Source organism: Haliotis rufescens, unplaced genomic scaffold (assembly GCF_023055435.1).
Source record: "Haliotis rufescens isolate VD_foot unplaced genomic scaffold, xgHalRufe1.0.p SCAF_23, whole genome shotgun sequence".
Taxonomy (NCBI): domain Eukaryota; kingdom Metazoa; phylum Mollusca; class Gastropoda; order Lepetellida; family Haliotidae; genus Haliotis; species Haliotis rufescens.
In genome coordinates, this window is record NW_025963924.1 from 5,571,911 (window position 1) to 5,716,089 (window position 144,179).

Sequence of the window (144,179 nt, forward strand, 5' to 3'; positions counted from 1 at the left end):
ATAGTACTAGCGACAGGTATTCGCCTTGCCCCACTCCAGTTGAGCCAAGGGAAGATTACCTTTACTACGGACACACATTTGATATTTGTATACATATTTTAAGCATCATTGAAACACTTTCCAGGAATGTTATCGGACATTTTTTTGTCAAAGCTGACTCGTCAAACGCTTTGCGAAAATCAATAAAAGCACAGAATAGTTTTTTTCTGTCTTACCCTAAGCAACTGTTATATTTGGGATAACACTTTCTTAGTAAAGTACAGATTCTCGTACTTTTTTGGGTCGAGTCCCGTCCGGGGTTCGAATCTGTACTTTACTAAGAAAGTGTTATGATAATCCCAAATATAACATTTGTTACATTTGACCACTTTCTAAAAATGGCATTGTGTTTTCATAGATTTCGGCCATGAGAACCGTGCCGATTCACACTTGTCAGAGGTGTGCTCGAAGTACGTGATCTAGACTACTAGTTGTCGGACTTTCATTTTTGTGGAAGCCTCGATGGCTGAGTGGGTTAGATAGCTGTCTATTGGGTTGTGCTGGCGATTGGGTTACCTCACTCTGGCAAGTGTGGGTTCGAATCCCGGACGGGACTCAACCCAAAAAAGTACGAGAATCTGTACTTACTCAGAAAGTGTTATCCCAAATATAACATTTGGTACATTTGACGACTTTCTAAAAGTGGCATTGTGTATTCATTGCCCTAAGCAATTCAGTAGGGTCGTATAATGTGAATACATTGTCTGCGGCTGAGTAATTCTTCTGAATCCTGTGTTTCACTAAGAAGCTGAATTGTTTCGATGAAATTAGTGTGTCTATTTTTTATAGAAAAGAATAATTTTCCCAAACAGCTAAGTAAAGTAATTGGGCGATAGTCTTCTGGTTGGGATGGGTCACCTTTTATGTATACTCACACGCAAAAGCCACGCAAGTCGAGTATGCAGTATACATGTTATTTATTTCACAGTAAAGACAAGAAATACTAATAGGACAAGATTGACAAAAATTTGACTGAAGACAGTTTATTGGATTCAAAGGCAGATGACATAATTGTTTTTTTTCAAATGTTAAGGGCTTACAGTTTCGGGTCAATACCCAAAATGCCAGTCAATACCTGGTGTGACCACCATTAGCATTGATCACCGCTACACATCTCCTGTACATTGAATGGATCAGACGATTTGTGAAGGCCCTAGGGATCCTCCTGCACACATCCAGAGCAGCTGTGCGTAGTTCATCGGCAGTTGTAGGGACTGGGCGCACATTGTGCAGACGCCTTTGAACCTCATCCCACAAGTGTTCGATGGGGTTCTGATCAGGGCTGAGGGCTGGCCACGTTAGAACACGGATGTTGTGTTGTTGCAAAAAGGCCATGGTAGCTCTGGCAACATGGGGACGAGCGTTGTCCTGCTGGGAAATGTGTTGTTGATGTTGTGCAAAAAATGGAACAACGTGGGGTCTGATCACTTGGTCGATATACCGCTGAGCAGTGACGCCCTGTCCCCGACCTTGACCAACATTCAGAAAGCACATGGGTCCAAGTCTCGCATTAAGTCCAATCCCTGCCCATATCATGACGCTACGTCCATCCCATGGATCCCTTTCCATATCGTTTCTGTCAGCGAAACATCACCTCGACGCCGCCAAATTCTGACTCTTCCGTCTGCATGGGAGACACAAAAGCGACTTTCATCAGAGAAGATTACACGCCTCCACTCACGATGACGCCAAATGCGATGACCCTGTGCCCACTGAAGTCGTGCTTGTCGATGCCGTGGTTTGAGAACAGGACGACGTGCTGGTCGGCGACATCTGAGGTTGTTGGAACGGAGACGTCGGATCACAGTGTCCCGGCTAATGTGTCGATTGTGTGTTCCTATGGTCTGTCGAGCACGTTCACTTGCAGTTAGGAACGGATGTCGCTGGTGTTGACGGGTAATCTGCCGATCTTGTCGAGGTGTGGTGACCCTCATCTTCCCGAGGCAAGAGAGTCAACTGACTTTAAAAGTCCAGTTTCCACCGCGGAAGACAGTAGTCCTCGGAAAAAAATCATCGTCCGCGTACAAATATAATAAGATTAAAAAAAACACTCGAAAACCGGACAACCGTCGCGGATTTTTGCCTCAGCAATGAAAATAGAGCTATTGCAGATGACTTATTACTTTGTCACCATCGTTGGGGCCCATTAGTAAAGATGGTCATATTTCAGTGTCATATTTATTTCTTAATTGTACATATTCCTGTTGATATAAGACCCGTGAAGATTCGGGGTAGAATAGGTCTTCAGCAACCCATGCTTGCCGTAAAAGGCGACTTTGCTTGTCGTAAGAGGCGACTAACGGGATCGGGTGGTCAGGCTCGCATGTCATCGATCCCAATTGCATGGATCGATGCTCATGATATTAATCACTTTATTGTCTGGTCCAGATTATTTACAGGCCGCCGTCATATAGCTAGAATATTGCATTGTGCGGCGCAAAACAAGAAACCAACCAACCAAACTGTTGATATATACCAGCTGATTTGTTTCAGATTTGATTAAACATGTCAGGGAAATGTCTACTTCTGGCCTCACCAACTGCCAGGGAGGAGTAGACAAAGCCTGTAAGGAGAGATGATAACCAGATCTAGATTTGCAGCAGTAATGTTGGATTTGCGCCGAATTCCAAATGGAAGAACCAGCTTTGGTTTCTTTCGAAATACTTCTTTCTTAGAGGGGATTTAAAATGGAGTCATAAGCAGGATTGGAGGGATTGGAACGTCATTTAGTAATATATTGAAGAGGCAGTTTGTACGGCATTATTTTAAGGAAGATTCATTAGCCTCCCCATAGAGGCTGTCTACAGATGTTCGAAAAGCACCAAGACATGGTCTTAGTCCTTGATGGTGGATTGAGACATGGTCCTAGTCCTTGATGGTGGATTGAGACATGGTCCTAGTCCTTGATGGTGGATTGAGACATGGCCCTAGTCCTTGATGGTGGATTGAGACATGGTCCTAGTCCTTGATGGAGGATTGAGACATGGCCCTAGTCCTTGATGGTGGATTGAGACAGGGTCCTAGTCCTTGATGGTGGATTGAGACATGGTCCTAGTCCTTGATGGTGGATTGAGACATGGTCCTAGTCCTTGATGGTGGATTGAGACATGGTCCTAGTCCTTGATGGAGGATTGAGACATGGTCCTAGTCCTTGATGGCGGGACCCGTGAAGATTCCGGGGTAGAATAGGTCTTCAGCAACCCATGCTTGTCGTAAAAGGCGACTAACGCGATCGGGTGGTCAGGCTCGCTGACTTGGTTGATGCGTGTCAGCGATCCCGATTGCGTGGATCGATGCTCATGATATTAATCACTGGATTGTCTGGTCCAGACTCGATTATTTACAGACCGCCATCATATAGCTGGAATATTGCTGAGTGCGGCGTTAAACAACAAACCAACCAACCAACAACCTTGATGACGGATTGAGACATGGCCCTAGTCCTTGATGGAGGATTGAGACATGGTCCTAGTCCTTGATGGCGGATTGAGACATGGTCCTGGTCCTCTATGGTGGATTGAGACATGGCCCTAGTCCTTGATGGCGGATTGAGTCTATTTTTTTTACATTACTCCTGCAAGCTCCAGCATACACTATGGAGCCATAGTCCAATTTATAGTGCATTATTGATCTATATAAGTGAAGAAGGGTTGTCTGATCAACCTCCCCACTTTGAATTTGAGACAACTTCGGGTATTTTGTCTTCAGATATTTAATACGTACCAAAAAAGTCAAATGGTCGAATATTTATCCCAAAAATTTGGCTTTAAGTACATTCTTAATTGGAGTGCCATCTAAAAAGCGTTCGGGTCTTTTAAGGGGGGTTATATTTTTGACAGAAATGTATACAATTGGTCTTGGTCTGTGAAAATTTAAAGACATTCTCAAGTTACCAGTTTTGAATTTTGAGACAATTGTTCAATAGTATGCATATTTTTACCTAGACGTGAAATATTAAAATCATCCACAAACAATGACCTATCAATTGAGTCATTGAATACTTTTGATAGTCTATTGATTTGTATGAAGATATATGTGAAGATAAGCATCTTGCAAAGATATATAATTTCAGTCATTAATATTGTCAGTGTGTACCTATGCTGTCATGTTCATACCATGTGCTTTTTATAATACTGCGCCACATCAGCAATGCACATGCAGCTTTTCAGGATGTACAGCTTCACACAGGCTGCTACTAGTGTGTGGGCAGATCTATATGTGTCAGTCTTGGTATACAATAAATGTAGTGATGCATATATATATTGTATGTTGGGTAGCCAGACTTTGGATGACAGCTGGCAGGGCAGAATGGGGTTCATTGTGCACTGATTAAACCTGTTATATGACTGTCAGAGTTAATTACTCTTCATTCGCCCATGTTCTGGTATATGCGTGGTACAGCTGGAGGCTGTGGTACAGCTGGAGGCTGTGGTACAGCTGGAGGCTGTCAACAACAGAGAAGCCACATGTGATCACACTATTCTTGACTGCCACTAATGTGTTTTGTTTGCACTCAGCAATATGTCTAGACAACATGAGCATCAATCCACGCATCAACCATAGTTGCTGAAAATAAATGAATGAAACTCTTCTGGCTCATTTCCATAGACAACTAACTAACATTACTCGTTACAATATTTTTAATCCATGGGTGAAAATGACATGATCACAAATGTAAATCCAATCACATATTTGTCAGCACCAGTGTCAACAAACACTTGTCATTCAGTATACAACCATCATTCACAATCTCGTGTCATGTTGAAACATACATTTCTGGCCATTAACAGTTAGATGAAAGTTGTGCTCCAATCACAAACCTTGGGTTTCTTTCATACAACAGATTTACATTACCTTTCCAACTTTGTAATCGAATACAACCAATTCTTTTTATAGAAACAAATTCCTAACCATTCTGTATATATATATATATTTACATACACTTCATATCACAGCTACCTAGGTGGGAGATGCACTATTGTCTCTGGTGCTTCGAACACAACATTGACACTCAGCATTAGAAGCGGATGAGATTGCCCAGAGCAACATCTTGTTTTCTAGGTCCAATAAAAAAATATTTACTTTATAAAACCTTGCCGACATCGTAAACATGGATTTCAACGTGCAGATTTCAGTCGAAAACTATCCTTTGCAAATGATGCAGTCAAGGTGCTAACATGACTTGATGCACTTTGCGAGGTAAGACCTGTTTCTTTACAATATTGATCATCGATCTTGACTGGGTGCCACATTTTGTTGAGTCCCGGTAATGATAGGTCAATAGGTGGGACCACCTAGTTCGGCAAGGGTGGAAACTGGACTTTTATAGTCAGTTAACTCCCTTGCCTCGGGAAGATGGCATAAATGTTGCTGTGGACCTCTCCGTGCTTCCTGTGCTGGAGGAGATGTCTGAATTATGTACATATTTACAGATCACAAACACACACTATGGGATTCATGCATAGATTAACATCCAGGAATAGTATATAATAAATAGAATCTTAAATGAGGAGGTAAGATAATGAATAAAACGTGCATTTCCACAACACCCCTTTGTGAACTATATAACATCAGCTGAGGAAGTTCCAAGCAGGGTAAGATTGTTCATGAAACAGGGATTCCAAAAGGCCATGAACAGCTGGTGGTGTTGGATGGACTTAAACAAGCTGAATTATAAAAATACAATAATCAGGACACATGTCTGCAGGATAGAGCTGAGAGAATAATGTGGCTGTTCTTTAAAATACATAGATCAAGTGCAATGTTACAGTTGCCTCTGGGGGCACGGGTGGCCCAGTCTAGATTCGCTGTGCAGAGTTGATTATGTTTCAAGGTTTGTCAGGACCATGCCCATGGGTTTCACTGAAGTGGTAAACGTCTGCATCACCTCTCACATACCGTGATATAACTGGAATACTGTTCACAGCGGCATTTAACCAACTCACTAGTTGCCTCTGCAGCAGGCATTTCACTTCATATGATCATCAACTGTCTTACACTGAGGGAACATCAAACAAACCTTAAAAATAAGGAATAAATATTGTAATAATTGTCTTGTCAAACAATATTAAAGTACAAGGGCATAGAAATCTTGTCAATAGGTTAAAAATGTTCATTTCACAATCTGAAACATACCATGTCATTTCCAGTGTAAGTAAGTGGAATCTGCAGACATGGCATTCTGTTCTTTCAAACATAAAATAGACAAAACCCTTTCCATGATCACAAGACTCTGGTGTGATTCCGACTATATCATGACAGGGTGAAAAGATGGCACTCATCACAAAGGAAAAACCATTTGTGTCACTGAGAAGTCAAATGTCCCCCATATGTGCACTTCGACCATCACCTGGAAGCCCTGGTTAACTCCGAATATCAAGATTCATACACGAAATCACTAGGCTGACCTTACAGCTGTTGTAAAAACTTAGTCGACTTGGAAAGAGTTTTCCTGATTTTAGAAATGGGTTTTGTGTGTATTCAGACAGTCATGACAAGATTATTGCTTCCTGAAACATGGGATTTATACAGCCACTCAGGAATCCAAGTGCAACCTGTCCAAGGTGGATACATATTATCAAGATCACGTGAAGCAATCAGATCTCATCATTCTGACATGGAGGTATGATAAAGTATGTCATAGTGAGTTTTGTTACTGATACTTTGAACAGTATATCAGGGTATGCCAGCTTAAAGTACACACAAAGCTAACAAAACAAACATCACATTGTTTTGAATAACAGTGCCTTCAGTAAAAATCTTAGACACATTCATTGACTTTGTTAGTAACTGCCATTAGAAACCTGCCATGGTCGCTCCAGACACATTTCATTTAAAGTCATTTCAGGTATAAACATTTGAGTATGTTAAAGAGAAATGAAATATGTGCAAATTCAAAATTAATTTGAATAATCAAACAAAATGGATAGATCTACATCATAGGAATGTCAACAAACCAATGTCTGAACAACTCAATATGGACAATGTATTCAAACCGGCCATTTGAGGTTGACGACGCCTTGAACAAGGCATATCAAATGAGAAATTAATTTATCTCGGTCCAACATTCGATCATACTGGCTCCGATAGATTGCCTTTTATGGTGAGAATCATGAGATCATGGTAAATCAAACTAAAGACATTACGAAAACAAAAGTTATTTTTATATGCAGTTATTATGAATCATTTGTCAGATTTGGATATCATGAGTAAAGAAGTGAAACACTTTTTTCGGTGTCAGCTATCCATTCACAACTAGAGGTTTCAATACCTTTCCTTATATCAAATAGAAAACTTCAGAAATGGCATCTAAAAACAAGTTGATAATTTCATTAAAAGTGTAAGCTATGAGGTATAAAAATAAATCAAGAATTAGTATATTATTTTTGGTAAAAATGACATTTAGAATGTCAAGTAAAATTGAAAAAACATTGCACCTGCAACTATTAGCATGTAGTTCCTGAGTTCTGGAATTAAGATCATCTGAACACTTGGAAGATATTAGTAAGGCATATTGTCAGTTATTCATTCTTTAAACAATAATTCACTTAAAATAAGAGATTCCCAACCAAACCATCATATATAAACATGTCTTCCCATTTACTTGGAATATTTTAGATTGAACATTATAAAATAAAACAGATTTAAAGAAAAGGGCAGCATTTCTTTTTTTTAGATTTCTCTTCATCTCTTATTACAAAATAAATAGTCGAAAAAGATTTTAAGTTAAAAAAACAAAACTGCACCTCTCCTATTAGTATAGAAGCTGCTCCTTAAATTTGAAAAGAATCTATTCAGTAGTCCTAGTGTTTGCACATAAAAATGTCTTCAGAAGATCCTTTGTTTAGGTCATAGAGGTATAAAAATCAAACCATTCCTTGCTTCACCAAAGCATTTGAATCTCAGAAAAATTATCCAATTTTAAGAATCAGATTTAGGTCCCTCTAACCAAACAAACCCTAAATAACAAATGTCGCCCAAAACGATACCTGCACGTCACATAGCACACGATTCAGACAGTCAAGCACTAAAGGAACAAAACAAGTGTAAAAAGCTAAACCACAGTGGGGCCCCATGTTCTACAATAGTAAGACACACAGGAATCGGACAGTTAAAATAATAGCACTAACATACACTAAATTCACAACAATCAGTTCATTTTCACTTGGAGATCATAACGAGCAATACGTAACCGCTGGAGACCTGCTAGAGGTGCTTTCTCCCTATCCCCCTGTCTGGGCACAAGTGAGGGGGTGGGTCAGAGGAAATCAGGACGGTCACCAAAAACAAGCATTAGGGGGGAGAGTCATCATTTTCAGTGCATCAAAAACATCTTAATTGTGGACACTGTAAATTAGATATTTCCACGTACGCTCAAAGAGACAACATACCCAATCTGATATGTTGGGCGATATACTATTCCATATTCTGGAAAGTTCATTGGGTAATTCTGAAGACCACAGAGACTGTCTTGGACTAGTGCCCCCATTTAGGTTTTTCTTACTTCAGCGAGAACTATTGACTTGAATCTCAAAGTGAAAATGACGACAACCAAGGCCATTCAAACAGTGGCAGTCAGAAACAATGGATCTGCAGTAAACAAACAAACATACACACACTGCCATGCCTTCAATATGGGGTTCTACAACACAGGAACAGCCCTAGAGGCTCATGTAAAATTGTTACAACTGATTCAAACTCATTCCGTTCTTGAGGAACAACTTTGTGTGATGTGAAGACAGATGAGGGAGATGGTATACGAGACATTCCTGGTTAACTTTCCAAGTGGTACTGCTGAAAAATTCTCTAGATACAAGATGACTACTTTCATTTCAATTATATTATTTTCAGAACAAACACCTCACTGTCCAATGGTAGATGTAATCTGTGCACTTGATGAACACAGTTAATGGTGAGGTCCTCATCAACAAGAAGCGCCTAAGTGTGCCAGCATCATTGAAAATAAATAAATAAATTGTCTTGAGTATAACAAGTCATGTTGGTGTCTGGAAAATGGGAACGACTTCCCACATGGTTTGAAGACGGTACATACAAATATTGGCACACTGTAGGCGACACCATTACTTCCCATTATCTCGAGAAAAATTTCACGGAAACCTGAGAATTGTCTTCCATGAACAAGTGGAGACAGGATCTTGGCAAAGAAACTACCCTAAAGGATGTCTGCTGCTGCTGCTGCGACTAATGATTGTTGTGTATGGGGGGCGGGGGGGTCTTCTAACAACGTAACGTAAGACAATGTACCACCCTTCTGAAGTTACGAACCTATAATGAAGCAGAGAATTAAATCTCGTTTCATGACATGTCGCTGCATTATAAGAATTTAGTGCAATTTGTAAAAGGGCACATTTTTAATGATTTGCAACAAATATAGCACTCTAACATACAGATTCATTATTTTTACCACGTTGATAATTAAATGCGTTTAATCATATTTAGCATATATTTCATGCGAAACAGTTAACACGATTTCCTTCAATGTGCAGTTAACAAATATGCCTCATGTCACAAAATAAACACTAACTCCCTTCTCTCTTCATTTAAACAGTTAGGTATTTCTTAAACCTTTATTTTCTCCATATTAGAAAAAGTTAAAAACCGCTAATACAGCCTAGCAGACATCCTTGACCTGTTGGAAAAGTTACAACACATACCCAGTTCCGCATTCATAATTTCAAAAACATTCTTCAAATCACTCCATTCTTGTACTGCCATTATCATTCATTGTCAGGGTTCATTTTGTGATGATTTTTCTCCATGTTGGTCAAGCTTTAATAGTAATAAGTTTGTCAACTTGAACGTTTCTTGTTCTGTTTCGGATGTGCATGACCATTCCCTGGATGCTTTTCGGTACCGTCTCTGGTTTTACTTGGACTTTTGATGCTAGGACTCTTTTCTCTTGGACTTGCTGTAAACACAACTGGTTCTGGAGACAAGTTTAAAGATGGACTTGATGGTGACCGGGGACTTGTCACTTCCAGGAATTTGAAGGAATTCAAACTTGATGTGGGAGTTGTCAGGGAGAAGGAGAACGGACTTGCTGATCGTCGTTTTGCTGCGTAGCTATAAATAGTGCTGGAGGAAATGTTTTCGGATGATCTTGATTTTTTGGCTGCCATTGGGGAACTGAACTGCCTTTGCCCGGAGAAAAGGGGGCTAACTCTGCCTGAGCTATGGTTTGCTGAGTGGTCAAAACTGGACGAGGGACTGGACTGTGATAATGCCATCAGTGTGGGAGATCGGATCTCCAGTTTGGGCATCTTGGGTTGCGAGGCAAGTGGGTCGGCTTCGAGGCTCTCCTCTGCTAGACGTGAGGCTTGGTCAACACATGATTCTGACAGACTTCGGCGCTTGCTGTTGCTCAGGCCAGTCTCAAACGATTCCTCAACATTTCTGTAAAAGAGTTTTATATATTCAGATTAATAGAAACATTTTTTTAGCACAAATGTGTCATTGTCTATTTAATGCTGCAATCAGCAATATTTCATCTGTATCATGATGTACATTAGAGATTTGAGGAAGAAGAGTATTTTAAGTTAATGCTATCCCCCAAATACCAAAATATGAAAGTCAGCAGTGGATCACTTGATTTGAAGCGGGGAATACAAATGGTTCATGATCTATGCTCTGTAAATTACCCCTCAATTCAAAGGAATTTGTTGTCAAGGAAACTGAAAAGACGTCGGTTTATGGCTGAACTGATATCTAAAAGTTTGGTTTGGAAATATTGAACAGTCTTTGAGTGATGTTCCAGGAAAAAAACATGATGGAAGGCCAGGAACCATCCCTATATCCCACTCCCGTGAAGATCTTAGTTACTTGATAGACCAGTGAAGATCCAGGTTAAAATTGCTCTTCAGCAACCCATGTTTGTTGTAACAGGCGACTAAAGGGTTCGGGTGGTCAGCTTTGCTGACTTGGTTGATGCATGTGTGGATTGATGCTCATGGTGTCAATCACTGGATTGTCTAGTCCAGCCTCGACAGTCTTCTTGACAGACTGCCATCATATAGCTGGAATATTGCTGAGTGTGGCGTATAAAAACAAACATCGTAGCATCGTATACAGGCACATCACTGCAGAGGAATCAGGCCTGGACCAATACCACAAGCATCAATCCATTCCATCGGGCACAGTGACTCGTTTACTTTTCTATCTGGACATGTGCATTTTAGTGAGTCTCAGTACTCACTTGTCATTTGAAGCATAAGTCTTTATTGTTGAACACTGCTCTCGGCTTTTTTAATGACCATAAGTTGTAGCAGTATCACTCCAGTACATGTGGTTTTATGCCATTGTGAAAGAATAAAAACAAATTCTAAGTTGATAGAAAACAGCTGTTCATTTGAGCTGAGGTTATACTGTGACTTTCATTGACTCAAAAAAAAAGCATGTGGCTTTCTGCTTCGAAGCGTCAGTATGTCAGTACATGTCGGACCTGTTTTTGTTCCGGAGCCGGACCCCCGAGCTTGTGATGATCTCTACCCGAGATGCCTTGTCATTGGTAGAGTTGTCTGCCCCTTGCTTCTGATCTTTGCCATTCATCGGACTCCCAAAGGAACGTCTTTTCTCAATCTTGAGAGGGATGTCCAGTTCATTGCTGCCACTGAAACCACTCATGTAATCCTCTTTGTCTGGAAGGAAAGGTACCAATCAGAACACACCTTACACCAGGGATTTATCTTGGAGTCAAAAGAAAGTACGCTTGACCTGCACCATATAATTTTGTTCAAATCTGAAATTCTTAAAATATGGTTTATGAAAAAAAACATATATATACTCTAATCGATATATAAAATACAAATGCTCAAAAGGATTCAACTAAGCTCAAAACACAAATCGTTTTTCCAAACATTATCAAATATTTGCAGTGGAATAATTAAGTGTTCGTAAGTAGGATAGGCTAGGATATATCGATATAATCTAGTAACATTATTATAATTCAAGTAACGAAAATCAAACAATTTTCACTGTTTGAAGACAAAACTCTCGGGTTAGATTTTTCTCTCATAAGTAAAAATGTCCAGGAAAACCCTGTCAAAGTACACAAAGACATTAGTTCTCAGATAAACTTGTGGTACTAATGGGACAGTCTGCCTAAGTTTTATAATGTGAACAATTCGAGATTGGCATTTTGGTCAAAAGGCTCATCTTTAATATGTGTTTGTTTGTTGTTTAACGCAGAACTCAGCAATATTCCAGCTATGTGACGGCGGTCTGTAAATAATCAAATCTGGACCAGACAATCCAGTGATTGACATCATGACCATCGATCCACGCAATTGGGATACAATGACTTGCGTTAACCAAGTCATCGAGCCTGACGAACCGATCCCGTAAGTTGCCTCTTACGACAAGCATAGTCACCTTTTATGGCAAGCATTCCACCCAGAATCTTCACAGGTCTCATCTTTAATGAGTGAGTATGGTTTTACGCCGCTTTTAGGAATTTTCCACCAATATTCCAGCAGGAGACACGGGAAATGGGCTTTACACATTGTACCCATGTTGAGCCTACGCGGTGACGATGAACACTAACCACCAAGCTTCCCCACCGCTCCTCATCTTTAATGATGAGTAACAATCACATTTTTCTCCTAAGCTCGTGACTTTGTTTGAAATATGCCACTCTTCACCCAGAAGCAAATGGGTACCTGGTAGGATGAGATGTGACAACCTTCTGGCGCTTCACAGGCAAATTTTGTTGTATACTCCCCAGGGAGCTGAGAATGAAAAGCGAGTGCACACTGATCTACTGACCAGGGTAATAATAATGTAGCGCTTTGAGCTTTAGGTGTGGATTTAGTGCTTATAAATTGCACATTTATTATTATTAATATAGGATTCAGCTTCTAACCTTTTCCTGTCAGGGGGCATCCAAGGACGATTGACCTCTGGACAAGGACGTAGAGAGCTGTGTTGGCTACTTTCTGCTGACCATCGGAGGCTGTCTCACTGCCTGTACCTCGCTTGACGGCATCGCGGACCTGGGGCGCGATCAACTCATTCCACATGCCCTTGACCCACCTGCAACATGGGACAGTCGTGACTGGGGACACGTAGCATCATGGACATGGACATAATAATCAACTTTAGATGTGAGTGAGTTGGGTTTAACGCAGCTTTGAACAGTATTCCAGTTATATCATGGCATGTCAGCTTGATTTGGGAGGAAAGCCTGAAGTGATTGAGATCTACAACATTTTTGTGAAACCCATGAGCACGGGTATGGTGCTGACAAACCTATGAACATAATCAAGCGAATCTGCCAACCATCATTCATGTTTTTTGTGCACAGCAAAATGCAGCCCCTTAGACAACTGGGCCACTCAAGACCCTTGTAAGTCAGTGTTAAAGAATGGTAGTTACGATCGACTTAGGGCCCCTGTTCCACAAAGTAATCTCAGCACTGAGTGTTGTAATAATTTGAATTCTACCTCATCAGAATCCACAGAAGGAACAGTTGACAGAAACAACTCACTGCAATACAGCCTCCTGGCTCAGCTGCTCCAATGGACACTGGAAGAACAGACAGGGACCAAAGGCAAGATCCGGAAGTCCCAGTTTCGTGAGGCTGTCGTTGAGTCTCTGCCACAGGCAGATCACCCACTCAGCACAGCGGAAGACGGGCTTGTCGGGCGACGGCAACCGCCCCCCGTACAGATGGAGAAGGCGGCGGTGAATGTAGCGGGCAAGATGGTTGCGGAATGGCTCGGAGTCAAGGCGAAAGTGAATCCAGCGGAATCGTTGCTGAATACATAGGTCAAGGCCAGTTGATCTGAGGACGAAAGGACATAAGGAGTCATCAACACAGCTTTTGAAAATCATACTAGTCTTAGTAAAAGTTCCAATTATCCTCATTGACTGTAATAACCAGTTCCCGATGCTTCAGTTTTGCTACAAATTGGAACGGAATAAGACATAAAAAATAGAATAGTACACATTTTTGTCTTCTTCAATCAGGACTAGCTACAAACTCTGAGAACTAGTGGTTTACACAAGTTCCCATGAATTATTTGTTTTCAAGACTACAACACTGTAGGTATTGCAGCCTTAGAACTAAACTTGGCAGACAATATTTGTTAATGTTGGTCAGTAAAGTTGTTCTACATATCAACAAGCATGAAATACCTATATCCTCTGCCAAAATGACGTGTAAAAGGCAATAGCTATGTTCGCTGGAATTTTTTGTAAATGGCCTAATTGCAAGCACTGAAAACATTATTAACCCTACTGCAAAGAGCAGGCTGGTTCAGGAGCCACTTGAAAATTGTGTCCCCACTCCCACCCCCATTCACCATATACCTTGTACAAGTTCCTTTGTCAAGTGGTATTCATCTCAATTAGGTAATTATCCAAAATAGCATGACAATTTCAGTACTCTGGGTAATATGGGTATAAAGTTTCATGGAAAATATATGATTGTGGAAAGAACACCATCTGGTGTTTTAGTTACCCTCTGTTTATGAAAGCAACTTGTATTTCGGGCAAGGATAACCTGTGCCATGGAACAGCAAAAGTCACCAGTTCAGCATGTGTTTCATAATAAAATATGAAACAGTTTCGGAGTAATGCTCCCTTGTGATTCGCTTGGTTGTTAAATTCAGGTACAACTACCAGTATGTGATAAGTCTGTGTTTTGATGAGATAAATGTAATACCTCGTTCTGTTCATGGTGGCAAGGAGGTAGAAGTTGTCTGGCAAGTAGTAGCTGTCACTGTCATCGTCAATGTCACTGACAGAGCCAGCTGTAGAAAAACAGTGTGACACAATAAGAACAAGAGTCATTAGGAGATGACATATTCCACCGGTCTGGTGCAATTTGGAAATGGAGTTGGCTACTTATACCTCACTTTTGGTTACCTTCAGTTCAGTGAAAAACAAAATGATGCTGCTTAGTAATTTTCAAAATCCCAAATCATAAATAGGCATCAGTTTACCACTAGACTGATCAGTATAGCAAGTGTCATCCAGAAATATTTAACCGTTTTGAATTTGTGTTCCAGGAACGAGCACTACCCTCCAAGTCCAACTCGTCATGAAAATATAAAAAAATACAAAATATGAACATCCCAAATCATCAAAAGACACCAGTTCACCACTCGAAACTTGCTTTTCAGATCAGTCATCTATGAATATTTAACGGTTTGGGAGTTCTGTTCCGGAAATAGCCATCGCCATGTCCCCCCGTTTTTCACACCGTGGGGATAAAAATAAATACCCTAAATCATTTATATGTTCAGCACTAGTCCTTACCAAAACTGCCCAATGAGAAGTCCCCATGAGGGATGGTAGAATGTTTTGTTGACTTTAAAGGTAAATTTCAATCACTGACTTATAATCACTGACTAAAAGTGTGCATGAGGCAACAGTTGTGCAGATCTTCACGCCCCCATACACGCTTTCTTGGTCTAGCTACCTTTAAGCCTAAATGCATATGTCTTCCCTCGGTACTCTATAGGATCAAGGAGTTTCCCGAACAGTTGAGCTATGTTGACTTTCTCCATGTTCTCCAGCAGCAAGATGGGGGACTTCCCCTCAGTGGAATGCTCTATCGGTACAATACAACCTGCAATATATAACACACTTTCAGGAAACATTGCCGGGTGAAATCAGTAGAAACAATTCGGTTTTGTTTGATGTTTAACACCACACTCTGCAGTATAACAGCTATGATGGCTGTCTGTAAATAATTGAGTCTGGACGAGACATGTCATTAATTGACAAATAAGATACAATTACAGTACATGCATCCAGTCAGCGAGCCTGACCACCCAATCCCGTTAGACACCTCTAAGACAAGCATGGGTTGCTGAAGACCTATTCTAAACCTGATCTTCACGGGTCAGCAACAATCCTGAATGTGCATGTTTCTGCTAAACTGTTTCAAAAATTCCCTATAATTCCCATGTAAGTATTTTTGTTCAGATTTGTTTAATGCTATATTTCAATGTTTTTAGATTGAGTGAATGGGGTTTTTTTCCAGTCAGAAATATTCAACTTTTTCAAGGCAGCCTGTGAATGATCAAACATGAGCAAAAATCCACACTGTCCCATACTTTAACATAGCTTTTGAGTGCCACTGAAATACCTGCAGAGGAGCCCACACATTTTTAATTTTATGTTTCGCGGATTTATTCCAGCTTTTCCACACAGGCCGGTTGAAATATTAATAAATGTCAATCATTCATTTATGTGTCATTCTGCTGTGGAGTTAAAACTGCAGGTGACCTTGAAGCACTGACAGTGAATTAGACATGGTATTAATAAATAACATTTTGTATTTTATAAGTGGGTCTATATTACCAGCTGAACACATAATAAAAATAAACATTTTTATGTTTATTTTATTTCTTAGACCAGCAGTAGGCCAGTGAAAGGGAAAATAAAACAGATATATGTCCCAATGGGCCTCAAGAAAATAAGGTGCCAATACGTCAGTATCATTTCCCATGTGAGAATGGTTCATTCAAGGCAGACGTGGTGGACAAGGATGTTCCTGCAAGTCTGTTAAAATACAGTAGTAAGGCTAACAAAATAATACAAGAATTAGTTCTCAGGCAATGACTTTTGAAAAGTATGTAACCAAATAAACAGTTGTGTACCATCAACCTGGGACAAGCATACAAACTCCTATTGCTGCCATGACCATAACACGATATGCATAGCAAAGCAGTGTGAACTGAAGGGGAAGTAAGTGGATCGCACTGTTTTTAAGTACTAGGATTTATTAAATTCTTTTAAAAATGGAAATAAAAAGGAAACATGGGCAGACTTAATGATGATGTGGGCGGTGCCTGAGAACTACCGGTAAGACTACTATTTTTTTAAGCCTTAGATTAGATTAGAGTAGCATTATGACCCTGGGCCCCTTCCATGAATTAACCGGTGTGTTAAACTATCTACTGGAGCTAAGATCACCGTGTGGAACGGGTCCCCAGTTTCTTGAATCCTGCCTTTGTGTTTCACTCACCTGACTGTTTGAGAAATGAGATGAAGTCAAAGTTTGAGAATCCAGATTGGAGAGACAGCGAGAGGATCTGTGGTTCCCGTCCAGCAGCACGTTCACTTGTCTGTGGAGAGAAGAATCAACATGTACATTCAGTAATGAGTGAGTTTTTAACAGTATTCCAGTTATATCACGGCGTGTCAGCTTAATGGGGGAGGAAAGCCCAAAGTGAAATAATTTAAAAACCAAACAAGACAGTCAGGCAGGTACAAGATCCAATTGAATGGCCTGTCCATCTTAAAGTTACCTGCCCACATTTAGACATAATGAACATTGAAAAATAGCTAAGAAATAAGAGAGAATCATGTCTTGATTCAATTAGTTCAAATAATGCAAATAATTCCTTGAGAATCTACAAGGAGTTATAATAAAACTGAACACCTGAGCTATGAACACACAATGCCATTTAGAAAGTGGTCAGATCAAACAAATGTTATGTTTGGGATAACACTTTACTGAGAAAGTACAGATTCTCATACTTTCTTAGGTTGAGCGACATCCGGGATTCGAACCCACACTGCCAGAGTGAGGCACCTAATTGCCAGCACACAAAGTCGGCGATCTAAACCACTCAGCCACCGAGACTTCCACAAAATTGAAAGTCCGACAACTGGAAGTCTAGATCACGTTCCAAATTGGAACTGAAAATATCCCAACTTATGTTATAGTGAGTTGGGTTTAACGCTGCTTTTAACAGTATTCCAGTTATATTGCTGTGTGTCAGCTTAATGTGGGAGGAAAGCCCGAAGTGATGCAGGTCTCAGACGTTTACCACTTCGGTGAAACCCACGAGCACGGGTATGGTGCTGACAAACCTAGAAAAATAATCGGGGCAAACCAGGATTCGAACCCACAACCATAGGTTTCTGGCATGCCCAAGGGACGCAACTCTGCACAGCCAATCGTGGCGCCTCAGACGACTGGGCCACCCGTAAATTAATTTGTTAAGTGAATCTCAAATTTGAAAAAAACTTTTTCTTTTTTTCCCCCTTCAAGATACCTACCAAGGGCACATAGATTGGAACCCTGGCTTACAAAGGCTGTCAGTTTGGGTTAGCTTACCGCTATGCACTGCGCCAGTCTCTCTGTGAGGTAGGATTTGCCACTGCCTGCTGGGCCATAGAACACCACACTCTTGTATTGTTCCAGCTGAAACAGGGGAGATTACTGACATTGACACACTAGCAATCAATAATGAGTGGTGTTACAACAGTTTGTTGTTTAATGGTACACTCAGCTGTGGGACAGCGACCTGTACCAGGTAATCTATGCCGTCAGGGTACATACAAGGACATGTACCAAAGCACCGAGCCTGACCACCTGATCAATTTGGTCACCTGTTTCGACCAGCAAAGGTAGCTACAGACCTATTCTGACCCGGACTCGTCACCGGGATATACCATATACCAGCTATATGACAGCGGTCTGTAAATAATCGAGTCTGGACCAGACAATCCAGTGATTGACATCAAGAGCATCAATCCACACAATTGGGAAACTATGACATGCATCAACCAAGTCCATGACCCTGGCCACCCGATCCCGTTAGTCGCCTCTTACGACAAGGATAGTCGGATATAGAGAGAGAGAGAGAAGGGTACATATATCTATTTGGAAGTTTAGTGTCACCTCTAATATGACATACATACATGTATGTTTGTGTTCTTTTTCAAAAATGCTCTAAACAATTTCATATTATTCATTGAGCATGGTTTTACGGCACTTTTAGCAATATTCCAACAATATCATGGCTGGGGAGACAAAAAATAGGCTTCACACATTGCACCCATGTGGGTGTGACGAGCAAATGCTTTAACTACTAGGCTACCCCACTGCCCCCCATCCTCCTCAGCGTAGTCTCTCTCAACTTGTTCCTCCCCATCTAATCCCAAATAGTAGTGATAACCAAATTGAAGTGTCTGACAAAGTTTAACAAAGTTTAATTATGGAATCAAGTCCAATAATTATTGTGAACAAAACACTTCCAGCGTGGCCTTTCATGTGTGACCTACATGTTCACAGATATCCAATCAAAATGAATAAAATTGGGTCAACTAATCGACATGTACATATGCATGCACATCGCTGAGGAAAACCCCGTAAAAACCAAAACCAAAATCCCAACAAACTTACCAGTCGGAGATAGTTCCTGATGGTGCTGAGAGGGTACAGGGTGTCAAACGCCACTGATACAGAGGTGTCCTCACTACCTGTCAAACCAAACACACACACATTACCACCAATAAGGCTAAGAAAATAATGGTCTTGATTCTCAGGTGCTGCCCGCATCATCATAAAGTCTGTCGCACGTTTCTTTTTAAATTCCCTTTTTTTTCCAAATTAAAACATCCTTATAATAAAAACAATGGCGGCAATAGGAGTTTGTATGCCTGTCTATGTAGGGAGGCCCTTTCCCAGGTAGATGGTACAAAACTGTTTATCTGGTTTGATGAAGCAAAGAAAAAATTAAATTGCTCATCTCCTCCTTTCAGAGGAGAAAACTTGTTTAGAAGCAGGGGCTGAAAAAATATCTTGTCCTTATAACAAAAGTCCCACAACCCAAAATACTACCCACCCCCTGAATATTAAATTCTGGGTCCCTTCATTAAGCATGTCAGTTGGATTATTCAGAGTACTTAGACTATTCTAAGTATAGAGATTTACCGTATTTGACAATATATTGGCAAGTGAACAATCCCAATTAGCTCCCCTTCTGATTGATCAATGTACACTGTAAGATTTATTTATTCACGTATAATACGCACTCGTGTGTTATATGCACCCTTAATTATTGGCAACTTAATTCTTGAAAAGTATATTTGTCGTACATTTCAGGCTGTCAGCAGAAACCACGAAATTTATCTTTCAACTGTTTTTTTCACCAAAATGATATTCTAATAAGAGCCCCCTATTTCTAATTTTGAGAGCGCCCTGGGCGCTTATTACGTCAAATACAGTTAATCTGATTTAATCTCACGATCAAAATGAAAACAAGAATGATGGCATTATATTGTGTTTGGCAAATTTGCAACCTTCGCTAATTTATGCATTGACTGACTGTTTATCGGCTGATTCTGGGATTCGAACCAATGTTTGATTTATCCTAACATACCTCAGGGAAGCAGCCATTACTGACCCATTTAAAATTAAATAACACAAGAGAAACAACTATCCAAAATAATCTCTACAGATGTTGACAGGTGCCCAAATTTGGTGTATATTAACAGACAGCCATCCAGTGGTGGGAACCTGAGTACTTACTGCTGAGTGTAATACTGAGAGTGTTGGAAGTGTTGTTGCACACAATCTCAAACGGCAGCTTGTCACAGGGGCTGCCCGGACTCCACTCATAGTAACCTGAAACATTATGTACCGGTACTTCATGACAGTCTGTAACCATGGTAGCAGAATTGTTTTTTTACATTTCCACACCATAAAATGGAACATTAATTAGTCGAGGTGAAGTGAGGTGAAATGGGGTTTAACATCGTGTTCAAGATTGTTGCACTTATATAGCGATGTGCATGTGTGTGTGTGTGTGTGTGTGTGTGTGTGTGTGTGTGTGTGTGTTTGTGTGTGTGTGTGTGGGGTTGGGGGGGTTGGGGGCTGCTTGTACTCATCCGGTCAAATGCAGACTGTATAGTGCTAGCCCAGTGTAACATGAATACCCCACAAAGACACAGTATAATGACTCCAAGCCAACCAGTCCTTGTTTGACCGAGCACCAGACAGGGTACCAAAAAGCACCATCTTTTAACGTCTTTGTCTTTTGGTATGACTCAGCTGGGGATCGAACCCCCAACCTTCCACTCTCTGGCAGACGCTCTATCCACTAGACCACAGGGGCAGTCCAAGGTACAAGGAAAAGTACTACAAAGAGTAGTTCTAAAGTCGATAGTCTTAGAGCTAATTCTTAACATGCATTGATGATGGTGAGGTGGGATTAAAACCATTCTGAACAGTATTTCAGTTGAATCATGACTTGCCAACCTCACTCCAAGTGAAGGTTGTAGACATTTGAGTCTGGTACTGAGAAATCAAAATAATTTATCGGGGATAATTCTAACCTATTTCAAAACACATCCTGACACAGCAGAGGGATGCAACTTGAACAGTAAGATTTGACACTTAGACCCTATTATCTGTTAGTGTTTCAGTGCACATCCACACACAACACCAGCGACTCCTTGGATACTTACTGATTTTGAAATGTTTAATACTGGATGTGCTGAGTCCCAGCGTGTAGCCCGAGTTGTCTGTGGGGGACTCGGGCTCCAGACGGTTAATCTTGCGAGTGCGCAGCCCCGTGTCGAGCGTGGTATAGTAAGACTCCAGCAGACTACAACACTTCTCCTCCAGCGTGCACCAGTTGAGGAATGGCGTCACCTCCACTGTCCCGATCATGTAGTGATGATGGCTGTCAGGATCACTCTCTGATGGAGCCATCTTGGGGACATGGAGCTCAACAATTACTGAGATTATGTGGTTGTTGTTGGAACCTGGGATGACAAAGAAATGGGGCGAGTGAGCGAGTATGGTTTTATGCCACTTTTTGCAATAATCCAGAAGTATCACAGCGGGGGACACCTGAAATGGGCTGACACATTGTACCCATGTGGGGAATTGAACCCGGGCCTTCGGCGTGATGAGCGAACGCTTTAACCGCTAGGCAGCCCCACAGCAACGTAAAAGAAATGGTGGACAGTAAGTAGCTGTTGTTCTTTTATTATTAGAATGAAAAAAAATAATAGTCTTGTTTCTCAGGCACTGCCTGTATCACCATAAAGTCTGCAGCACGTTTCCTTTTTATTTACATTTTGAAAATTGAAAAAAAAAAATCCTTATACCTAAAAACAAAGCGATCCAATATAGAACACAGTTACTTCCCTTTACATGGCTCGTGTTAAGTTCATGGTAGCAATAGGAGTTTGTAAGCTTGTTTATTTCGGGATGCTTGTTTGTTATTTTGTTTATGTTAATGGTACACAAATGTTCATTTGGTAACATACTAGCTTGAACAAGCAAAAAAAACCAACAAAACAACGTCCCACACGCACTATATCTTCAAAAGTCATTACCTGAGAACCAATTCTTTTTTAAGCCTTGTTATAGTATACATGTATAAACCACAGATATCCAGGTACAAGTATCTGCTCAAATGCGGTTATTTGTTCCCTGACCAGTGGATTTGTTTGCATTCCAGTTATCATTCTCAACACCCTGGGGAGTTTCCCTTCATTTCTTCAGAATAATAGATGGAGAAAACTGCAAAATATTCACAGACTTCAGTCATGAATTCTGTATCTTGAAAACAAATTGCTGCGAAGATCTCTTTTCACAGTGCATACTAATCATGTTGACTTATATTAAGGAACCATAACCAAATCACTTGACATGTCTCCAGCACATATGTACCATTATGCTAATGTTTACTAACAACCACAAAATGTTTCCCAAACTATTTCCATTCATCTTTTCATATTAAGTGTAGCCTCCTTCCCCACCTTATATTTTCAAAAAAGAGATTATCAAACTGTATCCATGCTTGCTAGTGTAGACTTTGAAGGACACAAGGATGGACTGGACTCAAGCTGAACCAGCATACTGTACCTGTTTGGTTGAGATAATCTTTGCACAGCTTGGAGGCTACACTGAAGGCCGACCTCCCGAGCCGGTCCTTCTTCTCCAGATCCAGGTTAGTATGTTCCATCAGCAGTTGCAGACAGTCCTAGAACACACAGACAGTCATACAAGTTGCAGACAGTCATACAAGTTGCAGACAGTCCTAGAACACACAGACAGTCATACAAGTTGCAGACAGTCCTAGAACACACATAGTATTACTAGTTGCAGACAGTCCTAGAACACACAGACAGTCATACAAGTTGCAGACAGTCCTAGAACACACAGACAGTCATACAAGTTGCAGACAGTCCTAGAACACACAGAGTCATACAAGTTGCAGACAGTCCTAGAACACATAGGCAGTCATACAAGTTGCAGACAGTCCTAGAACACACAGGCAGTCATACAAGTTGCATACAGTCCTAGAACACATAGGCAGTCATACAAGTTGCAGACAGTCCTAGAACACACAGACAGTCATACAAGTTGCAGACAGTCCTAGAACACACAGACAGTCATACAAGTTGCAGACAGTACTATAACACACATAGTATTACTAGTTGCAGACAGTACTATAACACACATAGTATTACTAGTTGCAGACAGTCCTAGAACACACAGACAGTCATACAAGTTGCAGACAGTCCTAGAACACACAGACAGTCATACAAGTTGCAGACAGTCCTAGAACACACAGAGTCATACAAGTTGCAGACAGTCCTAGAACACACAGTCATACAAGTTGCAGACAGTCCTAGAACACACAGGCAGTCATACAAGTTGCATACAGTCCTAGAACACACAGGCAGTCATACAAGTTGCAGACAGTCCTAGAACACACAGACAGTCATACAAGTTGCAGACAGTACTATAACACACATAGTATTACTAGTTGCAGACAGTCCTAGAACACACATAGGATTACAAGTTGCAGACAGTTCTAGAACACACAGAGAGTCATACAAGTTGCAGACAGTACTAGAACACACATAGTATTACTAGTTGCAGACAGTCCTAGAACACACAGGCAGTCATACATGTTGCAGACAGACCTAGAACACACAGACAGTCATACAAGTGGAAGACAGTTCTAGAACACACAGACAGTCCTAGAACACACATACAGTCATACAAGTTGCAGACAGTCCTAGAACACACATAGAGTACCAGAAGTTTCGGGATTCCCAAATTACGGCTACAGAGTTAATTCCCTTGACAGATATGGTATTTCGCCATATTAAACAACCCACTCCAACCCCTGAATATACATGATACATACAATACAAAACATTCCGCTACACATTGGTGTGGACAAGCATGTGACTGACCTCTTTCTCCAGGCAGGCCGCCATGTGAGCCAGCGTCCAGCCACCCTTGTCGGCCACGCTGACCACATGCTGGAGAGATTCTGTCTGGTCCTCCGAGTCGGCCATGATGCCCTGACGTTTAATACTGTGTTGCAGGATGAGCCTGAGACAGCCTATATGGCTGCCTATCACAGCAGTGTGTAGTGGGGTCAGTCCGGACTGCCAAACAACCAAACACGTCAACGATAAATATCTGCATTTACAGGGCCAATGAAACCTGTGCAGACCTCAAATTAAGGATAGTGGAGGGTACCTTGTCATAACAGTAGGGTAAAAACTTAACCGACAGTGCACCCCCTTAATCTGAATAGTATTATCATCTATATCAACATCTTCCCAAGGCAAGGGAGTTAACTGACTGTAAAAGTCCAGTTTCCACCTTTGCCGAACTAGGTTGCAATTTCTAGGCTCGACCAATATTATTTGCATTTGCTTCAAACAAAATGGTTGCACCCAGTCAAGACGATCTGATCAATAATCAAGATCTATATTGAAATAAAACGGGTCTTACCCGTTGTTAGGGGCATCAAATCACGTGAGCACCTCTACAAAAACATGAAATATCTTGCCTTGCCCCAGGAAGATGCTATATTAACAAATATCCTGTACCTGTCATCATCGATGCTGTCCTTTGAAACATATATTTACATTCCTAACAGTTCATGTTTGGAATGCAGGATTTCTGAATCAACAGTCCAAAACACAACCTGGTTGACAGCAACGACTTCTTGTAAACTTGGCAGAGGGAATATGGAGAATTACACGCAAGAATAGCACACACTGAGCGTCGCTACATGTATTGTAACATAAATCAAGCCTCTCACGACAAGCAGTCACCTTTCTCGGCAAGCATGGGTATTCCTACCCGGATCTTCACGGGTACATTAGTCAGGTATCACGATATCTATCAATGCATGAGGTACCCATATTGTGATTCTCCCAATGTATCATGTCTCCATTCTATTTGGATACATAACCTGTACCCACCATAGCATTCCCACATCATGATAGAAAGAATATAACCTGGACAGTGCCAATTTACCAGTAATTCCTCAATACTACCGAAGTTTATTCTCTTAAAACTGGAATATATATGAACAGAAAGAATGAACAATAAACCTACTGGTTGTTAAACAGCAGAAAGCTATTGATAAGGCCATAGCATATATTTCTCTGGCGTGAAAAAGTGATGTCAATAAAAAGCAGATTTTAGTGCTCGGCACCACTACACTAAACATCTGAGGTCATCAGGGCACGTCAGAACGACATACTGCAAATTTTGACCAATGAAATGACGAACAGGAAGTTGACATTAGACAATCAGAAAGCAGCTTTCTCAAGCATTACAGCATTAGATCAAAATGGCGACCTCCATTCCAGACAACGCTTTGAAAAATATTTTGACAAAGTTCTCGATTCAAAATTTGAAACTGAAGAAAACTGTAGTTCAGAATGTCCCATGTTAACCTTCATGATTAAAAAACACATTCAGAGATTCATTTTTGTGACCTCACGAGGGACGCTGATTGGTTGGGTGAAAGGTTGTTCTGATATGATCTGATGTTGTCCTCAGACCTTTGTGTAGTGGTAGGGAGCTCTGAGATCTGATTTAAATGAGATCCAAAATCGGTACCAAAATAAATCCTGAAATTGGCTGTTATTTTTCACTGAGAATGTCAAACATCTTTCAGTCCAACTTCAACCAGTATTTGTGATTGCCCTCCTCCACTGCGTACCCACCATGTTTGTGACCAATGGCCGGGCTCCATGTTCCAGCAGCAGACGGCAACATTCATCATGCCCCCTGGTGGCAGCGAGGTGAAGTGGTGTCTCATTGGTCTGATTGCCAATGTTCACCACTGCAGCTTTGTTCAGAAGAAGTTTTAGGCAGCTGAAAAAAACATCATAATCATCATCATCATCATCATCACCACCACCACCACCACCACCACCACCACCACCACCACCACCACCACCACCACCACCACCACCACCATCAAGGTTCTTGGTTTACTGATTTATTTGTGCAAAATCCTGGTCAGTAGACATGGTAGGTGGGAAGAAAATAAAACAAAAGGATATTTCAGATTATTCTGAACATTTGGTTGGTTGTTTGGTTTGTTGTTTTACGCCGCACTCAGCAATATTCCAGATATAGGACGACATGCATCAACCAAGTCAGCGAGCCTGACCACCCAATCCCGTCAGTCACCTTTTACAACAAGCATAGTCGCCTTTTACTGCAAGCATGCTGAACATTTGGACATATTGCCGAAGAGTTCAGCATTAGGTAAGCCTATCTCATTCATTAACATAGACTAACATTTAGTTCAAGAAATACAGTTTTTAAATCACAACACAATCTACAACATACAAATTAAAATCCAAATTGAGCCCAGAACAATGCTTAAGAGCTGAGGCAATCTAGACTTGCGAAATCATTCTAGACTTGAGATGGATTCATTTCTAAGTTAATTCTCTGGAGTCAGGGAGGTGAGGTGAGGTGAGGTGAAGTGGGGTTTGACGTTGCTTCAAAGATTATTGCACTTATATAGCGACGTGCATACATTGTACTAGTCCGGACTAATGCAGATTTTATCGTACTGCGATACCGTGCTGCAGTTTAACATGAATACCCCACTCAGACACAGAATACAGTCCTCGTTTTAGCCCCATTAATGCCGAGCACAAGGCAGGGTACCAGAAAGTACCATCTTTTAAAGTCTTTTGGTATGACACGGCCGGGGATCAAAACCCAGACCTTCCGCAATCCAGGTGGACACTCTACCACTCTACCACGGAGGCAGTGAGGGTCTGGGAGACAGACAATGCCTACAGCATAATCTTATTGTACACCTAAGTTTGATCTTTCCACATTTGTTGTGAGTCAGGGGAATCCAGACGATCCTGTCTGCGTGATCTCCACTCACCTTGTATGACCGTTTGCAGCAGCTAGGTGTACAGGACTCAGGAGGTCGTCCCGGAGAGCGTTTGGGTTACCTCCCTTGTCCAACAGAAACTGTAAACAGTCTGCAACAATAGTTTCTTATATTGAAACTGACTGATAAGCACTCATTGATCGGGTAACACATCGGCAATACTTCACAGGTTTACATACACTACATTCTTCCATCACCCTGGATTACATGAGACCGCTTTGTGGTGTAGAAGTGACAGTGTCTTTTTATAGTACGTTTATGAAATCGTAACTCATGGACGTCAAATGTTTGTTTGTCTGTAAATAATCGAGTCTTGACCAAACAATCCAGTGATTGTCATCATGCGCTTCAATCTACACAATTGGGATATGATGACATGCATCAACCAAGTCAGTGAGCCTGACCAACAGATCACTCAAGTCGACAAGCATAGTCGCCTCTTACGGCAATCCTGGGTTGCTAAAGACCTATTGTCTACCCGGATCTTCATGGGTCCCTCGTCAAATGAGCCCTCCTGTATGAACATTGTGCAAACCCTCTTTTAAGATTCAGATGCTGCCTTTCACTGTTTTGCACAATAATATAACTAACTTAATAGGTCTCATATTAGATCTGTATAATAACTAGAGTCATCAGAAGATGACAACTCCCCCCAGCCCCACAATAGCAAAAGGCACCGATTCAGGCCCTGGTTAATACATGTACCAAGTTTGGATGCAAAATCTTTCACGGTTTTCAATTCATGCTCCGTAAATGAAATACGGATGGACTGACGGACAGACAAACCAGACGATGACTATATAGCCCTGCATTATATACCGGGTGGATAAAAAAGGAATGTGTCATGGTAACAAAAACGGATGACTTACGTTCATGTCCCCCTTCGGCAGTGCAGTGAATAGGGGTAGTTCCGTCCTTCATCGGTAAATTCACATCAGCATCTCGTTCTACTATAAGCGTTTTGAGAAGGTCAAGGTCACCACATGCAGCATGTTTGTGTACAGGAGAGTTTTTAACGATGTCGACAGTACAGGTGGAGGATGGGGAGGGGGCAGATACTGGCAACGTTAGACTAAATGAATCACTCGGACTTGCTTCACCTGCAGACAGAAACATTACAGATCATGAGACATCCTGGCAAAACATTCTACAGACAACGTTAGTGATTTATTGACTTGATTACCGCCATGAATATATACAGTTATGTCATTGCATGTAGATGTAGGAGGAAAGCCCGAAGTGATTCAGGCCCAAGACGTTTACCACTTTGGTGAAACCTATGAACACAAGCATTGTGCTGACAAACCTAGAAACCTAAGGAAAATCTGGGATATGCATCCAATCATAGATTTTTGGTATGCCCAAGGGACACAACTCTGAGTGAGTATGATTTTACACTGCTTTTAGCACTATTCCAGCAATATCACGGCAGGGACACCAGCAATGGGCTTCACAAATTGTACCCATGTGGGTATGAGCATCCACTTCTTTGGCATGACAAGCGAACGCTTTAACCATTAGGCTACCCCACAGCCCCAACTCTGCATGACAAATTGTGGTGCCTTTGATATGATCGGTACTTAGATGATGACAATACTGGAGAGGTGCTTCAAAATATCAAACCCTGGTGGGATTCCAGGAATGAGTCTCTAGTGCACGATGTTTGTCGTGGGAACTGACTAATGAGGACAGCAGCCATTGTGACCATCTGATTCCCATTTGGTCAGCTACTATTACAGCATGGATACTGGGGATTTATTCTGCTTTGAGTACCACAGGATTCTAGGAAATTAGTGAGTGTGAGTAAGTTGGGTTTAACGCCGCTTTTAACAGTATTCCAGTTATGTCACGGCGTGTCGGCTTAATGTGGGAGGAAAGCCCGAAGTGATACAGGTCTCAGACATTTACCACTTCGGTGAAACCCAAAAGCACGGGTATGGTGCTGACAAATCTTGAAACATAATCGGGGCAAACCGGGATTCAAAACCCACAATCATAGGTTTCTGGCGTGCTCAAGGGACGCAACTCTGCACAGACGGCTTAGACGACTGGGCCACCCGTGCCCCCTCGAGAAAATAAGATTCCACTTACAATTATATGCACAAGATCAAATTTGTCATGTATCACATCATATAATTCATAATTGTATTACTCAAAAGGCCATGAGTTAATAATGTAAGTAAGTGACATGACATTAAAACTTGGTCTCGACTTATTTAGAGATTTGGTTGACACACGCAAGATTCTGACATAAATATCACTGGTGGCTCGGCTATCAGTACATAGCTGTATGTGGCTCTCATATTTAATTGTTAGACCTTGAACAGGATAAAAAATAAGTCATCATGTAAACATAAAAAAATAAACTTGTGTCATTAATTAAAATTACATGTCTTGGACATTATAGCTTGAATGGAAAACAATTGTTTATAAATTTAGAAATATCATTCCATGTTATCAACTTATTCAATATTATACATATAATATCATAATATTCATAAAATCGCCTCAAAGAAATGGAACATCAGATTCATAAGATTCTGTAGCTCACTTGTATCTTTAAATATTTGGATCATTATAGATTAAATTTAAAAATCTTTGAAAGGGTCAAAACACAAAATATACCATAAAATATTATGTTTCCAAAAAAAAGAAGACATACTAACTGAATAAATGATATTTTCAAAATTGCTGCTATGACAGTCATGTTTAAAATTGAATCGTAATATATTACCATTATGCTGACTCGCTATTGTTGTTTCAGTTAATAACAAGCCATGAATTTATTGGCCATTCTGAATGTGCATTTTAACAAGAAAAACTGACGCAGCTATAGGTCATTATGGAAACTATAGCAACAATATATATATCAACTGTAACATGGATGGAGAAATCACTCAAATCAACAGACTTGAGTGATTTCTCCATTACATATAAAGTTCAGCATCCTAGTTCCATCAGTTCGTAGTAAAATTACAGCCAGATGGATGCACAGACAACGCCACAAGCACACATAAACCTTGGGTTCAGGTGAGCTAACATTTATGCCAAAAAACATGAAAAAGAGCATGGAAAAACTCAAACCATGAAAACAATGCAAAACATGTAAAACAGAACTTCGCAAAATTCAAAATGTGTAAACAAACAAAGAAACAAGTAACAAAGAGTTAGCATTCGAACAGCATAGCAAGACTCCCATCTTCTGCCGGGTCCAGCAATATGGACGACAATCCTTAAACATTTACAGAGCTCCAGATAACATTTTGAACAATTTTAATTGGCTTTTAACATAATAGACCAACATATTTTTTCACTCATCTATTCAGAACTCTATTGGGTTTTTCGCCAAAAGAGTGAACATTTTAAGATTTAAAAAAAAAATAATTATGTTTTAGATGTATATAACCATGATAACTGTTCCAAATATACAGGCTTGACTCGGAAAATACCTTAGCTCGTAATTGTGTTTCGGAAATTAGCTCCTTTGTACGCATGCTGAAAAATCTTCATTTGGTATATATGCGTGCTGTTTTTATACATTTGAGTTTTAAATTTAATGGATGCGTTTTATATACGCAAGTTAATTGAAAGTAGTTGGGTTTTGAATAGTTTGGGGGGTATTTTACGCAAATACGCTGCTTATCTGTAGCTCTGATTTATTCATAAAATGCCACAAACTGGCTTAACTGAAAAATATCTTGATGATCCAACTTGTCAACATTTCCCACATTATTCCATCATGTCCATCAACAATGAACACAAGTGAACATTAGTTTGCAAGTATATCTTCCCCTAACTTATTCATTCAAAAATCTTTTTTTTCAAATAATCAAATGAATACTGTAATACTGCTAATAAATGGAACTGAAAATAATATATTCGCTTTATGTTTACATGTTATCAAAATGAATAAATAGGATCTCAAAATAACTGTAATTTCGTTCATTACCAACAAGACAGGGCATATTTATTTGTGAAAAGCAAAACAATTTACTACATCGTTCAAATTAATATTGTAGGCCAAACAATATTCATTACCGGTTTTACTGGTCTGCAGGGAAATAATCATATTTAGTAAGATTTTAGCTCAGTTTACGGTCACATAGACACTGAATGTTAAATGTCTCACAATTGCTCTTCCAAAGACTCTATTGAAGCAAAAGATACTAAATATGAAAGTTTAAAGTTTATAAAACATCCCGGGACCTGTGAGGATTCTGGGTAAGGTAATTTAAGCGGGAATAAACGAATAAATGTCAGTCTCGGTGACTTGGCAGATTGCATGTCATCATGTGAGAAGAAATCCTCATGTCAATCATTGGATTGTCTGATCCAGACTGAATTCAGACCACTGTCACAGCCGGAATATTGGTGAGCGCAGTTTAACAAACAAAACAGTCTGATATCCAAGTTTGTCTTTTTAGAGGAAATATGGTAATGCATCGAGGACTGTGATGAACACTTCCTGCTCACACCTGCACATAAACCTGTCTGGATCTACATGCAGGAGTTGCACTGTATAAACATGTAGTTTAATACCACCTAATATCCATAACCACCGCTCGGTACATCCCATCCTTCTAACACCAGTGAACCCAACGACTCTGGCAGTCCCTGAGGACATGCTTCTCCTGGTTGGAACTTGCCCTGATGTGTCTAGCAGAGACTAAATGGGGAACAAAATCTGGGTAAATGGCCAGGCTATATATTCCTCTGGCTGCTGCTGCCTGATCTTTGCGTGTACTCTGTCTGCATATGTATCAGGATCCCAAATCTTGATGTTTATGGCAACATCCATGGCACAACCATGTACAGGAGTATAATAGGACACACATTTTTGTTTTTGTTGCAAATTATGTTAACAGATTTGTTTACGTCAGTCACATGTTTTTGTTAGTTTCAGATTTATTCTGTTATGGTTACAGATTTTTTATGACATGGTTACCGAATTTTTTTTGTCTCAGTTGCAGATTTTTAATGTAATATGCTTACAGATTTTAATTTTTTTTATGTAATACAGTTACAGGTTTTTTATGTAAAGGCTAAAGATTCTTTTTTTGTTATGGTTAAAGATTTTCTTTTGTACTGTTACAGATTTCTTACGTTATGGGTACAGATATTTACTGACCAATAAGTTAGGGTAGGTCAAAATAAAATTATGATAAAATTATGATAAAATTATAATAAAATTTAAATTTAAATTAAAATCAAGTAGGGAAGTTTTCAAAAGTAAATTAGCTTAAAGCCTTAAGCCACATAAAGTGAATATTTCAGAGATCAAAAGTTTCTAGCCAGTCACAGCTGTGATGAAGGATAACACTGAACTTGAATATACATTGTTTTCTCCTATCTCTGGAGCAATGGTTCCTGTACATTATTCTGCATGGAGGGCTTTGTGTAGGATCACCAGCACTGAATGGCAGACATGATGCTAATGCTCCTACAGTAATGAACACTAATGAGGTCACAGCGACCTGATGCTCCCCGGGTGCTGTAGACACTGCTATCATTTGCTATGGGGGTTACATCCTCACAGTGGTTGTAACCCAACGCTGTCACTGATGCCGCCCCTGACACAGTCGTATTGCACAACCACTAGACAGGGTGATTAACTCACATGTACAGCATTGTGTACCGAAGATTGGGTTTAAGATTTTTAAGTAGTTTTTATCTGGCGGTACATGCTTACCCAGAGCATTGAAATAGAAGCTTTTATATTTTCATTAAGCTGGCATATTAAAGGGTTTTCTTTTCAGATTGAATATAATTTACTTTATTGGTATCAGTTATATTCAACAGACTGAGTTTTATGCCACATTTAGCAGTTTTCCATCCCTATAACAAAGTGTCACATCAACAATGGAATTACACATTGAACCATGTTGTAAACAAATTGGGTCTTTGTGACAAGCCCATGTTTTAACTTAATCATTAGGTTACCCTACCACCATTAACAGAATACAATTTTTGGGTTATCGACTGTATTAACAATTGTATGAATCACACTTAAATACTATGTTTGTGCTTCCATCTTAAATAGGGCCTAGGGTTTTAGATATCTTTCTTAATATTGTTCTTAGAAAATAGATCAATTTTCCAAAATGATATCCCATCTTCTAAGGTTTATTTTCATGTGTTCTTCATGCTAACTGATCTAAAGTCAATCGTGACAATGTTCATTTTGACAAAACAAATGTTAACCAAGAAATATATTGTGAGAAAAATATACCGATACTTCATTGGCATTAGTTAGGAAAGTAAGAAATACCCTCACAGTAGCCATTTTCAAAATAGTATCCCAAAACTCCCCGATAATCTTTACACATACCGTATTATTCGACGTAATAAGCACCCTGCTCTAATAAGCACCCATGGCAGTATTTGCTAATATATTGGCTAGTGAACAATCCCCATCAGCACCCGTTCCGATTGATCAACGTACACAAGACTCATTTATTCGTATATCATATGTGTGTTATATGCATCCTTAATTTGGGGAAATTAAATTCTGGAAAAATATATCTGTCGTACATAAACATTTCAGGCTGTCAGCATAAACCATGTAATTTACAATCTTTCACCTCTGTTGTTTTTCACCAAATTAATATTCTAATAAGAGCCCCCTATTTCAACTTGTGAGAGCGCCCTGGGCGCTTATTACGTCAAGTATGGTAATTTCTTCATTCCTACTTCATCTCCATCCTGATAATATATTTTTATCATGACAACAATAAAATTGAAAAGAGAGTTTGCAACTAACGTGGCTATATCCCCCGCCCCTGTTGCAGAATTTATGACATACCCGGTAATTAAATCTAAACAAACCCTAACCTTTTTTAACCGAGGTGGAACTTGTCATGGAAATTGTAAAAAAAAGAAGAGTTTGGAACCTAAGTCCATCTTGCTGCCATGGAAACGTAAAAAATAAAAATTTCTTAATAGCAAAAGGCACCAGTTCAGCATGTACTTGACAGACCTGCAAAGTTTGATGAAAAAATATTGAACGGTTTCTGAGTTATGCGCCGGAAACGAAATGTGACGGATGGACGTACGGACAGACAGAGCCTGTTTTTCACTGTCATGAAATACTGATGTCAGTACTGGCATGGAGTGCAGTATTCAATACTATCGGTGCTGAGAGCAGTGTCCTTGACAACCCTATACCACTGTTACCGACATACTTACTTGCAGCCAAATAACAGCATGGCAAGCTGCCCAAAGATCCCCATGCACTCACACACAAGTAAATAGGTGTCTTGGCTCTAAGACATGGACTTAATTGTATGCGGAACAGTTTTAGATTACCGGTACTTTGAGGCCTGTTTACGGTACATTAACAACTTTCTTAATCTTAATTTATAATTTCCTGATTAAAATCTGCTTGCATACTGGTCAAAGTTAGGCTCATATAAATATGCTAACATGGGGACTGCAACCCAGTGCAACCCATGGCAACTTAATGCAACCAGGAACAGGTGATGGATTTTTGGGGTCTGTCTGGAATCTCCATTCAGACATTCAGACAAAATGCTGTTTCCCCATACCTCATGGTTAGGTTTGTTTTGCTTTGTTACCATCAGAGGCCTGCACTGTGAATCATTGTTAAATGCAATCAAACAAAATTTATATTAAGTTACAAATTAATTAACAGGAAAAAGTTAAAATATTAATTATTTTCATAATCAGTCTGTGTTTGGTGAGGGTCAATTCCTGGCTTATTAAGATATGTTTTTAACCAACTTTAAGCCGTCGCATACATTTTCTGGGGATAAGAGGAGGGGGGGAGGGGGAGGCAGACAGTTAATACCTTGGTCACCCACAAGCAGGTGAGGTGGCAACAAACCAAGGATCATAATCAGGGTAAATGTGGGATGCAAACCCCCAACTGGCATGGCCTGGGACACAACTCAGAGAGAATTGTGGAGCCCTATTGGCCACCCATGCCCTCCCAAGACAGCCACAATGTAACCCAGAAATCTGGAACACTGGCAGGGATTTGCTTGAGACAAATGTCATAAAAACTTTTCATGATTTTTGCAAATAATGATAGGACAGTCTTCTATATCATCACCAAAATTTTAAAATATCTTTAGCGAATATTTTGGGAACAATAGTCAATGTCCTGCAAAAATTAACCGATTTGAAAGAGTCTGTGATCCAGAATGTTTTCTCCAAGCAATAATTATCAACAGGTTCTTGCATTGGAAAGACAGTATTGTCTTCTGTACACAAAACGTTCCAAGACTCTGCATCGTGGATACACCTAATGCTGGCAGCAGAACAAATTGACATTACTGAGTCTAAGGCTGCAGGGTTCATAACTGACGTAGGTCTGCTAGTTCAAGACTAGCAATATTCAGGAATGACATTTTCTTATGTACCGCTTTCACCATGAGGTAGATGGCAAAAATGTAGCAGATGTTTTTTTGACTAGTGAAACCTGGTCAAGGTTAGGTTCCTTCAATTCACACTATCAATTCAGTCACTGGTGTAAAGCCAAAATAATCATTGATGGTTCAATGTCTGTCTTATCAACTTGTGCCTCCTGGCTACTACCGTATTCGACGTAATAAGCGACCAGGGCGCTCTCAAAATTAGAAATAGGGGGCTCTTATTAGAATATAATTTTGGTGAGATTAAAAACGAGGTTGAAAGATTGTATATTTCGTGGTTTATGCTGACAGCCTGAAATGATATAAAAGAAGAATCTGTGTGTTTTATACATGATAGATATATTTTCCAGAATTTATTTGCCCATAATTAAGGGTGAATATAACAAACGAGTGCGTATTATACACAAATAAATAAGTCTTGTGTACATTGATCAGTCGGAAAGGGGTGCTAACTGGGATTGTTCACTTGCCAATATATTAGCAAATAATGCTGTGGGCGCTTATTAGAGCGGGACACTTATTACGTCGAATACAGTAAATGTATAAGAAGCTCACCTTATTCAAACTCATTATATAAACATGTTTCTTAAGAACATGAAACAAAAAACATGTACCTTGTACAAATAATTTACAGGAAGAGACAGATAATTTAATTGGCAGACGGTGTTGTGCAGTCTTGTTAAAAAATAAAATGATCAAAAACTTTTATTGAAATTAATCAAACCAAGGTAACTATAATGCATCCAAAAAGAAATTCAATGCTAAAAGTGATCAAAGTTATCCGTAAACAAAGTTTCAAAGATGTACCTTTCACCCATTCCTTGGCTCATCCATACTCGCATGTATCAGCTACACAAGACTGGCTCTCTCCTGCAATTTGATTGGTCCGATTTCTTACTCCTGAAGGACACTGACCAATGGTCAGAGCCGATTCAAAGCAAGCCTGGTTATATAGGTGTACACTGGTTATGTAATGCCTTGATGTGATTTCATCAGTGTAGTGTTAAGTAATTTGAGAATATTTTGTCCAAATTTAATAATTTTGAATTCAAGAATTATAATAAATATTGTGGAAACATAATTTATTATAATTCTGAGACTCGTAATAATGGTACTTACTTTCTTCTCAAACCAACAAAAAACAGTTAAAAACATTGTTTGAAGCAGAGAGCGTGACATACGATTTTTTCGGGGTGCAAATTTCATTGCCTCTGACATCCATCAATAAAAATGTCATTGAGTTATAATGCTGCGTAATTTGTAAATGCTAGAACTTGGAAGTACAGAAAGAGTTTTCTTGTGTATTGGACTTGATTTCGAATGCTGAACTCATAACCTGGTGTAACACCAGTTCGCAATAACCAGGCTGCATAATGAGGACCTGAAATGTTTAGTTTTAAATGCCTACACATATGCTAAGAATTGCATATTAATCCATGCAAAAATAAAATTCCACATGATCTACACATGCCACATTGAAAGATTACAAAAACAGAATTTCACTATGGAGACAAAAATATAACAACAGAAAACACTGGAATGATTATTTTCCAAACAGAGGTAAACCAAAGGGAGGCAACTCTTATAAACAAGGGGAGACAACTGAATTAGCAACAACATCGACTGCACAACACACACTGCACATTACATAGGACTGACAACAGAGGGTTAGAACTGGAAATGGTCAATCAAGTGTTTACCTGCAAAATATAATTATTTTCTAACAAATGAAGTCTAGTAGTTCAATAATATATTTAGGGATGAAGCAAATCTGAAGTTCAAATTGTTGATATGGCACAGATTGTCACTAATGGGCATCAGTGCGAAAGCTCCACACAATTCCTTTCTGATTATGGTATCAATAGGATTTGACCTTGACATTAAAGGTGGAACATATGAGTGAGTTGGGTTTAACGCCGCTCTTAACAGTATTCCAGTTATATCACGGCATGTCAGTTTAGCTTGGGAGGAAAGCCCGAAGTGATGCAGGTCTCAGACAATTACCACTTGGGTGAAACCGGCGAGCTCGGGTAGGGTGCTGACAAACCTAGAAACATAATCGGGGCGAACCGGGATTCGAACCCACAATCATAGGTTTCTGGCGTGCCCAAAGGACGCAACTCTGTACAGCAAATTGAGGCCTGGTACATGTGAAATAACTTTCATGATGACATGACAGGATCAACTTATCTTCACTTGCAGAGGTAGATTATTTGAATGCAACACAGCAACCATGGCACGATACTGAACATGATAACCGGTGTTCAAATTAAGAAGGTCCTGGGGTCATTAAGGTTTTGCCCCTGAAACTTTTCAATCAACATTAAATGTTTTAACATTAGGGTCATGACAAGGGCTCCTTGACATACATGCTTAATTTTGAACACCGATAACACAACTGATCAAGCATAGAAAGATACCACAACAACACTGTTGAACATCTATCACCCTGCAAGCATATTCAAAGCATTAACATTACTCAGTGCTTTCAGAACAGAGTATTTAAATTGAGTACTGCTTTACAATTTTCAGTACCGGTAATCTCGCAGCAATGGAGCCACAAAAAAAGAGAATCAAAGCCAAGTTTTGTTCATGGTAAGCAAAACATGGATTACTGCATCCTGTTCCTTGTGATTGTCACTTACTCCTATTCTTGAACATTGACTTATGCTAGGCATAGTTCTAAGACACATAACACACATTCTTAAACATGGGCTATTCTAATAGCTTTATGATAGTCATAGTGCTTTGGCGATCACCACTACCAGTAGCTTAGCCATACCGCCAATGCTTTTACAAAGACAATGTTCTTAGTTCTAAGACTATGGAAAGAGTGAGTGAGTATGGTTTTACGCCGCTTTTAGCAATATTCAAGCAATATCACGGCGGGGGACACCAGAAATGGGCTTCACACATTGTACCCTTGTCGGGAATTGAACCTGGGTCTTCGGCGTGATGTGCGAACGCTTTAACCACTAGGCTGCCCCGCCGCCCCATAAGACTATGGAGGAACTTCATTCCTTCAAAATAGTGTACTATGTACCCATTTCATTTTGCTGAATGGTCCTGCTTTCTTCATGCTAAATATGACCATCACAACTCCCACTCCCTCAAAATATGTCACAAAGATGATTTGTGATACAATGACCTGTCAGTGATCAGTGAGGATGGTTTTACGCCACTACACAATATTCCAGCAATATTAAGCTGGGGAACAACAGAAATGGGCTTCACACATTGTAACCATGTCGGGAATCAAACCCAGGCCTTTGGCACAACAAGTTAATACTGTAACCACAAGGCTTCCCCTGTCAAATCTGTAAGGGTAACTTATTGACTTGATATTTCACCTATTAGTGAGTATGGCTTGACGCTGCTTTTAGCAATATTCCAACAATATCACAGCAGGGGACACCAAAAATGGTTCACACATTGTACCCATGTGGGGAATCTAACTCGGGTCTTTGGCGTGATAAGCGAACGCTTTAACCACAAGGCTACCCTACAGCTTATTTCAACTACCGTATTCGACATAAAAAGCGCCCCGTTCTAATAAGCACCCACAGAGATATTTACTAATATATTGACTCGTGAACAATCCCAATTAGCACCCCTTCTGATTGATCAATGTACACAAGACTTATTTATTCCCGTATAATACGCACTCGTGTGTTATATGCAACTTTAATCATGGGCAATTAAATTCTGGAAAAATATATCTGTCGTACATAAACATTTCAGGCTGTCAGCAAAAAACACAAAATTTATCTTTCAACTCAACTTTTTCACCAAAAAAATATTCTAATAAGAGCCCCCTACTTCTAATCTTGAGAGCCCCTGGGCGCTTATTATGTCAAATACGGTATTAAACAAATGGATAACTTCAAAAAGACAATTCAGTTACACAAAGTTCAATGCCCATACAAACAGGGGAGATAAGTCATCAGAAGCACTGTAGCACAAGTTATCATCTCTCAGCATATTTAGCAGAAGCAGATCCAAGCACAACTATCAGGAGTAAGAGGTAAGCAGACAGTTTGTGCAACATAACATACATGAACAAATAACGAACTGTGAAAATGATTACCGTATTCACTGTATTAAGCACCCTTCTCCAATAAGCGCCCCGGCCAACTTCTAGACCAATCTGGAATCGGTCTTTATAAGCGCCCCCCGAAAGGCCAAAACATAACATGACAGTCCATATATTATGGTGTATATTACACATTTTTACCAAAAAAATCAAAAGCACAGATGGTTTACATAATTGTAACTGTTATCAAAATCTTTTACCTTGATCAAAATTTGTTCACAACCGCTCGGGCTCTGAAAACAAATTGAACTAGTTGTGTATGGTTTTAAGAAGCACCCCTTGTCAATTTTCTTAGCACCCAGGGTGCTTTTTACGGCAAATACGGTAAGTGTGCATGGGAAGATGTGGAACAGTTGATGAAATTAGGGGAAGTCGCTAAGACTTATACAATATATACAGGCAACTAGGGTAAGACAATGCAACTACACATGGTAATCGGTGCCTCGACCAGTGGCTGAACATACAGATTTTACTATGAGTGACGATCCAATCCATGGTATTACGATCAACTGGTGATTTACAATATCTATTTTATATCCTTATATAGTGATCAATATGAGTGAGTGAGTTAGTAAGTTGGGTTTTACAACTCTTTGAAGAGAATACTAGTTTTTTCATGGCGTGTCAGCTTGATTTGGGAGTGAGTGAGTGAGGTGAGGTGAGGTGAGGTGAGGTGAGGTGAGGTGAGGTGAGGTGAGGTGAAATTGGGTTTAACGTCGTGTCCAAGATTATTGCACTTATATAGCGACGTGCATGCATGTGTGTGTGTGTGTGTGTGTGTGTGTGTGTGTGTGTGTGTGTGTGTGTGTGTCTGTGTGTGTGTGTGTGTGTGTGTGTGTCTGTGTGTGTGTGTGGCTGCTTGTACTAGTCCGGACTGATGCCGATTAATAGTGCTAGCCCACTGAGATACCATGCTGCAGATTAACATGAATACCCCACTCAGAAACAGTATACTGACTCCCAGCCGACCAGTCCTTCTTTTAGCCCCTTAATGCCGAGCGCCAGACAGGGTAACAACAAGTACCATCCTTTAACGTCTTTTGGTATGACGCTCCCGGGGATTGAACCCCGGACCTTCCACTCTCAGGTAGGACGTTCTACCACTAGACCATGGAGGCGGTCGAGTGAGTGAATGAGTGAGTGAGTGAGTGAGTGAGTGAGTGAGTGAGTGAGTGAGTGAGTGAGTGAGTGAGTGAGTGAGTGAGTGAGTGAGTGAGTGAGTGAGTGAGTGAGTGAGTGTGGGGTTAATGCCACTTTGAACAGAATTTATTTTTTATCGAAGCGTGCCAGTTTCATGACAAACCTAGAAACATAATTGGGGTGAACTGGGATCCGAACTCAGCAGTATGAGATCCAGTTGGCAGAGTGAACAGGCATAATGGGGCACAGACAGATGTTCGATGGATTCATGAACAGAACACAGAACTTCATGATTGACTACTACTGACACCAGTGTTTGGAACATTCAGCTTGATATGTGCAGTGTATTTCATGATATATGTGGTGTATTTCATGAGATATCCCCAATCTTCAACAGGACATCCTGTCAGAATTAGCAAAATGAACATCAGATTTAATTATGCCAACTGTCTTTCAGTCACTCGTTACCTGGTACTGATAGGTCGAGAGCCCAGGTGATTTGTGTTATGCATGTGTCATCAGACAATTGCCAAATATGGGTCGTGACATGATATAACAGGTTTGTTTTCTTTTTAAACCATGGCTTCATCATGTGACAGGGTAGTGCTACTTTGTCTGTTTCCCTTTTGTCATGTCTGTCAAATGATATTCTAATGGGGAGGTTTTTTTAATATACTATGGAAAGATATACGAGAACAGTTCTTATCAGAATTTCTGTCATATTAAGTCATATCAGCTGGATTCGGGAGGGAAGCCCAAATGGAGTAGACCAAGAATACTAATGTTGGGACAAATTTAGTATTCTAAGAACTGATCTGCACATCCTGGCGCAGCCAAGAAATATAACTCTGCTCCACAACTTACCCTCAAGTTATGGTCAAGCTCATTCAAGGGTGACAATTCCATATTTCGGCAATAGTATCACTGCAATATGTATTAATAAATACATTCCCAATATTCACATAACATACCTCTGCAGATCCAGGATTTTGAAAAATTTGGGTCACAAAAACATATGACAGATTGACATGTCAGCTGTCTGAAAACAAGAGATTCACCTTGCACCTCTGTATCGTATTTCATCTCACCAGTGATCTGAGAAGCTAATGTGAAATGTGACTGTCCCCTAACGTTCTGTCAGTAGTATGGGTTACATGTGTAAGCTTTTATACTGTCAGAGTGAGTGAATGAGTGAGTTGGGTTTTATGCCGCTTTTAACAGTATTCCAGTTATATCACGCCGTGTCAGCTTAATGTGGGAGGAAAGCCTGAAGTGATGCAGGTCTCAGACGTTTACCACTTGGGTGAAACCCACAAGCACGGGTATGGTGCTGACAGATCTAGAAACATAATCGGGGTGAACAAGGATTCGAACCCACAACCATAGGTTTCTGGTGTGCCCAAGGGACGCAACTCTGCACAGCGAATCGCGGCGCCTTAGACAACTGGGCTGCCGTGCCCCCTTATACTGTCAGAATGTCGTGAACAGTTTAATTCTACAGCTACTATCCTTGAGCATCTTGGTAACAAAAAACTAGAATCTGGTGAGTGTGATGTGTGCTTGCTGGTGCCATGGTGTCATGTTACCTAGGAGTCTGGTTGCGAGGTCTACTCAAATTGGATACATGGACCAAGCACATTGTTCAGAAGATTAACCACTCTTCCATCATGAATCAAAATAGCTTAATGTTTTGAGAAGCTTCTAATACTGTAGCATTAATCACTTGTTATACCGTAATTCCCATTTTAAGCACCCTGCTTCAATTAGTACTCACTGACGAGCCCACAAGTAATCTTTAACAAGTGCCCCTAAGAAGACCAAAAATTTATATGAGACCCAAATTTCTTGATAAATTACAGATTATTTTACAGTAAACACAGCAGTAAGGAAGGAGTAGACAATTGCTAAGTAACTATTACCAACAAATTCAGCTTCAATGTTTGAAGTAAATTTGCTCTCTTTAGCTCTACCTCTTGAGAAAAAATGACCATGTGTATGCCTGATTAAGCACCATCTTGGCAATTTTCTTAGGACCCAAGGTGCGTTCTATAGTGAATAAGGTTTAGGCACAGATAACTAGACATGGTCCCCAGGGCAAGTGAACAGTACTTCGTTGTATTAAGTTCCTGCACTCCACAGGACACTTTTGTGATTAGTGTTAACTACACTAAAATATACTATAGTACAATTTCATTCTATACAAGTAACCTAAAATGATGCAACCCAATAACATCCGCAGGGTTCACTCTAGGAATTTTCTGAGATGGGATTTTCATGTGAAAATTTCAAATATTCCAGAGGTACGCCCATAAAGCACAATGGAAAAATACCCCACTGTATTTGAAAATGTGGGCCTTTTTTCAAATTTAGAGCCTAAAGCCCATGGCCTACCATAGAATTATCCCTGCATCTGCAGTTCCTGTATGTCTTCTGTTTTTGCTTTTGTAATGTCAGACTACAATGGCCAACTGAGCTTGGAATGTGAAATTTCTAGATTATTGAGGTCCAGTTACAGTCCCGCCCATCAAGAGTGTCAAATGGAACTACCATATTCGACATAATAAGCGCCCCGCTCTAATAAGCACCCACGGCGATATTTGCTTATATATTGGCTAGTGAAAAATCACAATTAGCACCCTTTCCGATTTATCAATGTACACAGGACTTATTTATTTGTGTACAATACGTATGTTATATGCATTCTTAATTATGGGAAAATAAATTCTGAAAAAAGTATATCTGTCGTATATAAACATTTCAGGCTGTCAGCATAAACCACAAAATTTACGATTTTTCAACTCTGTTGTTTTTTCTCCAAAATGATATTCTAATAAGAGCCCCCTATTTCTAACTTTGAGAGCGCCCTGGGCACTTATTATGTCGAATAGGGTAAGTGCATTATGACCTTCCCATCATAACAGTACTATACCTCATCCAACATTCAATATTATAATTTTCAGAATCTAGGGCCAAGATACAGACTTCAAAGAGTAACCTGAAAACCGTTACAGATCAACAACTATTTATTTCCTATGTGGCAGTTAGATTTCATCTTTTTATTTTTGTCTGAAACCGAAACTTGTACACTGAATGATGTAAGGGGTTGACAGCAGAAAATGCTGTTTTTCAAGAATGCAGCCGAAGAACTTGCTTTTCAAGTTTCATTTTTTAAAAGTGTATAAATCTCTCAGTGCAATGTGACACAAGATCCATCTCCGCCATCGTGACACCACATACTTTGCACTGACGTTTGGAACAACATCCGGAACATGTCTAAATGTCTCGCTTGTCAACTAGTGAGAACTGTACATTTCGTACTTGCCCGAACAATTTCTTTTTAGGTTGAAGATCAAAGATGCTGCAGCACCAGAATACATGATGTTTATAGGGTCTGTGCTTTTTGCAATATGGACAAAGGAAATATTTTGTCAACATGTTGAAGAGACATTGAGTTATCTGAACCAACCTACTCCTACTCATTCATTGAATGGTTTATTGATTGATTCATTTATTCAACACCCCAAGATCTGCACAGGGTCATTTTGGCAAAGGCCAAACATTCCTCCTCGCCACCCTTTTTGAAACCTCTCAACTTATATTTTTAGTGATCCATAATTTTTTCAGACAATCAGGGATGAGAATGGGTGTATGTCTTTTCTTTCTTTTTAAAAAAAAAACACACTAAAAATTAGACAGGGTTCTGGGGGACCATATCATTTATATGTATATTGCAATGGCATGTATAACAAAAACAAGCACTTGATGTAACAAAATTTGTGGAATTCCGCAGAAAATTCTCATCCCTGCATGATACAAATACTATTTGTGACACACTCCCCACCCCAAAAATCCATATAATTTATACAAATCCTTGAACTCAAATCTTGTACTTGGAATATTAGGTTCCATTTTGTAAAAGAATCTTCGATGTGCGCAAGATTCAGCAATTTATTAATGTAAATCAGAACCAACATTACTGGTAATGGGTGTACAATTATCAAATTGCCTTAACAGCATTTTGATTGATGTGATGCCTGTCAGAAGTCATCACAAATCTGCTCTAAATATCAAGATGCTACATTTCGAATTACTTTTTTTTAGCTATAAATACACTGGAGAAGCTTTTTACAGTTGGCCATAAGACAAGCATGGTGTGACTTATATATGAATATTGCATGATTCTGGCTGATTAACAGTGATTGGCATATTTGTTTCAGGCATATACCAGTGATCAATAAGCATGGCTAACGTCAGTTGCAGAGCCTGAGGCAGGAGGCTACGGACACAGAACAATGCACATACCAGAATAATTGATTGCATCAACTTAGCATGCTGTAATAGGAATGAAAGTGCCAAGAGGTTCTATTATGGTAATACGGTGGTAGCTCTTGTATGTTATTGCTATAGCTGCTTGTCTTGGAACACACTTCACTTGCAGTGATGTCAATGTAATTTCTTTTTATGGTGTCATCTTCATAATGTTTTAAACATTGATATTTCTTTAGAGGAAGAATAATGAGGTTACTTGGAGGCTGTGGTGATTTCATAGGGGAATATGGTGGGTGAGTTAGTGAGTGAGGTCGGTGGGATGTTGTCTTGAAAATTGTTTTGATTTAGGATGGTGTGTATGATGGGTTAATGTTCTTGTGAAAGTCCAAAGTAATAGTCATAGACATGTAGTGTGAAAATGAGAATGATCTGCCTTTAGCAATGTAGCAGACATCATGAGAAGGTACACCATGGCAGGGGAAGACATTGGTCAAATCCAACTGGTCTGCAGCTCATTTCAGACTTGTTGCACTGGTGAAATAACTCAATTCTTAGAGAAAAGATTGTCTGGACTTACAGTAATGTTGAACTAAATGCCATGTCTATCCCTACATGGTACAACAATGACACATGCCAGGATACACCTAGATACAACACTGTATACCAGTATACACCATTGTACACCAGGATACACCTAGATACAACATTGTACACCAGTATACACCTAAATACACCATTGTACACCAGGATACACCTAGATACAACATTGTACACCAGGATACACCTAGATACAACATTGTACACCAGTATACACCTAAATACACCATTGTACACCAGGATACACCTAGATACAACATTGTACACCAGGATACAACACTGTACACCAGGATACACCTAAATACAACACTGTATAACAAGATACACCTAGATACAACACTGTACACCAGGATACAACACTATACACCTAGATACAACATTGTACACCAAAATACAACATTGTTCACCTTGCTACACTTAGATACGTGGTGCACACCTAAATACAACATTGTACACCAGAATACATCTAGATACAACACTGTACACCAGGACACACCATGGCCATGAAATACCATGTATAGAAAGGTAGACCCAGGTGAAACCATGGTACAGAATGCTACAAAATTGTGCACAAACAACTGGCATTGAGTTATTTACAAACTCTGGTGTCTGTAGGGAATAAGCATAGCCAAAAGCCACTGTAGAAGCATCAGATCTGGGTTCATTGGTGATTAAGCATTGGAAGAAGGGCTGTGTGTCTTCATGGGAATTATATGATATCACACATGTTGAAGAGTCAAAGGTGTCTTTTCGTGTGTTACAGCAAAATTACATCTTACAAATTGGCAGATTTTTCAAGAATCCATCATACTACAGTGTGTTATATCTATAAAGGAAGGCAAACAAATCCTCTCAAACATGGCTAATTAACTTATATGACCCTTCCAAATAAATGAGTTTAGCAGCTTAATCACTGAACATGTACTGCAAAGTCAAGCAGTTCAATGAGTTTATAAACGATAATCACGCAAATAATCTAACAACTTCAAATTGATTTTCCATAACTTGGAAAAGTGTTAAACTCATAAAATATTAAAAAATATTTAAAAAACAACTTAAAGCTCTACTCCATCAAACAACCAAAGCTAAGCACTATCTGCCAAGTGTTTTGCACACAGAAATATGAAAGCAGTATGAATGCACGTTTCCAGATTCAACACTGAGCTCGGTCTCTAATGAATGCATGAATCAAACACGTTCTTGAAACAGTGTGAGATTCACCCTTGCCTATGTGATTTCGCAGGTTAATATGGAAAGCAATGCAGCTTGTAGGCAGCCAGAGCTTGAACACTAACTTGTAGGCTTTAGTTTGTTGTTTGCATATTGTCTGTTGCCCCGTTTACCTTTGGTCATTGTGGCAAGCAATTGCTGCAAGTCAGCCATTTCAGGCCCCAGAAAATCCAACGCGGGTGTGGGAGGGGAGACAATTCCGGCTGATTGGAAAGCCTGACCGGGCATTAACTGCAAGAAATCAAGCACATGCAGACATGCACACTCAAAACTGAAATCATGCAAATAAAGGTGAAATAAAAGACACAACATCAACTAACATGTGCTTGGCTGAAAGTGTTGTTCGAAATAACTACTTGTCGGTATCAAATTCAGATCTGAATAAGACAGGCTTCTAAAAACACGTTTTGCCATTTAGTTTGTAAATTTTATGGGCCTAACGTGTTGTCTAGGTCAAACTGCACTGACACAGACAAATATATAAGTAACTTTCTTTTTTTAGCCATATCACTTCTTCTGCTTCTATGATCAATAGATGCCAAAATAAGCATGCTTAATGTCATGGATGGAACTGGAATATTCACCAAACAGATAATGCTGTCTATTGGGTTGATCAACTTTTGAAATGATATTCTGGTACATCATTACCATATTTCAATACATCTTCAGGACCTTGGGATGACAATCAGTCAATGTCCAAGAAAATAGACCAATCTGAATTCATCAGAACCTGCCTTAATGTAAACAAGATAGTAGACCCTTGAATGTTTTCCCAACAATGAATATCTTTTCAACCAAGCACATAAAATATCAAAATAGAAACCAAATACAAAAACAAAAGTACTATTTCTAATGAAAACATATCTTTGTTAGTGACAATATTTGCACACATGAAATTAATTATCTGAGAAATCTAAGTTGGTGACTTAAGTGAATGACTGTGAAGCATGCTTGTGCAACAAGAAGACAAAAGCACATGACACTCAAGTACTACCGATCAATGAACGAGTGTGAGAGCTACAACATTCATCAGTATGGTTTTAACTATTCATCAAAATGAACCCATTCAGTAAAATGACTTCAGACTAGAAGAAATTCAAAGCAAAACTTTCCACAAGTTCTGATCCATTACACAAAATTTGGTTTCCATGGCAATGTTAAAAGCCATAACTAAACAATGATCCTATTACAATTAAGAAACCTATTTATTGTGCATGACATTCGTGAACGCAAGAGGCAACACTATAATTGTGATATAAAACCACTAAACGCAGCAGTGGGATGAAGTTGAATCAATGCCCTGATAGAAGTAACATTAGTATAAAGGTGTTCTCAATTAATCGTATGTTAATTCAAAGGACCAAACTCATTCCTCTGGTTTACTGTTATTCATAGTCAATGATGTTGTGATGACAATTACGGTAACACTACAGAAATTGAACTAGATCAGTGTCTTTTGATATGAAATCTTCAAGTTGATAAAAGTTTAAAACTCTGAGACGTGCTGGGGAGTTTTAAACTTTTTATGATGAGTGTTGATATATTTTATATCAAAAGACACGAGGGTGAGATTCTATTTTACATCCAATTTGTTTTTATTTATTAATTTGTTGTTGTTTAATGCCGCACTCAGCAATATTACAGCTATATGGTGGCGGTCTGTAAATAATCGAGTCTGGACCAGACAATTCACTGATTGACATCATGAGCATCGATCCATTCGAATTCGATGACATGCATCAACCAATTCAGTGAGCCTGACCACCTGTTCTGTTAGTCGCCTTATTATCCAATTTCATGCTTCCAACTCTTTCAGTTTGTAAACAGTAATAACCAGTATCTTAAGTATAAAAAGTACAGTTAACCAGCTTTAGTAGCAGAGAGAGTGATATCATTTAATTGTGATGTCATGGTAACTGATGACAATGATTTGCAATGCATTATGCTACAATTTCATCATGAGCGATATCGCCTAGGATATCCTTGGAGATATCACTTGGTCTCAACCAAGCAATATCTCTTGTGGAAGACAGTTTTGAATGATAAATAAGATCTCATATAAGTACCTAAATCTTTCTTTTTTGGGACGTTATATTTTATTGAATTGTAAAGTTGAATTTATCAAGATCTAATTAAACCAAATTATTTATCATACTGAATTATATCTACAAGTAGTATTCAGTAACCTGTATTTCATAAATAGATATGGATCTATCAACCATTTTACAAATGTCAAAACCAAGTCAGTCAACTGATTTCAGTGATGGAAAAACTATGAGGTCAATGTCAATAGAAGGGAAGTAACTCTTAACATACATTTTCTTCAAATTCATTCTTCCAGTTTGTCACTCCACTGACAGTACTTGTGAGAGAGCAGTCTTTAAAAAGCCTTTTTATTTTAATTTTGACTCAAAACTAAACTGTCTTGGGAAAAGAACAACCGGTAAATTGAGAAATCAAAATGGCCGAACTTCAGACCTAACTTAAGTTGTCATGAAAACCCTACCCGGAATCTGCTTTGCATTCTCCTGAAATTTGTATGTCCTCATTGAATGGCTCTCAGTCTTCTATGACTATTTGATATCAACTGAGACAGAACACTTTTAACCAGAGTACAGAGAGTTCATTGTATGTCTTTCCCCAACACACTGGTATATGTTAACAGGAGGATAATGGTCCATTTCTCGCAAGTGGTTAGCCATGGTCTGGTGAGTTTGCAACCACTTCAGATTCAAGGAAATACAAAGGGGTTTTCATAAAATGTCTTTTGTAAAACATGTATATCTTGTAACTTCTATAAATAAGCATGTTTAATGAGCTCTTCCCCACCATATAAATGTCTGGGTGTGTAGTGATGTGCAATGAAATCTGTCCAGTAAAACTTTATCTATGTTGAGCTACAGGTTGGCCAGATATATTAAAATAAGGCTCAGTATGTTTACCATGTTAACATAGACATACAAAGTTTGTAGTTACCTTCAAATCATTCTAATATTATCATGATTACTGTTATTTAAGTTTGAGAAAATTAGCTATTAGTTTCAACACTCTTAGGTTCCTGAACAAGAATAATTATTTTGCCTACAGTGAATATCAAGTCTTTCAAAATTATTGCTGAATTTCTACTAAGAGAGCATGTGGCAACAGAGGTAGTCATGCAAAAACTTGCAAACTGAAAAGGTGTCATAACTGTATGGATAAGTCTTCAAAGATGAATTTAACAAGTTTAATACATTTGGCACCAGGATATTATCATGATTATGAAGCACAGTTTAGAAACTTATAACAATAACCAAAATTACTATGGTTACCAGACGAAAACATAAACAGCCCCAAAACAATGAAATTAAATCTGTTAAAGTTAACATTCAGTTTCTGTGTGAAAAACATTCCATGCCTCATCTGAACATTTTCATCTACTTTCAGTGTTTACCATAATTAATCAGAAACCATAATATTACAAGATTGATACTTGGCATAAAATCAGCAACGTCAAGTTCTTCCAAAATCACAAAATCACTTCATTTCAAACTGTGAGTATGACATACATCATCCCAAGCCTATCCACTTGGGCACATCTTCCTGAAGCAAGGGAGTTAACAGACTGACAACACTTGCCGAACTAGGCTGAAATTTTGGAGGTATCTTTTGGACGGACTAACATGTCTATGCATAGTCCAATAAAACTTGGACTACGAAATCAACATCCGGTTCGTAAACTGCCGTGCAGATATCATGTTCAATTGCAGAACTTAAAAAGCATGTGTACCGTCAACAGAAATTTTCCAAATCTTTTCATGTTTTTAATCAAGGTGCTGAAGTATTTTCATGCACTTTGCTAGGTATGGTACGTTTTGTTGCAATACACATCTTGATTATTGATCAGATCGTCTTGACTAGGCGCTGCTGTTTTGTTTGAAGCATTTTGTTTTGTTGGAATCTGATTGGTCAATAGGAGGGGCCTAGAAGGGGCATAACTCATAATAGCCACTGGTGGCACTACAATCAAGCCCAGAAATTCCAGCCTAGTTTGGCAAGGGTGGAAACTGAACGTTCATAGTCAGTTAACTCCCTTGCCTCAGAACACACTTAGGCATAGAGGAAGTCAAGCCAGAACAAACAACTGCGACAGACTGCTGAACACTATCAATCAAGCATGACCTACCTTGAAACAGGTATCTAAACCAATCTATATCAAACTCTTTCTGGAAACAGTCAAACTTTAAGAAGTAGGGATGCAAAAAAAAAAGCACCTACAAGACAATTATCAAGAGGACGATATAGCTGCAAAAAAATCAACTGCCATTCACTGCAAATTGAAAACCTTGACAGACTAAGGATCTACAGAACATGAAATACATGACTTATGGAATGTTGAGAGATTCGGCCATGCGTGAAATGCATTCTCGAGTACCTTGGGCCTTTCCGACTGCCACGATCCTGATGAACCCCATGGCCGTTCAAATACTGCAGCCAAGCGCCTAATTGTAGAGCTTCTATTGTAATAACGTCTAGAATGTCTCAGGCCCTATAACCATGATAATATCCATAGTGAAATTAGTAGAATTAAAGCAGAACAGAAAATATAGCTACAAATTCTCATGCTCTCAATACTAACAATTCGTGCACAATGATTTATAACAAACTGTGTAACATGGTTATTGATCACATTCCATTTACTCTGTGTCTTATACTACTTTATTTAGTCCATGCATATCGTTTAATAATCATCATGGTCATAAACATGATAATTAGGATCATTTAGTTAGTCATTGTTAAATTTAAACATCATCGTCAAGTACCTTTTCTCCTACATCTATGAAAAATTTCTCATTCAGTCCATGCACAATTTCATTACAATCAGATCTTTTACTCCGACGTGACACCTATCCGACGATCTGAGGACACACCAGTAGGTCGCATCAGACTTTCTAATCAGCATCATGGCTTCTAAATTCTCATCCAAGTGAGCCAAACATTCAGACATATCTGATATTCGGAATATTGAAACCAAATGTAATCAGGCAGTTCCGAATGCAAAAACCAAGCCACACTATTACATTGGATATTTCATTGACTATCAAGGGTACCGGTATATTTGTGTTTTGTGGTGGTTTTCTTTGGCCAAGAGAGAAATGTCTGAATCAAAAAGGTAAAGAAATGAAGCCAAATCCTTTAAAAAATCTGACATCTGGTTGGCTAAAGAAATCACAATCCTTTAATTAGAGTGGGTGGTCAAAGTTTGCTCAGGGTTCAGCTGATATCCCCTTCATGGAGGTGTAGTCGGATCTTCAAACAGAGAGGTATCGTTCAGAGCAAAAATTATGATTTTTATGGACTTGTCCATGCACATCCTGTAACGATCATCATCATCATCATCATCATCATCATACTTTAAGGCATTTTCCCTATATTATTTCCTCAGTATTATTTGTCAATCAGTTATTTATTTATAATGTTTATGAAGAACTATTATTTGCTGTCCTATGTCGTAAAAACATCACTAACCATTAGTCAATAAAATGTTTGCCAACAAAGAATGTCTACTGAATCATGCATGACCAGATTCCATGCATACATGGCAACCTGATCGTGATGAAACTGCACCACTGAACAGGCCACATGCTCCATGTAGCATTGCAGCTCATGCCGGGCCAGAAAGAGGGAAACCCTTGAAGTGCATCTCTGTCAAATTAAACCTAGCGGATCTGTGTCTTCCCCTTATCATTTATCTATCTATCACAGTGAGTGAGTGAGTATGGATTTACGCCGCTTTTAGCAATATTCCAGCAATATCATGGCAGGGGACACCAGAAATGGGCTTCACACATTGTACCCATGTCGGGAATCGAACCCGGGTCTTCGACGTGACGAGCGAACTCTTTAACCACTATGCGACCCGACCGTCCCTCTCTATCACAAAATAGGATGAGTTGTCTGACCATGTTCACTTTTCCAAGAACTGGCTGAGGTGTATTCAGTGTTGGGGACAAAACAGGCATAGGCCAAAATAAATAAATTATTCAATTCAATTCTCATCTGACCCAATTCAGAAATCTCAACCTCATGTAAATCTGTAATGCTTGTTTTTTGTTTTAATGGGAAAAATTAATGACCTTGTGAAAAATCATCTTTTCTTCAGAGTGTTAACTTGTTTAAAAAATACTGATGTAATACCAAATGACTCACTTTTGCAAAAATAATCCAATAAATATCTAGTGATACTTTTATCATGGTCATATAAAGACAGAAAAAATGTTAAAGTTGATGTCATTATCTGGTAGCTATTTCATAGCCTAAGTGAAATGTGTTTTGTGGATAAAGAAATCGAAATGAAACATGCATGAGTGGTGCATCACTGACATGTGTGTCTGTGAAACCCTTTATTGCCCCTTGTGACTGTCCGTCTACCAAATGTGTCTTCATACTCTATATTTACCACAACCAGGACTCATAAAAAATGAAAAAGATTGATAGGAAGCAAATTGGAAAAGACTATTGCCAAATATTGGATTTTTTTTCAACCAATAAATAACAGTATACATAGATGTAATAGATGTTTCTGCTAATCAGCATGGGGCCATGGGATATACACTTCACAGACACAACCTGGCTGGCTTGCAAACCCGTGGAATTGTCCCTGTAATCATGGTCATATTCTGAATCTATTCCCAGGATTCAGATTCCTTAGGACGTCTATTAACTATGGACATCCACATGGAACCGAAGTCATCAGTTTGGTCTTAGTGGAAACAGTTACAATATGGCATAGAATTGCCAGGACTGGTGTTGAACTGCCTAAAAGTCATGGCAACTTTCAAGCCAACCTTCAGTTGCTTTTTATGATCTTGTTGATATTTCACACTGTTAAATAATTGCAGAATTTAATTAAGAATTTTAATAACTCAAAAATGAGGAAGTGCAGGGATGAGAATGGATATTTTCCTTTTCAGCTGAACCTTTTTTTCAATGCAGTGTGGTCCATAATTTATGGGTGTTTATAGGGGGTCAAGGGTCAATTTTAACATATTTGTGGACACTAACATTTGCCGATCCATGGAAGATTCTCACCCCTGGAAGTGAGTGAAAATGTTATCATGGTGAAGGGTGATGTGAAAATTAGGGTCAAGGTCATGTGACCAACTTGTTCTGTGGAAAGGTCAGTTCGCATGAGTGAGTTAAGTTACATAACCATTTCATTTTTTTAAAATATTCTGTTAAAACAGACTATAGGTTAAAGTGCTTTTTGAGCAGGAATGTCACTGTCAACATGGTCAAGGACATCAAAAACCAAGGTCAATTTCTGAATTAAAAAAATAGGGTGAAGGTCTGCAGAAAGTGGGTCAAGTCAAGGTATATATAGAGTATGTACAAGGTAGAGAAAGCTTTGCATAGCATTGAGATGCTGATGTTGACCTGAACAGACACATCTGATGTAGTGACAAGATGAAGATGACAATAACCTGATGCTTGTATGTACTATCATTTTAATCAACACAGAGCCAAGGATATGAAATCATGCAACTATACATCATGAACCTAACATAAATGATACATATTTGCATGATACATCCACATGAACTGTCACATATTCACAATGAATGTTCATGGTGAAATGCCAGATTTCATGACTATGTTCCTAACAAAATATCTCAAACTGAAATCAGGAATATAAGAGACATACTGAAACTAGAAATGGATGGGTGTCTGCAAAGGCTGTGACACTCAAGGAACATTCAAGCACAGGCATGAACAGTCAACTTGAAACATGGACAGTATTGAAAAAGGGGGATTGCTTCCAGTTCAGTACAGATTTGAAAGAAGAGAGAGATACAAAGATATCTTTAGTTTATTCATTACTTGTGTACAAATTGGTCAAAGTTACGTCTTACGCAAAGCCTGTGCCTTGCTATACAACAGAATCAGGTGACTTCTACACATGCAAAGCACTGCAACTAATGATTGTCAGAGTCATGATGTACCGAATTCTAATGTCTATCACTTAGGACAAGTTATGTTGAACATATAAAACTAACATAAGAAACAAGTAATGGAATTCATAGAATTCTACTCATGTGTGAGCTGCATCTAACACAATTCATTACAACTAATGATATTATGCCATTACGTCAATAACAAATTTATAATAAATGATCATTAATGGTAATATAATACGTTTTTTAAAGAGTAAATGCTGGTTTAAAAATATGTACTGAACACAATGAGATTCTGTTAATAGTCATAACATATTGCACAATCCGATACCGATGTCTAATCCTTATCAAGTGGACACAGACAAACACAAACTATGCATTTATATCGGTTCTTATCAATCAAATAGCCTTGAGCTTTCCCTCATGTTATGAGTGAAACTGTTAAGTGAAACTGCTTCCATATAGGCAGAAACAGAAGATGAGAATTGTGGTTGAAAGATGCTTGAAAATAAATATTGGAAAGGAGATGTGTGCAAAATGGCAGAAAACAAAGCTGAGGTAAGCAAAACAAACTTCAAGACCCGTCACCCAGAAATTTCAAACAGAAATGAAGGGAGAAAGGCAGAATTAAGCATAACTGAGATAACATTAGCAACAGGGGCAGTGGGTAGGTTCCGTTAACATATATTTAAACTGACTGGACATAGATGGTTGTTCTTTATTACAGAACAATGTCAAGGCAGCACATGGACAAATGCTCACAATGGTGGCCTGCAAGCTAAATTTGTATTGCATTACATGTCTACCGGATCGCTCCCTCAACAGCCTGCCATGCCCTCCCTTCATTTTGCATTGACACAAACCTGGGTAGTTTTCCTCATGGGAGAGCTGTCCCTGGACGTCGTACGAGACCCAGGGGCCACGTTCTGTCCACCAACTACATTCACTGGAATTTGCACCGCTTTCTGCGATGCTGTAATCCGACTAGAATGTTCCCCACTTCCCACTTCGGCCCCTGAAACACTAACACGGTCCTTGGACATAGATAAGCCCACTTTGGGAGGGGGAGCAGGTTTTGGTCCTGGGGTGCCCGGGTTCAGAATTGGTTTATTTGGTGGGATGGGGGGAGGAGCACCTCTGCCAGTAGGCATTACCTTCCTGGGCGACCCTCCGCCTCCAACATGGAGTGAGATTTTGCCGCCAGACGGAGTCACTACTGTAGCACTAGAACCTGGAGGTATATTCACACGATGCACTGGGCTGCCATCAGCTGCCCTTTCTGCTGCAGATGCACCAACTGGCGCTAAACGCTGCTCGCCTCGAGAGTCTATTCTCTCCAAAGAGGTAGATGACACATTCGGGCTCCCATAGGCCACAGGTTTCCGTGGACCAGAATCAGGCCTAGCTATAAAGTCTCTCTCAGGCGAACTGGTATTACTGCGACTGTCTATGCTCCCCGGTTTGGCAGTTTTGGGAACTGGTTTCGGACCCGGAGATGCCACAAAAATGGGGCTGGCAGTGCCAGAGTTACTTCCCCTACTAGGTGGCGTCACACTGGACTTGATCTCGATGCTCTGTACAGTGTCTCTGGCTGCGGAACGTTCCATCATCACATGCATCTGTTTCTGAGAGCTATCAATCTGCTGGCTGAGAGAGTCTATTGTGGCCTGCAGCTCCTTATTACGGTTCTCCTCTCTCCCAAGCTTGCTGCGAAGTTGTTCCCTCTCCACATCAAACTCACTGAGCTGTTTCTCCATGGCAGCCTCCATCTTCAGACTCTTCTTGCTCTCCTGCACAAGTCCCTCAGCCATATTCATCACCCTGTCTTTCTCCTCCCCAAGAATCTGTTCAAACTGGCTCGTCTTGCTCCTTTCACTGAACACACGCTCCATCAGGCGCTTACGTTCCTTTATCAACATCAGCGCCACCTGTTTGTGCTTGGCAGAGTTAGCTCTCTCCTCTTCAAGGCTTGCCAACGTCTTCTTCAGATCTTTCTCCATGCGTTTTGTCTGTCCTTTCTCAAAATCAACCTGTTAACAGATTTGATTGCAAATGAAGTCAGTAATATAATAGATTACACATACTTTTCCTTAAGCAAACAATATAGAATCTGTATTGTCTTGTTATCAATGGGTATAAGTTGCAAATACAATTGAAAAAAATGTTCCAGAAAGAGGGCAATTATTAAAGTATCAAGTTGGCTTTCTTGCCTTATTATCAGACCTTGTATTACGCATAAGAAACACAAGCATACAGGGATAGAAATTACCCTAAAAAGTCTACTAGCCCGAATAGTAATGACAAATGGAAACAGCCCCAAAATGATTTAAATTCTACTAGCCCTGAGAACACTTTTAACATTAGCCAAATTGACCAGGGCTAGCAGGCTAGTGCTAATTTCTATCCCTGGGTTAGTCTACATGTTGAATAAAAAATAATTAGATGTAGGAAGTTCTATTACAGCCAGGAGTAAACCCCCGTTTGTTGTATGACGCCACACTCTGCAGTATACCAACAATAAATGGCAGCCTGTAAATAATCGAGTCTGGACTACACAATCAACTGAACAATATTGTGAGCAGTGACCCACGTTGTGGGGGATACGTAATCAACCAAGTCACTGAGTCTGACCACCCAATCCTTTTGGTCACCTCTTACGACCAGCATAGAATTGTGGGGACCTAGTCTAACCTGAAATCCCCAGGGGGCAGTATTAAACTAATCTTTCTTGCAGTACAGAAGATAAGTAACTGTAACCATCATCCACATACAGTGAAACTGTCTTTTACCATAACAATTGCCAGAAATGTCATCAAGAAAAATATAGTTATAAATTTGTTCCTGTTAACTAACGTATATGTACTTGTGTGGGAACAGCTTACATACGAAAGGGTCCAAGACTAAATGGGTTCCTACACACATACTTTGCACTTGTATTTATGTTTGAGGAGGACATGCATATATATACGACTCCACGTTTGATGGGGATAATCAAATTTGTCAATTTCGTGTATCATGGAAAGATAAAAATATCCCTATCAGAAGTGGAGTAGCATATATACTCTGCAAACAAAAGAAACGCAAAAGTAGTAATATTGTAAATATTTGACAGAGTGTTGCCGATATCCAAACAAATTCAATACCAAAAATGAATTTTTCGTTACTGCATGGTTTCGGATTGATTTGTGTTGAAAGAATTTGGTACTGCAGAAATTTGGTAAAAAGATGGAAAAATCGCAAAAGACAAACCATGTCAGAGCCTGGCGCCGAAACACTCCAACGTGACATGCACGTGCAACATCACTTGTTGGGCAAAAAAAAACATGTGTTTTCATTTGCGTGCCACAACAATCATACAGCAAGAGAACTGCGAAAATATGCCATGACTGACGGAAGCTCAATGTAACCACACCATTGGCTGACTGCATACAGGCGAATCATCTTTGGCCGTAGCCAGGTTCTTCCTCGTAGCACCAAGCACCATTACAAGGCTGGAACCGTTATGAAACACACAGGACAGCATGTGACCTTCCCAGATCCGGTTGACCATGTATCACTACTAGAACATAGGACAGGTTCATACGGCTACGTATCTTACTTGAAAGAACCACCACAGCCACCTCTACAACTACAGCAATACAAGGATTGCGTAGCATATCAACCAAGACAGTGAGGAACTGTTTAAGCGCTGAAGGTATTAGCGCTAGATGACCAGTTCGAGGGGTCATTTTGATCTCCATGGTCGGCTGTGATGTCAATGGTGTCAAGGTCACAGAGTATGGCCAAAACTGCGATGGAGAGAAGTTTGGTTCAGTGATGAGTCACATTTTATGCTTCCCCGTGCGGATGGCAGAGGTCATGTTTACAGGCTTCATGGGGAACATATGCCCAAAACTGCATACAGGAAGTGGACAGATTTGGCGGTGGTAGTGTGATGATGTGGGCAGCCTTCTCCTACACTGGTAGAACAGACTTGGTGCAAGTTCAACGGCACGTTACATGGATGAGAATCTACGGCCATATGTCCTTCCCATTATGCAACAAGTGAATGTTATTTTCTAACAAGACTATGCCCGACCTCACACGGCAAGACTGACAATAGCCTTTTTTTTAGGAATCACAACACCCAGATCCTGCCATGGCCCAAATTTAAACCCAATCAAACATATATGGATGCACTGGATCAACGACTGCAAGTACGTCGGCAACAAACACAGAGCCTCCAACAGTTGGCATAAGCACTGTATGAAAGGTAGGTGAACATTCACCAGGCCGCAATTCAGGGGCTGATTGCTTCCATGGAACGATGGTGGCCATAAAAGATATTGAGCACAGATGACCTTCACCTTGCAAATCTACTGTTCCATGCATTCCTTATGGAACCTGGTTCAATGAGAATGTGTTCAAAGTTTGAACAATCGATTACCATCTGTTGATTATTTATGTGATATATAAAACATACATCTAAACTCACTTTTGCGTTTCTTTTTTTGCAGAGTATATATCAAGATGCCTACATTCCAGTATGTAACAAAGCACATGTTATCAAAGATACAACTACATGTCACCCCACCTCCTGTTTCAAGCGTTCCCTCTCCTTCTCCAACATGTAAGTGACATCGTCTCCTTGAGCTGTGTCTTGAGCATGCTTACGTTTCTCATCTTCAAGCTCAGCCACAACCTATCACAGAGAATTGTCAGTGGAGACATTAGTATATCATTGCCTACAATGTGTTCAAAAGTTACATAAATCCTCAGCATGCCTAGAGCTACAGTTACATTAACCCAATGTACAACCAACCACCCCTTATGCTTAAGGTAAGTCTGTCACACAGACCCCGATACAAATATATCCAATACAGCCCATGCAAGTCTATGTTTGGCAAGTCTAGATTACTGCAGTATCTGAAAATGAAGAGAGGGTCTGGGCTCCTTTTTATTATAATTCAACAACTTTTCTTTTTTTTCTGTAAGATAAGTTCATTTTAGAGACTAGATGTCAGTCGAGCTTAAGGTAAAAAAAGCTACTTTCTCACAACACAGGGCCACGGTCAAGTGATCAGCAGATTCACTAAATCTACGCCTCTAATGGCAAACCAAACTAAAAAAAACAACTTCTTTTTGTAGATATTGAATAAAATGTGTTCTATTCGGAACCTCCATTTCAATGAGACATATATAGGACTCAGCACTATGATGTGTCTCCAACCAGTGGGAAAAGTGTATGAACATCATGTTCACAAGACCACAAGAACAGAACAGTTTTAAATGAAGGGATGGTTATTAAATGTAATAGTCTGTTGGCGCATCCTCAGCTACGTCCTTGTGTTCTGCCACATTTACAGGTGGCGGTATGCTACTTATGCCATTATGGGAGGTAACTCTATTAGTTCCTGTTCTATTTATAGAGCATCGCGATCTCACAATCTGGCAATTACAGCAACGTGTGTACTTAAGTATCAATAATATCATAGATATCAGTGAAACGTTACAGCTCTAGATAAAACATGATTACCATCAGGACATAATGTTCCTGTGACATGTCATGCATGAGATAACATCATTACCATCATGACATCATGTCGCTGTGACAAAATGTGATGCATGAGATAACATCATTACCATCATGACATCATGTCACTGTGACAAAATGTGATGCATGAGATAACATCATTACCACCATGACATCATGTCGTTGTGACATGTCATGCATTAAATAACATCATTATCACCATGACATGTCGCTGTGACAAAACGTGATGCATGAGATAACATCATTACCACCATGAGATCATGTCACTGTGACAAAACGTGATGCATGAGATAACATCATTACCACCATGACACCATGTCGCTGTGACAAAACGTGATGCAGGAGATAACATCATTACCACCATGAGATCATGTCGCTGTGACAAAATGTGATGCATGAGATAACATCATTACAACCATGAGATCATGTCGCTGTGACAAAACGTGATGCTTGAGATAACATCATTACCACCATGAGATCATGTCGCTGTGACATGTCATGCATGAGATAACATCATTATCACCATGACATGTCGCTGTGACAAAACAAATTGTTCATCTTTTACCTGGGTTATGTTTGCAATATATTTTATTAATAATATTCAAAATTTCATTCAATAATTATAATAATGTTTACAATAATTTCGCGGAAATCGTATGCGAAGTGATCAGTAGATTGCGCAACTCACCGTTATTCACAGCAACCACGGTCAGATTACTGCCACTGAAGCCAGTTTGAGGCAGTTTGACTACTAAATGTCAACATAAGGTTTTCGCAATCGAAATACATGTAGCGCGGGAAGTCCCTACGGTGACCGGTCAAATTGTTCCATACGTAAAAAAATATCCTACATACCACCTGTACCAAAATGCTACACTTATGATTCGTATTAGTTTAAGTATATATACAGTGGAAGCTCCAACTTAAATAACACGATATTGGAATATATTATTCCTGATAAAAAAATAATTTCAGATACAATTTCTTCCGACCATTGCATCAAAATTCTTTGAAGTTGTGTCATTGCATACGTTTTAACTGAATCACCAGTTGATTGGGAGGAAACGTGTGCACAGCTGATTGCTATTTCCGGCTTAGTTTACGAGAAAATACACACGGTAATCTTAATCTCTGCATTTAAAACAATGCCTTGGAGAGCAGGAAATACATTTTAAATGGTAAATCATCATGTCTTAGACTCTAGTGATGTTTTATATCAAATTTCATACTTTATTGACTAAGTTTGTTATACCTGTTTATTCACCTGAATTCGCTGAAGGGATACGATGTTGTTGTTTTCGAAAGCGCATATTAATATTGATCAATCTTTTTTTTACACTATGAATCATAAACAACTTCTATTCTAATCTACTCTGGAACGTGCAACGTAGATCATGTTGGGTAGGCAGAGCATGTATACTGTTTTGTTTGTCATCTACCACCTACGACTCGACCTTCGTTAAACCGCTGATCATCTACAACGTTCATCAATTATTTGGACCCCGAAAGTAGCGTTTTAGCGAGAGATCACTGTAGTGCTATGACTGTCGTAATTCTATCTTACATCATGGGGTTACGACAGTCTTAGTGTCATGATAGCTGTGTGAAACAGGGTTGGTTGGTTGGTTGGTTGGTTGGTTGGTTGTTTTACACCGCACTCAGCAATATTCCAGCTATATGACGAGGGTCTGTGAAAAATCGAGTCTGGACCAGACAATCCAGTGATTGATATCATGAGCATCGATACGTGTGAAACAAGGACCAGAGTCCAACATGGATCTAAGTGTTACATAGGCATGTAATGAAGTTTTGTTAGCTCAAAAATAGTCCACACAATATGTGCAGACATTTTCCAGTGTTAGAAACAAGGTAGGGGACAAATAAGAAGAGCATCCATAAAAATCAGAAGAAATTTTCTACAGCATACTCCAACATGTCAAAAGACTGTTCACTAATAGAATCTAACAGGTTTTTGTCCACTAGTCCTTATAAGGATAACACACAGAAAAACCCTGAAGTTAAAGGAGGCAAATTTCTACTAGGCCTCACGATACCTTAACTATTCGGCAGTATATTAATTTCACTTCTTCTATTTCAACATATTTCTTTTCAAAATGATTCACGCTGTACCACTTCTATCAATCTAGCTAAATGACCGATTCATCTAATATGATCTTTTTCAATTGCTTTTAAACTTTCAGAAAACATTTTAGCAAGAATATGACACTGAACATTGCCTAGATAATACATTACCTTGTGATAGCGTTTCTCGGCTGATGCAAGCTGTTCCCTCATCTTCAGCTGAGCTTTGCGTTGTGTAGCAATGAGGTTTTCTAGTTGAGCTAGTTGATTGTCATACATTGATTTGATTGCTGGTTCATCAAAACTGTTGTCCTTCATGTTCTCCGAGTCCCGCTGCAGAGCAATGAAGGGATCACCCAGTCCAAAACGACCATACTTGGCTTGAAACAGAAGGTTTTTAGCCTTCTCAGCCTGAAAGACGAAGGAATAATCATTTCATGATGCTCATCTTGCTCCTACTGATACAGTTAGCAATCTACAACTGCTGACTTGTGGAGTGATTCTACTTTGAGGAAACATCAAATGTCAACTTCAAACAAATTCAAAAGACAGGGAATTCAAAGAACTGCTTTGAAACAGGGCTCAAGAATTGGATAGATTTGTGAGATCCTGTTCAAGAGATCAACAATCTTGTGAAGGTGTTTTTCATAGGATTCGTTTTTTTCTTTGCTAATGCAACATTGTTGAAATAAATCTTCATACAAACCATGTTTAACTTTTAATTCCAATCAATAAGTATCATATTGATTTTCATTTCTTTTTTTGTAATTTTAACATTTCTACAATTTCATCATGTTCATTGATTTCTGTGAACATGGACTTGTATTAGGATCCCAACCAAACCAAGTTTCATCTCTAAGTCTCAAACCTTACGGAGAATATTTTTTTCGTATGGCATGCAATTATTTTACTGAAAACCTGGTAAATTCCTAATCATTTCAACAAAATATGATGTCATGAAAAAGAGAACCATACAAGCCAAAGTTCACCTTCCTCAGTCTGGCAATTTCAGAGAAGATGTTTAAAAAGCGAAACAGCATTTTGAGATAACTTAAGATCATTACTAGGGATGGGTATTGGAGGTTTAAAGTGTATCACAATATTTTGCAATACACAAGGATGTATTGCGATACATTTCACGATATAGTGTATAATTCTAAAATTTTAATTAAGAAGCAATCTGTACATTATGGTTATTACAGGTATGAACTGATGTTCAGAAATGGAACAAAACAAGATGCTGGTACAACATGATGTTTACTCATTCACAAAAAATACATAGCCATCTTGGGGCCAAGAATGCTCGCTCCTGGGCAGCGAAGGTATTTGGCAAGTATATGACATTAAACACATGATAAAAATCTTAACTTGAAATCACCCGAGATATCAAACATGCAAAAAAGATATTTTGATACGTATCATGGAAGGAAAGAGCCTTAATTTACCAGTATTCTGGTAATACCTCACACCCTTAATCATTACAGTACATTTTTTATTATCAATCATGTGAATTGCCAAAGACAGAAAGCAACTGTTTTTGTCACAACGTAAATGTCCGAAGAGTAATCCATGTGTCACCACTCACCAGTGGCATGAAGTGTGTGGATTTCTTTCGAATTTGTTTTTCATATTTGCTCAAAGTTACTTTTTCAATATTCATCGATAATTGATCTATATTTATTTAACAATTATAGATCTCTATGATCTGTATCGATAGCAAATATAAGTCAGTGATTATGCTAGGGGAAAATGTCATCAGGCACTGGAAGCATCAATATGGGACACCATCTCTTTTTGGCATAATCATGACGAGGTGTGTCTAAACATTTTAACACCATGACACAGATACATAATCATCCTGACAGAAATAACGTTATCATGGCAGACAGTGATTGTTCAAAATCAATCAGCAGTTCCAGCATACAGTACTGTCATTCATGGATTCGGGGTTTTTTTTCAATGTGATGAGTCGGCTTCTCATCAATACCTACTTGAACTTCACTGAACCAAGAAGATGAGCACCTCAATGATAAACCAACATTTATCTCCCAGCACCAGGGAGCATCGAATGAGGAAACAAGCCAAAACAAACCACATTCATGATCCAGATCAACCAACTCAATCGTCCAACATGACCTCAATTCTTACCATGTCTATCTATAGCCCAGGATGGAGTATCACAAGTAGAAAACCAGAATCTTTATACACTGATACAGCCAAGATGAATGGCTATTTGGTGCAGCTGTGGTTCGCATTCAATGACAACTTACTACACACGTTCCAGTAAGATCAATGGGTATCTGTGGGAGCCGGGATTCACATTCAATGACAACTTACAACAAACGTTTCAGTATCCCAGGAAGGAGAACATAGACATTTTACAAGATCAGTGGTTTGCTTTGACACCTTATGAAACCATAGCACTGACATTTTGGGATGTTTCAATAATCAATGTATATCTGTAGGATAAAAACTGGATTGTTGGCCTCCTCTTCATCCTTGTGGGATTACTTATTGATTCTGCTAATACAGCTCAACATGCAATCAGGGTAATTAAAGCCTGGAGGAGTTTGTCAGTAGGATGCTCGTGTGTAATATTGGTTGAGATGAGTAACACCATCAACCAAGACTTGCAGAATCCTGGGACCACAGAGCAGAAAATGTGGTCCGTTTCACCATCAGTGAACCACCCACGCACTGTATCAAGTCTCCTCTCAACACTACCCTGGTCAATATCATAATGCTCATTGGGAAGCAAATATCTACTAGCTTCGGTCATTTCACATTTTAAGGAGAATTATTTAATGAATCAGAAGAAATTCAAACTTTATCTTTTGATATTCATATCTCTTGTTTCTGCTTGTACTTTACAAATGCCAAATTTGAAGTGCATGTACTGTATTCACCCTATTAAGCGCCCCAATCCAAAAATCACCTAATGACTAACTTCTTGATCAATCTGTAAGTAATTTTTATGAGCTTCCTGTACAAGCCTAAAATTTACATGACAATCTATGTTTGTGTGTATATATTACCGAACTTTTTACAGAAAACATAGCAGTCTATAAGCATGATAAGGAAGTGTATATAACTGCATGGAAATGCGGATTATCATACCTGCTGATGGGTAGAGCTCCAGTTATACAAACTGTTTTTGTAATCAAAAGGGTTAAAAGGGTAGTGCAGATCAGTTACTGATATCGTGATGCTGAATTATTCAAAGATGTTACTAATAGGACTAAAGATGTAAGTAATAGGACTTAACATGACCTCTTGCCTCAGATACTGTTAGGGTTAAGTGTTGTCTCCCTCAGACATATCCTAGAAATAATATTCTCAACAAGATCAATGAAACCAGTCTCCACCTTAGCTTTCTATCCATGTCTTGTTTGCGACAGACCCTCGGTCCCCACACTACAATTCTGTAGACATAACATGTTCAGTCTGGTCTCAAGAAATTAGTGTCACATTTATTAAATTACCCAAGTTTGACTTTAGATCAACATGGCAAACAGTCTAAAATAGACTTAGATTCTGAAGCATACCAAAAAAAATTGTCAATTTTACAAAACAATGAATTCAGTACGATGGTCAACAGGGTTCAAATTTAAGCATGAAAGTCAAAGGGCCATTGTCATCACCTGATCTGATCATCACCTTAATGTCAAAACCAGGAATGTATGTAGACCTGATCAGAGGCCAATGTTAAGCCAAGCCCGAAGCAAATGTCAGTTGAATTCCCAAATGGGGTCTAAAATGTCCCCATTCATGTTAATATAGCTATATCTAATGTGATGGTTCGTGACTGAGGTGCCTGGTATTTCACCAATAAAGGACCAGTAAAGAGGAAGAGGCTTTAATGGTTTAATTTTACATAATTGCAATGAAAGCTTTTTTATAACAATGTTCAAATATCTGTGAAATGAAGAAAATCAAACTTTACAAAAAACACATTCCCTAAAACAGTTTATTCCCAGTTTGCCTGCTAAGGGCACTTAGTTTGGAATCTTAAATTCATTCCTGTCAAAAACTTTAAAATTTAGGGGGTCACTAGATTGCAATACCACAGCAGCAACCATCAAGGATCCTGAGACTTGGTGAAGGATTAAGTGATGGGTTTGATTATATGGACGCTTTTCTAAACAGTATTTCGGGGCTGGCGATAATTTTTGTGCCACTGAGTGTATACTCACAATTTATCATTCACAGTTGAATACTGATCCCTTTCCTTGCTTAAAGTATACAATAGTGTTCCTTCTCATGGGTCTATTCCACTGGGTATTCTTAACCAATCAGTAGTCGTTTCTTAAAACCAATTCTGCTTAAAATGCTGTTCCTTGAGAAATTTTTCTTTATGAAAACATAACATATCCAATAACCGTTTTAATGATTTCAAAAATATTTTCTGACTGACATTCATTGAATTATTTCCTGTTTTGCATGGATAATATTATTAATCAGATTGACACATTTTAAGTCATGAGTTAACGAAAATATACATATGTATGAAACAAGAGTGAGATGACATATTCAGTTTGGCTACTTATGCTCCACTTTTGGTTCATTGCCATTGGATACCTTCAATTCAGTGAAGAAAAAATATAATGCTGCTCAGTATTTTTCAAAGTTGACTGGTATAGCAAGTTTCATTCAGAAATATTCAACCGTTTGGGAGCTCTGCCCCATAGACTTCATTTTCAGCATAAGTCCAACTCTCTCTCATATATTCATCAAATATTCAACGTTTTGGGAGTTTCCGGAAACGGAAAACGGACACTTGACGGACAGACAGATGGACTGATATGGTGATTGCTATATCAACCCTGGGGGATAAAAGGTGGTCAACCAGTTCAGCCACCTGTATCAATGCTTCACACACCATCTCCTGAGAATTACAATTAATTTGTTACCAGTCTAACACTATACATTTATCATGTTGATTGAACAGCAGAACAGCCAATTAATGGCAATATATCACCCCTCCCTCCTCTCATGCTGCCGGTATCTTATACACTGGCCATTCAATCAATACATTACATCACTCTTCAATTACACATCTGATACCTACAAGAGAACCATGTTAGCACATCTGATGAGAAAAACATTAACACTTTTCCCAGTAAATGAGTTGAGGCATGCACGTCACTGACACTCAACTGTCACTGTGATAATCCTGACGAGGTGGTAAGAGCGTGATGTACGAACACAAAGACTTTACAAGCGCATGTCATGTTGTGGTATGAGTCATAGACGCCCTACCTTGAAGACATCGTCTACGCTGTCAGAGGAAAGAGAATCAATACATGATCTACAATTAGCTTCTTGTTGTACGAGCACCATGTGTTGGGCAAAGACTAAAGGTTTCCTGTATGGCAAGCAAGGGGCATGTATAATAAAATCCTGTAAGATGTGTCACTGTGAGGACAAGCATAGGTCAGGTGAGGTGAAATAGGGTTTAACATTGCGTCTAAGATTATTGCGCTTATATAGCGATGTACATGCACATCTGTGTGTGTGTGTGTGTGGCTGCTTGTACTAGTCCGGACTGATGCCGATTTATAGTGCTGAGATACCATGCCATAGTTTAACATGAATGTCCCACTCAGACACAGTATACTGACTTTTAGTATGGCATGGCCGGGGATCGAACCCCGAACATTCAGCTCTCTGGGCGGATGCTCTACCAGAGGCGGTGGAGGACAAGCATAGAGAAACATTATCTTACTATCACAATTCTCTAGGTAATATTTGGTGGCACATGGTCCTGTGTACAGTGCACAGGTCACAAATCAGGTAAAGTTAACCATCAAATTTTAAGACAATTCATAAATTTATTCTCTATTATCAAACAATACTCAACTTATTTACATTTTTTCTGCATAGAGATCCTCTAATATCTCCAACTTGTAAGCATGGTAAATCATCTGGGTTCAAACTTAACATAAGTCTGCAAGTCTGAGACTAGTACAATTCAGGAAGGACTGATAACATTTCCTTGTGGACTACTGCTTTTACTATAAGGTAGATGGCAACTCTGAAGTAGATCCATTTTGTAGACAAGTGAATTTACAAAAATTACTTCAAATTTAATAACACTTGTTTTTGGAAGTAAAACTCATTTCCATGCGTGAGTGACTGAATTTGGTTTTACCCTGCTTTTAGCAACATTCCAGAAATATCACGATGGGGGACACCAGAAATGGGCTTCACACATTGTACCCATGTCGGGAATCGAACCCGGGTCTTCTGCGTGACGAGCGAACACTTTAACCTCTAGACTACCCGACTGCCCCCATTTCCATCTCAGTGTCAGAAACTCCAACACGAATCAACATGGTCTGACACAGCCTCTAAACAGACATTCAGCAAGTCACATGAATGATGGATTTAAGGACAAGTAGTTTTCTCCCAAGATGAAGTATTGTTACTTAAGCCATTGGGCCAAAGTCTGAGGCTAGTAAAATTCTTTTCAGTCTAGTAAGCTTAGTTAATAGTCCAAATTACAGAAAAATGTACGAAAATTGATACTAAGAGCCAAGTTGGGGCTAGTTGCCAGGTTTTGGGCACAGACAGCTGTTAAATAAAAAGAAGTCCAAAAACAATAGCAGACAAGTTCAATGTAGTGCATGGTGTCTACCCCTGTTAAAGGACCTATAAATATCAAGAGCAAAACCAACAACATGTGATAATATCAGTCACCACTTGTCCAAAACAATATTTTTATGAACTACAAATGTCAGCTGAGCATGTTGACAGGAAGTGAGTGATATGGTAATTTACAGGGTGTCATGAGGCACACAGAGCATATAGAGCAGATCAAAATCACCAATGACTACAGAAGGAAACTCATTTTTCATGTTTGTCACACGTTCGTGAACTAATCATTCACACATGAAGACAACCAAAACATCTGAACTCATAGTCTGTATGTATGCCCACCAAATACACATTGCTGTATTTTTTTAATAAAGCTTGCATTATATACAAGACCAGCGTTAGAAATTGGCACTAGTCCTGTAGTGCTTGCCAAACTGCCCAATAGTTAAGGTATCATAAGGACTAGTAGAAATTTGCCATTTTTAAGGGTTTTATGGGTTATCATTATAAGGACTAGTGGACTAAATATGTTAGTTTCTACCCCTGCAAGACAATAGGACAATACATCACTCAGATGTATGTATCAAACAGTAAATGTTACTTGGTAAATAGCAGAGTTAAAGAAGATAAAAAGACCCAATCATGTCTTATCTCTCTAAATGTATTATTCAGACAGAAACTGAAAAAGGTTATTTGTACTCACTTGCATGGACAAATGGAGTATATTTTTTCAAATATGGCCAATAAATATAATTTCCAATGAGCTGTTGACCCATAATGAGAGATTTCCTTCCCAATCATTGATTTAGTATATGCACCCATTGCATACAGTTTATAAGTCCTACACACCTATATTTCAATCTGGCAGTACCATTCTAGCCCTTTGGTTTTTCATATGGTTCACATAAAAACTACTAATGGGCCATTAATGAGTCCATTCCAGTTCTAAAATAAGTCATTCAATGAACATTGAGAGTATGCAGAAAGTCATGCTCCAAATGTTATCACTGGGATAGGTTTATTTACCATTGATAGCCATTAGGTCACAGTATGTATACCTAAACATGCCACATGCTGTAAGAATACAATACTCACTAAGCATAATAATTAGGCCAACACATGTTCATGTGCATCATAATACTTTATGCAATAATTCAAATATTGTAATTGTGAGGTCATGTATCAATACATAATAGCGATTATGAATAGCTTGATAATACTGGTAGCTGTCATGTATACAGTATGGTGCCGACAAACTTTGGAACATAATCAGGGCCTACCAGGATTTGAACCCATGATTAAAGGTTTCTGGCACACCAAAGGGACACACAGAGCTCCAGATAAGCTTTTGGTGTTGTGGGTATTTTACCCATGCATTTTTAAATCATTGGGTATCAGTTATTTTATCTGCGTATTCAAATTTCTGTTACCCACTTGTTTTTACACATGTGGGTATTTAAGTTAAATATCTAAAAACACTATTCATCTAGTCCCTGCAAACTGGTGTCGTGTGGGTTCGAGAGCTTTATAGGACTCAAAAATACCACGATACTTCCACAAGAAAGTGTGATGGCAAATGATCATGATGTAACTGTCATCGTGGAGTTTGGCAAGGTTGACGGAATGCCCGTTTATAATTTCAAAATAAGTTGCTGATTTGCTAATCGAATACGCAGGGTTACTTCACAATATTTTGATGATACGCACAAGTTTTATTTTTGTAGCGTATCTGTAATGTTCGTTGCGTATTTGATACGCTTGGATTATATTTTACTGCGTATTTCTGCATTTCTGATGCGTATTTCACGCAGATACGCAGCTTATCTGGAGCTCTGGACACATTACTGCACAGTGACTTGCAGCATTTGAGACAACTAGGCAACCCATGTCCCCACTGACTGTCAAAGACTATTCTTTGACTGTGCGTAAACTGTGTTGTCTCCCCATTTTTAGTTTAACTGAGTACATCTTATGTAAAGAGATGCAAGATATATATTTTTGTGAGGGTAAGGGCTGTTGTTAATCAGGAATGGTGGGGTTGACGAGAAAAAACATGATTTCACTACCAAACAGGTAAAAAAATGCCCAGCAACCAGAAACACTAAAATAAACGCAAGTTTTAAATTCAAACCAGGAAGGTGTTAAAAGTACATTAAAACCTACATGATCCCTGGTCTGTGTATACAACACGACGCTTACAGTAAAGGAAAGATAACTCTAACTGAAGAATGTGTAAACTTAGGAATGGCTGGATTCGGAACTGGGAAAAAAACCATTGGCCTGCTAGGTTTAAATGACCTGCACGTCATTGAGAAAGATTTCTTCTTCCATTTTTGGGCCTTAGGCATCACAACAAGATGTATAATTCCACTTGAACATGAACACCAGCTTGTATCCAAGTCAAAATTCTTGTGTTATCAATATCAAAGTTTTTAATATTTGTAATTACTGGCAACATCCAGAGCATCTTTATCAATATTCATTTGCCTCCTGGTGTCATGCATCTTCGGACATTGTACAAATCCATGCTAGTAGTTCAGGATATGCGTGCGATTTTATCAGTTTTGGAAATAGATCAGACTTAATTATCTTACGTCCATTAGCTTCAAGTTTGGAAACCAAGTTTTGCCTGCCGAATTCAACACAAAACACAAACTTCCTGTTATCAAAGAACATCAGAGTGCTCTGTTCTATATAATAACCAAAGGAAACCTCATATACTGTCAGAACAAACTAATATCCTGTTCAAAGACTCATTTGGAAACCTAAAAAAAATATTGCGTGTATTTAGAGGAGGATTATCAGACACTATGAAGAGTTTTATCAGCAAATACATGCAACTGCCTGGAGCAGTGAAGAGCGAGGGTTCACAAGTCCCACAAGGAGACTCCAACACCATGCTTCCCAACAACAAACTCTGCCTATGGAAATGCCAAAATGGCACTGGGGTAAACAGAGCCTGGCAGGAGAATAGTTATGCGTCATTATAATCCTCAACAGACTATTGACAGCGGGATGGAAATTGATTGGGGATAATTGGTGAGCCTGGCTGGAAAAACTGTGGGCGAGTGAGGGAAATGCAAACAGATGGTTGGGCTTTGTTGCATCATTATGATCAACACTGACTGTGGGAGATTTGCTAACATCAATCTGAGAGCAACCAGTCCAGCATGTTTCTATATGTCAACTGTTCTCGTTCAAGCCATTAGGATTTATCTTTTCATCTCATGCCACATAATAGAAAAGTGAACACATAATAGAATACATCATGAAAGCTGTTGTAACGAGTTGGTTTAGTTGTGTTTGTTTGTAACTCAACTGCATGGGCCTACAGCGTTACTGGCCCGGTACTACAGGGACTTGGGTGTAATGTTATTGATTAAATACAAATGAGGATGTATCGTTTGAAAATTTGGTTTCGTCAGATAAAAATATGTTTTTATTGTCAGAGCCGTGTTTAGCGTTGGCGTAATAAAAAAAAAGAAGCCTTGTCATTCTGATCGTATCAAATCAGAAATACCTGTGTCATCGGCATGTACTGCATCCATGGATGAAGTCTTTTGACAAATATGTTTATGCAAGTTAATTTAAAGTAAATGGGTTTTGAATAGTTTTGGGGGGGATTTTACGCAAATACGCTGCTTATCTGTAGGTCTGACTTAATATTTCAATTGAATAACATATCAAAAGTTTACCATATTAACTGGCTGGCAGATATTGTTTCTTTTGATTATTACTATTGCTAATGTACATGTAAGAGCCAAGTTTGGGCTCGTAGACTGAGATTTGTGATTTTAGCACAGACAGTGAAATGTGTATGGATTCTCAAACCAACGAGATGGGAGCTTTCTAAAACAATTTGGCTTAATTTCTCTCACCTTGATTCAGAAATTTTGACTACCGTATTCAGCATGTTAAGTGTCCTGTCCCTCTAAGCACCCCCTGACAAACTTCTAGACCTATCTGTAAATAATCTTTAAAATCATCCCTTACTAAGACTGAAAATTTGCATGACAATCCATATTCTCTTGCACAAATGACAAGATTTACTTTTTATAGAAAAGAGCACCATAGAAGACGCTCATAACTATATTATTGAAAAGGTTTTAGTTTCATCCAATGATTTTAATCAGCGCCTGCCTGTAGACCCTTCAATGACAATGCACTCATCAATTTTTTAAGTGCCAGTACAGACAATGCGGCATAACAAAGAAAACCCACATGATAGGACACTTCACTCACTTGTACCAAAAATTTAGAAGCCCCCACGCTGATGGGCTGATTAGATAGTTCAGCTGATGCGACCTCGAAAGTTTGCTGCTATAGTATTTGAATTTAGGACCTCTTATATATAATTCCCTTTTACTTAATTTCCTAATAATTTACATTGGGGTCATGACAAGGACCCTGTGATTTGTATGCACAATTTTCAACACTTATTCCATCCTCTGTCATGATTACAACTAATCTAGAAGTTGAAGATCACTTTACATGTCTAAAAGTACAGATTCTCGCACTTTTTGGGTTGTCCCATCCGGGATTCGAACCCAAACTGTCAGAGTGAGGCACCTAATCGCCAGCACACAAAGTCAGCGATCTAACCCCCAAAATGGCATTATGTGTTCATAGCTTTCGGCCATGGGAGCCCTGCCAATTTACACTTGTCAGAGGGGTACACAAAATATGTGACCTAGACTACCAGTTGTCAGACTTTCATTTAGTGGAAGCTTCGGTGGCTGAGTGGGTTAGATCACTGACTTTGTGTGCTTGCTATTAGGTGCCTCCCTCTGGCAGTATGGGTTCGAATCCCGGATGGGACTCAACCCAAAAAGTACGAAAACCCGTACTTTACTAAGAAAGTGTTATACCAAACATAACATTTGTTACGTTTGACAACTTTCTAAATGGCATTGTTTGCTCATTGTTATGTTATCTCATAGTCACAGAAAGGCAACTAACAGCAAAACTACCCCAAAACAACTTCGTTATTCAGATGGCCCTTTTCGTAAAGATGAATTCTGGAGGTATGGTGGAAAAACACTTACCCTTAGAGCTGCAATGGTAACATCTCGAGCTTGAAGTTCCCCTTCGAAGTAGCTCAATAGCCGCAACAAATCATTTTTACTCCAGTCAGGATTGGGTTGTCTCTGGAAAGGGATAGTAAATATTTACTATTGACATCCATGAGAAGGCAGTAAATCTTTCACTCCTGCCAAGTGCTGTTGGGCAGACAATTTGACCTAAGTAAATCAAGAGCAACAAAGCATGTCTCAGGCAAGAGTATCACTGTTAACAAAAATATTGAAATATTGTTCAAGTTAATAATTAACTTGGATGCAAAATAAGTTTGTGTTTGTTCATTTTGTCATCTTCAGATTCATCTTATCATGTGTTAGCTGAGAGAGAGAATGAGTGTTTTAAGCCTTTAAGCAATATTCCAGCAATATTCTGACAGGGGACACCAGAAATAGGCTTCACACATCGTTCCCTTGTGGGGATTCGAACCCAGGGCTTCGGCATCACGAGAGAACACTTTACCACTAGACTACCTCAACGCCCAGGTTTGTCTAGAAATTGGTCAGGGAGAGCTTATTGGAGCAGGGTGCATAATACAACAAATACGGTATATACATCAACTGTCAACGGATGAGATTCACATGAAGCATGAAAGTTTGGTAGGACTGTGTATTCTGTTTATGGTGTACTTCATCAAGAAAAGAAAGAAAGCAACACATAGTGATTTTCTTCATGCTTGCCGTAAGAGGCAACTAACAGTAACAGGATCGGGTAGTCAGGCTCACTGACTTGGTTGATGCATGTCATCGTATCCCAATTGCGTGGATTGATGCTCCATCTTCAGTGTGAACAGAGACATATTTTGAACAGTCACTTGCCAAAGGAGACACCTGTGCTACATGGTAATATTCACTATACATGGGGATAACAAACTGATGTCCATGATGCGAGGCAGGGTGTTTGTAAAAAAAATCACTTATAATGGCCACATTGCAACTTTTTTTTGTTAATGCCATTGCTCCCCGTTGTCAATGTGTCATACATTTTACACTTGATTTTCCAATAAGCTCAACAAGAATAGCCCCAAAACTAGTGATGCCGCATATCGTAAATATTCACTCATGCATGCTTGCTTAGCACATAAACAGTGACAAGCAGGGTATGTACTTGCATCATTTCGGTCAGTAAACAAGGGAACAAGAACACCATTACCATTGTTGATTCTCAACCACCTGCTTGCCCATCATAATATTAACAGTTAGTAAAAACATTTTGTAGAATGTTATTGCCATACTGACTTTAGCCACCAACCCATAGCCCGGGTCTTGTCAAAATTGTTTCAGTGTAGCAGGGTCTCAGATTGGTTCCTTTTCAAGGACATTGACTTATTGGCATCCAAAATTTTTATAAAGATATCTCAAAATTTAGTAAACATATCCATTTAGAAGAATGGCCTTCATGTCCTATTAAGTTCATAAAATTATGAAAAATGGCCTAATGTATTATCTTGTAAGCTAATGAAGTGCATACATAAATATCATGTATATAATACTAAATAAATATTTATTTAAAACCTAAAATCTACTGGAAATGATGTCAAGCAACAAGTCCCAGCTAGCAGAGTCTGTTGACACGGACGGTGGTGTAACCTAGTTGTAAAAGCGTTCACTCGTCACACCCTGTTATTGCTGGAATATTGATAAATGCGGCATAAGACCATACTCACTCACTCAAATGACAGACTGCAGAACCAGTTCATTTTTTCCTACCCATCAGGCTAAGGACTTTTATTATTTTGATCAACATTGATCAACAGGGTAAATTTGGCTAACAATGAAAAAAGAGCCATATCAAGCTCTGTCAGACATTTAAGGAGTGATACAAAACTATGTAAAAGTTAGCATCCCCCTTGACCTACTTTGAGCATATAAAAAATCAAGTCATTGTTAAAAGAACAAACTTTTACTGACAACTTCTTTGTTATTTGTAATGGCTTATTCTCATGGCTACTTCTTGTGCCTTCATCATATAATATAAAAAAGTTCTAGTTATTGTTAATTGTCATGACATATTCTGGGATTATTTACCGAGTCGAAATGCATGACTGGCAAAAGTCACATGACATAGATCTGGTTAGAATCATGATAGTTGGTCAAGTTTCAAATGATGTTAACCAAGGCTAATCGATGTTGATGGAATAGGCTTTCAAAATCATATTTTGATAAACAACACAAACCAGGGTTGTGGTTTACTTCAGGAGGCAGAAAAAAAGGCATCGCTAATAGAAACATAATTGATTACCGGTATACATATAAAGACATTCATCATGTTGAGCATGTGCAAATTGATGGCAGTCATGGCATGTTATGCAAGTTATGGTAAATATGGGCCATTGTTGTATATCATAAGGCCATAAAATAATGTGTCAAAATGTTGTTAATAAAAAGGAGTGAGTGAGTGAGTGAGTGAGTGAGTGAGTGAGTGAGTGAGTGAGTGAGTGAGTGAGTGAGTGCGTGAGTGAGTGAGTGAGAGTATGGTTTTATGCAGCTTTTAGCAATATTCCAGCAATATCACGGCGGGGGACACCGGAAATGGGCTTCACATATTGTACCCATGTCGGGAATCGAAACTTGTCTTCGGCGTGACGAGCGAAAGTTTTAACCACCAGGCTACCCCACCGCCCCTCCATGGGCATTGTCAATTTGTGAGCACAGTGTTAGTGGTCACTGGACAGCTTCTTAAGATGATGATCCTTGTCAAAATTGGGATATCTAAAATTATAAATAACATCCAACCTCTTAAAACAGCAGTGGCAAGACTCTCACTATGGCCACTAGACTTTTTTGATGATATTATAGGGAATCTTAAAAGGATCACCTTAACATTGTCAACTAGTCGCCATTTTGTTTCTGGCTGCAGAGTGAGTGAATTTGGTTTTATGTTGCTTTGAGCAATATTCCAGAATTTAACGTGGGTCTAGTGAGTGAATGCTTTAACCACTTGCCTAACCTACAATCCCTTCTGGTTATTATGGAACTACTTCTGGTTATAAATCCTTAGTCCCTGTAAACATATTATGCCAACCTTTATATCATGCAATGTTTGAAATTGACAAAGTCTGCTAGCATGACTAGTCTGAGACTAGTATTATAAATTCCAATACACATGTATATCATTGTGTATACCAGTACAAACAGCAGGGTTAGACAATGTCACAAATTCGGTTGTATTAACACAAGTTTGCAAACATGACCTAGCACAGTCACAATCTGCTTAATAGTAATAGTGGTAGTCCACAAGGAAATGTCACTAGCCCTTTAACTTTACAATATACCTGTGAAATTTCTGTGTGAACTACCCCTAATACTATTATGTAGATGGCAACTCTGTGGCAAGTCATGTTTGCAGACTTGTGAAAATGAAACTTAACTTCTAACCCTGTCAAGTGTACCAGTATATACAATGTTATATGGAATGCATACTATGTTCGACAAAAACATTCATTCTGCTGCCATTTCAAAAAAGTTATTATGCTAGATCGAAACACATATATTTCATTAATGTAGTTTTACATGTTCAGCAGTATGAAAAAGGTACATGATAAAGTGAACATCATGAAAGTGTTAAAAAAAAACAGAAAAATATAACTCCAATTAAAAATTCAAGATCATGGCATAAACAATTTCAGTTACTGTATTCGACGTAATAAGCGCCCCGCTCCAATAAGCGCCCACGGTGATATTTCCTAATATATAGGCTAGTAAACAATCCCAATCAGCACCCCTTCCGATTGATCAATGTACACAAGACTTTTTTTATTCGTGTATAATACGCACTCGTGTGTTATATCACCCTTAATAATGGGCAATTAAATTCTTGAAAAATATATCTGTCGTATGTAAACACTTCAGGCTGTTAGCATAAACCACGAAATTTACGATCTTTCAACTCAAAATAATATTCTAATAAGCGCCCCCTATTTCTAATTGTGAGAGCGCCCGGGGCGCTTATTACGTTGAATACGGTAATGCATGATTGGTGTGGATAAAACTTTACATTATTAGATGAGCATTTTTTACACAAATCTCAAAACAGAATATGGGTCACCATGGTCACTGTCAGACCAGTGTGTGAAATTGAGCATGCAATTTATAGGGCCCTTGTTAACTAGGGACATCTTGGTTTGATAAAGCATGAATCTGTTCGTCTTCCTAAAAGTGTTTTGTGTCCAGTTAACCTTTTTCTTTAAATCAAAATATTCAGAACGTGTGCAAGGTACAACAGTCTAAATCATGTAAATAGAACAATTCGCTCCACTGTAATTCCTTACTGACATTCACAAGAAGTATTTCCTGTTTCACATTGACTAATGTTTTGTTTCATGACTCATGAACGTTTTCAAACTGTGGATTCAGTCTCTTTTTAATCACTATTTTATGGTAACCCATGAAGATCCGGGTTAGAATAGGTCTTCAGCAACCTATACTTGCAGTAAAGGTGACTATGCATGTTGTAAAGGCGACTAACGGTTTTGGGTGGTCAGGCTCACTGACTTGGTTTATATGTCAATCAATGGATTGTCTGGCCCAGACTCAATTATTTACAGACAGCTCTCATATAGCTGTAATATTGCTGAGTGAGGTGTTAAACAACAAACAATTACAAACTATTTTACTATGAATACATCAGAATGTGACTATCACATCTTTTCATAGTTTCATAAACACAACAGCAAATGATTAACAGTCTGTAACAAAAATGTATTGTCTACTAAAACTTGGATGTAGAGTTTAGTGTTATTATATATATGGACTGTTTTTAGTTGAGTTTGCAAGAACGAACAGAGTATTACTGGACTTGTTGATTTGAACAATGGCTAATATCACAGACTCTAGTAAGCTTAGAGCCAAACAGATTATAAATTCATGGAACAGCCATCATGCAAATTTACAGCAAAGATTGCCATTAAAGAAAAAAGTGAAACGACACATAGTAGACTCTTGTGAATGCATAGATGGTTCCAAATATTCCACTTAATACATTTTGTTTTTCAAATTCTGTGTTGTCATTGAGGACTGTGTATTTCCTGGAATTTTGTAGTGCAATATATTGCAATAATTAGCATGATTAGGTCTGTTTTGTGATATGTATTGCAATACATTTCCATCTCCTATGTTATATACTGGCTCCGAAATCAGCGCTATATACTGCTCTTTTTTTTCCATCCAACATCACTAGTTGGCAATACATCACAATGATTTGTGCCTTCATAACATTCGACTCGAGTTGATTTTGCACCAGCTTTCACAAGCATTGTCAAATTAAAGAATATCATGGAAACTTTTTCTGGCTCTATTCAAAAGTTAATGGTTTGGGAACAAGGGGAAATAAAACAAAATCCTTTATACTACGTAATTTGCACTCTGCTGAGTTCATCGAGGCTGGTGCAAAAATAATTTGGTAGAATGCAGTGTTTCATATCAGTTCATTTTCTAGGCCACTGACAGATTGTCATCGAAAATGTCCTGAGATATTGTGAAATATTGGTACTTAACTAGAAGAACGTTCATTCAGAAATTTCTTAAATCATGACTTTGACAATGTTGTATTGATATTTGTGTCTACTAAAATGGAGGATGGAATCTTAGCTGTGTATTTGTGACCAGTGGATGTCTGAGGAAAGTGAATAGTATTTATACAGCAACAGAAACTAACAGGTTTAGTCCACTAGTCCTTATAATGATAACATATAGCAAAATCCGTAGAAATGTCAAATTTCTACTTGTCCATAGGATACCTTAACTATTGGGCAGTTTGGCAAGGACTACAGAACTAGTGAAAATTTCTAACGCTGTTGTTATAGTACAATTTCGCAGGAAGGGTAGGTTTATTGTTCAAATATCTTGTGTGCTAAACATTTGGACCCTCATAACTTCCAATTCCTGTGGATATGGTGGATGTATTTCATTTGTTATTCCTTGAAAGTGATCACTCCAGTTATCTACACCATCAGTACATGAAATCTGCTTTAATAAGTTAAAGTATCACAAATCTTTTTTTCTATCTCCAAATATGTTTAAATCACAGATCTCTGCATTTATTTTCTGTCGATGATTAGGAAAGTTCAACTTCACACAAATTTTAACAATGCATGCTCTACCACGTTCAATCTACAGATGAAGAGGGGCGTCTAACATCAACTAAAGATTATAATACTTCACATATTACAATATAAAGAGCATCTTTAATGTCATTTAGAACATTGCCAGTCACTGTCTCAAATGTAAATCCGCGTTTTATTTTTTTTGTCAAACGACGAACTTCCAACCTCACGTCTCATTCTCGGGTCCAGCACCTGCAACGATTCCACATCCAACAAATACGGTATAGGAACTACGTATAATTGTTGAAGTGGCAAGCGTGCGTGTCTATTCATAAAACAAAACAGCAGAAAGTCTTTCTTTATCCTACCTTTAACGTATTAGACTGAAGTTTGTCTGAAGGATCAAGCCCAGAAATCGGGTTGACGTTTCGAGACGCCATCTTGGAACAATAAGCTTGTCAAAGAAATGGATCTTTTTTGATCACCAGTGAAAATCACCACATTTCTTCTTCATGGTTACTTAAATGACTTCAATGACCGCCACAGTTATTGCACGACGCCAAAAACACATGGCAAGGAAAGCACGGAGCCCGTAAATGGTATCACATTATTGTTCTGCCACAAGATCTCTCGTCCATCATTGGTCACGTGACCAATATTGATGCATTAAATACGAAACAATGGAATGAACTGCAGGCTTTCATAAAGTGACGCTAATGTTTGTGAAATGTACATGTTTGAGTCGGAAGGCCTCTTTTTTCAAGATGTGTTACTTTAGGCTGCATAAACAACGAGATTAAATCACGCACGGAGCTACCGAATAGTCTATCCCGCAGTTGCGTACAAATATTAAACACATCCTCTCTCTCTCTCTCTCTCTCTCTCTCTCTCTCCCTCTCTCTCTCACAGACAGACAGACAGACACACGTTAAATTTAGGTACATATAACTGAAGTAGAAGATTTTTAGATAATATGACAAATAAGTATTTAATGTACAAGTTCATGTTTACAATTTAACTAATATAGGCCAACAAGTACTTTACATGTGTTATTGCCCCGTGAAGACACAGAGGCGACAAACGGTATCGGGTGGTCAGGCTCGCTGACTTGGTTGATATATGTCATCGTATTCCAAATGCGTGGATCGATGCTCATGATGTCAAACACTGGTTCAGACCCGATTACATACAGACCACCATCATATTGCTGACTACGATAAACACACACAAAAAAAGTTTTATTGTTTCGAATTCTGGACTGAATTGTACAAGTAAAAGATATATGATGAATCAACTTGATACCATTAGAAACTATAATCCAATACTTTTTTTTTACAAGAAATATGTAATTAAACATCCATGATAATTCATTCGACCATGAGTAAACGCTGTGAGCTCTCCTCTAAATATAAACACCTCAAACCGCAATCCTATCTAACACCCACAAAAACACACAAGCCTGTAGCATTATCTTTTTTTCTCGAATTTACAGCTGATCAAAACCCTCCATGGCACATCCACGTTAAAGCCACGCTCTCTACATCGAGATTGAGGGGAGCAGGTGCGTGTTGTAGATTTTGCCATATAAATGCCAGCATATCCTAATTAAGCTCCATATCTATGCGATAAGTACCGCGGTCAATCAACACGGCATGAAAACCACGCGTCACGCTTCATAGAACACTGCGGCTGTTAACTTGGGACCGTTCACTTATATCCTGTTATCAGATGAATAAACTTACGTTGAAAATAATATAAGTAGTTTGGAACCTCATTCATCGAACATCTTTTTGTTGCTGAAAACGCAATCTCATTAAAATCAGATCTAAACAAAGCGGTAGCGAGGACTGAGGTCTGATTTTAATGAGATTGCTGAAAACGCGATTACACGCGATACCGATAAGAACAAACTCCTTTCACTGTATACAATATTTGCCATGTTTATCAGGAAACTCGTTTGTGTGAATGTTTTGTAGTTTAGTTTATATAGATAATGTTCAGTGATTTGTTCAGGATCACACAACAACAACATTGCAAACAATAACGATAATGTTGTTTGTTTGTTGTTTAACGCCCTGAACACAACGATATTCCAGCTATATGACGGCAGTCTGTAAATAATTGAGTCTGGACCAGACAATCCCGTGTTTGATATCATGAGCATCAATCTACGCAATTGGGGTACGAGGATATGCATCAACCAAGTCAGCGAGCCTGACCACCCGACCCCTAGACAAACATATTGTCCATGAAACCTTATATTACGCAATACACTTCTCTCCTCTAAAAGAATAACAAATATTAGAGCTAGCTTGAGCTAGACTTGTTTTTTTTTGTGTGTGTATATATATATATATATGGTGCAGGACTACCCGACCCCGTTAATCGCCTATTAAAACAAGCATGGGTTGCTGAAGATCAATTCTTACTCGCATCACCACGGGTTATGATGACGTTGATGATGATGATGATGATGATGATGATGATGATGATTATGATGATGACGATGATGATGATAAGAAGAATAACCAATTACGGATTATCTTTCCCGATTGAATGAATGGTGTGGTCTTTCGTCGAGCTTCGAAAAACTCATTCTATATATTATTTATTGTCGTTTTAAGAAAGAAAGTGAAGACAACTGTGCGTTACCCACAGGACCACAACCCTATCGAGTTTTAGGTACTCTCAGCATACACTGGCACAGCTCTTTGATAAGAAAATGAGTGATGGGGAGTGGGTTTGCACTTAAAACAACAAAGAACAATTTGCGTTTGTTAGCCAAACATCAGTCAAATAATTGCTACACTTATTTAACACATTTAATTATACGATTTTTATATGTCAAGATATAAGTATGAATAAAGAATAATAATATTATATTAAAGTTTCACGAGTTGTACATTAAATATTACAGAAAGTAGGCATGTGGTGTACAATACCGGCCTATGAGACACAAATTGCATACAAATATTAAAATACATTTAAATATATTGCCAAATGTTACACTGATAATATATAAAAGCCACTAAATGTGGCATCGCCATAATGATAGCAAAATACAGATAAAAGAGAGAAAAAAGAAATAAGACTACCTGACTGACAGAAAGAAAGAAAGAAGAAAAAAAGGTGTGTGCGCACCTCTACATCACCACCACCCCACCCCACCCCACCCCACCCCACCCCACCCCATCCCCTCCCCATCTGGATCCGCGTATGGTCTAGACGGGTCTGTTCTGTGGAACATTGTGCTTTTTTAAGTACCCATTTTGGCCAAGGTTCACAAAGATTCATTGCTGAATTCTAGCCACTGGGCCTAAATTCGAAAAATGTCCCGGTACACATATATTTGACCTGCTCAACCACCAGTGCAGTGCGAGAGGTCCTGGGGAGAGGTTATTGTCATTATGAGTATGGGTTTACGCCGCTTTTAGCAATATATTCAGTAATATCGCGGCGGGGACATTGTACCCATGTCGGGAATCGAACCCGGGTCTTCGGCATGAACGCTTTAACCACTATACTCCCCGACCGCCCGTATTGTCATTAAAACATAGTAACTGGTTTAATGCCCCTCTCCCCTTTACCGCTCTTTATCATTGGCGAAATGTAACTAACAAATTTGCTACAACACATGCTTGTGAACAATGATAATGATAGAACGTAAGGATCACATTACGAATTCGGATGCAGTTATAGGATAATAAATTATACAAAACACTAATTTCGTCGGAGTTTTGAGACGAATCTGATGTGAAACATAACAATTGTTCATGTGGTTTAACGATACAATATCGCCAAAAGATATACATAAATGAAGATGTGTATAGACATATGATACCAGCGGGGCTAAGCAGCTGGTGATAATGGTTTCTATCTTCACAGTAATATCAGGTGTATCACAATCGGCATTTTCCCACAATTATACATGATGCGAGTCTAAAGTGACAACACGTACTCTAAAGGCTAAAATATCAACACGATGAATTATTATCTGCAATATATTCATCAGTCTTTTAGTCTGTCTCACAGTCCCTGAACCATGATATTTTCCCTTCCGCCCTGCCTTACTCTAATCCAAAAGCCCTAAATGAAGCAAGTCTAGATTTCCCAAGGTTCACTTCGGGAATCTTCCATCTCACTTGCGCTTTATATTTCAATTTAAGTGAAATTATTTGCATCTATCAGTATTATATATTTTCAGAGACTAAGTGTTAGTCAAATAGGTCTCTATGCAAAATTATATACCATTTATGATGTTTATACGACAAGAATCAGAAATTTTGATTAGAATAATGTAATTCTATGTTTTCACCACCCTTCCTTTCTATATGTTTATTCAAATACAATGGTTATAAACTGCACCTGAAAATTGGATTTGACCAAACACTTTCAATAGTTATCAAGACGTAACTAGGTTGAAAATAGTCGCCGAAACACTGCAAAATTAAGGTTCAAAACACAACTATGATACCCGTATCAAATAGATCACCATGGAATAACCGTTTCTTGTTTGCTTCATTTCGAACGCACCTGTGAAGATCCGGATTAGAATAGGTCTTCAGCAACATACTTGTCATAAGAGGCGACTATGCTTGTTGTTAGAGCGACTGACGGGATCGGGTGGTCAGGCTCGCTGACTTGGTTGATGCATGTCATCGTATCCCAGTTGTGTAGATCGCTGCTCATGATGTCGACCACTGGATTGTCTGGTCCAGATTCGATTATTTACAGACCGCCGTCTTATAGCTGGATTATTGCTAAATGCGGCGTTAAAGAGCAAACAAATAGAACATTTCAAACACTGGTACATATTATCCTTTCGCACTGTCGTTTTTATGTCCACATTTGAATGTCTTGGCATTTAGGCGTTAGCCCATGCATAGAGTTAGGAGGGATGTGTTTTCAACAGACCGCCGTCATACAGATAGAATATTGCGGCGTTGAACAATTTGTTTGCTAATCCTTTTTCCATTTTGTAACGTTATGTAATGTAAAATCTGAACATTAATGGAAATAAAATACTGTTTAAATCAAATAAAGAGTCTTCCCCACTTCTAGTTGAGTAGGGACAATGGGTACAGGCTATACATCGTGTATATAGAATTGAGACGTTGAAATTCATACATTTCGTGCCAGTGGCTATACAGTATGCATCGACACAGTATCAAACTGGACGATACACAGTATTACATAAACGAGGAGCTTCACCTTTATCGACGCATATCGTTTTAACTTTAATGTAATGTCTAACCACCAAATTACCATCAAACTGTTGACCTTAGATTTATCCTTAAACGCCCATGCCATGGGATGTCTGTACTTATATATAGGCCTTGTCTCAAACAACGTGAAAATTTGAGCTTATTTGACATAAAATATGAATTAAGGAATACAAATCAGCTTTTGTTATATGGAAACTAGAACACTGTATTGATGATACGTATCGTGAGATAAAGTACAGCAGTAAGTACATTAGAGTCATTCACTAACACACACACACACACACACACACACACACACCCACCGTCCCGCCCGATTCCCATTTCACTCGGCTAGTGCTGGCAGTTGGGTCTTATATTCTGACCCGGAATGCCCACTGGGCAATGAACGGTGTGTCAAATGCCATGATTTGTCTTATATATATATAACGCATTTAAACTGCTTACAGATCCAAATAATTACAATAGTAAACAGGTGGTTGATAGGATGACGCACAATCCAAGCCAGATAACACAATCGGGTCCTCACATTTTGCCCATGTGGTGAATCGAACCCGGGTCTTCGGCGTAACAAGCAAACGCTTTAACCACTAGGCTACAACCGCCCCCGGATCTGTTATGAAAATAATAATACAAACAAAATGACAGAAAGAAAGCAAACTAATTCAATTCCTATTCCAAATACAAGAAACAACAATACAAAAACACAACCAAAAAAATAAAAATAAATAAACAACAACAACACACACACAAAATGCTAAATAATAACAGTTGCTTTAAAACACAAAAAGAACTAGTAAGTAATACATCTAAAACAAGGTGTCTTGATTCTTATCTGTAGAGAGAAAAAACACACACATCGTAAAAGGCCTGTCATTTGCGAGTGTGATTTACCGAGATATGTTAATATCCAATTGGAATTCTGGAAAGGCTGTTAATTGCAAATATTGATCGAACAGCAAATGTAAAGGGTTGGTTATTGTTTGGGAATACATATCAGTAAATAATTATCCATTTCATCATGTTCGATATTGGAAAACAAATAAATTATTTTTTTAAATGTCAACGATTGTGTTGCAACTGTGACAGCTGTTTGTTAGCATGCTCTGGTGAATATCAATATTCATTGATCCATGTGGAGAACGCTATAAAATTACCGAACAGTGAAAAACGATGATTTATTGATTTTCATTTATGTTTGTACTGAAATTGTATCGGCAATAAAATATGCTGATACAGGTCAAAGATATATTGAAACCAATTGAATAAAGGGCGATCACTCTATATACATCAGAACGATCATCTGTATGCTGGTAAAGGTGAACGATGCGGCCGTAATATATCGAGGGGCGGTATGATTGATGCGGAGAGCTACAGGTTAAGAATTCGGGACAACAAATGAGCGTATGTAACAAGGAAAGAATAAAGTCATATAATATCCTTATTTGGCCTCAAATGTCATAGGCCGAGTGTCAAAAATCAGTGTAACATGTCAATAAAAATATATTTCAAGTTATAAACCTGAACAATTTGACCGCCATTCAGAAATAACACTAAATCTTCATGTCTCTCTCAAGGTTATGTGTAATTAACAATTGGAAGCTCTACCCAGAGACCGCCATCACACCGGCTTTTTGTATATATACAGTGTAAAGTTAGCATTATGTGATGCCCTTGTCAAAGACCTGTTGTCTCACTGAGTGAGTGAATGATTATGGTTTTATGCCGCTTTTAGCAATATTCCAGCAATAGCACGGCGGGGGGCACCAGAATTGGGCTTCACACATTGTACCCATGTCGGGAATCGAACCCGGGTCTTCGGCGTGACGAGCGAACGCTTTAACCACTAGGCTACCCGACCGCCCCTGTCTCACTGAGGCAAGAGTGTGATAGAGGCAAGGAGACACTCTTGTCTTGGGAACACGAACTTCCACAAGCTGATGATCAGGACGATGTCTGTTTCCAGAACATGCGTATATGTCACTTTGTTTATGTTTTCCAATTTGAAATATTGTTTAAATGTGTCTTGTCCAGTACAAAATTAATTTGTCACCAGAAATATTTTCCTGGACGAAAGGAAATCATTCATATAATATATATTTCAAATACGTAGAAGTTGAGACCAAAATGATGAAAAGTCTCGAAAACAACTCTGTTTACAAGCATAAGTATTTTCAAAAGTTGGTTCAGTATTGGGGTTTACGGAGGTCTCAACGTAAAACCCTTTGTTAATCTGCGTATTAAAAGGCCTGCACATGGCGAAAACGTCCGTGACCAATCGTGCCATTCCGGGACAAGCCGAATGAAGAACATTGTTTGCTACCGATAGATGCGAATTGGGACAAATGACTATGAATCGGCATAGTGGATTTACGCAAAATGTGCACCCCATCTTTTACGTTTTTAACTCTAATAAACGACACCCCCCCCCCCCCCCCCCCCGCCAAAAACAAACAAAAACAAACAAACAAACAACAATAACAAACAAACAAAAAACCAACCCCCCAAAAACCAACCAAAACAAACAAAACAAACAAAAAACAACAAAAATAAAATTGAAGTCTTATAAATAAACAAGTGAACAATAAGAACTTCACTGGTGACCTATTTACTCATGAACACACAAAACTGTTGACAACGATTCGATATCAATGACGTCGTCTGGCGCCAAAATAAACATATTTGGGAGTTGGAAAACGACTGAAAACATATATCATCTCTGTCCGCATAGGAATTTATATCGGTATATATTGTTAATTTTCACAATTCCCTAGACTTGCACAGGTTTCTAAGGCAATAATTATTAGTTTAAATCATTATTTCTAGATTATATCATTAATAAGAACAAGTTGTCCCAATGAAAGACCGGCGTGTGCTGTCCACTTATCCAAACTTGCCTATTATAAGGATAGAATTACTACACGTCCATGAACTTATCTTTCAGTACGGCTTTGGAGCAAGGCTAGCAATTCCCCTGCTGTTAAGATGGGTTATCTTTTAGCTGACAAATAATGAAGACGATTTATTGGTAAACTGAGACATAGTCATTGTTTTGAAATCGACGGATGGCTGAGAAATAGAAAACTTCGACAGGTTTGGTCCTCTGCCATACAATTTCTACTATTCACCGTGAACTGGGCCCCGACTCTTGATATTACCAGCTGACCACGCGCATATAGTAAGCTGGGCCCCGTCTCTTATATCACAAGTTGACGACGCGCATATGGAGCCGGGAACCAGCTTAGAGCATATTGCTGCCTTGGCGGTCTCACCCCATTTGTCATAATCACAAGAGCCACTGTTCTCCCACTACCCAAACCTTGTTACCCAAGTGGTAAAATCGATTAGTCCCGATCATACCCCATTTGTCGGACACCTAATGACATTTGATGTTGATTTCGTATGTTCTTCACATTTTCCATATAAATTAATATCGTGCAAACTTCTCTGCTGAGCATGTTACAATCGTTAATTAACAGAGGTTACGATAATTATTCCCAAACAAATAAATTGATTAACTCGATTTATGATGAAAGCATGTGTCATTATTGCAACTTTTGGTAGAATCATCCAATCTTGATACCGCCACACGCGTTGTCGGCACACTGGATATTTTACGATCACTTCACTCACTATGGGTAACATGCACGGGATCACGATATCGAGAGTGATCTCCCTTCGTTCTTTGCCGTTTTTTCTCGTCCGATTTACCCTTGTGATCGCCACCGCTACTCGGTGAAGTGTGAGAGCGAGCACTAAGATCTGATTTTAATGATATTTGAGCTGCTGTTTGACGTTGCCGGAAGTGGACGATGACGCCTCGTTTTGACTTCGTCTCGATAACATAGTTCCCGTTGTCGTTGCCAACGCCCCCCTCTGTTTTTAACAGATTCACTATCGCTCTTGCTTGCTAACACTCTGCTTTTCGTTGACTACAGCATCGTTTCAAGGACTTCTACTTACAAGATGTTTACTAGGCTGCATATTCAAGGTATTTGAGAAGACAGTTATTGTATTTTAAAGTGTTTAGCATGTAGATTAGTACTGAAATTGACCGTAGTTTGAGAGCGGCATCGTCTGGGGTGACACTGGCCGCCATTTGCAATTTGTAAACATTCAGAAATATGTATCTATTCAAAGTCTTTTCTGCCAGTGAAATGAGAGCTTTCGGTATGTATGTAAGACGGACGCGGTTGTTAAATTACTATAGATGTTATATCAGATGAAGCTTTGGTGTATTTTTTATCTGCAAACTTCTCTTTAAAATGTACGGTTTGTAATGAAGAACTAGCCTAAAAGACGCATTCCGTATATCTGCAAAACGATTAAATTTTAATTTCTCTTACGCATTCTCGTGGCCTATATTTGTCTCTAAAGAACCTCTGTTGGCCCTATGGTCTATATTATCGGCAGTCCGCTTGTCTCACTATCTTTTTGGCGGCACCTGAAACGTTTTATGTGCATTGGCCTAAATGTGTTGTTTCGGTTATTTTCAGCACGGGAAGATATGATCCGGTATCATGTCACTCCTGCTGCGAGTTTATGGCCGTCGTTGGATGAGGAATCCGACTGTGTATGTATTTTATCTACAACACCTTCATCTTCGGCCGAAATACTTGCTTTGTGTCCTCTTTCGCATACTAGTAACATTTGATTGGCCTATATATTATGTAAGGAACTTATGGTGTGCTGAAAATCGGTCTCAGGGTACCCCTCTCCCATTTACACACTAAGATTTCTTTCTAACAGTCTATCAGCATGTTTGTCGTGTGAAGCTGTCTCATAGCATGTGTAGCATGGACTTTCTTTGCATTTATTCTTTAAAAACCTCCAATAATACCTCGCTCATTGAATCCCCTTTCTCCCTCCTTCCCCACTCACCGATGTAGCGTCCGCAAGCTGCGTCCCCGACCCCCTCTCCTGACCCCTTGAGTGTTTTCACCCCGTTCTGGGCCCGCCCTGACCATGGTGAGACGCTCCCTGCCCCAGTCACCATCACATACGTCGATTACTACCCCGCCCCTAGTGACGACGACAGTGACTACTGGGTCTATGAGGACGAGGACGACGACAGCTTCGTGGAGGACCGAGAGGTTCATCCTCTGAGGAAGGCGCTGAGGAGAGTGGCTGCCTTTTGTAGGAGAATCTTCTCGTAGATTTCTCATCCAGTGTGTGTGTGTGCGTGTGTGTGTGTGTGTGTGTGTGTGTGTGTGTGTGTGAGAGAGAGAGAGAGAGAGAGAGAGAGAGAGAGAGAGAGAGAGAGAGAATCTGTTTTGCAAGTGAGAGGATGTATTTTGCATGTGTGATTGGATGTGTATGTGAGAGGATGTGTTTTGCACGTGTGATTGGATGTGTATGTGAGGATGTATTTTGCATGTGTGATTGGATGTGTATGTGAGGATGTATTTTGCATTTGTGATTGGATGTGTATGTGAGGATGTGTTTTGCATGTGTGAATGGATGTGTATGTGAGGATGTATTTTGCATGTGTGATTGGATGTGTATGTGAGGATGTATTTTGCATGTGTGATTGGGTGTGCATGTGAGAGGATGTGTTTTGCATGTGTGATTGGATGTGCATGTGAGAGGATGTGTTTTGCATATGTGATTGGATGTGTATGTGAGGATGTATTTTGCATGTGTGATTGGGTGTGCATGTGAGGATGTATTTTGCATGTGTGATTGGGTGTGTATGTGAGGATGTATTTTGCATGTGTGATTGGGTGTGCATGTGAGAGGATGCGTTTTGCATGTGTGATTGGGTGTGCATGTGGTTAGGTGTGCATGTGAGAAGATGCGTTTTGCATGTTAGTGTGGGGGGCAGTATTTTACATATGACAGGACCTTCTTTGTATGTGTGATTGGGTGTATGTGTGAGAGGATGTGTTTTGCCTGTGTGTTTGGGTGTACATATGACAGGACCATCTTTGTATGTGTGATTGGGTGTATGTGTGAGAGGATGCGTTTTGCCTGTGTGGTTTGGTGTAAATGTTTTTGTGTGAGAGGATGTGCCTCGTTGCCCGTCTGATAAACCATTTCCCACTTTTGGTCTTTTTGGCTACATCCTTTTGCCTCATTTTTGGACACACTCTTTCGATCAAGCATGTTTTGGCATACCCTTTGGCTAACATTTCCAAGTTTATTTGTCTTCTAATCAGAGGACTGTTCTTTCTTTTTGGCCCTGATTCAGATACTTTCTTTAGACACGTGCCATTCTATTTCTTGATTACATCTAAATAAATATTGATGAATGGTATACACACGAGTCTGTTTTTCTTCCTTCCTTGGATCTAATAACGACAAGATGACAGCAACACAGCAGGAGAGGCGGCTGAACGAGTCTGGTCTTAAGATATCTTGAAGTTGTTTTCCAGAGTAAACTAATGAACAAACGAAGATATTCAAGGGTCATTTACCCAATCCTACTGTGTTGCTGGCTTCTAGCCCAGTGTTTTACAAGCTGAAACCAAAGTCTTAATACACACTTGGGTAGCCATAGCAACAAAGCAACTTCACTTACTGTAGGTTACATGCACACTTGAAGGATCGAGAGTAATCTCCCATTGCTCTTTGTGGCACAGATGTTTGTGTTAATTATGGTACTCATGAACTTTTAGATGGATATAGTCTACATTCAAATATGATCAAGTAAACAATGTGGTGTTTGAAATACTAACAGAACCTGCAAGGAATGCCAGTTTGACCAGATCGTACTTGCTACTTAGATTCAATATTTAAAAGCAATAATTTACTTACAGGTTTCGTGTGTAATATTTTTCTTTAAGACTTTTTTCAGTTATTATACCAAGGTTCCGTCCGTCCGTCCGTCCGAAAACTTTGTCCGCGCGATTTCTCTTAAACTATTCAGTGGATTCATCTCAAACTCAGGACATATAATCTGTGTCATATGGAGGGGTGCAGTCAAAAGAAAAAAAAATGTTTTTATTAATTTTCCATTTTTTAAAATGAATTTTTCAAACTCTAACCCTATCCATTATTTAATTTGAAACTACTGACACACTAGGCGGGTCGGGGGTATTAGTGAGCCACGCTCTCTTTTGCCCTTGTTTAACTTCAAATTGCACCTTTTTCTCAATGATTTGAGAAGTAGTATTCGGGATTCAGGGGTGAGCAATGATACTCAGAAACAATTTGATGTTGTTGAGGATTCAGGGGAAGAAGGGAATTGCACCCTCAATAGTTCCACCATATCACGGCGGGGGTCATAAAGAATGGGCTTAATTCACACGTTTGATTCATGTAGGGAATAGAACCCGGACATTCGCATCTCAAACAATGCTTTAACCACCAATTAAGCTACCATCTTAATTAAGCCGGGATTTTCATTCCCAGCTCACTGTGGAGTATACAAACCAACCTGAATGTGAGGCGCTAAAAGGTCTCAGAAGTCAAGCTGCCGAACACCCAACTACTCTCTGCGACCAAGGATGATTTGTGACTTGTGCACTGTGCACAGGACCATGTGATACAATACATTGTATGTCCCTTCAGGAAAACATGCAAAGAACTTTTCGACGATGCTCAGCAAAGAGATCCTGCAGTTAGGTCAATAATTATTATTCGATAATTACTACCTTCCGTCGCGTGATTGTGTGTTTAATGGAAAATAATTGTGAAAAACCAGGTGCCAAATCATGGCTGACGGACTCTTAATGAGGGGTGGTGTTACAACTCGTCAACATATATTTTCCAAATCTTTTCATGTTTTTAATCAAGGTGCTCACGTGATTTGATGCACTTCGCGATGTAAGACACTCTCCTACCCAGAGTTCCATGCGGCCGGCAGCCAGCTAGCATAGTACCTCTGCCACAGGCCAGCGCCATGTGACGATTCGTCACATCTTTCACAGTCCATTCAAGATATTGCATATGCTTTTCATCCGTTTCATGTTTGACAAGTCTACACATTTTCATAAACAAATGTCAAAAATGGTTAACTTTCATTGAGAAAGTATGCAAATACGTAAAAATCTACTTGTTTTTGCGTAGTTATCCTATGTTTACATTGGTTGTACGGCTCCACGTGCTGTCATCGAAGCCCAACGGAGAGCTAGCGACACGGTCACTTTGATGCATAAATATATATTGTCATGCAACTCACTGTCGCAGTTGTAGTAGCATATCTATATAGTTATGCAAAACAATATGTAAAGCGCCCCCAAATACTTGCATTAGTCTGTTCTATACTGATTTCTGAAAAAGCGCGTTTGTTTACAAACAAGAGAAAAGTCCGGTCACGTGATATGCAAATTAGCCTGTGGCAGTGGTGTTATGCTGAGTCACCACTGCGTCGGAGTGTGGATGTCAGACCCGTTTTATCACAATATAGATCTTCTTTATCGATTAGATCGTCTTGACTGGGCGCCACCATTTGGTGTGAAGCAAATGCAAGTGATGCGAGAGATCAGAGACCATATAATAGATATTAATCTATAATCTATTATATGGTCTCTGGAGAGATGGAATCTGATTGGTCCATATGAGAGGCTAAAAAGAGACATAACTCCTAGTAGCCACTGGTGGGGCTACGTTCGAGCCCAGGAATTCCAGCCTAGTTCGGCAAGGGTGGAAACTGGACTTATAAAGTCAGTTAACTCCCTTGTCTCGGGAAGATGCGTTGATACAGATGAGGCAGCGGTGGCGCATTGAAGACACCAGATGATTGAAAACCGCTTGAGGTTTGTTGTACCAACTGTCAACCTAACAGTGGCCCAACTGTCGTAGGCGTCTTTCCGTCTCATCCTGACATGATTTGTGGGAAAGGGGATTAGACCGGGCATCGCAGTACATCACGTGACACGCTACACATGGGCGGACATTACCCTGCTGCAACGTGACGTACAATGGGTAGAATATGATTTCGATCGATGTCGTTCCGGTAGGGCACGACATTCAAATTGCCATTAACAATGAGTAACCATACATTTCCACCAAAAACTGACGTCTTTGAAGAACGTAAGCGTCGCTAAAACGTTCTGGACGTCTGTGACAATCAGAGCTGAGTTGGCAATACTAGTCCCAGAAGATTTTACGTCGGCTCTATGGTCAAATAACGGTGATGATATGCTAATATCCAATTGGAATTCTGGAAAGGCTGTTCATTGCAAATATTGATTGAACAGCAAATGTAAAGGGTTGGTCATTGTTTGGGAATACATATCAGTAAATAATTATCCATTTCATCATGTTCGATGGTGGAAAACAAATAAATTATTTTTTTAAATTTCAACGATTGTGTTGCAACTGTAACAGCTGTTTGTTAGCATGCTCTGGTGAATATCAATATTCATTGAACCATGTGGAGAACGCTATAAAATAACCGAACAGTGAAAAACGATGATTTATTGATTTTCATTTATGTTTGTACTGAAATTGTATTGGCAATAAAATAAGCTGATACAGGTCAAAGATATATTGAAACCAATTGAATAAAGGGCGATCACTCTATATACATCAGAACGATCATCTGTATGCTGGTAAAGGTGAACGAAGCGGCCGTAATATATCGAGGGGCGGTATGATTGATGCGGAGAGCTACAGGTTAAGAATTCGGGACAACAAATCAGCGTATGTAACTAGGAAAGAATAAAGTCATATAATATCCTTATTCGTCGTCAAAAGCCATAGGTCGAGTGTCAAAAATCAGTGTAACATGTCAATAAAAATATATTTCAAATCATAAACCTGAACAATTTTACCGCCATTAAGAAATAACACTAAATCTTCATGTCTCTCTCAAGGTTATGTGTAATTAACAATTGGAAGCTCTACCCAGAGACCGCCATCACACCGGCTTTTTGTATATATACAGTGTAAAGTTAGCATTATGTGATGCCCTTGTCAAAGACCTGTTGTCTCACTGAGTGAGTGAATGATTATGGTTTTACGCCGCTTTTAGCAATATTCCAGCAATATCACGGCGGGGGACACCAGAAATGGGCTTCACACATTGTTCCCATGTCGGGAATCGAACCCGGGTCTTCGGCGTGACGAGCGAACGCTTTAACCACTAGGCTACCCGACCGCCCCTGTCTCACTGAGGCAAGAGTGTGATAGAGGCAAGGAGACACTCTTGTCTTGAGAACACGAACTTCCATAAGCTGATGATCAGGACGATGTCTGTTTCCAGAACATGTGTATATGTCACTGTGTTTATGTTTTCCAATTTGTAATATTGTTTAAATGTGTTTTCTTGTCCAGTACAAAATTAATTTGTAACCAGAAATATTTTCCTGGACGAAAGGAAATCATTCATATAATATATATTTCAAATACGTAGAAGTTAAGACCAAAATGATCAAATGTCTTGAAAACAACTCTGTTTACAAGCAAAAGTATTTTCAATAGTTGGTTCAGTATTGGGGTTTACGGAGGTCTCAACGTAAAACCCTTTGTTAATCTGCGTATTAAAAGGCGTGCACATTGCGAAAACGTCCGTGACCAACTCGTGACATTCAGGGACAAGCCGAATGAAGCACATTGTTTGCTACCGATAGATGCGAATTGGGACAAATGACAATGAATCGGCATAGTGGATTTACGCAAAATGTGCACCCCATATTTTACGTTTTTACCTCTAATAAACGCCCCCGACCCCCCTAAAAACCAAACAAAAACAACAACAACAAAAAACAACAAAAAACCACCAAAAAAACCAAACCCAAAACAACCCCCCCCAAAAAAAAACAACAACACACACACAAAAATAAATAAATAAAAAATAAATAAAAATAATATTGAAGTCTTATAAATAAATAAGTGAACAATAAGAACTTCACTGGTGACCTATTTACTCATTAACACACAAAACTGTTGACAACGATTCGAAATAAGTGACATCGTCTGGCGCCAAAATAAACATATTTGGGAGACGACTGAAAACACATATCATCTCTGTCCGCATAGGAATTTATATCGGTATATATTGTTAATTTTCGCAATTCCCTAGACTTCCACAGGTTTCTAAGGCAATAATTATTAGTTTAAATCATTATTTCTAGATTATATCATTAATAAGAACAAGTTGTCCCAATGAAAGACCGGCGTGTGCTGTCCACTTATCCAAACTTGCCTATTATAAGGATAGAATTACTACACGTCCATGAACTTATCTTTCAGTACGGCTTTGGAGCAAGGCTAGCAATTCCCCTGCTGTTAAGATGGGTTATCTTTTAGCTGACAAATAATGAAGACGATTTATTGGTAAACTGAGACATAGTCATTGTTTTGAAATCGACGGATGGCTGAGAAATAGAAAACTTCGACAGGTTTGGTCCTCTGCCATACAATTTCTACTATTCACCGTGAACTGGGCCCCGTCTCTTGATATTACCAGCTGACCACGCGCATATAGTAAGCTGGGCCCCGTCTCTTATATCACAAGTTGACGACGCGCATATGGAGCCGGGAACCAGCTTAGCGCATATTGCTGCCTTGGCGGTCTCACCCCATTTGTCATAATCACAAGAGCCACTGTTCTCCCAATACCCAAACCTTGTTACCCAAGTGGTAAAATGGATTAGTCCCGATCATACCCCATTTGTCGGACACCTAATGACATTTGATGTTGATTTCGTATGTTCTTCACATTTTCCATATAAATTAATATCGTGCAAACTTCTCTGCTGAGCATGTTACAATCGTTAATTAACAGAGGTTACGATAATTATGCCCAAACAAATAAATTGATTAACTCGATTTATGATGAAAGCATGTGTCATTATTGCAACTTTTGGTAGAATCATCCAATCTTGATACCGCTACACGCGTTGTCGGCACACTGGATATTTTACGATCACTTCACTCACTATGGGTAACATGCACGGGATCACGATATCGAGAGTGATCTCCCTTCGTTCTTTACCGTTTTTTCTCGTCCGATTTACCCTTGTGATCGCCACCGCTACTCGGTGAAGTGTGAGAGCGAGCACTAAGATCTGATTTTAATGATGTTTGAGCTGCTGTTTGACGTTGCCGGAAGTGGACGATGACGCCTCGTTTTGACTTCGTCTCCATAACATAGTTACCGTTGTCGTTGCCAACGCCCCCCTCTGTTTTTAACAGATTCACTATCGCTCTTGCTTGCTATCACTCTGCTTTTCGTTGACTACAGCATCGTTTCAAGGACTTCTACTGACAAGATGTTTACTAGGCTGCATATTCAAGGTATTTGAGAAGTCCGTTATTGTATTTAAAGTGTTTAGCATGTAGATTAGTACTGAAATTGACCGTAGTTTGAGAGCGGCATCGGTGGGGGTGACACTGGCCGCCATTTGCAATTTCTAAACATTCAGAAATATGTATCTATTCAAAGTCTTTTCTGCCAGTGAAATGAGAGCTTTCGGTATTTATATAAGACGGACGCGGTTATTAAATTACTATAGATGTTATATCAGATGAAGCTTTGGTGTATTTTTATCTGCAAACTTCTCTTTAAAATGTACGGTTTGTAATAAAGAACTAGCCTAAAAGACGCATTCCGTATATCTGCAAAACGATTAAATTTTAATTTCTCTTACGCATTCTCGTGGCCTATATTTGTCTCTAAAGAACCTCTGTTGGCCCTATGGTCTATATTATCGGCAGTCCGCTAGTCTCACTATCTTTTTGGCGGCACCTGAAACGTTTTATGTGCATTGGCCTAAATGTGTTGTTTCGGTTATTTTCAGCACGGGAAGATATGATCCGGTACCATGTCACTCCTGCTGCGAGTTTATGGCCGTCGCTGGATGAGGAATCCGACTGTGTATGTATTTTATCTACAACACCTTCATCTTCGGCCGAAATGCTTGCTTTGTGTCCTCTTTCGCATACTAGTAACATTTGATTGGCCTATATATTATGTAAGGAACTTATGGTGTGCTGAAAATCGGTCTCAGGGTACCCCTCTCCCATTTACACACTAAGATTTCTTTCTAACAGTCTATCAGCATGTTTGTCGTGTGAAGCTGTCTCGTAGCATGTGTAGCATGGACTTTCTTTGCATTTATTCTTTAAAAACCTCCAATAATACCTCGCTCATTGAACCCCCTTTCTCCCTCCTTCCCCACTCACCGATGTAGCGTCCGCAAGCTGCGTCCCCGACCCCCTCTCCTGACCCCTTGAGTGTTTTCACCCCGTTCTGGGCCCGCCCTGACCATGGTGAGACGCTCCCTGCCCCAGTCACCATCACATACGTCGATTACTACCCCGCCCCTAGTGACGACGACAGTGACTACTGGGTCTATGAGGACGAGGACGACGACAGCTTCGTGGAGGACCGAGAGGTTCATCCTCTGAGGAAGGCGCTGAGGAGAGTGGCTGCCTTCTGGAGGAGAATCTTCTCGTAGATTTCTCATCCAGTGTGTGTGTGTGCGTGTGAGAGAGAGAGAGAGAGAGAGAGAGAGAGAGAGAGAGAGAGAGAGAGAGAGAGAGAATCTGTTTTGCAAGTGAGAGGATGTGTTTTGCATGTGTGATTGGATGTGCATGTGAGAGGATGTGTTTTGCACGTGTGATTGGATGTGTATGTGAGGATGTATTTTGCATGTGTGATTGGATGTGTATGTGAGGATGTATTTTGCATTTGTGATTGGATGTGTATGTGAGGATGTGTTTTGCATGTGTGATTGGATGTGTATGTGAGGATGTGTTTTGCATGTATGATTGGTTGTGTATGTGAGGATGTATTTTGCATGTGTGATTGGATGTGTATGTGAGGATGTATTTTGCATGTGTGATTTGGTGTGCATGTGAGAGGATGTGTTTTGCATGTGTGATTGGGTGTGCATGTGAGAGGATGTGTTTTGCATGTGTGATTGGATGTGTATGTGAGGATGTATTTTGCATTTGTGATTGGATGTGTATGTGAGGAAGTATTTTGCACGTGTGATTGGATGTGTATGTGAGGATGTGTTTTGCATGTATGATTGGATGTGTATGTGAGGATGTATTTTGCATGTGTGATTGGGTGTGCATGTGAGAGGATGTGTTTCGCATGTGTGATTGGATGTGCATGAGAGAGGATGTGTTTTGCATATGTGATTGGATGTGTATGTGAGGATGTATTTTGGATGTGTGATTGGGTATGCATGTGAGAGGATGTGTTTTGCATGTGTGATTGGATGTGCATGTGAGAGGATGGGTTTTGCATATGTGATTGGATGTGTATGTGAGGATGTATTTTGCATGTGTGATTGGGTGTGCATGTGAGAGGATGTGTTTTGCATGTGTGATTGGATGTGCATGTGAGAGGATGTGTTTTGCATATGTGATTGGATGTGTATGTGAGGATGTATTTTGCACGTGTGATTGGATGTGTATGTGAGGATGTATTTTGCATTTGTGATTGGATGTGTATGTGAGGATGTGTTTTGCATGTATGATTGGTTGTGTATGTGAGGATGTATTTTGCATGTGTGATTGGATGTGTATGTGAGGATGTATTTTGCATGTGTGATTGGGTGTGCATGTGAGAGGATGTGTTTTGCATGTGTGATTGGATGTGCATGTGAGAGGATGTGTTTTGCATGTGTGATTGGATGTGTATGTGAGGATGTATTTTGGATGTGTGATTGGATGTGCATGTGAGAGGATGTGTTTTTCATGTGTGATTGGATGTGCATGTGAGAGGATGTGTTTTGCACATGTGATTGGATGTGTATGTGAGGATGTATTTTGCATGTGTGATGGGGTGTGCATGTGAGAGGATGCGTTTTGCATGTGTGATTGGGTGTGCATGTGGTTAGGTGTGCATGTGAGAAGATGCGTTTTGCATGTTAGTGTGAGGGGCAGTATTTTACATATGACAGGACCTTCTTTGTATGTGTGATTGGGTGTATGTGTGAGAGGATGCGTTTTGTCTTCGTGTTTGGGTGTACATATGACAGGACCATCTTTGTATGTGTGATTGGGTGTATGTGTGAGAGGATGCGTTTTGCCTGTGTGGTTTGGTGTAAATGTTTTTGTGTGAGAGGATGTGCCTCGTTGCCCGTCTGATAAACCATTTCCCACTTTTGGTCTTTTTGGCTACATCCTTTTGCCTCATTTTTGGACACACTCTTTCGATCAAGCATGTTTTGGCATACCCTTTGGCTAACATTTCCAAGTTTATTTGTCTTCTAATCAGAGGACTGTTCTTTCTTTTTGGCCCTGATTCAGATACTTTCTTTAGACACGTGCCATTCTATTTCTTGATTACATCTAAATAAATATTGATGAATGGTATACACACGAGTCTGTTTTTCTTCCTTCCTTGGATCTAATAACGACAAGATGACAGGAGAGGCGGCTGAACGAGTCTGGTCTTAAGATATCTTGAAGTTGTTTTCCAGAGTAAACTAATGAACAAATGGAGATATTCAGATGTCATTTACCCAATCCCACTGTGTTGCTGGCTTCTAGCCCAGTGTTTTACAAGCTGAAACCAAAGTCTTAATACACACTTGGGTAGCCATAGCAACGAAGCAACTTCACTTACTGTAGGTTACATGCACACTTGAAGGATCGAGAGTAATCTCCCATTGCTCTTTGTGGCACAGATGTTTGTGTTAATTATGGTACTCATGAACTTTTAGATGGATATAGTCTACATTCAAATATGATTAAGTAAACAATGTGGTGTTTGGAATACTAACAGAACCTGCAAGGAATGCCAGTTTTACCAGATCTTGTCTCCCCTCTGAATGTTTTTAAAAATTGTTTAGACACGAAAAGCACAATGTCCGTATGCACGTCCATGACTCCAAAGTCACCGGGTGAGTGAATAAGTTTTGCGTTGCTCGAGGCAATATTGAGACAACCCTCTTTTGGTACGCAGGATTCTTGGGTCTATTGAGGGTTTTTGTTTTGTTTTGTTAGTTGTTAACGCCACACTCAGCAATATTCCAGCTATATGACGGCGGTCTGTAAATAATCGAGTCTGGGACCAGACAATCCAGTGATTGATATCATGAGTATCAATCCACGCAATTGGGATACGATGACATGCATCATCCAAGTCAGCGAGCCTGACCACCCGATCCCGTTAGTCGCCTCTTACGACAAGCATAGTCGCCATTTACGGCAAGCATGGGCTGCTGAAAACCTATTCTACCCCGGATCTTCACGGGTCCTATTGAGGTGGTATTCGGGACTCGGCAGTGTGGTACGCTGGACGAAAATGATATCGTACTTGCTACTTAGATTCAACATTTAAAAGCAATAATTTACTTACAGGTTTCGTGTGTAATATTTTTCTTTAATACTTTTTTCAGTTATTATACCAAGGTTTCGTCCGTCCGTCCGTCCGAAAACTTTGTCCGCGCGATTTCTCTCAAACTATTCAGTGGATTCATCTCAAACTCAGTACATATAATCTGTGTCATATGGAGGGGTGCAGTCAAAAGAAAAAAAAATGTTTTTATTAATTTTCCATTTTTTAAAATGAATTTTTCAAACTCTAACCCTATCCATTATTTAATTTGAAACTACTGACACACTAGGCGGGTCGGGGGTATTAGTTAGCCACGCTCTCTTTTGCCCTTGTTTAACTTCAAATTGCACCTTTTTCTCAATGATTTGAGAAGTAGTATTCGGGATTCAGGGGTGAGCAATGATACTCAGAAACAATTTGATGTTGTTGGGGATTCAGGGGAAGAAGGGAATTGCACCCTCAATAGTTCCACCGTATCACGGCGGGGGTCATAAAGAATGGGCTTAATTCACACGTTTGATTCATGTAGGGAATAGAACCCGGACATTCGCATCTCAAACAATGCTTTAACCACCAATTAAGCTACCATCTTAATTAAGCCGGGATTTTCATTCCCAGCTCACTGTGGAGTATACAAACCAACCTGAATGTGAGGCGCTAAAAGGTCTCAGAAGTCAAGCTGCCGAACACCCAACTACTCTCTGCGACCAAGGATGATTTGTGACTTGTGCACTGTGCACAGGACCATGTGATACAATACATTGTATGTCCCTTCAGGAAAACATGCAAAGAACTTTTCGACGATGCTCAGCAAAGAGATCCTGCAGTTAGGTCAATAATTATTATTCGATAATTACTAACTTCCGTCGCGTGATTGTGTGTTTAATGGAAAATTATTGTGAAAAACCAGGTGCCAAATCATGGCTGACGGACTCTTAATGAGGGGTGGTGTTACAACCTAATTACAAATGTCAGTATCGGGTGTGACCACCAGTTGCGTTGATACCATCTTCCCGAGGCAAGAGAGTTAACTGACTATAAAAGTCCAGTTTCCTCCCTTGCCGAACTAGGCTGGTATTATGGAGTTACATGTTGGCTGGACTAACGAGTCTATGAATAGTCCAATCAAAATCGCGCAAAGAAAACAAAATCCGGTTTGTAAACTGTCGTGCAGATTTCGGTCGATTACAGGATTTGCAAAGCATGTGCACCGCCAACTCGTCAACATATATTTTCCAAATCTTTTCATGTTCTTAATCAAGGTGCTCACGTGATTTGATGCACTTCGCGATGTAAGACACTCTCCTGCCCAGAGTTCCATGCAGCCAGCTAGCATAGTACCTCTGCCACAGGCCAGCGCCATGTGACGATTCGTCACATCTTTCACAGTCCATTCAAGATATTGCATATGCTTTTCATCCGTTTCATGTTTGACAAGTCTACACATTTTCATAAACAAATGTCAAAGAATGGTTAACTTTCATTGAGAAGGTATGCAAATACGTAAAAATCTACTTCTTTTTGCGTAGTTATCCTATGTTTACATTGGTTGTACGGCTCCATGTGCTGTCATCGAAGCCCAACGGAGAGCTAGCGACACGGTCACTTTGATGCATAAATATATATTGTCATGCAACTCACTGTCGCAGTTGTAGTAGCATATCTATATAGTTATGCAAAACAATATGTAAAGCGCCCCCAAATACTTGCATTAGTCTGTTCTATACTGATTTCTGAAAAAGCGCGTTTGTTTACAAACAAGAGAAAAGTCCGGTCACGTGATATGCAAATTAGCCTGTGGCAGTGGTGTTATGCTGAGTCACCACTGCGTCGGAGTGTGGATGTATCACAATATAGATCTTCTTTATCGATTAGATCGTCTTGACTGGGCGCCGCCATTTGGTGTGAAGCAAATGCAAGTGATGCGAGAGATCAGAGACCATATAATAGATATTAATCTATAATCTATTATATGGTCTCTGGGGAGATGGAATCTGATTGGTCCATATGAGAGGCTAAGAAGGGACATAACTCCTAGTAGCCACTGGTGGCGCTACGTTCGAGCCCAGGAATTCCAGCCTAGTTCGGCAAGGGTGGAAAGTGGACTTATAAAGTCAGTTAACTCCCTTGTCTCGGGAAGATGCGTTGATACAGATGAGGCAGCGGTGGCGCATTGAAAACCGCCTGAGGGATGTTGTACCAATTGTAAACCTAAGATTGGCCCAACTGTCGTAGGCGTCGTTCAATCTCATCCTGACATGATCTGTGGGAAAGAGGATTAGAAAGAAGACCGGGCATGGCAGTACATCACGTGACACGCCACACATGGGCGGACATTACCCTGCTGCAACGTGACGTACAATGGGTAGAACATGATTTCGATCGATGTCGTTCCGGTAGGGTACGACATTCAAATTGCCATTAACAACGAGAAACCATACAGTTCCACCAAAAACTGACCTCTATGAAGAACGTAAGCGTCGCTAAAACGTTCTGGACGTCTGTATCAATCAGAGCTGAGTTGGAAATAATAGTCCCAGAAGATATTATATCGGCTCTATGGTCTAATAACGGCAAAATATGACGGAGGAAGTTGTTAATTCACGAGAGATGAAGGGTAAACTGCAGTACGTGGGTCCCCGCCTTTTGTCATTTTCCGTTCAGATTTGGCCGCATGCCTTCGACAGTTTCCTTAATTTTATACGTACGCCAACACGCACAAGCGTTCCCAGATCGGTTCGGATGCATTTTAGAGGCAAAGGAGCAGGGGTGAAAAGAAAAGAAAAAACATATGGTCTAAAACCTTGCCCGGGGATTTTTACAATTGCAACGGAACATGTGTTCACGTACATATGGTCTCTGGAGAGATGGAATCTGATTGGTCCATATGAGAGGCTAAGAAGGGACATAACTCCTAGTAGCCACTGGTGGCGCTACGATCGAGCCAAGGAACTCCAGTCTAGTTCGGCAAGGGTGGAAACTGGACTTATAAAGTCAGTTAACTCCCTTGTCTCGGGAAGATGCGTTGATACAGATGAGGCAGCGGTGGCGCATTGAAAACCGCCTGAGGTTTGTTGTACCAACTGTCAACCTAACAGTGGCCCAACTGTCGTAGGCGTCGTTCCGTCTCATCCTGACATGATCTGTGGGAAAGGGGATTAGAAAGACGACCGAGCATGGCAGTACATCACGTGACACGCCACACATGGGCGGACATTACCCTGCTGCAACGTGACGTACAATTGGTAGAATATGATTTCGATCGATGTCGTTCAGGTAGGGCACGACATTCAAATTGCCATTAACAATGAGTAACCATACATTTCCACCCAAAACTGACGTCTTTGAAGAACGTAAGCGTCGCTAAAACGTTCTTGACGTCTGTGACAATCAGAGCTGAGTTCGAAATACTAGTCCCAGAAGATTTTATATCGGCTCTATGGTCAAATAACGGTGATGATATGCTAATATCTAATTGGAATTCTGGAAAGGCTGTTCATTGCAAATATTGATTGAACAGCAAATGTAAAGGGTTGGTTATTGTTTGGGAATACATATCAGTAAATAATTATCCATTTCATCATGTTCGATGGTGGAAAACAAATAAATTATTTTTTTAAATTTCAACGATTGTGTTGCAACTGTGACAGCTGTTTGTTAGCATGCTCTGGTGAATAACAATATTCATTGAACCATGTGGAGAACGCTATAAAATTACCGAACAGTGAAAAACGATGATTTATTGATTTTCATTTATGTTTGAACTGAAATTGTATCGGCAATAAAATAAGCTGATACAGGTCAAAGATATATTGAAACCAATTGAATAAAGGGTTGGTCTACAATGGGTAGAACATGATTTCGATCGATGTCGTTCCGGTAGGGTACGACATTCAAATTGCCATTAACAACGAGAAACCATACAGTTCCACCAAAAACTGACCTCTATGAAGAACGTAAGCGTCGCTAAAACGTTCTGGACGTCTGTATCAATCAGAGCTGAGTTGGAAATAATAGTCCCAGAAGATATTATATCGGCTCTATGGTCTAATAACGGCAAAATATGACGGAGGAAGTTGTTAATTCACGAGAGATGAAGGGTAAACTGCAGTACGTGGGTCCCCGCCTTTTGTCATTTTCCGTTCAGATTTGGCCGCATGCCTTCGACAGTTTCCTTAATTTTATACGTACGCCAACACGCACAAGCGTTCCCAGATCGGTTCGGATGCATTTTAGAGGCAAAGGAGCAGGGGTGAAAAGAAAAGAAAAAACATATGGTCTAAAACCTTGCCCGGGGATTTTTACAATTGCAACGGAACATGTGTTCACGTACATATGGTCTCTGGAGAGATGGAATCTGATTGGTCCATATGAGAGGCTAAGAAGGGACATAACTCCTAGTAGCCACTGGTGGCGCTACGATCGAGCCAAGGAACTCCAGTCTAGTTCGGCAAGGGTGGAAACTGGACTTATAAAGTCAGTTAACTCCCTTGTCTCGGGAAGATGCGTTGATACAGATGAGGCAGCGGTGGCGCATTGAAAACCGCCTGAGGTTTGTTGTACCAACTGTCAACCTAACAGTGGCCCAACTGTCGTAGGCGTCGTTCCGTCTCATCCTGACATGATCTGTGGGAAAGGGGATTAGAAAGACGACCGAGCATGGCAGTACATCACGTGACACGCCACACATGGGCGGACATTACCCTGCTGCAACGTGACGTACAATTGGTAGAATATGATTTCGATCGATGTCGTTCAGGTAGGGCACGACATTCAAATTGCCATTAACAATGAGTAACCATACATTTCCACCCAAAACTGACGTCTTTGAAGAACGTAAGCGTCGCTAAAACGTTCTTGACGTCTGTGACAATCAGAGCTGAGTTCGAAATACTAGTCCCAGAAGATTTTATATCGGCTCTATGGTCAAATAACGGTGATGATATGCTAATATCTAATTGGAATTCTGGAAAGGCTGTTCATTGCAAATATTGATTGAACAGCAAATGTAAAGGGTTGGTTATTGTTTGGGAATACATATCAGTAAATAATTATCCATTTCATCATGTTCGATGGTGGAAAACAAATAAATTATTTTTTTAAATTTCAACGATTGTGTTGCAACTGTGACAGCTGTTTGTTAGCATGCTCTGGTGAATAACAATATTCATTGAACCATGTGGAGAACGCTATAAAATTACCGAACAGTGAAAAACGATGATTTATTGATTTTCATTTATGTTTGAACTGAAATTGTATCGGCAATAAAATAAGCTGATACAGGTCAAAGATATATTGAAACCAATTGAATAAAGGGCGATCACTCATACATCAGAACGATCATCTGTATGCTGGTAAAGGTGAACGAAGCGGCCGTAATATATCGAGGGGCGGTATGATTGATGCGGAGAGCTACAGGTTAAGAATTCGGGACAACAAATCAGCGTATGTAACTAGGAAAGAATAAAGTCATATAATATCCTTATTTGTCGTCAAAAGTCATAGGTCGAGTGTCAAAAATCAGTGTAACATGTCAATAAAAATATATTTCAAATCATAAACCTGAACAATTTTACCGCCATCAAGAAATAACACTAAATGTTCATGTCTCTCTCAAGGTTATGTGTAATTAACAATTGGAAGCTCTACCCAGAGACCGCCATCACACCGGCTTTTTGTATATATACAGTGTAAAGTTAGCATTATGTGATGCCCTTGTCAAAGACCTGTTGTCTCACTGAGTGAGTGAATGATTATGGTTTTATGCCGCTTTTAGCAATATTCCAGCAATATCACGGCGGGGGACACCAGAAATGGGCTTCACACATTGTACCCATGTCGGGAATCGAACCCGGGTCTTCGGCGTGACGAGCGAACGCTTTAACCACTAGGCTACCCGACCGCCCCTGTCTCACTGAGGCAAGAGTGTGATAGAGGCAAGGAGACACTCTTGTCTTGGGAACACGAACTTCCACAAGCTGATGATCAGGATGATGTCTGTTTCCAGAACATGCGTATATGTCATTGTGTTTATGTTTTCCAATTTGTAATATTGTTTAAATGTGTTTTCTTGTCCAGTACAAAATTAATTTGTCACCAGAAATATTTTCCTGGACGAAAGGAAATCATTCATATAATATATATTTCAAATACGTAGAAGTTAAGACCAAAATGATCAAATGTCTCGAAAACAACTCTGTTTACAAGCATAAGTATTTTCAAAAGTTGGTTCAGTATTGGGGTTTACGGAGGTCTCAACGTAAAACCCTGTGTTAATCTGCGTATTAAAAGGCGTGCACATTGCGAAAACGTCCGTGACCAATCGTGCCATTCCGGGACAAGCCGAATGAAGAACATTGTTTGCTACCGATAGATGCGAATTGGGACAAATGACTATGAATCGGCATAGTGGATTTACGCAAAGTGTGCACCCCATATTTTACGTTTTTAACTCTGATAAACGACCCCCCGCCAAAAACAAACAAAAACAAACAAACAACAACAACAAACAAACAAAAAACCAACCCCCCAAAAAACAATTGAAGTCTTATAAATAAACAAGTGAACAATAAGAACTTCACTGGTGACCTATTTACTCATTAACACACAAAACTGTTGACAACGATTCGATATCAATGACGTCGTCTGGCGCCAAAATAAACATATTTGGGAGTTGGAAAACGACTGAAAACATATATCATCTCTGTCCGCATAGGAATTTATATCGGTATATATTGTTAATTTTCACAATTCCCTAGACTTGCACAGGTTTCTAAGGCAATAATTATTAGTTTAAATCATTATTTCTAGATTATATCATTAATAAGAACAAGTTGTCCCAATGAAAGACCGGCGTGTGCTGTCCACTTATCCAAACTTGCCTATTATAAGGATAGAATTACTACACGTCCATGAACTTATCTTTCAGTACGGCTTTGGAGCAAGGCTAGCAATTCCCCTGCTGTTAAGATGGGTTATCTTTTAGCTGACAAATAATGAAGACGATTTATTGGTAAACTGAGACATAGTCATTGTTTTGAAATCGACGGATGGCTGAGAAATAGAAAACTTCGACAGGTTTGGTCCTCTGCCATACAATTTCTACTATTCACCGTGAACTGGGCCCCGTCTCTTGATATAACCAGCTGACCACGCGCATATAGTAAGCTGGGCCCCGTCTCTTATATCACAAGTTGACGACGCGCATATGGAGCCGGGAACCAGCTTAGCGCATATTCCTGCCTTGGCGGTCTCACCCCATTTGTCATAATCACAAGAGCCACTGTTCTCCCACTACCCAAACCTTGTTACCCAAGTGGTATTATTAATATTAATCTATAATCTATTATATGGTCTCTGGAGAGATGGAATCTGATTGGTCCATATGAGAGGCTAAAAAGGGACATAACTCCTAGTAGCCACTGGTGGCGCTACGTTCGAGCCCAGGAATTCCAGCCTAGTTCGGCAAGGGTGGAAACTGGACATATAAAGTCAGTTAACTCCCTTGTCTCGGGAAGATGCGTTGATACAGATGAGGCAGCCGTGGCGCATTGAAGACACCAGATGATTGAAAACCGCCTGAGGTTTGTTGTACCAACTGTCAACCTAACAGTGGCCCAACTGTCGTAGGCGTCTTTCCGTCTCATCCTGACATGATTTGTGGGAAAGGGGATTAGACCGGGCATCGCAGTACATCACGTGACACGCTACACATGGGCGGACATTACCCTGCTGCAACGTGACGTACAATGGGTAGAATATGATTTCGATCGATGTCGTTCCGGTAGGGCACGACATTCAAATTGCCATTAACAATGAGTAACCATACATTTCCACCAAAAACTGACGTCTTTGAAGAACGTAAGCGTCGCTAAAACGTTCTGGACGTCTGTGACAATCAGAGCTGAGTTGGCAATACTAGTCCCAGAAGATTTTATGTCGGCTCTATGGTCAAATAACGGTGATGATATGCTAATATCCAATTGGAATTCTGGAAAGGCTGTTCATTGCAAATATTGATTGAACAGCAAATGTAAAGGGTTGGTCATTGTTTGGGAATACATATCAGTAAATAATTATCCATTTCATCATGTTCGATGGTGGAAAACAAATAAATTATTTTTTTAAATTTCAACGATTGTGTTGCAACTGTAACAGCTGTTTGTTAGCATGCTCTGGTGAATATCAATATTCATTGAACCATGTGGAGAACGCTATAAAATAACCGAACAGTGAAAAACGATGATTTATTGATTTTCATTTATGTTTGTACTGAAATTGTATTGGCAATAAAATAAGCTGATACAGGTCAAAGATATATTGAAACCAATTGAATAAAGGGCGATCACTCTATATACATCAGAACGATCATCTGTATGCTGGTAAAGGTGAACGAAGCGGCCGTAATATATCGAGGGGCGGTATGATTGATGCGGAGAGCTACAGGTTAAGAATTCGGGACAACAAATCAGCGTATGTAACTAGGAAAGAATAAAGTCATATAATATCCTTATTTGTCGTCAAAAGTCATAGGTCGAGTGTCAAAAATCAGTGTAACATGTCAATAAAAATATATTTCAAATCATAAACCTGAACAATTTTACCGCTATTAAGAAATAACACTAAATCTTCATGTCTCTCTCAAGGTTATGTGTAATTAACAATTGGAAGCCCTACCCAGAGACCGCCATCACACCGGCTTTTTGTATATATACAGTGTAAAGTTAGCATTATGTGATGCCCTTGTCAAAGACCTGTTGTCTCACTGAGTGAGTGAATGATTATGGTTTTATGCCGCTTTTAGCAATATTCCAGCAATATCACGGCGGGGGACACCAGAAATTGGCTTCACACATTGTTCCCGGGTCTTCGGCGTGACGAGCGAACGCTTTAACCACTAGGCTACCCGACCGCCCCTGTCTCACTGAGGCAAGAGTGTGATAGAGGCAAGGAGACACTCTTGTCTTGGGAACACGAACTTCCACAAGCTGATGATCAGGACGATGTCTGTTTCCAGAACATGCGTATATGTCACTTTGTTTATGTTTTCCAATTTGAAATATTGTTTAAATGTGTCTTGTCCAGTACAAAATTAATTTGTCACCAGAAATATTTTCCTGGACGAAAGGAAATCATTCATATAATATATATTTCAAATACGTAGAAGTTGAGACCAAAATGATGAAAAGTCTCGAAAACAACTCTGTTTACAAGCATAAGTATTTTCAATAGTTGGTTCAGTATTGGGGTTTACGGAGGTCTCAATGTAAAACCCTGTGTTAATCTGCGTATTAAAAGGCGTGCACATTGCGAAAACGTCCGTGAGCAACTCGTGACATTCCGGGACAAGCCGAATGAAGAACATTGTTTGCTACCGATAGATGCGAATTGGGACAAATGACTATGAATCGGCATAGTGGATTTACGCAAAGTGTGCACCCTATATTTTACGTTTTTACCTCTAATAAACGCCCCCCCCCCCAAAAAAAAACAACAACAACAAAAAAAACCCAAAAAAACCCAAAACAAAACAAGAAAAAACAAACAAACAAAAACAAACAAAAAAACAACAACACACCAAACAAAAAACAACAACAAAAAAACAACCCCCCCCCCAAAAAAACAACACCCCGACAAACAAACAAAAAACAACAAAAATAATATTGAAGTCTTATAAATAAACACGTGAACAATAAGAACTTCACTGGTTACTTATTTAATCATTAACACACAAAACTGTTGACAACGATTCGAAATCAGTGACATCGTCCGGCGCCAAAATAAACATATTTGGGAGACGACTGAAAACATATATCATCTCTGTCCGCATAGGAATTTATATCGGTATATATTGTTAATTTTCACAATTCCCTAGACTTGCACAGGTTTCTAAGGCAATAATTATTAGTTTATAAATCATAATTTCTAGATTATATCATTAATATGAACAAGCTGTCCCAAAGAAAGACCGGGGTGTGCTGACCACTTATCCAGACTTGCCTATTATAAGGATAGAATTACTACACGTCCATGAACTTATCTTTCAGTACGGCTTTGTAGCCAAGGACCGCCTCCGTGGCCTAGTGGTAGAGCGTCCGCCCACAGAGCGGAAGGTCCGGGGTTCGATCCCCGACCGCGTCATACCAAAAGACGTTAAAAGATGGTACTTGTTGTTACCCTGTCTGGGGCTCGGCATTAAGGGGCTAAAACAAGGACTGGTCGGCTCGGAGTCAGTATACTGTGTCTGAGTGGGGTATTCATGTTAAACTGCGGCATGGTATCTCAGTGAGCTAGCACTATAAATCGGCATCAGTCCGGACTAGTACAAGCAGCCACACAAACACACACACGTACATGCACATCGCTATATAAGTGCAATAATCTTGGACGCGACGTTAAACCCCATTTCACCCTGTAGCCAAGCTAACAATTCCCCTGCTGTTAAGAACTGAAGATGGGTTATCTTTTAGCTGACAAATAATGAAGACGATTTATTGGTTAACTGAGACGTAGTCATTGTTTTGAAATCGACGAATGGCTGAGAACTAGAAAACTTCGACAGGTTTGGTCCTCTGCAATACAATATCAACTATTCACTGTAAACTGGGCCCCGTCTCTTGATATTACCAGCTAACCACGCGCATATAACTCCCTATTCGCTGCTGCCTTGGCGGTCTCACCCCATTTGGCATGTACCTCAAAATCACAAGAGCCACTGTTCTCCCACTACCCAAACCTTGTTACCCAAGTGGTAAAATGGATTAGTCCCGATCATACCCTATTTGTCAGACACCTAATGACATTTGATGTTGATTTCGTGTGTTCTTCACATTTGTCATATAAATTAATATCGTGCAAACCTCTCTGCTGAGCATGTAACAATCGTTAATTAACAGAGGTTACGATAATTATGCCAAAACAAATACATTGATTAACTCGACTTATGATGAAAGCATGTGTCATTATTGCAACTTTTGGTAGAATCACCCAATCTTGATACCGCTACACGCGTTGTCGGCACACTGGATATTTTACGACCACTTCACTCACTATGGGTAACATGCACGAGATCACATGATCGAGAGTGATCTCCCTTCGTTCTTTGCCGTTGTTTCTCGTCCGTTCTACCCTTGTGATCGCCACCGGTACTCGGTGTAGTGTGAGAGCGAGCACTAAGATCTGATTTTAATGATATTTGAGCTGCTGTTTGACGTTGCCGGAAGTGGACGATGACGCCTCGTTTTGACTTCGTCTCCATAACATAGTTACCGTTGCCGTTGCCAACGCCCCCCTCTGTTTTTAACAGCTTCACTATCGCTCTTGCTTGCTATCACTCTGCTTTTCGTTGACTACAGCATCGTTTCAAGGACTTCTACTAACAAGATGTTTACTAGGCTGCATATTCAAGGTATTTGAGAAGACAGTTATTGTATTTTAAAGTGTTTAGCATGTAGATTAGTACTGAAATTGACCGTAGTTTGAGAGCGGCATCGGTGGGGGTGACACTGGCCGCCATTTGCAATTTGTAAACATTCAGAAATATGTATCTATTCAAAGTCTTTTCTGCCAGTGAAATGAGAGCTTTCGGTATTTATATAAGACGGACGCGGTTGTTAAATTACTATAGATGTTATATCAGATGAAGCTTTGGTGTATTTTTATCTGCAAACTTCTCTTTAAAATGTACGGTTTGTAATGAAGAACTAGCCTAAAAGACGCATTCCGTATATCTGCAAAACGATTAAATTTTAATTTCTCTTACGCATTCTCGTGGCCTATATTTGTCTCTAAAGAACCTCTGTTGGCCCTATGGTCTATATTATCGGCAGTCCGCTTGTCTCACTATCTTTTTGGCGGCACCTGAAACGTTTTATGTGCATTGGCCTAAATGTGTTGTTTCGGTTATTTTCAGCACGGGAAGATATGATCCGGTATCATGTCACTCCTGCTGCGAGTTTATGGCCGTCGTTGGATGAGGAATCCGACTGTGTATGTATTTTATCTACAACGCCTTCATCTTCGGCCGAGATGCTTGCTTTTTGTCGTCTTACATACTAGTAACATTTGATTGGCCTATATATTATGTAAGGAACCTATGGTGTGCTGAAAATCGGTCTCAGGGTACCCCTCTCCCATTTACACATTAACATTTCTTTCTAACAGTCTGTCAGTTTGTTTGTCGTGTGATACTGTCTCGTAGCATGTGTAATCTGTGGCTATGGACTTTCTGTTGCATTTATTCTTTAAAAACCTCGCCCAATGACCCTCCTTTCTCCCACCCTCCCCACTCCCCGATGTAGCGTCCCCAGGCTGCGTCCCCGACCACCTCTCCTGACCCCTTGAGTGTTTTCACCCCGTTCTGGGCCCGCCCTGACCATGGTGAGACTCTCCCGGCCCCAGTCACCATCACATACGTCGATTACTACCCCGCCCCTAGTGACGACGAAAGTGACTACTGGGTCTACGAGGACGAGGACGACGACAGCTTCGTGGAGGACCGAGAGGTTCATCCTCTGAGGAAGGCGCTGAGGAGAGTGGCTGCCTTCTGGAGGAGAATCTTCTCGTAGATTTCTCATCCAGTGTGTGTGTGTGTGTGTGTGTGTGTGTGTGTGTGTGTGAGAGAGAGAGAGAGAGAATCTGTTTTGCAAGTGAGAGGATGTGTTTTGCATGTGTGATTGGATGTGTATGTGAGAGGATGTGTTTTGCATGTGTGATTGGATGTGTATGTGAGGATGTGTTTTTGCATGTGTGATTGGTTGTGTATGTGAGGATGTATTTTGCATGTGTGATTGGATGTGCATGTGAGAGGATGTGTTTTGCATATGTGATTGGATGTGCATGTGAGGATGTATTTTGCATGTGTGATTGGGTGTGCATGTGAGAGGATGCGTTTTGCATGTGTGATTGGATGTGCATGTGAGAAGATGTATTTTGCATATGTGATTTGATGTGTATGTGAGGATGTATTTTGCATGTGTGATTGGGTGTGCATGTGAGACGATGCGTTTTACATGTGATTGGGTGTGCATGTGATTAGGTGTGCATGTGAGAGGATGCGTTTTGCATGTGTGATTGGGTGTGCATGTGGTTAGGTGTGCATGTAAGAGGATGCGTTTTGCATGTTAGTGTGAGGGGCAGTATTTTACATATGACAGGACCTTCTTTGTATGTGTGATTGGGTGTATGTGTGAGAGGATGCGTTTTGCCTGTGTGTTTGGGTGTACATATGACAGGACCATCTTTGTATGTGTGATTGGGTGTATGTGTGAGAGGATGCGTTTTGCCTGTGTGGTTTGTTGTAAATGTTTTTGTGTGAGAGGATGTGCCTCCTTGCCCGTCTGATAAACCATTTCCCACTTTTGGTCTTTTTGGCTACATCCTTTTGCCTCATTTTTGGACTCACTCTTTCGATCAAGTATGTTTTTGCATACCCTTTGGCTGACATGTTTTAGTTTATTTGTCTTCGAATCAGATGACTTCTTTCTTTTTGGCCCAGATTCAGATACTTTCTTTAGTCACACGCCATTCTATTTCTTGATTACATCTAAATAAATATAGATGAATGGTATACACACGAGTCTGTTTTCCTTCCTTCCTTGGATCTAATAACGACAAGATGACAGCAACACAGCAGGTGAGGCGGCTGAACCGAGTCTGGCCTTTTGATATCTTTAAGTTGTTATACAGAGAGAACTAATGAACAAATGAAGATATTCAAGGGTCATTTATCCAATCCCACTGTGTTGCTGGCTTCTAGCCCAGTGTTTTACAAGCTGATCTCAAAGTCTTAATACACACTTGGGTAGCCATAGCAACGAAGCGTATGCCGGAATACTGGATATTTTACGATCACTTCACTTACTGTAGGTTACATGCACACTTGAAGGATCGAGAGTAATCTCCCGTTGCTCTTTTTGGCACAGACGTAGTAATTAGAGTGAGTGAGTGAGTTGGGTTTAACGCCGCTTTTAACATTATTCCAGTCATATCGCGGCGTGTCAGCTTAATGTGGGAGGAAAGCCCGAAGTGATGCAGGTTTCAGACGTTTACCACTTCGGTGAAACCCACGAGCACGGGTATGGTGCTGACAAACCTAGAAACATAATTGGGTCGAACCGTGATTCGAACCCACAATCATATGTTTCTGGCGTGCCCAAGGGACGCAACTCTGCACAGCGAATCGCGGCGCCACCCGTGCCCCCTCGTAGTAATTAGAGCCTTGTGCTAATTATGGTACTCATTAACTTTTAGATAGATATAGGCCACATTCAAATTTGATCAAGTAAACAATGTGTTGAAATACTTGAACAAAACCTGCAAGGAATGCAAGTTTGACCAGATCTTGTCTCCCCTCTGAATGTTTAAATTGTTAATACACGAAAAGCACAATTCCCCCATGCACGTCCATGACTCCAAAGTCACCGAGTGAGTGAATAAGGTTTGCGTTGCTCGTGACAATAGTGAGGCAACCCTCTTTTGGTACGCGGGATTCTGGGATCTATTGAGTTTTGTTTTTGTTTTGTTTGTTGTTTAACGCCACACTCAGCAATATTGCAGCTATATCAGAAGTAGAAACTAACAGGTTTGAACCACTAGTCCTTATAATGATAACATATAGCAAAACTCTTAAAAAGGGCAAATTTCTACTAGTCCTCATGATACCTTTACTATTGGGCAGTTTGGCAAGGACTACAGGACTAGTGCCAATTTCTAACGCTGTATATGACGGCGGTCTATAAATAATCGAGTCTGGAACCACCCAATCCAGTGATTGATATCATGAGTATCAATCCACGCAATTGGGATACGATGACATGCATCATCCAAGTCAGCGAGCCTGACCACCCAATCCCGTTAGTCGCCTCTTGCGACAAGCATTGTCGCCATTTACGGCAAGCATGGGCTGCGGAAGGCTTTTTCTACCCCGGATCTTCACGGGTCCTATTGAAGTGGTATTCGGGACTTGGCAGTGTGGTACGCTGGACGCAAATAATATCGTACTTCCTACTTAGATTCAACATTTAAAAGCAATAGTTTACTTACAAATTTCACGGTAATATTTTTCTTCAATACTTTTTTCAGTTATTTAACTTCAAATTGCACCTTTTTCGCAATGCTTTTGAGATTTATGTTAAGTAGTATTCGGGATTCAGGGGTGAGCAATGATACTCAGAAACAATTTGATGTTGTTGAGGATTCAGGGGAAGAAGGGAATGGCACCCTCAATAGTTCCACCATATCACGGCTTAATTCACACGTTTGATTCATGTTGGGAATAGAATCCGGACATTCGCATCTCAACCAAATCTTTAACCACCAATTAAGCCGGGATTTTCATTCCCAGCTCACTGGGGAGTATACAAACCAACCTGAATGTGAGGCGCAAAAAGGTCTCAGAAGTCAAGCTGCCGCACAGTCACCCATCCAACTAGTCTCCGCGACCAACGATGATTTGTGACGTGTGCACTGTGCACAGGACCATGTGACTCAATATGTCCCTTCAGGAAAACATGCAAAGAACTTTTCGACGACGCTCAGCAAAGAGATCCTGCAGTTAGGTCAATAATTATTATTCGATAATTACTAACTGCCGTCGCGTGATTGTGTGTTTAATGGAAAATAATTGTGAAAAACCAGGTGCCAAATCATGGCTGACGGACTCTTAATGAGGGGTGGTGTTACAACCTAATTACAAATGTCAGTATCGGGTGTGACCACCAGTTGCGTTGATACCATCTTCCCGAGGCAAGAGAGTTAACTGACTATAAAAGTCCAGTTTCCTCCCTTGCCGAACTAGGCTGGTATTATGGAGTTACATTTTGGCTGGACTAACGAGTCTATGAATAGTCCAATCAAAATCGCGCAACGAAATCAAAATCCGGTTTGTAAACTGTCGTGCAGATTTCGGTCGATTACAGGATTTGCAAAGCATGTGCACCGCCAACTCGTCAACATATATTTTCCAAATCTTTTCATGTGTTTAATCAAGGTGCTCACGTGATTTGATGCACTTCGCGATGTAAGACACTCTCCTACCCAGAGTTCCACGCGGCCGGCAGCCAGCTAGCATAGTACCTCTGCCACAGGCCAGCGCCATGTGACGATTCGTCACTTCTTTCACAGTCCATTCAAGATATTGCATATGCTTTTCATCCGTTTCAGGTTTGACAAGTCTACACATTTTCATAAACAAATGTCAAAGAATGGTTAACTTTCATTGAGAAAGTATGCAAATACGTAAAAATCTACTTGTTTTTGCGTAGTTATCCTATGTTTACATTGGTTGTACGGCTCCACGTGCTGTCATCGAAGCCCAACGGAGAGCTAGCGACACGGTCACTTTGATGCATAAATATATATTGTCATGCAACTCACTGTCGCAGTTGTAGTAGCATATCTATATAGTTATGCAAAACAATATGTAAAGCGCCCCCAAATACTTGCATTAGTCTGTTCTATACTGATTTCTGAAAAAGCGCGTTTGTTTACAAACAAGAGAAAAGTCCGGTCACGTGATATGCAAATTAGCCTGTGGCAGTGGTGTTATGCTGAGTCACCACTGCGTCGGAGTGTGGATGTCAGACCCGTTTTATCACAATATAGATCTTCTTTATCGATTAGATCGTCTTGACTGGGCGCCACCATTTGGTGTGAAGCAAATGCAAGTGATGCGAGAGATCAGAGACCATATAATAGATATTAATCTATAATCTATTATATGGTCTCTGGAGAGATGGAATCTGATTGGTCCATATGAGAGGCTAAAAAGAGACATAACTCCTAGTAGCCACTGGTGGGGCTACGTTCGAGCCCAGGAATTCCAGCCTAGTTCGGCAAGGGTGGAAACTGGACTTATAAAGTCAGTTAACTCCCTTGTCTCGGGAAGATGCGTTGATACAGATGAGGCAGCGGTGGCGCATTGAAGACACCAGATGATTGAAAACCGCTTGAGGTTTGTTGTACCAACTGTCAACCTAACAGTGGCCCAACTGTCGTAGGCGTCGTTCCGTCTCATCCTGACATGATCTGTGGGAAAGGGGATTAGAAAGACGACCGGGCATGGCAGTACATCACGTGATACGCCACACATGGGCGGACATTACCCTGCTGCAACGTGACGTACAATGGGTAGAACATGATTTCGATCGATGTCGTTCCCGTAGGGCACGACATTCAAATTGCCATTAACAATGAGTAACCATACATTTCCACCAAAAACTGACGTCTTTGAAGAACGTAAGCGTCGCTAAAACGTTCTTGACGTCTGTGACAATCAGAGCTAAGTTGGAAATACTAGTCCCAGAAGATTTTATATCGGCTCTATGGTCAAATAACGGTGATGATATGCTAATATCCAATTGGAATTCTGGAAAGGCTGTTCATTGCAAATATTGATTGAACAGCAAATGTAAAGGGTTGGTCATTGTTTGGGAATACATATCAGTAAATAATTATCCATTTCATCATGTTCGATGGTGGAAAACAAATAAATTATTTTTTTAAATTTCAACGCTTGTGTTGCAACTGTGACAGCTGTTTGTTAGCATGCTCTGGTGAATATCAATATTCATTGAACCATGTGGAGAACGCTATAAAATTACCGAACAGTGAAAAACGATAATTTATTGATTTTCATTTATGTTTGTACTGAAATTGTATTGGCAATAAAATAAGCTGATACAGGTCAAAGATATATTGAAACCAATTGAATAAAGGGCGATCACTCTATATACATCAGAACGATCATCTGTATGCTGGTAAAGGTGAACGAAGCGGCCGTAATATATCGAGGGGCGGTATGATTGATGCGGAGAGCTACAGGTTAAGAATTCGGGACAACAAATCAGCGTATGTAACTAGGAAAGAATAAAGTCATTTAATATCCTTATTTGTCGTCAAAAGTCATAGGTCGAGTGTCAAAAATCAGTGTAACATGTCAATAAAAATATATTTCAAATCATAAACCTGAACAATTTTACCGCCATTAAGAAATAACACAGTGACTAAATCTTCATGTCTCTCTCAAGGTTATGTGTAATTAACAATTGGAAGCTCTACCCAGAGACCGCCATCACACCGGCTTTTTGTATATATACAGTGTAAAGTTAGCATTATGTGATGCCCTTGTCAAAGACCTGTTGTCTCACTGAGTGAGTGAATGATTATGGTTTTACGCCGCTTTTAGCAATATTCCAGCAATATCACGGCGGGGGGCAGCAGAAATGGGCTTCACACATAGTACCCATGTCGGGAATCGAACCCGGGTCTTCGGCGTGACGAGCGAACGCTTTAACCACTAGGCTACCCGACCGCCCCTGTCTCACTGAGGCAAGAGTGTGATAGAGGCAAGGAGACACTCTTGTCTTGGGAACACGAACTTCCACAAGCTGATGATCAGGACGATGTCTGTTTCCAGAACATGCGTATATGTCACTTTGTTTATGTTTTCCAATTTGAAATATTGTTTAAATGTGTCTTGTCCAGTACAAAATTAATTTGTCACCAGAAATATTTTCCTGGACGAAAGGAAATCATTCATATAATATATATTTCAAATACGTAGAAGTTGAGACCAAAATGATGAAAAGTCTCGAAAACAACTCTGTTTACAAGCATAAGTATTTTCAATAGTTGGTTTAGTATTGGGGTTTACGGAGGTCTCAATGTAAAACCCTGTGTTAATCTGCGTATTAAAAGGCGTGCACATTGCGAAAACGTCCGTGAGCAACTCGTGACATTCCGGGACAAGCCGAATGAAGAACATTGTTTGCTACCGATAGATGCGAATTGGGACAAATGACTATGAATCGGCATAGTGGATTTACGCAAAGTGTGCACCCTATATTTTACGTTTTTACCTCTAATAAACGCCCCCCCCAAAAAAAAAACAAAAACAAAAAAAACAAACAAAAAAACCCAAAACAAAACAAGAAAAAACAAACAGTAAAAACAAACAAAAAAACAACAACACACCAAACAAAAAAACAAAACAAAAAAACAACCCCCCCCCAAAAAAAAAAACACCCCGACAAACAAACAAAAAACAACAAAAATAATATTGAAGTCTTATAAATAAACACGTGAACAATAAGAACTTCACTGGTTACTTATTTAATCATTAACACACAAAACTGTTGACAACGATTCGAAATCAGTGACATCGTCCGGCGCCAAAATAAACATATTTGGGAGACGACTGAAAACATATATCATCTCTGTCCGCATAGGAATTTATATCGGTATATATTGTTAATTTTCACAATTCCCTAGACTTGCACAGGTTTCTAATTATTAGTTTAAATCATAATTTCTAGATTATATCATTAATATGAACAAGTTGTCCCAAAGAAAGACCGGGGTGTGCTGACCACTTATCCAGACTTGCCTATTATAAGGATAGAATTACTACACGTCCATGAACTTATCTTTCAGTACGGCTTTGTAGCCAAGGACCGCCTCCGTGGTCTAGTGGTAGAGCGTCCGCCCGGAGAGCGGAAGGTCCGGGGTTCGATCCCCGACCGCGTCATACCAAAAGACGTTAAAAGATGGTACTTGTTGTTACCCTGTCTGGGGCTCGGCATTAAGGGGCTAAAACAAGGACTGGTCGGCTCGGAGTCAGTATACTGTGTCTGAGTGGGGTATTCATGTTAAACTGCGGCATGGTATCTCAGTGAGCTAGCACTATAAATCGGCATCAGTCCGGACTAGTACAAGCAGCCACACAAACACACACACGTACATGCACATCGCTATATAAGTGCAATAATCTTGGACGCGACGTTAAACCCCATTTCACCCTGTAGCCAAGCTAACAATTCCCCTGCTGTTAAGAACTGAAGATGGGTTATCTTTTAGCTGACAAATAATGAAGACGATTTATTGGTTAACTGAGACGTAGTCATTGTTTTGAAATCGACGAATGGCTGAGAACTAGAAAACTTCGACAGGTTTGGTCCTCTGCAATACAATATCAACTATTCACTGTAAACTGGGCCCCGTCTCTTGATATTACCAGCTGACCACGCGCATATAACTCCCTATTCGCTGCTGCCTTGGCGGTCTCACCCCATTTGGCATGTACCTCAAAATCACAAGAGCCACTGTTCTCCCACTACCCAAACCTTGTTACCCAAGTGGTAAAATGGATTAGTCCCGATCATACCCTATTTGTCAGACACCTAATGACATTTGATGTTGATTTCGTGTGTTCTTCACATTTGTCATATAAATTAATATCGTGCAAACCTCTCTGCTGAGCATGTAACAATCGTTAATTAACAGAGGTTACGATAATTATGCCAAAACAAATACATTGATTAACTCGACTTATGATGAAAGCATGTGTCATTATTGCAACTTTTGGTAGAATCACCCAATCTTGATACCGCTACACGCGTTGTCGGCACACTGGATATTTTACGACCACTTCACTCACTATGGGTAACATGCACGAGATCACAATATCGAGAGTGATCTCCCTTCGTTCTTTGCCGTTGTTTCTCGTCCGATCTACCTTTGTGATCGCCACCGCTACTCGGTGTAGTGTGAGAGCGAGCACTAAGATCTGATATTAATGATATTTGAGCTGCTGTTTGACGTTGCCGGAAGTGGACGATGACGCCTCGTTTTGACTTCGTCTCGATAACATAGTTACGGTTGTCGTTGCCAACGCCCCCCTCTGTTTTTAACAGATTCACTATCGCTCTTGCTTGCTATCACTCTGCTTTTCGTTGACTACAGCATCGTTTCAAAGACTTCTACTGACAAGATGTTTACTAGGCTGCATATTCAAGGTATTTGAGAAGACAGTTATTGTATTTTAAAGTGTTTAGCATGTAGATTAGTACTGAAATTGACCGTAGTTTGAGAGCGGCATCGGTGGGGGTGACACTGGCCGCCATTTGCAATTTCTAAACATTCAGAAATATGTATCTATTCAAAGTCTTTTCTGCCAGTGAAATGAGAGCTTTCGGTATTTATATAAGACGGACGCTGTTGTTAAATTACTATAGATGTTATATCAGATGAAGCTTTGGTGTATTTTTATCTGTAAACTTCTTTTTAAAATGTACGATTTGTAATGAAGAACTAGCCTAAAAGACGCATTCCGTATATCTGCAAAACGATTAAATTTTAATTTCTCTTACGCATTCTCGTGGCCTATATTTGTCTCTAAAGAACCTCTGTTGGCCCTATGGTCTATATTATCGGTAGTCCGCTAGTCTCACTATCTTTTTGGCGGCACCTGAAACGTTTTATGTGCATTGGCCTAAATGTGTTGTTTCGGTTATTTTCAGCACGGGAAGATATGATCCGGTACCATGTCACTCCTGCTGCGAGTTTATGGCCGTCGCTGGATGAGGAATCCGACTGTGTATGTATTTTATCTACAACACCTTCATCTTCGGCCGAAATGCTTGCTTTGTGTCCTCTTTCGCATACTAGTAACATTTGATTGGCCTATATATTATGTAAGGAACTTATGGTGTGCTGAAAATCGGTCTCAGGGTACCCCTCTCCCATTTACACACTAAGATTTCTTTCTAACAGTCTATCAGCATGTTTGTCGTGTGAAGCTGTCTCGTAGCATGTGTAGCATGGACTTTCTTTGCATTTATTCTTTAAAAACCTCCAATAATACCTCGCTCATTGAACCCCCTTTCTCCCTCCTTCCCCACTCACCGATGTAGCGTCCGCGAGCTGCGTCCCCGACCCCCTCTCCTGACCCCTTGAGTGTTTTCACCCCGTTCTGGGCCCGCCCTGACCATGGTGAGACGCTCCCTGCCCCAGTCACCATCACATACGTCGATTACTACCCCGCCCCTAGTGACGACGACAGTGACTACTGGGTCTATGAGGACGAGGACGACGACAGCTTCGTGGAGGACCGAGAGGTTCATCCTCTGAGGAAGGCGCTGAGGAGAGTGGCTGCCTTCTGGAGGAGAATCTTCTCGTAGATTTCTCATCCAGTGTGTGTGTGTGCGTGTGCGTGTGCGTGTGTGTGTGTGTGTGTGTGTGTGTGTGTGAGAGAGAGAGAGAGAGAGAGAGAGAGAGAGAGAGAGAGAGAGAATCTGTTTTGCAAGTGAGAGGATGTGTTTTGCATGTGTGATTGGATGTGCATGTGAGAGGATGTGTTTTGCACGTGTGATTGGATGTGTATGTGAGGATGTATTTTGCACGTGTGATTGGATGTGTATGTGAGGATGTATTTGCATTTGTGATTGGATGTGTATGTGAGGATGTGTTTTGCATTTGTGATTGGATGTGTATGTGAGGATGTGTTTTGTATGTATGATTGGTTGTGTATGTGAGGATGTATTTTGCATGTGTGATTGGATGTGTATGTGAGGATGTATTGTGCATGTGTGATTGGGTGTGCATGTGAGAGGATGTATTTTGCATGTGTGATTGGGTGTGCATGTGAGAGGATGTGTTTTGCATGTGTGATTGGATGTGCATGTGAGAGGATGTGTTTTGCATATGTGATTGGTTGTCTATGTGAGGATGTATTTTGGATGTGTGATTGGGTGTGCATGTGAGAGGATGTATTTTGCATGTGTGATTGGGTGTGCATGTGAGAGGATGTATTTTGCATGTGTGATTGGATGTGTATGTGAGGATGTATTTTGCACGTGTGATTGGATGTGTATGTGAGGATGTATTTTGCATGTGTGATTGGGTGTGCATGTGAGAGGATGTATTTTGCATGTGTGATTGGATGTGTATGTGAGGATGTATTTTGCATTTGTGATTGGATGTGTATGTGAGGATGTATTTTGCACGTGTGATTGGATGTGTATGTGAGGATGTGTTTTGCATGTATGATTGGTTGTGTATGTGAGGATGTATTTTGCATGTGTGATTGGATGTGTATGTGAGGATGTATTTGGCATGTGTGATTGGGTGTGCATGTGAGAGGATGTGTTTTGCATGTGTGATTGGATGTGTATGTGAGGATGTATTTTGCATGTGTGATTGGGTGTGCATGTGAGAGGATGTGTTTTGCATGTGTGATTGGATGTGCATGTGAGAGGATGTGTTTTGCATATGTGATTTGATGTGTATGTGAGGATGTGTTTTGCATGTGTGATTGGGTGTGCATGTGAGAGGATGGGTTTTGCATATATGATTGGATGTGTATGTGAGGATGTATTTTGCATGTGTGATTGGGTGTGCATGTGAGAGGATGTGTTTTGCATGTGTGATTGGATGTGCATGTGAGAGGATGTGTTTTGCATGTGTGATTGGGTGTGTATGTGAGAGGATGCGTTTTGCATGTGTGATTGGGTGTGCATGTGAGAGGATGTATTTTGCATGTGTGATTGGGTGTGCATGTGAGAGGATGCGTTTTGCATGTGTGATTGGGTGTGCATGTGGTTAGGTGTGCATGTGAGAAGATGCGTTTTGCATGTTAGTGTGAGGGGCAGTATTTTACATATGACAGGACCTTCTTTGTATGTGTGATTGGGTGTATGTGTGAGAGGATGCGTTTTGCCTGTGTGTTTGGGTGTACATATGACAGGACCATCTTTGTATGTGTGATTGGGTGTATGTGTGAAAGGATGCGTTTTGCCTGTGTGGTTTGGTGTAAATGTTTTTGTGTGAGAGGATGTGCCTCGTTGCCCGTATGATAAACCATTTCCCACTTTTGGTCTTTTTGGCTACATCCCTTTGCCTCATTTTTGGACAGACTCTTTCGATCAAGCATGTTTTGGCATACCCTTTGGCTAACATGTTTTAGTTTATTTGTCTTCTAATCAGAGGACTGTTCTTTTTTTTTTGGCCCTGATTCAGATACTTTCTTTAGACACGTGCCATTCTATTTCTTGATTACATCTAAATAAATATTGATGAATGGTATACACACGAGTCTGTTTTTCTTCCTTCCTTGGATCTAATAACGACAAGATGACAGCAACACAGCAGGAGAGGCGGCTGAACGAGTCTGGTCTTAAGATATCTTGAAGTTGTTTTCCAGAGTAAACTAATGAACAAATGGAGATATTCAGATGTCATTTACCCAATCCTACTGTGTTGCTGGCTTCTAGCCCAGTGTTTTACAAGGTGAACCCAAAGTCTTAATACACACTTGGGTAGCCATAGCAACAAAGCAACTTCACTTACTGTAGGTTACATGCACACTTGAAGGATCGAGAGTAATCTCCCATTGCTCTTTGTGGCACAGATGTTTGTGTTAATAATGGTACTCATGAACTTTTAGATGGATAAAGTCTACATTCAAATATGATTAAGTAAACAATGTGGTGTTTGAAATACTAACAGAACCTGCAAGGAATGCCAGTTTGACCAGATCTTGTCTCCCCTCTGAATGTTTTTAAAAATTGTTTAGACACGAAAAGCACAATGTCCGTATGCACGTCCATGACTCCAAAGTCACCGGGTGAGTGAATAAGTTTTGCGTTGCTCGAGGCAATATTGAGGCAACCCTCTTTTGGTACGCGGGATTCTTGGGTCTATTGAGGGTTTTTGTTTTGTTTTGTTAGTTGTTAACGCCACACTCAGCAATATTCCAGCTATATGACGGCGGTCTGTAAATAATCGAGTCTGGGACCAGACAATCCAGTGATTGATATCATGAGTATCAATCCACGCAATTGGGATACGATGACATGCATCATCCAAGTCAGCGAGCCTGACCACCCGATCCCGTTAGTCGCCTCTTACGACAAGCATAGTCGCCATTTACGGCAAGCATGGGCTGCTGAAAACCTATTCTACCCCGGATCTTCACGGGTCCTATTGAGGTGGTATTCGGGACTCGGCAGTGTGGTACGCTGGACGAAAATGATATCGTACTTGCTACTTAGATTCAACATTTAAAAGCAATAATTTACTTACAGGTTTCGTGTGTAATATTTTTCTTTAATACTTTTTTCAGTTATTATACCAAGGTTCCGTCCGTCCGAAAACTTTGTCCGCGCGATTTCTCTTAAACTATTCAGTGGATTCATCTCAAACTCAGTACATATAATCTGTGTCATATGGAGGGGTGCAGTCAAAAGAAAAAAAAATGTTTTTATTAATTTTCCATTTTTTTAAATGAATTTTTCAAACTCTAACCCTATCCATTATTTAATTTGAAACTACTGACACACTAGGCGGGGCGGGGGTATTAGTGAGCCACGCTCTCTTTTGCCCTTGTTTAACTTCAAATTGCACCTTCTCAATGATTTGAGAAGTAGTATTCGGGATTCAGGGGTGAGCAATGATACTCAGAAACAATTTGATGTTGTTGAGGATTCAGGGGAAGAAGGGAATTGCACCCTCAATAGTTCCACCGTATCACGGCGGGGGTCATAAAGAATGGGCTTAATTCACACGTTTGATTCATGTAGGGAATAGAACCCGGACATTCGCATCTCAAACAATGCTTTAACCACCAATTAAGCTACCATCTTAATTAAGCCGGGATTTTCATTCCCAGCTCACTGTGGAGTATACAAACCAACCTGAATGTGAGGCGCTAAAAGGTCTCAGAAGTCAAGCTGCCGAACACCCAACTACTCTCTGCGACCAAGGATGATTTGTGACTTGTGCACTGTGCACAGGACCATGTGATACAATACATTGTATGTCCCTTCAGGAAAACATGCAAAGAACTTTTCGACGATGCTCAGCAATTATTCGATAATTACTACCTTCCGTCGCGTGATTGTGTGTTTAATGGAAAATAATTGTGAAAAACCAGGTGCCAAATCATGGCTGACGGACTCTTAATGAGGGGTGGTGTTACAACCTAATTACAAATGTCAGTATCGGGTGTGGCCACCAGTTGCGTTGATACCATCTTCCCGAGGCAAGAGAGTTAACTGACTATAAAAGTCCAGTTTCCTCCCTTGCCGAACTAGGCTGGTATTATGGAGTTACATTTTGGCTGGACTAACGAGTCTATGAATAGTCCAATCAAAATCGCGCAACGAAATCAAAATCCGGTTTGTAAACTGTCGTGCAGATTTTGGTCGATTACAGGATTTGCAAAGCATGTGCACCGCCAACTCGTCAACATATATTTTCCAAATCTTTTCATGTTTTTAATCAAGGTGCTCACGTGATTTGATGCACTTCGCGATGTAAGACACTCTCCTACCCAGAGTTCCACGCGGCCGGCAGCCAGCTAGCATAGTACCTCTGCCACAGGCCAGCGCCATGTGACGATTCATCACTTCTTTCACAGTCCATTCAAGATATTGCATATGCTTTTCATCCGTTTCATGTTTGACAAGTCTACACATTTTCATAAACAAATGTCAAAGAATGGTTAACTTTCATTGAGAAAGTATGCAAATACGTAAAAATCTACTTGTTTTTGCGTAGTTATCCTATGTTTACATTGGTTGTACGGCTCCACGTGCTGTCATCGAAGCCCAACGGAGAGCTAGCGACACGGTCACTTTGATGCATAAATATATATTGTCATGCAACTCACTGTCGCAGTTGTAGTAGCATATCTATATAGTTATGCAAAACAATATGTAAAGCGCCCCCAAATACTTGCATTAGTCTGTTCTATACTGATTTCTGAAAAAGCGCGTTTGTTTACAAACAAGAGAAAAGTCCGGTCACGTGATATGCAAATTAGCCTGTGGCAGTGGTGTTATGCTGAGTCACCACTGCGTCGGAGTGTGGATGTCAGACCCGTTTTATCACAATATAGATCTTCTTTATCGATTAGATCGTCTTGACTGGGCGCCACCTTTGGTGTGAAGCAAATGCAAGTGATGCGAGAGATCAGAGACCATATAATAGATATTAATCTATAATCTATTATATGGTCTCTGGAGAGATGGAATCTGATTGGTCCATATGAGAGGCTAAAAAGAGACATAACTCCTAGTAGCCACTGGTGGGGCTACGTTCGAGCCCAGGAATTCCAGCCTAGTTCGGCAAGGGTGGAAACTGGACTTATAAAGTCAGTTAACTCCCTTGTCTCGGGAAGATGCGTTGATACAGATGAGGCAGCGGTGGCGCATTGAAGACACCAGATGATTGAAAACCGCTTGAGGTTTGTTGTACCAACTGTCAACCTAACAGTGGCCCAACTGTCGTAGGCGTCTTTCCGTCTCATCCTGACATGATTTGTGGGAAAGGGGATTAGACCGGGCATCGCAGTACATCACGTGACACGCTACACATGGGCGGACATTACCCTGCTGCAACGTGACGTACAATGGGTAGAATATGATTTCGATCGATGTCGTTCCGGTAGGGCACGACATTCAAATTGCCATTAACAATGAGTAACCATACATTTCCACCAAAAACTGACGTCTTTGAAGAACGTAAGCGTCGCTAAAACGTTCTGGACGTCTGTGACAATCAGAGCTGAGTTGGCAATACTAGTCCCAGAAGATTTTATGTCGGCTCTATGGTCAAATAACGGTGATGATATGCTAATATCCAATTGGAATTCTGGAAAGGCTGTTCATTGCAAATATTGATTGAACAGCAAATGTAAAGGGTTGGTCATTGTTTGGGAATACATATCAGTAAATAATTATCCATTTCATCATGTTCGATGGTGGAAAACAAATAAATTATTTTTTTTAAATTTCAACGATTGTGTTGCAACTGTGACAGCTGTTTGTTAGCATGCTCTGGTGAATATCAATATTCATTGAACCATGTGGAGAACGCTATAAAATTACCGAACAGTGAATAACGATGATTTATTGATTTTCATTTATGTTTGTACTGAAATTGTATTGGCAATAAAATAAGCTGATACAGGTCAAAGATATATTGAAACCAATTGAATAAAGGGCGATCACTCTATATACATCAGAACGATCATCTGTATGCTGGTAAAGGTGAACGAAGCGGCCGTAATATATCGAGGGGCGGTATGATTGATGCGGAGAGCTACAGGTTAAGAATTCGGGACAACAAATCAGCGTATGTAACTAGGAAAGAATAAAGTCATATAATATCCTTATCCGTCGTCAAAAGTCATAGGTCGAGTGTCAAAAATCAGTGTAACATGTCAATAAAAATATATTTCAAATCATAAACCTGAACAATTTTACCGCCATTAAGAAATAACACTAAATCTTCATGTCTCTCTCAAGGTTATGTGTAATTAACAATTGGAAGCCCTACCCAGAGACCACCATCACACCGGCTTTTTGTATATATACAGTGTAAAGTTAGCATTATGTGATGCCCTTGTCAAATACCTGTTGTCTCACTGAGTGAGTGAATGATTATGGTTTTACGCCGCTTTTAGCAATATTCCAGCAATATCACGGCGGGGGGCAGCAGAAATGGGCTTCACACATAGTACCCATGTCGGGAATCGAACCCGGGTCTTCGGCGTGACGAGCGAACGCTTTAACCACCAGGCTACCCGACCGCCCCTGTCTCACTGAGGCAAGAGTGTGATAGAGGCAAGGAGACACTCTTGTCTTGAGAACACGAACTTCCATAAGCTGATGATCAGGACGATGTCTGTTTCCAGAACATGTGTATATGTCACTTTGTTTATGTTTTCCAATTTGAAATATTGTTTAAATGTGTCTTGTCCAGTACAAAATTAATTTGTCACCAGAAATATTTTCCTGGACGAAAGGAAATCATTCATATAATATATATTTCAAATACGTAGAAGTAGAGACCAAAATGATGAAAAGTCTCGAAAACAACTCTGTTTACAAGCATAAGTATTTTCAATAGTTGGTTCAGTATTGGGGTTTACGGAGGTCTCAATGTAAAACCCTGTGTTAATCTGCGTATTAAAAGGCGTGCACATTGCGAAAACGTCCGTGAGCAACTCGTGACATTCCGAATGAAGCCGAATGAAGAACATTGTTTGCTACCGATAGATGCGAATTGGGACAAATGACTATGAATCGGCATAGTGGATTTACGCAAAGTGTGCACCCTATATTTTACGTTTTTACCTCTAATAAACGCCCCCCCCCAAAAAAAAACAACAAAAAAAACAAACAAAAAACAACAACCCAAAACAAAACAAGAAAAAACAAACAAAAAAAACAAACAAAAAAACAACAACACACCAAACAAAAAAACACCCCCCCCCCCCCCAAAAAAAAAAAACACCCCGACAAACAAACAAAAAACAACAAAAATAATATTGAAGTCTTATAAATAAACACGTGAACAATAAGAACTTCACTGGTTACTTATTTAATCATTAACACACAAAACTGTTGACAACGATTCGAAATCAGTGTCAGCTAACAATTCCCCTGCTGTTAAGAACTTAAGATGGGTTATCTTTTAGCTGACAAATAATGAAGACGATTTATTGGTTAACTGAGACGTAGTCATTGTTTTGAAATCGACGAATGGCTGAGAACTAGAAAACTTCGACAGGTTTGGTCCTCTGCAATACAATATCAACTATTCACTGTAAACTGGGCCCCGTCTCTTGATATTACCAGCTGACCACGCGCATATAACTCCCTATTCGCTGCTGCCTTGGCGGTCTCACCCCATTTGGCATGTACCTCAAAATCACAAGAGCCACTGTTCTCCCACTACCCAAACCTTGTTACCCAAGTGGTAAAATGGATTAGTCCCGATCATACCCTATTTGTCAGACACCTAATGACATTTGATGTTGATTTCGTGTGTTCTTCACATTTGTCATATAAATTAATATCGTGCAAACCTCTCTGCTGAGCATGTAACAATCGTTAATTAACAGAGGTTACGATAATTATGCCAAAACAAATACATTGATTAACTCGACTTATGATGAAAGCATGTGTCATTATTGCAACTTTTGGTAGAATCACCCAATCTTGATACCGCTACACGCGTTGTCGGCACACTGGATATTTTACGACCACTTCACTCACTATGGGTAACATGCACGAGATCACAATATCGAGAGTGATCTCCCTTCGTTCTTTGCCGTTGTTTCTCGTCCGATCTACCTTTGTGATCGCCACCGCTACTCGGTGTAGTGTGAGAGCGAGCACTAAGATCTGATATTAATGATATTTGAGCTGCTGTTTGACGTTGCCGGAAGTGGACGATGACGCCTCGTTTTGACTTCGTCTCGATAACATAGTTACCGTTGTCGTTGCCAACGCCCCCCTCTGTTTTTAACAGATTCACTATCGCTCTTGCTTGCTATCACTCTGCTTTTCGTTGACTACAGCATCGTTTCAAGGACTTCTACTGACAAGATGTTTACTAGGCTGCATATTCAAGGTATTTGAGAAGACAGTTATTGTATTTTAAAGTGTTTAGCATGTAGATTAGTACTGAAATTGACCGTAGTTTGAGAGCGGCATCGGTGGGGGTGACACTGGCCGCCATTTGCAATTTCTAAACATTCAGAAATATGTATCTATTCAAAGTCTTTTCTGCCAGTGAAATGAGAGCTTTCGGTATTTATATAAGACGGACGCTGTTGTTAAATTACTATAGATGTTATATCAGATGAAGCTTTGGTGTATTTTTATCTGTAAACTTCTTTTTAAAATGTACGATTTGTAATGAAGAACTAGCCTAAAAGACGCATTCCGTATATCTGCAAAACGATTAAATTTTAATTTCTCTTACGCATTCTCGTGGCCTATATTTGTCTCTAAAGAACCTCTGTTGGCCCTATGGTCTATATTATCGGCAGTCCGCTAGTCTCACTATCTTTTTGGCGGCACCTGAAACGTTTTATGTGCATTGGCCTAAATGTGTTGTTTCGGTTATTTTCAGCACGGGAAGATATGATCCGGTATCATGTCACTCCTGCTGCGAGTTTATGGCCGTCGTTGGATGAGGAATCCGACTGTGTATGTATTTTATCTACAACGCCTTCAGCTTCGGCCGAGATGCTTGCTTTTTGTCGTCTTACATACTAGTAACATTTGATTGGCCTATATATTATTTAAGGAACTTATGGTGTGCTGAAAATCAGTCTCAGGGTACCCCTCTCCCATTTACACATTAACATTTCTTTCTAACAGTCTGTCAGTTTGTTTGTCGTGTGATACTGTCGCATAGCATGTGTAATCTGTGGCTATGGACTTTCTGTTGCATTTATTCTTTAAAAACCTCGCCCAATGACCCTCCTTTCTCGCTCCCTCCCCACTCACCGATGTAGCGTCCGCGAGCTGCATCCCCGACCACCTCTCCTGACCCCTTGAGTGTTTTCACCCCGTTCTGGGCCCGCCCTGACCATGGTGAGACTCTCCCGGCCCCAGTCACCATCACATACGTCGATTACTACCCCGCCCCTAGTGACGACGACAGTGACTACTGGGTCTATGAGGACGAGGACGACGACAGCTTCGTGGAGGACCGAGAGGTTCATCCTCTGAGGAAGGCGCTGAGGAGAGTGGCTGCCTTCTGGAGGAGAATCTTCTCGTAGATTTCTCATCCAGTGTGTGTGTGTGTGTGTGTGTGTGTGTGTGTGTGTGTGTGTGTGTGTGTGTGAGAGAGAGAGAGAGAGAGAGAGAATCTGTTTTGCAAGTGAGAGGATGTGTTTTGCATGTGTGATTGGATGTGCATGTGAGAGGATGTGTTTTGCATGTGTGATTGGATGTGTATGTGAGGATGTATTTTGCATGTGTGATTGGATGTGTATGTGAGAGGATGTGTTTTGCATGTGTGATTGGATGTGTATGTGAGGATGTGTTTTTGCATTTGTGATTGGTTGTGTATGTGAGGATGTATTTTGCATGTGTGATTGGATGTGCATGTGAGAGGATGTGTTTTGCATATGTGATTGGATGTGCATGTGAGGATGTATTGTGCATGTATGATTGGGTGTGCATGTGAGAGGATGCGTTTTGCATGTGTGATTGGATGTGCATGTGAGAAGATGTATTTTGCATATGTGATTTGATGTGTATGTGAGGATGTATTTTGCATGTGTGATTGGGTGTGCATGTGAGACGATGCGTTTTACATGTGATTGGGTGTGCATGTGAGAGGATGCGTTTTGCATGTGTGATTGGGTGTGCATGTGGTTAGGTGTGCATGTAAGAGGATGCGTTTTGCATGTTAGTGTGAGGGGCAGTATTTTACATATGACAGGACCTTCTTTGTATGTGTGATTGGGTGTATGTGTGAGAGGATGCGTTTTGCCTGTGTGTTTGGTTGTACATATGACAGGACCATCTTTGTATGTGTGATTGGGTGTATGTGTGAGAGGATGCGTTTTGCCTGTGTGGTTTGGTGTAAATGTTTTTGTGTGAGAGGATGTGCCTCCTTGCCCGTCTGATAAACCATTTCCCACTTTTGGTCTTTTTGGCTACATCCTTTTGCCTCATTTTTGGACACACTCTTTCGATCAAGTATGTTTTGGCATACCCTTTGGCTGACATGTTGTAGTTTATTTGTCTTCTAATCAGAGGACTTCTTTCTTTTTGGCCCAGATTCAGATACTTTCTTTAGACACACGCCATTCTATTTCTTGATTACATCTAAATAAATATAGATGAATGGTATACACACGAGTCTGTTTTTCTTCCTTCCTTGGATCTAATAACGACAAGATGACAGCAACACAGCAGGTGAGGCGGCTGAACCGAGTCTGGCCTTTTGATATCTTTAAGTTGTTATACAGAGAGAACTAATGAACAAATGAAGATATTCAAGGGTCATTTATCCAATCCCACTGTGTTGCTGGCTTCTAGCCCAGTGTTTTACAGGCTGATCTCAAAGTCTTAATACACACTTGGGTAGCCATAGCAACGAAGCGTATGTCGGAATACTGGATATTTTACGATCACTTCACTTACTGTAGGTTACATGCACACTTGAAGGATCGAGAGTAATCTCCCGTTGCTCTTTGTGGCACAGACGTAGTAATTAGAGTGAGTGAGTTGGGTTTAACGCCGCTTTTAACATTATTCCAGTCATATCGCGGCGTGTCAGCTTAATGTGGGAGGAAAGCCCGAAGTGATGCAGGTTTCAGACGTTTACCACTTCGGTGAAACCCACGAGCACGGGTATGGTGCTGACAAACCTAGAAACATAATTGGGTCGAACCGTGATTCGAACCCACAATCATATGTTTCTGGCGTGCCCAAGGGACGCAACTCTGCACAGCGAATCGCGGCGCCACCCGTGCCCCCTCGTAGTAATTAGAGCCTTGTGTTAATTATGGTACTCATTAACTTTTAGATAGATATAGGCTACATTCAAATTTGATCAAGTAAACAATGTGTTGAAATACTTGAACAGAACCTGCAAGGAATGCAAGTTTGACCAGATCTTGTCTCCCCTCTGAATGTTTAAATTGTTAATACACGAAAAGCACAATTCCCCCATGCACGTCCATGACTCCAAAGTCACCGAGTGAGTGAATAAGGTTTGCGTTGCTCGTGACAATAGTGAGGCAACCCTCTTTTGGTACGCGGGATTCTGGGATCTATTGAGTTTTGTTTTTGTTTTGTTTGTTGTTTAACGCCACACTCAGCAATATTGCAGCTATATCAGAAGTAGAAACTAACAGGTTTGAACCACTAGTCCTTATAATGATAACATATAGCAAAACTCTTAAAAAGGGCAAATTTCTACTAGTCCTCATGATACCTTTACTATTGGGCAGTTTGGCAAGGACTAGTGCCAATTTCTAACGCTGTATATGACGGCGGTCTATAAATAATCGAGTCTGGAACCACCCAATCCAGTGATTGATATCATGAGTATCAATCCACGCAATTGGGATACGATGACGTGCATCATCCAAGTCAGCGAGCCTGACCACCCAATCCCGTTAGTCGCCTCTTACGACAAGCATTGTCGCCATTTACGGCAAGCATGGGCTGCTGAAGACCTTTTCTACCCCAGATCTTCACGGGTCCTATTGAAGTGGTATTCGGGACTTGGCAGTGTGGTACGCTGGACGCAAATAATATCGTACTTCCTACTTAGATTCAACATTTAAAAGCAATAGTTTACTTACAAATTTCACGGTAATATTTTTCTTCAATACTTTTTTCAGTTATTTAACTTCAAATTGCACCTTTTTCTCAATGCTTTTGAGATTTGTGTTGAGTAGTATTCGGGATTCAGGGGTGAGCAATGATACTCAGAAACTATTTGATGTTGTTGAGGATTCAGGGGAAGAAGGGAATGGCACCCTCAATAGTTCCACCATATCACGACTTAATTCACACGTTTGATTCATGTTGGGAATAGAATCCGGACATTCGCATCTCAACCAAATCTTTAACCACCAATTAAGCCGGGATTTTCATTCCCAGCTCACTGGGGAGTATACAAACCGACCTGAATGTGAGGCGCAAAAAGGTCTCAGAAGTCAAGCTGCCGCACAGTCACCCATCCAACTAGTCTCCGCGACCAACGATGATTTGTGACGTGTGCACTGTGCACAGGACCATGTGACTCAATATGTCCCTTCAGGAAAACATGCAAAGAACTTTTCGACGATGCTCAGCAAAGAGATCCTGCAGTTAGGTCAATAATTATTATTCGATAATTACTAACTTCCGTCGCGTGATTGTGTGTTTAATGGAAAATAATTGTGAAAAACCAGGTGCCAAATCATGGCTGACGGACTCTTAATGAGGGGTGGTGTTACAACCTAATTACAAATGTCAGTATCGGGTGTGGCCACCAGTTGCGTTGATACCATCTTCCCGAGGCAAGAGAGTTAACTGACTATAAAAGTCCAGTTTCCTCCCTTGCCGAACTAGGCTGGTATTATGGAGTTACATTTTGGCTGGACTAACGAGTCTATGAATAGTCCAATCAAAATCGCGCAACGAAATCAGAATCCGGTTTGTAAACTGTCGTGCAGATTTCGGTCGATTACAGGATTTGCAAAGCATGTGCACCGCCAACTCGTCAACATATATTTTCCAAATCTTTTCTTGTTTTTAATCAAGGTGCTCACGTGATTTGATGCACTTCGCGATGTAAGACCCGTTTTATCACAATATAGATCTTTTTTATCGATTAGATCGTCTTGACTGGGCGCCGCCATTTGGTGTGAAGCAAATGCAAGTGATGCGAGAGATCAGAGACCATATAATAGATATTAATCTTTAATCTATTATATGGTCTCTGGAGAGATGGAATCTGATTGGTCCATATGAGAGGCTAAGAAGGGACATAACTCCTAGTAGCCACTGGTGGCGCTACGATCGAGCCAAGGAATTCCAGCCTAGTTCGGCAAGGGTGAAAACTGGACTTATAAAGTCACTTAACTCCCTTGTCTCGGGAAGATGCGTTGATACAGATGAGGCAGCGGTGGCGCATTGAAAACCGCCTGAGGGATGTTGTACCAATTGTAAACCTAAGATTGGCCCAACTGTCGTAGGCGTCGCTCTATCTCATCCTGACATGATCTGTGGGAAAGAGGATGAGAAAGACGACCGGGCATGGCAGTACATCACGTGACACGCCACACATGGGCGGACTTTACCCTGCTGCAACGTGACGTACAATGGGTAGAACATGATTTCGATCGATGTCGTTCCGGTAGGGTACGACATTCAAATTGCCATTAACAACGAGTAACCATACAGTTCCACCAAAAACTGACGTCTTTGAAGAACGTAAGCGTCGCTAAAACGTTCTGGACGTCTGTGACAATCAGAGCTGAGTTGGAAATAATAGTCCCAGAAGATATTATATCGGCACTATGGTCAAATAACGGCAAAATATGACGGACGAAGTTGTTAATTCACGAGAGATGAAGGGTAAACTGCAGTACGTGGGTCCCCCCCTTTTGTCATTTTCCGTTCAGATTTGGCCGCATGCCTTCGACAGTTTCCTTAATTTTATACGTACGCCAACACGCACAAGCGTGCCCAGATCGGTTCGGATGCATTTTAGAGGCAAAGGAGCAGGGGTGAAAAAAAGAAAGAAAAAACATATGGTCTAAAACCTTGCCCGGGGATTTTTACAATTGCAACGGAACATGTGTTCACGTACATTCAAGTTTGTCGGTTTGTTACGTGAACTGAGGTTTGACCACGTGACTTTCCATATAAGGAGCTACTCACTGGAGAATCATGTCTGACGGCGTCTACACATAACTTTTCATCAGGCAATTGTTATCTAAAGTACACCCCCACTTTTCACATATACGAGGGCATGAGATGCTGTTACATCTGTCTGTCCATGCGCGCGCGCATGAGTGAATATATATAACCCCGTTACATCAGTGAGTAGACCCGTGAAGATCAGCGTTACAATAGCTCTCAGGCAACCCATGCTTGTCCTAAGAGGCCAATAACAGGATCGGTCTTCAGGCTCGATGACTTGGTTGATGAATGTCATAGTATCCCAATTGCGTGGATCGATACTCATGACTTCAATCACTGGACTGTCTGGTCCAGACTTGATTATTTACAGACCGCCGTCATATAGCTGAAATATTGCTGAGTGCGGCGTTAAACAACAAACAAACACCAGGGAGTCCCCACCTTAGCAGCAGGACCAGTGATGACAGGATGACTACTGGAGATGCCGATGTATCTATATTCGTCAAGGATCCATTGAATTTTAAATATTGATGGAATTCTCAAAATTACCACACAGGTAAAAGTTTTGAAAATTTACCCTCACTTATTGAAATTATTTTGTTTTCCCATTTGGTAAAACTATTGAAGAATGTTAATGACACTGTTCACAAATTGGAGACCCCATCATATTTTTAAACTTCAGTCAAGATATTATATCCCAGTAATTTCATGACTTATTAACTTTGTAAAGTGCAAATATAGAAACGAAAACACTGTTGGCTTTGAAAATGCTTTATATGAATATTATGCTATCCTTTTTGAATACACAAAATCATTATTATGCATACGATAGATACCTTATACTGGTACAAGTGAGGCATGTTTAAACTAAGTTCAGATCATTGTTCACTTAGTGTTGTAATGGACATGTTCGACACAATGGTGCAGGTAAACTAGACGTGTGTAGATTCAAAATGCCGCTTTTTAATATTTGGTCAACTTTGTTACATTTATGTACTCAAGTCAGGTACATTCTAACAACAATATTCACAATTTGAAAAAATAAAAATAGAGAAGAATAGTGTCAACAAATTCATGTTTTCAAACTTTTGATGATTTCGTGGACTAAAACACATTTAGCTAACCTTGTCACATTCTTGTACACAAACAGCACATAAAAAGACAACTTCTATGTCAGCCTCAATCACTACAAATACATTCCATTTTACAGTTTAAATAAATAAAATTTACAAATCATTTTTATTTTATTTCCTATGTCAGTGCGTTATAAATGTGTGACTTCTTGATGTCAGTCATAGTGTCCACCCCTCTGATCACCTTCAAGTTGACTGTGAAGGGACTGGCAGCCCCACACCAAACATGGGGAGAAGAGACCCTCTCTCAACATCCACCTTGGCTGAAACAACCTCCCTGTCTAGATCAATGAAGCCGAATCTCCCCCTCCCCACATCCAGCACAACGCTACAGTGGAGGGTGGCCTGTGTGCCGGGCCTGGAAGACATTGTGTTTCTGTAAACAGGGTTGACTGATGGGGGTGGAGGAAGGGGGGTGGGGGTGCATGCGCCGACATATTTCTGTAAGCTGCCCCTGCCATTGTGTTGTGTGGCGGGCAGCGAGCTGACCAGCTCAACATCTATAGTGATATGGTACATGTCAGTGTTGGCTTGAGCTGCATCCAGTTGTAGATCACGACCTGGAAATATAGATTATATTTGTAGTTTTGCCATTTTCCTGATCTTACTGGGATGCGTGCAACAATGTATTCATTACTTACTTAAACTTATTATAAAAATGATAAGAAGCCGATTCTAAAATCATTTTCCTAATAGAATTACATTCACAAACATCACCAAGTTAAAAAAACCTACATTCAACAGGCAATCTAGCTTCACACTCACTTCAGTGTAGGGGAGCACCAAGATGACAGACTCAAGTCATGTCATGTTGGCTATGTAATTTTGTACGAGTCAGCAGAAGGTTATTCTTGTGAAATTGGTTGTCATTACCATTAAGCTACACCATATGTTCAATTTCAGAACACTAAAAAGATTCACAACATGAGATTGCATCGGATGACGTGAGGATGACGTTTCTAATGACTGTCGAGTTCAAGCTCCTCACAACGATAGTCCGTTTGCGGAGCTCTCTATACCAAGAGTGTAACGAAGGTGTCACGCGCTGGGAAGGAGCTTGTGTCGAGTTGGCCCAAGGGGTACTACTTTCAACACCAAGTTCAAGGTCACAAATAGACAGAGTGATGAAAGCAGTGATGTAGACCCCTGTTTTTTCATGTTATGATTACAATCCCTCAAGTGAAAACCCTGGATGCATGTGTAAATACAGTTGTACTACATCAGCACCCATACAGGTCCATACTGGTCCATACAGGTCCATACTGGGACAGGTCCATTTCAAAACAGCCATCATCAACACAATGATTGAACAGGACAGTGGGAAATAATATTGTCAACTGGCAACCAGGGTGCTTCAAAACCCGGACGACCAGACACAAGGGTCAGTGTGCTCTAACCTTTTCAATCATTTAGAATACATTAAGAACCTAAGCTCCTGTCATGCTTAAAACATTTTCTGAAATAGTACTTTAGAAACAACTATAAATGTTCAACTTTTGAACTTTATGACTCTGTAAGAGTTGTCCTTGCATGACGCATGTGTAATAGGTGTTCCCCGACCTTTACTTCAATTGGGGAATGGACAGATATACATTGTGTACCTATTATACAATGGAGTCTTGTTGTCAGTTTGTATTAACCTATGAAACTAACCATGAAGATAAGTTCATAATCTCGAAAAAAGTGGCTCAGTGGTTTAAAGGTTCCCTATCAACCCTGATTTATGTTGAGGTGTATAATGTATTTCAGAACCAAACAGAAATAAATTAAACAAAATTCTAAATATATATTAATAAATAACCGGAACTGCTTTGTTGTCTTTCCATATTCATTAAGAAGATGCAGATTACGGGAGCTAAAATTCAAAACCAAAAGGGCCTGAACACCTTTTATTCTCAACAGTATTTGCTTCTTAAACAAGCCATGATAGCATCTTAAGTATTAGTTATAAAATCGTGTTTAAATAAAGCCATTTCAAGAACTCATACCACTAATGTTACATGTCATGTTGACCTGTGAAGATCCGGGGTAGAATAGGTCTTCAGCAACCCATGCTTGCTGTAAAAAGCGACTATGCTTGTCGTAAGAGGAGACTAATGGGATCGGGTGGTCGGGCTCACTGACTTGGTTAATGCATATCATCGTACCCCGATTGTGTGGATCAATGCTCAGGATGTCAATCACTGGATTGTGTGGTTCAGACTCAATTATTTACAGACCACCGGAATATAGCTTGAATGTTGCTGAGTGCGATGTTAAACACAAAACAAACAAAAACATGTCATGAAAACGTGCATTTCTCTTTGTATTTAAGTTTCCAGTATCTGTGAGCCTTTCTTAAAACGTAAACCAAATTCCCAAATCAGGTTGAAAAGCATTATGTTATCTATCTTATTTCCATGGCAGACCTGAATGTAAGGCAACCATAGAGCCTCTTATTATAACGATAACGTTATTTTTCAGGGCATTATCATTTGCAGAAGCCCAAGGTCTTCCGTTAACTGTCTGATGAAGGAGGGCAGTTGAAAAGACCGAGGGCTTCTGCAAATGATAATGCCCTGAAAAATAGCCTTACCGTTATTATAGCTAAAATGGATTTATGATCAAATAAAATGTAACAACAATATCGGGTTTATGACATTTACTGCAATCAACACGAATGTCACTGACCCACTTTTACAAATATGGAAAAGACAGAACAAACCAGATGACATCACTATAATACGTGACGTCACCTAACCTATCCTATGACATCACCTAACAACGGGCGTGATAATGGCCCGTCGTCAAGCAATATGAGGGCATTATCAAGTTACAGTGGCCCGCTCATTTCTGATAACATGCGGGCAGTTTAATGATAATTCTATCCATTTTAGCTATAAAGACAAGCATAGCCACAATTTAAGGCAAGCATGGGTTGCTAAAAACCCATTCTACCCCAGATCTTCACAGGTCTGTATACAATGGTACATCGTGGTATGGAACTCTCATCAGGTAGAGAAATTCATGTCACAGTACAAGCTGGTTTAATGATGTCAGTCAGGTGGCCCTTTATGATTTTACACTCACGGATACTAATCTCGAGTATACTTACATACAGTGCTGTCGACGCTGTTGTCGTAGTACACTTACATACAGTGCTGTCGACGCTGTTGTCGTAGTACACTTACATACAGTGCTGTCGACGCTGTTGTCGTTTCCTATGAAGAACACTGTGAGTGAGCTTGCTGCAAGAACAAAATAGATTACACTGGTTAAGACAGGATGCAATATTTTTATACTTGCAGTTGCTTTTCATGAAATTAGGTCACCATGATGACATTGGTTATTTTTATATTTTCACACAGGTAAACACAGGACTCGATGTTTGTTTGTTTGTTGTTAAACGCCACACAGCAATATTCCAGCTATATGACAGTGTTCTGTAAATAATCGAGTCTGGACCAGACAATCCAGTGATTGACATCATTTATGCAATTGGGATATAATGGCATGCACCAACCAAGTCAATGAGCCTGACCACCCGATCCTGTTAGTCGACGTTTACTATTGGTTCCAATTTACAAATGTTTAAAGATGCAATCCCTGCTATTTCAGACAGTCCTTGATTGGCAGTGTCTGTCAGGGCGGTTGACATTGGCCCAAGATGCTGATGTCCAGACAAACCTGATACCGTATTTCCGCCGCTATTCCAGTTATATCATGGCGTGTCAGCTTAATGTGGGAGGAAAGCCCGAAGTGATGGAGGTCTCAGACGTTTACCACTTCGGTGAAACCCACGAGCACGGGTATGGTGCTGACAAACCTAGAAACATAATCGGGGCGAACGAAGTGTTGAACTAGAGTCAAAGGATCTTTATCGTAGAGAATGCAACCGCATATGTAGCCTAAGTAAGAAAGCTGAAACCTCTGCTGCGCAGTAAGGCTATCACTGTATTGGACATTCGCCAAGGAAATTCCAAATGCCAGGACTTGCCATCGGAAATGCACCCCTGTCCGCATGCACGAAAACTGAACAGTATTGGGTACGAGGAAATTTCTTCCCATAGACGATGGTTTACATACCTGTCAGCGTGAAATTGGTCTCAGAATGCAGTATAAGGTACTTAGGAACCTATGCCTACGTGTTTTGTCACCACTCGCAACTTAATATCGGCTGCAACGTGTTTCGTACCCCTCGTGCAACGATGACCACGCTTCGGGCGGAGAGACACAATTGATTATCTCCCTTGTGAAGCGTCACAAAAATAACCACCTAGATCAACTTCCAAACTGTAGTCCGCTTTTGCGGTACTGGTACCTGGGACGTCAGCTTGGCCCGTATGAGCAGGGTCTGGAACGTGGTTCTTCAGATCTTAACGTATGTTTTAACCACAACGCTACCCCAACGCCCTCATGTTAGAAAAGGGGGCGTTCGGGTAGCCTAGTGGTTAAAGCGTTCGCTCGTCACGCTGAAGACCCGGGTTCGATTCCTGACATGGGTACAATGTGTGAAGCCCATTTCTGGTGTTCCCCGTGCGATATTGCTTCAATTTTGCTAAAAGCGGCGTAAAACCGTACTCATTCATATGTCAAATATAATGCTTAAATAAATAGTATTTACTGTTACAGAAAAGTGATTTATTGGAAGTGTAGTTCACAGCAGTAGATCAACTTCATAAAGGTTGATTAGCTTTTATCTTGTGGGTATGTGAGGGGAATTGATGGACCAACCCCTTTTACAGATTCGCGACCGATGAACGAAGGGAGACCACTCTTGTCAGAGTAATAACCCGAGTTTATTTGCGAGGAGTTTCCAAGAAGAATAGCACAGCTTGTCTTTCCGCAGCAAGTAGTGCAGCTACCGGTAACCTTAAACGTACATGACGAGCTACACACCAGCAGATTGTTCCCAGTTTACTATATGCTCCAGTGGCCAGAATGTGCTCGGATCTGAGCAGAGATTGTGTGGAGTTTCAAGTTACAAAATGACATTACATTAACATGCTCAGTGCTGGACCTTATGCAGAGGGGCCTTGGGGTGGCTTGTCTTTGAGACATATAACGGAGATCATATTACCAAGCAAAAAATACTGTTTAACAAAGTAAGTTCAGATGAACATATGGTCATTGCCAGCAATTAAATACGTTCACCAGCAGCCAGTTCATGCAAAACAAACTTAACCTGCACTTCTTTATATTACCGACGGAAACCATGACAACGGCCGCAACGCCAGGATTTCGTTCCTTTTGTTTTGTCGTTTACTTTTGCGCTAACAGTTTCTTCAAGTGTTCATCGCGTTTCATTCCTAAATGTCGCCACAAATGCCCTGTCCAGAAATCTTTTTTTAGCATCGTGCAAATATCCGTCAGCTTTAACCGGGAATGCAAGTGTACAGACTGCAGCTTCTGTTTCTGAGGTTATCATGTGTGGAACAGCGAAACGGGAATCTGAAAAATTAGATATTTTAGACTGAACATTGATGCTTTACATTTGTTATCGATCCTAACTTTAACACGGCTTTAGAGAGTGAATAGTATGTTTTCGACAGCTAACAGGCACGACTTGGTGGTGAAGTACCATATATCCGGCGTTTGAATATATAGGCAACGCTTTAAAAACTAGAAATTGCCATGTGTTTGGCCCTATAACATGCAGCTCCCGGTGGCTGTTTGACGTTGCCGGAAATGGACGATGACGCCTCGTTCTGACTTTGTC

The 144,179-nt window shown here is 40.0% G+C and overlaps 1 protein-coding gene and 1 long non-coding RNA gene across 4 annotated transcripts; both read right to left on the minus strand.

Annotated features, from left to right (window-relative positions):
• Positions 1-4,661: 4,661 nt before the first annotated feature.
• Positions 4,662-80,653, minus strand: LOC124146585 (cortactin-binding protein 2-like). 2 transcript variants are annotated; one of them, XM_046516938.2, is made up of 22 exons: positions 80,355-80,653; positions 73,913-74,014; positions 62,442-62,681; positions 59,229-59,336; positions 55,810-56,685; positions 46,835-46,952; positions 27,869-28,099; positions 26,991-27,090; positions 25,801-25,951; positions 24,022-24,219; positions 22,679-22,796; positions 21,268-21,567; positions 20,330-20,425; positions 19,202-19,278; positions 18,131-18,217; positions 17,033-17,132; positions 15,479-15,628; positions 14,720-14,807; positions 13,541-13,837; positions 12,917-13,086; positions 11,498-11,693; positions 4,662-10,452 (listed from the first exon to the last, which is right to left on the minus strand). In XM_046516938.2, exons 1-22 carry the CDS (start codon positions 80,424-80,426, stop codon positions 9,849-9,851), a joined length of 4,479 nt encoding a protein of 1,492 aa, XP_046372894.2. In that variant the 5' UTR covers positions 80,427-80,653; the 3' UTR covers positions 4,662-9,848. The 2 variants fall into 2 exon arrangements, with proteins under 2 accessions (XP_046372894.2, XP_046372893.2); XM_046516937.2 differs by having other exon boundaries at positions 55,519-56,685.
• A 57,457-nt stretch (positions 80,654-138,110) lies between these two features.
• LOC124146584 lies at positions 138,111-142,697 on the minus strand. Of its 2 annotated transcripts, none has more exons than XR_007222768.1 (3): positions 142,547-142,697; positions 141,614-141,708; positions 138,111-139,041 (listed from the first exon to the last, which is right to left on the minus strand). It is a non-coding gene; the product is annotated as an uncharacterized LOC124146584 (long non-coding RNA). The 2 variants fall into 2 exon arrangements; XR_007222769.1 differs by having other exon boundaries at positions 141,576-141,708.
• Positions 142,698-144,179: the final 1,482 nt, after the last annotated feature.

What these genes read in the sequence shown, in the direction of transcription:
- LOC124146585 (XM_046516937.2), bottom strand. Translation starts at nt 80,426, where the DNA reads ATGGCGTCTCGAAACGTCAACCCGATTTCTGGGCTTGATCCTTCAGAC. An exon ending in GCTTGCCACAATGACCAAAG is followed by an intron (nt 28,100 to 46,834) that starts GTAAACGGGGCA and finishes TTCTGTCTGCAG; the next exon opens with GTGAAGCAAGTCCGAGTGAT. An exon ending in CGGCCTGCCTGGAGAAAGAG is followed by an intron (nt 22,797 to 24,021) that starts GTCAGTCACATG and finishes TGTGTGTTCTAG; the next exon opens with GACTGTCTGCAACTGCTGAT.